Genomic DNA, 144,179 nt, shown 5'->3' with positions numbered 1-144,179 from the left:
ATCATTATGTTTTTGTTTTAAAAAGATTTTAATACAGGAAATGATTATTTAGCATCATTTCCCTAGTAAGCTTGTTTAATGACATAATTCAAATATACACCACAAATACAGACTTATTTATTTTTTAAATGAATCTATGTTATAAACCAGGGGAGCTAACTATGTTCAATCTAAGGGGAGATAACCGTTATGTATTTTTTATTTATGAAAACAATTTTAACATTATCAGGAAACTAAGAACAAGTACACAATTCTTTCCTTTCATTTCATGAAAACATTAATAAAAACATAAAAAATATTGATCAATTTATAATGATTATTACATGGCTTATTCTCAAAAAAATTATTTCAATATGTATAAAACGTTAATAGAATAACAGAATATTTTCAAACAATTACAGTGTACTTTTGTTTTCTAAATAAAAATTCAAATGTATGAATGGTAGGGGATGTCTGATAAACAGCATTCAGACAGCATCCAAACAACCCAACAAAACACAAAAAGACATCAAGAGGTTAACAAACACCCTTTATTGGTAGACAAGCCATTTATGAATGCTTTAACCACTTTCTCTCGGGAAAACTTAAAAGTAACACATCATTTCCATTTTTCAGTATCTGCCTTAAAAAACTGAACTGAATGTGTATTATATACAGTAACTAAATAGTATTACAGCAAATGTTGATTTCAATGAAGGAGATATCAAACAGTTTATGGGAAGATAACAATTAACTGTCGACTCGAAAATATTTGTGGGAATTATTTTCATGTGATTGTTAAACACTGTACAAACACACAAGGTTAATTAATATGATTTTTTAATACTAATTGTCTTTTTAAAACTAAAAATATGAACTTGAATTAATGTGATACTCTTTTTCTCACATTTTTCTCATTTTGAAATACTTCACAAAAGTTATGAATTAAAGTTCTGAATTAATATTACATGTATATATTTTTTAGTACCATCTCTATTGTTCAAACTGGCCATGTAAAAAATGGAACACCCATAACTGTAAATTACATTTCAAATAAACAAAACAATGGCTTTTTATAAAAACAAAATTATACAAAAAGTACAGTCATGATTAATAAAAACATTGTCCAATAACAAATAACTGGTATTTACACAGCATGTTTACATTCAACTGTAGTGTACACATACAGAATAAAACATTCTTTCATGCTTTTTACATGAAGAAAAAAACACATTCATCACCTTAAGAAAAGGAAAGAAATATTCTACCACTTGCCATTTTTAAAACAAACATGTATTAGATATTGACAAATTTCACATTTCTTTATAATTTCCTTTTCAATGCCGGGAGATTCTTAGTGGTCTAACAAAATCAAGTATAAAATGCACCAATTTAAGTCTCATTCACATCTTAACACTTTTTAACATACAATATCAACACAATTGTCATAATAAGTACATTGACTACCTCCCAATTCTATGTCAGTATGAGGTATAAAGTCATTATCTTTCTTATCAATGCCAATATCACAAGTCTTGTTTTTTTTTTTTACTACTTTCCACTATGTTTGGTTCCCTGCAAATATAAGCAAAGTATTTGTCATTTTAAACTTTACAAGTAGGCTCTAAGCATCATAACTAATTAAATTTAAATTAATAGACTAATTAATTACTTTGATAACTTTTTTGTTAGGTTGTTGTCTCCCTGACATTAATTAACACTTTACTGTAGTATATATTGCAAAAAAAATTCTGAGATTCCATTTGATTGCATTGATTGTTGGTGTTTGACACACTTTCATCACACCTAGTTTTGTAATGGTGGCCAGTTTTTATTGGTGGAGGAAGCTGAGTACCTGGGGAGAACCAATGACCTTCGACTGGAATACTGGCAATCCTAGTCAATAAAGATCAGGCATTCAGCGAATTTATAACCCACAACCTTAGTGCTGACAAGCAAGTGAACACTGAAGATGAACCATTTAGACCTGACAGCTACCAAGGCCAAAATTCCATTGCAAATAACAATAAAAATTTAATCAAAATCCTGACTGAAATTAATTTTTGAGATTTTTTTTAAAAGTTATACAATGTCTTTAAACAATACTGAATCTGAGTTTAGTGTGATGTCCATTTTCACTGAAAAAGTACACATTTTTGTTTAATGGCCAACAGGATTTTCCTGCTGTGTTGAAGACCAATTGGTGGCCTGGGGCTGTTTACTGCTCTTTGGTCGGGTTGTTGTCTCTTTGACACATTCCCCATTTCCATTCTCATTTTTAAGTATGATGGCACAATAGCTAATCTCGAATCCATAACATGCTTTAGATATACAATTACAATCAATATAAGTATAAAAATAGTCTAAAACCCCTTTGCATAAATTTAAAGAAACTATCAATGATTGGTCATCATCACAAAGTTTCCTAAGAACATAAACATTAAAATATCAAAAAAGATGACTTTTGATTAGATTCTAACTTGGACAGGCAAATTCATGCAGTTGGATTATAGCAGTTTTAATAGAGCACCATGTTTTTCATGTAGCTCATAATTTCTATTTTATGTTTTGAGTAATAAACAAGACTTACATGTCCTTTTATTTTATCCAATTCTGTCTTCAATGAATGTACTTTTGATCTCTCTTTTTCTAATTCTCCTGTTAATTCTTGGACCTAGGAAATGAAACATATAAAATATGTTAGAACTTAAAAATCATAATCTATAAATAATGATGATATACAAAAATACTTTTCATACTAGTCACATTATAAAGAAGTAAAAATGCGCTTTGCCTAAAAGAAAGGTCCAAATAATTATTTTTTGATGTTTCTATTATTGATAAAAGTGCAATTGTATTTGTACACTGTGAGTTATGTACATATTAAAGCCTACTGTAATGTCCTACCTGTTGTGTGAGCTCATCTTTTACATCTGACAATTGTATTTGTACACTGTGAGTTGTGTACATATTAAAGCCTACTGTAATGTCCTACCTGTTGTGTGAGCTCATCTTTTACATCTGACAATTGTATTTGTACACTGTGAGTTTTGTACATATTAAAGCCTACTGTAATGTCCTACCTGTTGTGTGAGCTCATCTTTTACATCTGACAATTGTATTTGTACACTGTGAGTTGTGTACATATTAAAGCCTACTGTAATGTCCTACCTGTTGTGTGAGCTCATCTTTTACATCTGACAATTGTATTTGTACACTGTGAGTTGTGTACATATTAAAGCCTACTGTAAAAGCCTACTGTAATGTCCTACCTGTTAGTTGTGTACATATTAAAGCCTACTGTAATGTCCTACCTGTTGTGTGAGCTCATCTTTTACATATGACAACAGGATTTGTACACAGTGAGTTGTGTACATATTAGAGCCTACTGTAATGTCCTACCTGTTGTGTGAGCTCATCTTTTACATCTGACAACTGCTGCACCTGCATTAATACTTCTGCCTTTTCTTTCACTGTGTGGAAAAAAAAAAGAAATGGAATATTTTTCTCTATAAAAATAGACAAGGTGTGGTAGGTCTCTGTTTGGGCCAAACATTCAATACTTCTTAAATCAAGCCAATAATTACTGAAATCCTTATGTAATATGTAAGGTTTAAGGGCATACGATGTAGTTACAGGGGAGGTAATGAAGTTGCTAAAGTAAAATGTTATTTTCGAGACGTCAAACTGTGACATATCAGGAAAAGATGCCTTTTCGACTGATTTTTATGATTTAAACTGATTTAACTTGAAAACGAGTACATGGACCCCTGTTTTTTAAAATGGCATAAGGTTTGATTACATATGAAGATTATTTGTACCAATTCTAATGAAAAAGTCAACGATTTTTTTTTAAATTGGAGAAATATACCGCAAAAAATGCTGTTTTCTTCCTAAAATCCTGAAACTTTGTTAAAAATTAATTATTTCCAAAAAATTGTTGTACATATTAAGAGCATATTTATGTAAAGAAGATTTTCATAATGTTTTCACAAAAATCCACTTGTGTTTATCTGTTGAAATAAAAAAGTTAGGTGTGTCTATCCAAATGATAGAAATGTCCAAAAAAACAAAATTTTGAATAAATGTCTAAAATTTGACCCCTTTTATCTCTTAAAGTAGCACATAAAGGAATATTTTTATTACATATTTAAAAAGTGGGAGGTGGGAGATAGGGGCCCGGGAGGTGGGAGAAGGGTACCCCCCTGTCCACCCCCTCAGATATTCTAACAAAATGTTGGTTTGTTTTATGTGTGTGCTCAATACTTTTAAAGAGAAGCAGCTGAGAGACATCCTAAGGCCATCTTTTAAAAATTCCTTGTTTGATGTTGCCTACCCATGCCATGTAGGGTTTGGTAGGTATAGGTAGTGATTTTATTTATTTTTTGGGCCAACAACATAAGTAACATGTTTTAGACAAGTAAACGATGTTCGAACAGGATAAAAATCTTTAAAAAAAATTTGAAACAATTTGTGTCATAAAATTTTCAGATACTGTAAATTCAGAAATTATTGCGTGCATTTATTATTGCGACTTTGTCATTTTAGACTAAAATGCGATTTTAATTTTTGCGATATTGAGAAAAATCCTGTTTAATTCATATAAAAAATTTCAAAATGCGAGTTTAAATTATTGCGATTATAACCCTTTCACATTTTTCGCAATAATTTCTGAATTTACAGTAGACTACTTTTTAGGTGGGTAGGTAGGCAACTTCAAACAATTTGAATTTTAGTTTTGGCCTAAGTCTCTAAAAGCAGACATGCACAGTCTACACAATAAACTTTTTAACCTACAAGCCAGGGGGACTTGTAGTTGATAAGATTTTACAAGTCCCTTGAAAATTCTACAAGTCCCACCAATTTACTATCAGCGGTGAGCGCTGCAACGTGGTGCGAACTAGCTAGGGGGGTTTGAAAAATGAAATGCAAGTTCCTGCATTCTGAGAGCTTTGAGAGTCATGTTTGGAAGATACGAAATATATAAATTCAATAGGATTAGTATTATAGTAATATGTATGTATATACGTAAATTACTCTGATATGCAAAGCACCCCTAGAGAGCTGCAAGGGTACAGTGGAATCCATGTACACTCCCTATCAGGATTAATGGAGATGTGGCACTACCTTATATACAAATACCACCACGGACAATCCCCAACCCAACACCAAGGGAGTGTTAGGACACTGGTAAGTCTGTTATTATGGTGGAGGAAGCCAAAGTACTCTGAGTACATACCAGGCTCCTCGACGGAAACAGAAAAAAAGAAGAGATATCTACAGATTGATCACAGGTCAAAGTCAGGGGCCACTTTGACCTACAAAGGCACCCAAAGTACCCATGCTAGTTTAAACTCCTGTCTAGGTACCAGAGATGTGTGTGGGAGGATAAAAATCACCCTTCTAATGTACTGAAATTTCCAATGCCCAGACTCAGGATTGAACCCAGGACCTTCAGTACTGTAGCCAATGGTCTTAACCACTGAGCCACGCACCCACACATACCCAGTATATCTGAGAACTTTCAGTCTTCGAATTTAGCCACAGGTCCCCAATATTTAACACAATATATGTTTTCTTCATTCATTAAATCAATCTCTTGTAAATACAACCACGGTCTGTCCTTGCTCCAAACATTGAGAAAATTACGTTCTCTAACCCCTCATCGTATTTGTGTTTTGAAATATGTCTGTTTTCAGTTGATGCCGGTCTTTTAATTGGCTTTCCCGGCTGGGCACCTTACACTTCAAAAACAATGCCATAATGCCATGTTTGTCAACATTTAGATATTGACCAATCAAAGAAGCCGATACAAAACGTATTTATCTTCAATACTGTAAGCGATATTTTTAAGCGGCCTCATTATAAAGAGTAAAGGAACAGTTCACTTGGAAACCAGGTTAAGCCCTGTCTGTTAAAAATGACTGGATTTTTAGGTATGCAGACAGTGACAAAATACAAATACACGGCGGACCGGTGATTTCACAATATATACTAGTCCCCCAGGTCGAAATTTTCCACAAGCCAGTCGGATTAGTCACAACAGAATATTTACAAGTCCCCAATCAAATTTACAAGTCATGTTCGTCGGACTTGTGGCTAAATTCGAAGACTGCATGCATCCAAACTAAATGTCAGTACACCAATCAGTTTCTATGAACTGGATGGAGATGAGCACATAGACAGGGACACTAAGGATACTACATCTGTTCTCCACGACTTTAATGAAGCAACAGTCAGCAGATTGATATACATATATATACATCTTATTTTTAGAAGCAAGTCTAAATTGAAAACAAGGTCCAAACCTATGATTGCGTTGGATAAAAACCACAGTTTTTATACGGGTGCATGCAAAACAAATTTCTTGGTAGAGGGGTCTAAATACAGCACAAACAACATTTTCCAAACGACCAAATGAGTGAAAAAGTATATTTTGACAAAACGCATTTGACTAGCATTTATTTTTTAGAAGCATACACTTCTCTATGTTAACCATTTTTACAAGTAATTAAACTTACTTTCACCCTGGGCTAATATAACACACAGTTGTTTATTACGTTTCTTTACTTGTTTAAATTCTTCCTGTAAATGAAAACAAATATTCTGATACATGTGCAATAAAAGCAATTTTTTTAAAGCATATGAAAAGCTTTACTTTTTATGATACAACTTTTTTGTTATCCTTTTGGAAATTGTCATGCAGACCAAACTGAGAATTTCCCTAATATTTTTTATTACCTCTTCTGTATTGTTCTTTAAGAATTTGTTTAACCAAAAAGAAGGCAATAATGTTAAAATTCATCTGAATGGTCATTAATTCTGACAGATTAGAATCATTGGAAATGTACCACAAGTTACAACTCCTTTTAATGGTTCTAACAGGTAAACATGATTTGTGACCTTCTATAGTATACTGTTCCAATTACAATCTCATCATAATACTGTAAAACAACTTATTTTCATGGAAAATTTATTTCCCATTTAGCCTTTTCTAGCACACTTCGCGGCAAATTAAATTCACTATTTACTTAATGAAATTAAATAAGAAAAGATCCAAGTTGTACATATTTGCGACAATTTATATACATGTTATTTTTCTACTCCCAAAAGTTGTGAAAATAAATTGCTTGAAAAAATTAGTTAGTGTTCATTATACAGGAATTTACATATTGAAATATAATTGCTTGTTTAAATATCTATACTGACTGTCTACCAGATGAAGACTTTACAGAAAACACTTTAAACATACTGAAAATCAACTAATTTTTGCAACTGTTGCGAGTTAAACACTAATGAAAACATAAATCGTTGTAAATACATAAAAAAAACTTTGGTCTTCCCTTAAATTATATATCAGGAAACTAGAAAATCCCAAAATTTAATTCTCCACAAAATCGTCTGGAAGGGGCTAAATGAGAAATACAGTATCTGCAAAAATAAGTAGGTTTACAGTAAGTGTAGATGAATACAACTTGGTTGTAATAAAAAAACATTCTAACCTCTAATTTTTTAACTGTTGCTTTTAGAAATTCAATTTCTTTATCTTTTTTGGCTGTTTCTGACTGATGCTTAGCTGTCATTACTTTTTCTGCTGCATATTGCTGTCATCCAAAAAAAAAAAAAAACACAGTAAAATAATTGTACTACACATGATATCAGAGAAAGTTTACATATATTTTATAACAATTATCATATCATAATGAATTACATGTACCATGTATATACTGTTGGTCTTCAATCGTTTACTTTGACAGTGATATGTAAGTGGAGAAAAAGCTGATCCTCCTTTGTCAATCAAGTAAAGTTCAAATTATATTTTAAACTATCTGTTTTTTTTTTAGATAATGTTAAAAGAGAAGAAGGTTTGATAAGGCCGATGCTTACCCCAAACATAGTGGTACAAATCTTTCATATCTCTGACACATTGTAATAAGACATTAGTATAGTAAATATCAAATTTGTGTAAATTTCCTCTGTCAACTTGGTTGGTCCTCAAACGTATTGCATTTACAGCAAGAATTGCAAGAATTTGTCTGATAATGCATGCATTGCAATGATTCTATATACCAAATATAGTTGTCCTTTTACTCATAAAAACTGGAAAAAAATCATGTAATAATAAAATTATAGTCATTTAAGCAGTCACTGAACCATGAAAATGTGCTCAAAGACAATGAACATATGCCAGATTAAAACTTCAGTATTCTACCATATGAAACAAAAAGCATATACAAATAGTTTCATTTTCAGGGCCTAATTACCATCCCCATGTCTCTCATTCCTGACATTCCTTGCAGGTGAGACAATAATGAAATCCATTCGAAACAGCTGTTGGATTTCAAAGTGTCAGACAGGACAGGGGCGGATCCAGCCATTTTTAAAAGGGGGTTCCAACCATATGTCCTCATTCAAAAGCATTGATCGTCAAAAAAAAAAGGGGGGTTCCAACCCCTGGAATCCCCCCTTGATCCACCACTGCAGGACAAAATGAGCCAAGTGTGAATATGGGATTCATTTCTGCCCCAGCCACTGAATTGTGGATGCACAAAAATGAAAGAGAATGAGCCAAGTACATTTTCTTTACTTTTTGATATTCTTCTTGCATTTTTTCTTTTCTAAGAATTCTTTCTACATCTCCCTCCACATGACTGAAGAATTTTGGGTCTGCCTCTGTAACAGGTGTTTCTGGTTTACTGGATGGGTGTACTGATAAATGTTCTAATTCTGTAATGATGAGAAAATATAAAATCAAAATTCAGGAAATCAATAATAATAATTCAAGATGGCAAAAATTGTACCTGGTAATTTTTTTTTACATGATATTTTCACAAGAAGTAATATCAAATATTTCTCCTAATGCTATTCAAGCATATGGTGAAATTTTGAACCCAATAAATTGAAATATCTTTCCATTTTTGTGTTACTGGGTAGGTCTCATGAACATATACCCCATATCTCCTTCTATATATTTATCATAACTTCTGTCAATATACATATATTTTGTCCCTAAAATGTCAGGGTTATTTCACGTTTTGTAAATTTTTCACATATACTGTTCATAATGAAATAATTTGCATGTCATTTTTTCATTTCATTAATTGTATAACATCAAATTTTAGCTTTACCATCTGAATGTGTCATTTTTCCTCCTGCATTGAATTCTTCTAGACTCATTGTCTGTGGTTTGTCCTTCTTTTTCTTCTTCTTTTCCTTTGTGCTTTCTTCATCTATATTTATACCAGCATCTTTAAATGACTTTGTTACCTGAAATAAAATCAAGTTAATTATTCAAAAGAGCAAATGAAGAGGCCATGAAATATGTCCCTAGAGTCTCATTAAAAACAAAAAAGAAGCAAGTAAATTTTGGATTAATTTTTCAGTACATACGAAGTAAGCAAATGTCAAGCAATTTGATTGTCTGCAGGGACAAAATGAAAAGTATCAAATTTAAACTTAAGGATGTACTTGGGTGAGGTTTAGGAATTTTTGTCAAATGTTCGGACTCCTTGGTTTTTTCCTACGATACAGGGTAAAATATTTTGCCCCATAACACCCATTTTTCTTTTCATTAAAGACTTCAGCACCTGTCCTAAGTCAGGAATCTGATGTTCAGTAGTTGTCGTTTGTTGATGTGGTTCATAAGTGTTTCTTGTTTTTCGTTTTTTATATAGATTAGACCGTTGGTTTTCCCATTTGAATGGTTTTACACTAGTAATTTTGGGGGCCCTTTATAGCTTACTGTTTGGTGTGAGCCAAGGCTCCGTGTTGAAGACCGTACTGTGACCTATAATGGTTTACTTTTATAAATTTTGACTTGGATGGAGAGTTGTCTCATTGGCTCTCATACCACATCTTCTTATATCTATTCAATAGCTCATAAAGGTTCTAGATTTCTTTTCTTCCAATTTGAGACCCAAATATTACCAATGCAAATATAAGGTAAAAGTCTGAGTCAGCCTTTTCCCGCTATTTAAAAAAAAAAAAAATATCTGGAAAAGGAGCTTCATAACTTATCAATATTTTTAGCTTATTTTGTTCTTTAACTAATGCTCTTCTGACATATTGTATCAATTCTAAATTCTAGATTTTTTTAATTTCACCTAAGTACATCCTTAACCTGTGTTTTGTTGTTCTTAAATTTCACTGTTTCAGAATCTAAAGGATTGTGGGTAATTTTATTGTTCATACCCCAAAGTGACAATTATGTCACATCATTGGTTGAATTCCCTTTTTTTAGGATGTTGTAAGCCAATCACAACGTTTTGGTGTATGTTTGTGACATTACACAACAAAACTGATTATTTTCTGTATAATTAAGGGACCTTACTCTAGAAAGACAAAGTAAAATAAAAATTACAAAGTATAAAATTGAGAATGGAAATGGGGAATTTGTCAAAGAGACAACAACCCGACCAAAGAGCAGACAACAGCTGAAGGCCACCAATGGGTCTTCAGTGCTGAAAAAAAAATCCGCATCCGGAGGTGGTCCTCAGCTGGCCCCTAAATAAAAGTGTGTACTAGTTCAGTGAAAATGGACGTCACACTAAACTCCAAAACATATAAATGAACTAATATTAAAAATCATACAAGACTAACAAAGGCCAGAGGCTCCTGACTTGGGACAGCCCCACTTGTTTTTAGATATGGAAGCTAAATATCATGCTCATTTATAAACTGATACTTCCTCAACAAGAGTTTTTGTAAGGGATCTAGTGCCTCAAAAAACATTGTATACTCCCACACATGAACTTAAGGGCATATGATACAGTCACAGGGGAGTAAATGACGTTGCTAACGTAAAATGTTATTCTTCACAACATCAAACTGTGATATATCGGGAAAAGATGCATTTTCGACTGATTTTTATCATGGACCCATCTTTTAAAAATGTCATTAGGCTTGATTATGTATGAGGATAATTTGTGTCAATTTTTATGAACTAATCACCGGTGATTTTTAAAAAAAATTTCATTAATATACAGCAAAAAATGCTGTTCTTTGACAAAAATCATGAAAATGTGATAAAAATGAATAATTTCCAAAGAATTGTTTCACGATTCAAAGCACACCTATATAGAGAAGATATTCCAGATGCATTTGCAAAAATCCGCTTGCGTTTACCTTTTAAAACAAAAAAGTTAGGTATGTCTTTCTAAAGGATAGAAATGTCCAAGAAACCGAAATTTCCAGTAAATGTCTAAAATTTCAACCCCATTTATCTCTAAAAGTAGCACATGAAGGTATATTTATTATTACATATCTGAATTGACAAGGTGAAAAATAGCTTGTATGCAAACTTTTGTCAAAAATTCACCGTGTGATCAAAACTGTATTGTATGCCCTTGATTTAATGTTCCCAATCAGAGTGGAACTGACAGCATCCCTTACACACATTACCTCTTTCTTTTGTTCAAACTCCATTTTACTCATAAGTAAAGCCTGTTCCAGATCTTTTTCATACGATTCTGCTGCATACTGAAATATAAATACTTGTTAAAAAACTTAGTCATATGCATTTTATCTTCAGTTCTCTACAATGCAATAACAAAAATTAGCTAAATTAATTAACTAAATATTAAATTAAGTTGAGTTGCAGGAACATTTAAAAAAATTTACTATTTAATAACAGTACCTTTTTGAGAAAAATATTGTATATTGGGGACTGGCTTTAGTCAGACTGATGACGTGTTAACTTTTATATCTTTAATAAAAGCTGTAGGGTTTTATGTCATAAAGAAGACAATTAGACTATCAAATGAACTGAAAACAGTCACACAGTATGGCATAACTAAATAAAGCTTGGTGTCATCTATCAAAAATTTATGATGGACCTTTATAGGTTAATCTGCATACCCCCTCCTTTGTCCTGGGGATTTATTTAATAAAGCATTACAACCTTGAAAACAGCAAATAATGCAAATATGAAGGAAATACAAACAAACAAATTAAATCATTGCTTCATACATGTTTATCATGTTTATTATCCTTCATTATTAAAGTATAACTTTTATATTTCAACTTCGGAATACACAATGTACATGCACATTTAACCATACAAGATAAAAACATAATATGAAAATAAGTTTATAGTTAATTACTTAACTAATAATACTTGAAACAACTTACATTTTGGTCTGCTTTCTTCCAGTCCTTCCACTGGTTATCAGATACTTCAGAGTGACCATTCTGTTTATTTCTTTGCTTATTAGATCCTGGTTTAGCAAAGGCTAAATGTTTGAGCTGTGAGTAAAAAAAAATTGCATTTGCAAACAGCATTTAATCAAAGAACCAGCTAATAAAGGAAAAACAATTCACACTGATTTCAATTATTTGTATGCCTATCACAATATTTTCCTTCATTTCAAATTATTTCAGTATTATATTAATTGTTCTTTATCTACTAAATATTAAACCAGCTCTTCAATGTTTTATATTAGGTTTTGGACTTTCAAATATTTTGGCCTAGCTAGCATCACTGAAGAGATATTAATTGTTGAAATATGCACCTGGTGCAGTAAAATTGGTACCATTAATGTTATTTCAAAATGCAAGTGCATGTGATCAGGGCAGGCAAAGTATAACCCTGATGGGAAACTAAGGTCAAGGTTTTCCCATGCTGGGCAATACTATCAGAAATTGGTTATATGTATACTGGGCAAATGATTTTTTAATAGAAAAATAAAGGATAATGGGTATCCATCTATGACGCAAAATCAGTACATACACAGCATGTTTGCGAAATGAAATCTATATTAAAAGCCCATTACATTAAGTTTGTTTTCCTTTTTTTGTCGTAATTCAATAAGATTTTTCATAAATGAAATTGACACGTCCAAAAGTGAAAGACGTCAAGTTAAAAGAAACAGTTTACCACAAACAATTTGAAATTTTCTTGTTTCATAGATTAAATGTTCATCCATTTTAATTTCAAAATTGTAATTGCCAGCCAAAAAATGAAATTGATATATCCTCGTCTTTCCATTGGACCGGTCTACTTCATTTAAGAACGGATTGTTATCATCATGTGCTATTTTCTACCAAATGTTTGCAATTTTTTATTTCACATGCTTTCCTGCTTGAAGCTCATTATTCACCATGTTTCCTGAAAGTGGATAAAAAGCTACCTGTAACTGTTTTTTCTTTTGTGAAATTACCTTTTATTTCCTGTTTGTCTGTGAACCTCCCCCCCCCCCCCCCCCCCATTTTTCAAACTTATATGACGATGGCATGCATTGTATGTTTAAAATAGCTGAGCAATAATTTGGAAATAAAATCTAGGAAGTTATGACAAATAAGCATACCAAAAAATATTGTTAGTAAAATGAAATATATATTTATTCTATACATATTAATCATTGTTAATGTCTTGTAAGATTTAAAAAAAAAAAAATTTCTGACTGACATGACTGACCTGACTTTTTCACATAAAGAATCTGATAGTGTCTATGCCCCTATTGTCAAAGAATTTGATTGCTTGACTGAAAGTAATCTTGATCACATGCACTTTGAGATTCTGAATCAGGAGTGGTTTTCTAATTGGCACCTTTCTAATTTGGCTGCTTGATTCGAGTGTCAGCCAGTTCAGAACATCGGTATGGTTTCAGAACTCCAAATGGATGGAAAAAGAGTTCTTGGATGCAAAGCTTAAATGAAAATCAGTCAAGATATATTACCGTTTTGGATTCTGAATTGGAGCAATTTTCTGATTTGGAAGCTTGATTTTGACCGCTGCCAAATCAGAAAATTACTCCATAATAGGTCATAAAAAGAAACCCAAATGGATTAGTCTCGATACTGAAATAGTCATGAGGCCTTCTGGGGATATTTCATGATTAACGTACGATTTTGACGATTTTAGTGTAGAGCCGATAAGAAACACAAAACATAGCTTTTCAAGGCGTCTTAACTATCTCGACTATATGAAAATATGGTAAATTTTTTGACCTCGTCATTTTCTTGCTGTTGTTCTGCCTTTTTCTTCTTTTTGTTTTTCTTTTTGTTTGAGCTCTGTTGATTATTTGATTTGTTAGCATTGTCTTTGGGTTTGGCATTATCTTCATCATCATCATCTTCAATTTTTAAGAGAGCAAATCTTGATTGTTCAACTTTTGCCATTTTCACATGTGTAGCTAAATGGGAGATAACCCTGTCAATTCTTTCTAAATTTAAAACTTAATTCGGACTTGCTCCGTAATCACTTCTAAAAATCTGACTTTTCCTGTCCTCATTTACCATTCATATTTTATTGGGTGAGAATAGGGGTCTTTTTTTATATCTCAAAATACAAAAAAAAAAAAAAAAAAAAATCATGCAAATATTTAATTTTTGTTGAACGGAACCAACCTGTTACATTTATTTAAATACACATGTTACCGCATAGACATATAATACCAGAATAATACAAATTGTATTACATGTATATGTCTCTAATTATAGTACAGATAGTTACAAGCATTTGTATAGTTCTAAAATATTATATATATATATAGCATACAAAGTCTTGATAGTTTCACTTCAGATAGAAGAAACCGCCGATTTTAAGCAAGCATTTGTATACGGTAACTTTATTGTAACTAGTATATATATATTCCTTGGTTTAAACTGAGACTACTGTTGTGATAAAGTAGTCTCAGATATAAACAATAAAAATAATTTTCTATCTTTCTTCGCGTTATAAGATTTAACATTGCATTGTGTTGAATTAATATTCATTTTGATCTTATAGACAATCAGAGATATCCTTTGGTAGGCGGTAGCACAGACATATACACACAGAGATTTGCCAGTCTCTGTGTATATATGTCTCTGGCGGAAGCTTGCAAACACCATACAAGACCCGTGACTTAATTTATGTAAAATATAATATTTTATCCTAAAAATAGCCAAAACTCTATGTTTATACTTTGTTAGAATTGGCATTAAAGGCGGTCTGAGTTGACTTTAAAATGATAAACAAAGAATCCAACAAACAAATAAAATTAAGCAAATTCAACTTATTTTTTTTGGATGCATTAAGTTTTATAATAAATTGACAAAGGCAGAGACATATGATACAATCGTAGAATATGTCTCTGATAAAGATAAGTAAACATTTGAATTCATTTTTTAACATTTTTTTTTATTATGTTTTGCAAAATCAGTAAGATGCAAATGATATTGTCATGTAAAATATAACATTTGATAATTCATAATCATTTATATAGTTCAAATCCTTTTTTAATACTTTTTCTGAGTTGTCATTATAATCGATCCGAGTTGACTTTATAGACGGTCCGAGTTAACTTATTAGTCAGTCCGATTTGACTCGGTCCCAGTTATCTCTGCACCGAGTTGTCCCGCATTCATCATTTGTTCGCTATTAACATGATTAATTGCATCTGTTCTCAACAACAAAAAATGTTATCGTTCCACAGAATTATTTTCAAAATTTATGTATTAAGATTAACGGATTTATAAATGTATCTTCTCCAAATGTGCAACATGTTCTCATGTCAAATTATTTCTTTTTGTATTGTAAAACCATAAAAATCATTAGGAATATTGGCATGACATGAACATAAACATCGTTTTACAATTAAATCAGTCATTGACGTTAAACAGTTCACAATCAATCAATCCTTGGCAATTAAATAATTATGCAAAATTTTCTCGTTTCAGTTCATTTGTATAATTAGTTCTTGATTGGTGTGTTGTTTTTAGAATTAATCTTATTGATAAACGATCATCAAAGTTAATGGGGTGTAGTAAATATGCTTTAATTAGATTAAAAGAAACATGACCCACGCTGGGTGCATTAGAAATAGCACTTTGAACACATTTCTTTAAAAAAATGAGAAAAGTTATCATCACAACTCAAATTTCAAACACGACCGACTGACAGGAAATAAAAAACTCGTGTTTTCACATCTGAATTTTCAGTTTTATAAATGGTTCTATCTTCTACACACAATGCCAGCAAAAAGACTTTTCAGTTCGGTATCTGAAGAAGACATCTCAACGATATTGTAAGTTTTTTTCATTTTTCCCTTGTTGTTGTGGTTATTCATTGTATGTATGTTCGATCATCCAAACCGCTATTGCCGGTATAAAGGCAACCACAAACAAATATTTTCTATTCTAAGCATAGAAACGAAGTTACTAACTTATATCATCACCCTTTTCAGTCTTGTCTATTTGAGAGCTCACAATGTACATGTGGCGACTCCAATAACTATTCTAACTTTTTCGCAAGAATTTAAAGCTCATACATCTATTCTATTGAGTATAGAAATATCATGATCCCGTCAGTATTGAGACTAGCTCCTATTTTGCTGTTATGATGTACTTGTATCCATAGGTACTTGGGTACAAGACAATTTTTTTTAACCCTCACCCTTTTTCCAAAATCAGTTTTTTCTTCTTCTATCTATTTCAATTAGTTTCGCGTTTTTCTGTTTTGTATGAACATAAATATACTAGAAATTAATTGTATTTGCTATTTACTATCAATTTCAAGTTTACTATCTACAGCGGTCATATCAGAAAAAACCCGGATTTTGGAAAAAAAAGGGGAGGGCTAAAAAAATTGTCCTGTCCCCAAGTACCTATGCTTGTATCTAGTGGAAAATACAGTAATTATATAACTTAACGTCTTACAACATATCGATAGAATAAGCTAATATTTCTGGAACCAATAAATAAATAAAAGAAAAGATAATAAATGATTTAAGCTTTCATGTATACATAAGTCCCATGTGTTTGTTACCAAATACACTAAATATACAATATATTAGGTACATTGTTGGTAAATATAACATTTATTTGTAAGATTTTTAAAACGAGGTTCCGTAGTGAATCTATATTATCCGACAAGTAAATGTTATATTTTCCCAACAATTTACTTTCTATACTGTACTGAGACTGTAGCTTCTTGATTGGCAATAATATTACTATTATTATTATAAGATCATGCGGGCGCAGGACTTTTGCACCTTTTCACCAATTTTTAAGTTATAACCCGTACCGATCAAACAATCACAAAAAAATGTATATATGTGAAACATAATTAAAACGAATTTTTTATTGATGGAACATTTGAAAATTTGCACTCAAAATTTTAAGCAGCTTTATACCATTAGTGGATTAAAACTGGAATCTATATTCCCTTTATGTTCATTTTATTGTCTGGAAAGTCTGGGGATCTCTTCCATCATTGTCTTTTAACTTACTGAATAACATGAAATTTTCAAAATTCTTATGGACTCGTCAACTAAATGAAGAAAAGGAAAACTTTAAGCTGTAAATAAATGTACTGTGTTTTGGATATAAAATGATTTAAAAATTCTTAACCATGATAACTCAACTGTTAATTGTGTTTATACAGCTCACATGTCCTGTAAAAAAGCGCTAATGTTCTGTAGAAAACGCGCAAATGTACTAAGAAAGCGCAAATGTTCTTTTAAAAAAAAGAGCAAAAGTTCTTTTTAAAAAAGCGCAAATGTCCATTAAAAAAGCGAAAATGTCCACTAAAAAAGTGCAATTGTCCTAACAAAAAGCACAAACGTCCCGCGCCGCATCAGGCAAAGGTAAAGTTATAAAAGAGCCATATAATCTTTGCCCTTAAAATCCGAAACAATATGTTACATCTATTAGAATGATATAATCTGGACAATTCATGTCAGAAATGTCAGTTGGAATGTCAATATGTCGTCGAAACATGCTGAAATTGAAATATCTGAATTTAAATTACAATTTTACACATAGTTGTTTTAGCAAAGTTAGATATGAACCAAGATCTCACCAAAAAGATATCCAACCAACATTAACATCGTCCGTTAACGACAAACTGTACCCAAATGTCTTTTTGGGTAAGTTCTCGACTCACGTGTAGATATTGACGACAATCTTAAAAAGGGACTATTTTTGCAGTTTTGGAGTAAATGCAAAGAAGCTTAAATTCTTGTAAGACACAATTCAAAAAAATGTAAATACATTGTACTTATGACCATCATTCTAATATCTTGTGAAAATTTTAAAGATTTCATTTGATGTAATTATACTTTTTTATATACGAATTCAAGGGAACAAATAAGTGGTCATATTAATCCTTTTCTTTTAACACTGATTTTACCCATTTATTGTACAAGAGATTTATTGATTGATTGTTGGTTGCTTAACGTCCAGTGGCAAATATTTCGTGCATGTTCAGGACGAGAACAAATTAACAATATGTGCAAAGAGCGTGGCACTCTCTTTACGCGAGTCATCGGATTTAACGTCCCCATTCTGACCGTACACGGGTCCGTTGGCCTAAAACCTTTTGCAGAAGAAAATTGTAACGAAAAGCAGAATTTAACAGTAAAATGTCATTTATTCTGCACTATTACTGTAGTATAATTATGTGGTGCATGCAAAATGATTTTCTAGCTACGAGCAAAATGATTTTCTCACTACGAACAAAATGATTTTCTAGCTACGAATCTAAGCAAACAAATACGATTTTGTATTTGGTTAAATCTCAGAACTTTGAACATATCATTTCATAGATATCATTTACAATTTTATGAAACCTAAATACGAAATTTGAATACTAGACTAGTAGAAATCAAATTAATTTTCTATCGGTACTGACTGTATCTTTAGTCTGCTTTCACATTGACACATTTTCAACATCTCCTTTAATGCATATTGCAAACATCAGACATGATTTTTATGGAAATATTTTTTTGCTAACATCATTTGGACAGAAAAAAAGTTTTGGGTACTTTTATCTATTTTTCTTTTCTAGAGGGAGATTATTCTGTGCGTCTACCTTAAGGTTCTTGTTATTTGCGGGAAAATTTTGGATTCCATGAACATGAATAATTCAACAAAAATATTTTGCTATTTTACTTAGAAAAACGAGAATATAGAAATATGTTTAAAATGGTACAACCCTAACTTTCAGTTTGGTTTACAAAATGCCATACCTTTCTTAAATGATAATGTCGTTTAGGTCACTCTAAATTCGTTCGGTGAAATTTTATACTTATCAATAGTTTAACCCCGCCACATTCTGTATGTGCCTGTCCTAAGTCATTTTGTACATGAATCACGCTGTTAGTTTTCTCTTTGAATTATTTTACATTTGTCATTTCGAGGCCTTTTATAGCTGACTATATGCGGAATTGGTTTTGCTCATTGCTGAAGGCCGTACGGTGACCTGTAGATGTTAACTTCTAAGTCATTTGGTCTCTGTTGGAGAGTTGTCTCATTGGCAATCATACCATATCTTCTTATTTCTCTATCTAATCTACGTCCTTTTCTTCTGACCGATGTCCGGTCTGACGTCACATTCTCAAATCAAGGTCTAGAATCTTTATACCGTCTTATCGACGTCCAACACCAAGATCGATGTTTGATAGATCGGATTTGTCCAATGTGGTTTAATCATTTATTTTCAGTTTGATCTTTATTTCCTTTCTCTGTTCTGTTGTGATCGTTTTGTTTTCATATGATGCTGCATTAATAAATTTTTATATATTGTTTATACATTTAAAGTCATAATGACTGAGTTGACTTATGAAAATGAACACTAAAGGTGACAACATCGAAATAAGTAAATCAACATCTAAAAGTAGGCCCGGGCCAATATACCCCGTAATTATTTCATATGAGGAACATTTTAATGTCTTCCGATCTTACTTCAATTTATAGTAGTATAGCTTCGTGTTTATACTCTACTTTATTGTATTTGTAAATGTAGCTTTATTGTCATATATGTATATGCACTTTGCCCCTTGAAGGTACCTTTTATGGAAATAAAAGATATTCTATTCTATTCTATTCTATACTTTTAAAGTTGATTCTTCAAAAAACAAAACAAAATTTAGGCATGACAAACGACAACCACTGACGACGTTCATAACTTGGGACATGGAACAATTTCTGTTAGCAAAACGAGTTAACGTCCTACAAAATATATTATTTTTATTTGAAACATTTGCTCATATTTCATATTGCGGGTGAGGGGAACGTTTAAGTTATTTGTAAGCAATAATGTCATATATGTATGAACAAAAAAGAATTTTGTTAATTAATTCCGCTAATATGCAAACAAATGGTTGGCAATTGCTGTAGGATTTTATGATTTTGTAAGTATATAAACTTTCAGTTGATGAAATGCATGGAGATTCAAAACCACTGAAGGTAGCTAGCCCAAACATAAGTATCCATGCACTGTTCCTTTAAAGGACGAAAAGTTGTCATTTGGCATGGTTTACCGTCGTAACACCATTCTTCAGTGGAAAATGATGTCTTCGTTTTTTTTGGCTGTCAGTTATATTTTCTTCTGCTATGTTCTAGTTCGCCAGGCTTAAACGAACATATGAATTACACAATACAAACCAACACATGTATCAGAAATGAGCTCTCCTTGTGAGAGTAGCATACTTCTATAATAGAATGTATAGATCACCACCAGTTTTTTGTGGGGTTCGTGTTTCTTAGTCTTTAGTCTTGTGGACTTGATTGTTTATTTGTGATCTGTTGTCGTCTTTTCTTTTGTGCCATAGCGTTGTCAGTTTCTCTTCGACTTTTAAATGTTCCTTTCAGTATCTTCTGTCTTTATCTTATCCATATACATATAAAAAAGTATCAATGTTGCCTTATCCTAAATTTCTTTATACTGTTGTTAATTTTCTGTCCTTTAATGAGTTAGGTCGCCAATAACAGTATGCAGGGGTGTCTTTAACTGGATGGACAAATGCCGACAACTTGGAAATAATTACGCAAATGAATAAATATTACTTAACTGAGGGATATTTTCTGAATGGATACCCCATATCCTTTGTTTTTTTTTTTATTAAAATGATAATTGTTAGATCTATGAATAAATCAGGATCATTATTGCGTAAAATAAGTTTAAGCAAACGACTTAATTCAAGATTCAAAGGAGAGTCGAAATACAAGATTACACATCCTAAAATACAAGTCGTAAGTTTAGTTAATTTCATTTACGTTTAAAATCAAAATAATGTTGATTTAATACATTTGTTAACAAACTGTTAATCTGGGTTTTTTCAGACCAACATTTGGTAAACGTGCCTTTTCTGTCTTAGAAGAGAATACAGACACACCTTCCAGTCCAGTATTACAAGACAGCTGGCTATCCATTGACAGCGACGATTCCGGTCTCGGTTTAGATGACGTAAGTTTTCAAATTAAACAAATTTCAGATGAAGCCAAAGTTATTCAATATCTAAAAAAGGATTTTGAGGTTCTACTTTTCAGTTTTTTTTCCTGTTAGTAATGTATTTGATATGTTCCAAACAAGTTAAGTTTTTAATTATCCATTTTTTAGCATATGTTTTTGAACTGACATTTGACACAAAAGTCATAATTGTTCCGCCATATCTGACTTTGAGCCAACAAGTGTTGCTCTTGCTTCTTAAAATGCCAGTGCTTGGTAGTGAAGCAGCAAATACAATGTACACAACATCGACTGTGTGCACTAATTCAAATTTGCATAAATCAAATATCAGCCACACAAACTCGAAACTGCAGAAAAAAGTCAGCAAACATTGTAACGTACATGTAAACTATTACGTCACGAATGATAGATTACGTCACATATTACAAGTCTTTATCTTTTTTCATACATGATAATGTCTTTTTGTCCAAACGAACAGGTTTTCGTCGACGACAACTGTGTAAACATACCCCCAACAAAACGACAAAAGACTATTTGTGAAGTCAACAGTGTTTTAGCCGGTGACACTAATTTGATTGCAGATGGTAGTAGCTGTTATTCTTTGCCAACAGTGCCAGGAAAACATAAAGACCTCAAGAGCATTTCACCAGAAACAGTAAGTACCTCTTTGAACAATAAGTAAGAAGGACGAGGATTTACGAATAAAAACATATTCACATATGAAATCAAACATGTACAATTTAAGCTATAAAAATAGCATATATTAAAGATTTTCTTTATGTTTGACAATGGAACGTATATATTTCCCCCAATCCACAGTCACAGCACGAAAAAAAATACAAGTCTTCATGAAAGCAATTGCAGAGTAGACTAAACTAAATCTTTCAACACCAGTTCTCATGTTCTCATCTTTTCATTTATCGGTCTCTATAACAGGACCTACTTATTGCAGTTATTGTTGTTTATTCTCGTCCTGAAAATGCATGAAATATTTGCCACTGGATGGTCACCGGAGTAATCATGTTGGAAAACTCCAATTTCGTAGATGGTTAAACCTTTGTCTATTAAAAAAACTGCTTATATGTTTAGCAACCAACAATTAATCAATCAATATATCTGAAATAATTAACGAATTAATTTTTTTCAGTTGTCAGACGTCTTATGTGGTCGTTACAGTTATGTCATAAGCAGTTTTCGTGTTATTGACTGCAGATATCCTTATGAGTATGACGGTGGACATATTCAGGTATGAATAAATATAAACGGTAACTAGCTAGAATCAATGGTTTCTTATGAAACAAATGTTTCATACATTGAAGTTCCATAAAAAAGGGAAACATTATTTGGTTATCAGTTTTACATAATCGTATTGTACAGTTAGTATATCGATAGCAGCAACATGTCGTAATAATAGAAGTTAAAACATTGCCTCAAATGGAAGTGAATATAATAAGTAGATATAAGAAGATGTGGTATGAGTGCCAATGAGACAACTCTCCATCCAAGTCACAATTTGTAAAAGTAAACCATTATAGGTCAAAGTACGGCCTTCAACAAGGAGCCTTGGCTCACACCGAACAGCAAGCTATATAAAGGGCCCCAAAAATGACTAGTGTAAAACCATTCAAACAGGAAAACCAACGGTCTAATCTATATAAAAAAACGAGAAACGAGTAACAGACTTGCATAAGAAAACAAAGTCAAAAACAATACAAATGTACGTGAACAGTAAATGTCATCAAATAACACCATAATCATTTACACAATTGTTTGCAACAAATGTTTTTTTTTTTTCAAATCTTTAATAATTATCATTTATAATAGTTATTCATATAATAGTAATTTTATTGCTAATTCAAAGCTAGTTTGAATGATGTTATTTTATAAATGAAATATATGATGCAAATACTCTTGCAATAATTTTTTTACCAATATATATGAATTATTTGTAACATTGAGTTCTTTTCCTTTAGTCAGCAGAAAACAGATACCTCCATGGGATGATAGAAGACCTTCTGCAACAGACATCTGTGCAAGTCCTCATCTTTCACTGTGAATTTTCACAAGAAAGAGGTCCTGCAATGTAAGTTTTAATGTATTGTTTCTTAAAAAAAGGGGGGGGGGGACATTTACCATAAGAACAATCTAAAGCTATAGTTTAGTTTAGTTTAAACATGTTTTATTTGCAAAAGTAAAAAAGGGATAGGACACAAGTTATAACAACATTAGTGACGTCCTCTCCCTTAAAGCTATAAGTCAAGCAAGACCGGCTGCATCATTGTCGAAAGAATAATAATGAGCACACAGACAACAGTCCACAAAACATTACACAAAAACCTTAAGATTGGACAATTATACGAGCCCACAAAACACCACAAATAAAAATTGGGTGTTCCGGAAAGGTCATGAGTTCCTGTTTCATTAGTGACACCCGTCGATATACCCCTGTTAAAATCCCTTGACGAGTCAACTCACCATACAGTAGCGGGGTAGTAAATTTCTCTTTTCTGACCCCCATAGACATTAAGAAATTTATCAACCATTGACACATGTAATTACATTAACGGTACCAATTTGACTGCATCAGATACGCATTTCAACAAATAATGTTTCTTTAGTGATGCACGAGGCTAACATACTTGAAAATGCAAAACTTATTTGAAAACTGAAAAGCTGATCAAAACTAGTGTAGACAAAAAGAATAGCTAAAGCCAGGCAAATCACCCAACACTAATACATGAGTGAATATGAAAGTCTGAAATGACGGACTTTGTTGGACTAAGAATAGACAATACCGTTATCGATAGAAACTAAGATAGAGAGAGTAAAAAGTAAGATGTCACGAAATGCAGCAATAAACTAAAGTAAAGAAAAACACAATGCATTCATTTCATATACCGATCGAGGTCTTTTTGTACTTTATTGTTAAATTATATTTTTGCATTTAATTTTGATGTTTATCTAAAATCTCCTTTATCAGTGTTAGCTATAATGCACATTGGTAAAAGTTAAACAGACTGAACGGCTAATATTTACAATAAACAATTGCAACGAAAAAAATCAACATATTACAATTTTATTTGTCTTATTTATTTTAATTATATGAAATTATATGTTCGGTAATAACACTAATGCCTCATTTTCATTGTTATGCCGATGATCTTTAAGCAAAAAAAAAAATAAAAAAAATAAAAAAATACAACTACTGTTCTTACTGTACATTTATGCCGTTTCTGAAAAAGTAAATATACTTGATTTTCAACTTCAATCAAACAGATGATACACAATAAATAATTTAGCTACCTTTGAACTAGCGATAAAAGTACAGCAAATCGTCAAAATAATGAACGCATTATGTTTTACTGAAGAAGCAGGTAACTTTCTGATACCACAAAAGTTAAAATTATACATTACATATAGAAAGGCCACTATGACACTTGAATCTTGTGAAAATACCAGAAACTACAAGATTCAGCTATTTTACGACAACAATAAAACAATTTATTATGTGATCAGAATGTGTAGTTAATCAGGATTAACATTGACTTCAAATTCCTCATGATTGGATATAATTTTGTTAAAATCTTTGCGTCTTTTCCAGTTTGACCAATTGGATGACCAAATTATCTTCTAAACTGAAGACGAGAGAAATTGGGTTTTTATTATTCAAAAAAATATTATGTGCCCATTTTTTACGTATTCCATTTATTGATTTGATATCATTTTTGTAGGTTACGACATCTTCGCAGTAAAGATCGTCAGATGAACACCGAGAATTACCCAGCATTGAACTATCCAGAAATCTACCTTCTTGACAGTGGCTACAAGTCTTTCTTTGAAACATCATCTGATTTGTGTGACCCTATTGACTACAGACCAATGCTTCATTCTGATTTCTCTGCAGACCTCCATCACTACCGTCGGGTAGCAGATGTACGTCATTTCCGTTCCAAGTCCAAGTCCTGGTCATCAGGTGATAGATCACGCTTATCCAGAAAGGTTATATTCTGACATGTTGTTATGTGACGCTGTTTGTTATGTTACTGACCTTTATCTGTGATATATATTGTTATTGTTGAAAACTCAAAGTGCTTGTAATTGATTAAATGTTATTCATTAATCAATTAAATGTTATACATATGTGACTTTTATTTTTAAAATTGTAGCAAACGAATTATTAATATAGTTTATCGTTTCAAATAAATGCCACCAACAACTTCTCCGTATAGTTATATTGTCTGTTAGTAAGCATCTTATCTAAAATTAAGATGCGGTATGATTGCCAATGAGACAACTATCCACCAAAGTTCAAATAAAGTGGATGTGTTAGTTGTTTTTCGGTGAGTTTGTATTGCTTCAAATATAACATTTATAAATCACTAATATCATTTATCGTAATTAAATTGATTGATTGTTGGTTGCTTAACGTCCAGTGGCAAATATCGCATGCATGTTCAGGACGAAAACAAATTAACAATAAATACAATAGGTTGGTCATGTAATAGAGACCATCTGGGATGGAGGTTATGTAAATTTCGGCTGCCACTAGAAAATGAAGGTATATAGGATAGGGACAGAAATTTTACCTTGCGTTGCAGGGGTTCTTAACGTGCAGAGAGCGTGACACTCGCTCTACACGAGAGATCGAAGTTAACCGTAATTGGCTGCATATTTGTACATCCAGCACAGCCGAACGCACGCCCTTTTTTACTGCCGGTCGGAAGAAGACCTAAGTATCCATATTTCTATTCCCCAGTCACCCTGGGGTGCATCGTAATTCAAGATAAAAAAGAAAAAAAGAAAAGAAAATACGAACAGATTATTTGAACTGTATGATATGAACGGTTACTTCATGAAAACAATATTTACACATTTCATAAATCTGTGAAAGCGGCAGCGGTTTTCGAGACGACCAGCAGATTGTCATCCAATTGAAAGCACACATGCTTTATTGGTGACACTTTTTTATGATTCTACCTTAATGTGTGCTTTTGCATATCGTAACACTTGGAATCTTTGATAAGTTTTTACCATTCGTTTCCTTTTATTCCATTCCTTTAGTTTTCAGTACAAAATGTAGCAGTAACGTAATGTGATAACGTGATTTTAAGTGACAAAGTTTTTGTGAATAGGAATATTTTATTTTTGTAACTCCATTCTATCATGACCTTTTCTAAAAGTCCCATTAACGCAGAATTTCGTTAAAATCCCACTGTATATCATTGACAATAAAAAATAAGGACCCTTTGCAGGAATAAAAAAGAAGAAAATCCGTAGTTAGATATATATAAGCCTCATTGTTTCCGTTTCACTAAAAATTTTGTTATAAGAATAGTAACACATTGGAAATTTACAAGATTGTTGTACTCATTGACAATCATAATCATAATCTATTACAGAGGGGAACATGAATTTTTCGAATGAATTAGTTAAGAGGACCAACTTAACTGTTTTAACATGTTTCATATGGTTACTTGAAATGGACGCTTAACCCCCCCCCCCCCCCCCCGTTTGTTTATAAAACTACATTGCAATTACAAACGAAATTAAATATTAAACCTGAAGCTAATTATAAGCACAATTTCGAGCATAATCTTGATGTAGCTCATTTTAACAGACTTATATGTTACATGTAACGAACTATATTGGAACCTTAAAATGTGAGCTCTTGCAGTTTATGTCACTAGAAAAGAAAGAAGAGTAAAATCAATATGTAAACCAAATAAATAGCTTAGTAACATAGGTTTACAAAAAAGGAAGAAAAGCACCAAGTTCAGGGAAACCATCATTTGAAAAAAAAACTAATATAAGAGTTAAATATAGAAGTTATATAGTACATGTATTTACCAAGACACTTGTGAGTATTATACCGCGTTCCAGATAACACTCAGTCTGGCTTCTATATTTGCCAATACCTTTACTCACAAATGTGTATACCTGATATATAAACTGGTCCAATTATTCCGTTCTAGGCAAAAGACACCCCACAAGGATTGTTCGTTTGACTTTTCGGGATGTATAAATACACAATCTGCCTCTATCTAAAATGACCTCATTTTAATTGGCCATCCATATGTTCTGCCCTTCATCCCGAAAGACAAACTTTACAGAGACTACTTTTAGCATTTATTTGTTATAGTCTTTGATATGCATGAAATATTTGCCACTGAACTTCTGCAAACCACAATCCTTAAACCAACCAATTCCAATGTACGTCTTTTTGACTATTTATACTGTTTAGACCAAGGACACATCGGAATTGAAAGCTTTACATCAATTATAAATGATATATATATATATATATATAAACAAGTCTAAATTGAAAACAACGTTCAAACCTGTGATTGCGTTGGATAAAAACCGCAATTTTTATACGTGTGCATGCAAAACAAATTTCTTGGTAGAGGGGTCTAAATACAGCACAAACAACATTTTCCAAAAGACCAAATGATATATATATATATATATATATATATATATATATATATATATATATATATATATATATATATATATATATATATATATATATATGATAAGCACGTCTGAAAAAGTGACAACTCTACGACAGATCCATCCATTGAAAACACATATTATATTCGTAACTACTCTAAATATCAGCACAACAATGTTAAATTTGCAAATTTGCGGAAGCAAATTTTTGTTCTTCCCTCGCCGGGATTCGAATTCATGCTATTGGGATATCGAGACAACACCGCCTGTCAATCATAGGTTTGAACATTGTTTTCAATTTTGACTTGTGTGTATATATATATATATACAAGTCTAAATTGAAAACAACGTTCAAACCTATGAAATGCGTTGGATAAAAACCGCAATTTTTATACGTGTGCATGTAAAACAAATTTATATATAATATATAGATTATTTGGTCTTTTGGAAATTGTTGTTTGTGCTGTATTTAGCCCCCTCTACCAAGAAATTTGTTTTGCATGCACACGTATAAAAATTGCGGTTTTTATCCAACGCAATCATAGGTTTGAACGTTGTTTTCAATTTAGACTTATATATATATATATATGTATACATATTCTATTAGATTTAAAATAGATATACGCAATATTTCACTAGACAAACTAGCTTCATCAGGCGTGTGAAATTGGATGCACGACAAAAAATATTTTTGTAGCTTAAACTACAAACAGTTGGAATAATAGTTTAACATATTTAATGATATTGTATAAATTGTACGAATTTCAAGATTACTGTTTTTCTTTGTTTTAAAATCTTTTCTCGTCTCTCTCATTGAGTCCATAATTTTCAAGAGTCCGTAACTGGTGCATCCAAAATCTCTCTCTTTTTTGTCTTTCTTGTGTGTCCCAATTTTGGTTTTTCTCAATGATTTGAAATGTGACGTTTTCAAAATCATGCCCTTCTTTTAAAAGATATCTTGTAATTGGACAGTTTCTTTCTTTTGTATAAAATGACCGATTGTTATTCAGTCGGATGTTGAAAGGTGTTTCTGTTTCACCAACATATTGCAACTTGCAAGTTACACACGTTAGAACATAAATACAATTTTGCGTTTTCCAATTGAATGTTATAAATATGTTGTATTTAATTTTTTGTGACTGCTTACGAATTGGGTTTCAATGTTGGCGACTTTGCAGAACTTACAATTGACTCTTCCGCATGGTTTATAACCTCCTATTGTCGATGTCTCTTGTTTAGATACTTTAGATGTTACTAGAATATCTTTGGGGTTTTTGGGTCTACAGTAAGCCATAACGGGAGGTGATGGAAAAATCTCTTTTAAGGAAGGATCATTTTCAATAAGACGCCAGTGTTTGTGGATAATAGATGAAAGATTTGTTAGGTCAGGATGAAAGCTGACAACAAACGGAATTTTATTCGTCTGGGCCGTCTTTTCTTTGTATTCAAGTAGGTTTGTTCGGTCTTTTTCTTTTGCTTTACCAGAAAGCTTCTGAAATGTTTTTGTTCTTATAACCTCTTGATTTAAGGTGCTGTCTGAGTTTTCCCAAACGGGCATCGTGGTTTAATTTTGATTCATTTTAACCCAATAGCTTGGCTGTACGGAATGCTTTGGGAACAGTGTTTTGGGTGACAACTCTTCGGAGAGAGAAATTGGTGTTTGTCATTTTTTTTTGTGTGAAGGTCGGTTGTTATGACTCCGTTTTCTAAAGTTATGGTGGTGTCGAGAAACGCAATTTTCTCATTTGAAACTTCAGATGTGAACTTTATAGATTGATAAAAGTTATCACAAAGATCTAGAAAATCTTGTAGATGTTCTGCAGTTTCGTTCCATTTGATGTCGGATGTTATCAATATAACGGAGCCAAGTCAAGGGTTCGTATGGCACATTCGAAAGGATGCGTTCTTCGAGATTCCCCATGAAAATGTTGGCAAAAGAAGGTGCCATTTTGGTTCCCATACTGGTACCGTCAGTCTGCAAGTAGTGCTGGTTGTTGAATACAAAATTGTTGTTTCTAGTTTCAGCAACTGAACCAGACAGTCGGTTGTGGGATGTTTATCTTTACGATTATTCCATACTTTTTCACAAGCGACTACTCCTTCATTCTTTGGAATATTAGTGTACAGGGAACACACATCCATCGATACCAAAATTGTGTTGTTTGGTAAGGGATTTAATGAATCCATTTTCTTCAAATAATCTGTTGTAGGCTTGAATGTATGATGGCATTGTTCTAACATGTGGTCTAAGATGGTAATCAACGAATTCAGATATTTTTTCGGTTGGGTGGCCATTGGCAGATACTATAGGTCTTCCCGGAATCCTTTCTTTATGAGGTTTTGGGAGCAAGTAAAAACGACCGGCTGTGCAGGTTTCACCAGGGCGTAGATAGTCGTACGTGTCGTCATCTATGTGTTTTTTGCTATTCATATCTGAAAGGACCTCATTAAATTTTTTTGCTAATTTCTTTTGTAGGATCACATTCTAATTGTTTGTAAAAATTTGTGTTTGAGAGCTGACGATTCCCTTCTTCAATGTAGTCGGTTATGGTCATCACAACAACTGCACTTCCTTTGTCTGCTTGTTTAATAACAATATCATCTTGGCTTTCTTGTTCTGAAAACTGAAGTAAAATCATTAGTCAGTGGCAAACGCATACGGAATCTCTCAGAATAAGAAAGCCAAGTCATGAACAACTTAAAAAGCCGAGATGATATTGTTATTAAACAAACAGACAAAGGAAGTGCAGTTGTTGTGATGAACAAAACCGACAGCACAGTAAAAAAAAAAAAATACAACTTATTTATAACATCCAATTGCAAAACGCAAAATTGTATTTATATTCTAAACAGAAACACCTTTCAACATCCGACTAAATAACCATCGGTCATTTTATACAAAAGAGAGAAACTGTTCAATTACATCTTTTAAGAGAAGGGCATGATTTTGAAAACTTCACATTTCAAATCTATGATAAAAATCAAAATTGGGACACGCAAGGAAGACAAAAAAGAGAGAGAGAGATTTTGGATGCACTAGTTACGGACTCTTGAACTTGATGGAGAGAGACGAGAAAAGATTTTAAAACAAATAAAAACAATCCTCTTGAAATTCGTACAATTCATACAACATCATTAAATATGTTTTATTCCAACTGCTGTGTGTATTTTAAGCTACAAACATATTTTTTGTCATGCATCCGATTTCACCTGGATAGATGCACACGCCTGATGAAGCTAGTTTGTCTAGCGAAATATTGTTTATATCTATTTTAAATCTAATAGAACTTTTTTAATGTATCAATTAGCGCGTTTAAGTTATATTTTTAGACATTTATATAATTTTAATTTAGTAACTGTATCAGTTTATTTTCACAAGCTGATCCACGCCTAAATAGATTGGATGTTGATTGTTGCTATTTTTAGACATTATATATATATATTATATTATATATATGACAGGTTCGGGAAAGCTTTTGGATAAAGGAACTAAATGTACATCATCCAAACGGCATCAATAAGAAATACTAGCGGTTTTATTTTTCACTCATTTTGGGATGTATATATACACAGTCACGTCTATTGAGTTTTGAGTTTTGTTTTATTTTATGATGTTCAAGATTTGAGATTAAATCAACAGACCAAAACTTACCTGTATTATTGAGCTATTTTACACAAACAATGAGTATTGTTAAAATTATTGACACTTACGAAGGCTATTTGTTAAGCCGAAATATTTGTCAACACGATTTATAACATCATCTTCGTATGTTACCATCTTGTATTACCGTTGTGCAAATTTTTAGACTTATATATATATATATGTCGTGTACAAGCAATTTTATACATGTTATAACATGTACAGAAATATTGTACATGTAATAAATTGTACAATGCAAAAAAAATAGTTATAACATGTACAAAATATTGCTTAAAACTTGATGGTTTTAACTTGTACAAAATATAAAAATAAAGCAGAATAAAGCAGAATATACATTTGAAATTTAGTGAATAATAAAGAACAACAATCAAAAGCTCAGAAAGTTTTTTTCTTTATAGCACAGTGATCACAAAGTTTCAGAAATGTTTTTATTGCTTCACGGCTTATGTTGGCATAATGCGTTTTCAGGTTATTGTATGTTTTATGCAGTCCACCATGGCCTACAGCAGCAATAATAGCATACATTTCCTCAATGGCAACAAAGTAAATAACTGGTTCATCTGATATTTTAAAGAATAATGCCTTAAAAATTTGAATTATACCCCTCCCCTTCTTTTTTTAACATGCAAAAATTAAAGCAAGATCTCTTATGCACACTCTATAAAAGCCAGAGAGAGAAAATGGTTTTCATTGCACCACGCTTAATTATAAATAACTTTGGAGTTATTGAATCTGCTCTTCAACATTTTAGCCTTGATCATAACTGATGTAAATCTTATGCATCAAATTATTTTTTTTTGATAATCAATAAGATCATTGCATGAGTCGAATGTCATTCTGACGTTATAAATTTCTATCCTCTCCTTTGAAAACAAGGTATTGTTTGCAGAGGAATTTTTCCTCGACATATCAAGGATTTCATTGTAAAATCTATCCTGACTATCCGCTTGCATCGTAAGTCTCAACTAGTATGAAAGTATTTTACTGTTGCCTTCTGAGTGGAAACTTACAATTATAATTCATCAGGTGAGAATACTGAATTATGTTTGTTGACTAAATGTGTGTTTTAAAGTAATTATCAAAACTATTCATCTGGTCATTAACAGTATCAAAAAGGACAAAACACACTAACATGAATGAAAAATTAAAAAAATGATGAAAATAGTATTGAGGTTAATGACATGTGTTGTAATAATAGAAACATATCTTTAATTTCAAATTTTGTACAAGTTAAAACCATTTTTAAGCAATATTTTGTACATGTTATAACATGTACGAGGTACTTTTGTACATGTTATAACTTGTATTTTTGAATTGTACAAGTTATAACATGTAAAAAATCGCAACTTGTACACAACATATTTATATATATATATATGCCACTCGTCTAAACATCAGCCCAACAATGTTAGATCTGTAAATTTGCTTTCGCAAATTTTTAGTTCTTCCCTCGCCGGGATTCGAACTCATGCACTGTATCCGACGCTCTAGACCACACAACCACCTAGGCTTCACATAATAAAGCTTTCGGTGGCCGGGTGTTACCTTTCCTCGTCAGTTTTAATCTAGCGTCGTAATACAGTACATGATATATAAGGCATGAAGATGGAATTGTTACAGATCAGCTGAAATATCTATTGTAAAGGATCCTACAAATTAATGCAAGATACAGTCACAGAAATAATTATATTTATAAGTACGTCTGAACCAGTGACAACTCTACAACAGATTCATCCATCGGATCACCAGCAGTGATGGTGATGCATGAATGTGTACACTCTGTATATACAACTCGTCTAAACATCAGCCTAACAATGTTAGATCTGTAAATTTGCTTTCGCAAATTTTTGGTTCTTCCTTCGCCGGGAATCGAACTCATGCTACTGAGATATCGTGACACCAATTCGCCTACACTGTATCCGACGCTCTAGACCACACGACCACCTAGGCTTCACATAATAAAGCTTTCGGTGGCCGGGTGTTACCTTTCCTCGTCAGTTTTAATCTAGCGTCGTAATACAGTACATGATATAAAAGGCATGAAGATGGAATTGTTACAGATCAGCTGAAATATCTATTGTAAAGGATCCTACAAATTAATGCAAGATACAGTCACAGAAATAATTATATTTATAAGTACGTCTGAACCAGTGACAACTCTTCAACTGATTTATCCATCGGATCACCAGCAGTGATGGTGATACATGGCTGTGTACAATCTGTATATATAATTCGTCTCAAATTTAGCCCAACAATGTTAGATCTTCAAATTTGCGTTAGCAATATTTTGTTCTTCCTTCAGCGGGATTCGAACCCTTGCTTCTGTGACATCGTGGCAACACCGCCTGCACCGTGTCCAGCGCCATAGACCACTCGACCACCTAGGCTACATAAAAATATAGCTTTCGGTGGTCGATGTAATACCTTTCCTCGTCGGCTTTATCTATGGTTGTAACACAGTACATGATGTATAGTGGATGGTGTACTTTTCAGATCAGCTGTTTAGACATGTATATATATATAAACAAGTCTAAATTGAAAACAACGTTCAAACCTATGATTGCGTTGGATAAAAACCGCAATTTTTATACGTGTGCATGCAAAACAAATTTCTTGGTAGAGGGGTCTAAATACAGCACAAACAACATTTTCCAAAAGACCAAATGAGTGAAAAAGTATATTTTAACAAAACGCATTTGACTAGCAGGTCGGACATCTGATGTTCTTAAACCCTGCTGACTGCCATTGGCGATTGCCAAATAAACGGATCACAAGATGTAACAAAATAGATCTTATTATTAATTTATTACCAAACAGAAAACAATAAACTTGCGGAAAAGATGGTATACCGCAAACATGAGGTGCAAAAATTTGTAAACCATATCCGGATTTCGACAATTAATGTCTCTTCAGTGATGTTAGGAATCGAAACGGTATTTGGAAGGCCATATAATTTACATCAATTTAGGATAGACTCTTGAATTTTGAAAGAGTCAAAATAGGATGAACGGATCATATAAACCCGAGGGCATATATAATACAAGCCCAAACGAAAAAATATAAACAAGTCTAAATGTTTATATACGTTTGTATCGTATTACAGAAAGCTATGATACACGAAAAGTTTTGAAATACGGAAAACGGAAAAAAAGGAATACAAGCTAATGCAGTTAATTAACACAAAATAATATTACTATTGATATAGAGATCAAGAACAGAAATTAGATATTGAAAAATTGTAGGAAAACACCAAACAAAAACACATGTATTATGTAACACAATCTGTTTTGAAGCTTTTGAAACTTACACGGTCCAACACTATATCTGAATATCTAAACAAAAGTGCAATGTATTTCTTATATCGTGAAGTGGATTTACAATTTGCGTATGTAACTATTAGATCATATGACAAGTTTTACCTTTAATGATTTACGTTTCAGTCATTATGTTTGTTGGAAATGTTTGAAATACAAAGTTGGGATCTCACCGTTCTGTGTTTTTTGGAACGATGCGAATGTTAAAGATGGTAAGTTCTTACTAATTACCGTATATTAATGCATGCACATCAGATTTTTTTGGGTCATCAAATATTCGTCGTTTTCGCCATTCCTAGCAAACACGAATATAAACGTTGAACGGAAAATAATTTTCATAAATTTAAAATAAGATAGCAATTTTTTGGAGGGGTTCAACAACACTAAAGTTTTGTCTTATTTGTGCGTTGTTTAGCTTCATCTCTGGTTATTGTACTTCAAGAGAAACATAACGGTTTTTGGATATTGAAAATGTTCACATGCAAACAATATGAATATTTTATTTTATGGGCAAGCCATTGCGGTAATGGATTCTGATATTATTTTGCTCTGTAAATGAGTTTCAATGCAATAATCAGACCCAACCTGATAAGAAATTAAAGCGTGCTCAACCTTTATTCCATTTAATATATAAAAAAGTCATGTTGAAATAGCATTTGAATAGATAACCTGTATTACAATTACGACAATCATGTCCTGAAACGACCAAATTACTTATAAGCAGTGGTTCCTGTTTGAAACGCAAAACCTTACTCGACCAAGGTTTATCCTCTACGAAATTGGACATTTAGTTTTTACGAAACCAGGTGTGCTTTTAAATGCCTACACATTCCATTTTTAAATATATAATTTACACGACAGGAATGGAATACGTGTAAGAAATGGGGAGATGATGTCTGTAAACCTCTTTTTACTTTTAAATAATACAGTACATGATATATGCGTGTTGTCTGTATGCAGAATGATAGTCCTTACTCGAAATAATCCATTCATGAATTGAATAGGATAAAGAATGGAAACGGGGAATGTGTCAAAGAGATAACAACCCGACCAAAGAGCAGAAAACAGCCCAAGGCCCCAAATGGGGGTTCAACGCAGCGAGAAAATCCCGCACTCGGAGGTGGGTTTCACCGGGCACATAAACAATAATTTATACTAGTTCAGCGAAATGGGCGCTACACTATATCCGAAACATACAAATGAACCAAGCATAAAAAAAACCACAAAAGACTAACAGAGGATCTTAACTTGGATAAGGCGCAAAAATACGGCGGGGTTAAACATGTTTTGTGAGATCTCCCCTCCCACTATACCTCTGGCCAATGTGGAATAAACAAACACAACAATACACACAATACAAATCAAATCAAAAGAAGTCTAAGTCCAATGTTAGAATAGGTAACATAAGGAACTAAGCAAAATGACTATAATCAACATAAATTAACAAAGGACGACTAGCATTTGAAAGCCATTTGCAGTATAAAGGGAAATGTGAATAGATTTTCGTCGATTTTATCCAACTGTATACAGCTGATACACCTTTATCACAAATCTAACTTTTCAAATTATTTTTAAAAGCCATATCATTTTTAAATAATTGAAAATATTTGTATATGCATAACTGTATTGATGTTTGATTGTTAAAATATGAGGTAGTTCTTTTTATAGATTGATTGTATTGAAAGAATGTCTAGACTTGGGCAAAAACAAATTCGACATGAATCTCAACTTACTATTGTATATTATGCTGTGTAATAATTAATTAGTGGATTTAATGTAACATAGGGATATACTGTGTTGTATAGGGGGCAAGCATGTACTTTAATAATAAAAAGTTAAACGAATTTATACCAGAATGAATGTAGAAAGTGTACAATAATCATCCCCAAAACGAATATAAAAATAAGGAGATGTGGTATTGCCAATGAGACAACTATCCACCAAAGTTCAAATGAAGTGGATGTAATTACGTTGATAAATATTTATATATATCAGAGAATTTATCAACTAAATAACAGTATTTGGTGAAATGTTATGTAGCGGACTTTTACGAAGTGGAATCATTCGCATATTTTCAAGAAATTATCACTTCTAATACTGCTTGGGGTAGTATGTGAGTATTAAATAAATTTCCTGTAATTATCTGTATAAATTATACATTTATGAGCTACCTTCCTTTAATATTCTAGTTTAAAACAATTTGAAATCAAACAAAACAATTCTACCTTTGTAAAAAATATTGGTCATTGTAAACTTAAATCACAAATATTGATTCATCTGAATGAAATTCTTCCTACTAAATTTAATTCCTTCATCGAAATTTGCTGACTTGATTGAAAATATAGACCAATTGTGTTCTGGTATTTTACAATCAAAGATGGTGGATGACTCCCATACTATCTTGAAGCTGGGACTATTATTATACTAACTAAAAATATTATGTCCCAGCTTGAAGGATATAAAAATGTGGGTTTGACAAGTTATAAAGTGTATGTGTTGCAAAAATACGTTGTCATCAAGACTTAAATAGATTTTCCATAGTGTTACCTTTTTTGTGGTGCCTATATCTTAAATAGTTTGTAGTGTTTGTGGTAAGTAACCAAACATACATGTATCTTCTCGGTACATGGGTGATTTTATTTATACAACAACAATGCTACTGTGTTATTCAGTGGACATAATCTCGTGAGACAGTCAATGATTTTAAAAATGATACACATTAATTCTGCAAAACTACATCACGACTAGAAAAAAAATAGAAGAGCAAAGATAACAGATTCTTTAACATAACGGGAAAAATATGAATTTAAATCAGTGATAGTTTACATTGATCAGGAGTTCCAGTGAGTCAATCAGTTCCTTCAGTTACTCCACCAAGAGTGACTGGGGTATAGCAGTATGGTCACTCTCGGTCTTCGTCCGACCGGCAGTACAGCTTTTGTTTGGCTGTGCGGGATGTATGAAATATGCAGCCACATCCGGTCAGAATGGGGAGATTAAATCCGATGCTTCGGGTAGAGATAGTGTCATGCTCTCTGCACGTTAAGCATCTTTGCAACAACATTTGAGGTGATCGTAGGTGTCCTGTTGCAAGACAAAATTACTGTCCCTATCAAATATACCCTCATTTTCCAGTGGCAGTCCTAATTTCCCAACATTCACCCCGGACGACTATTATTACAGGACCATCTTATTGGATTTATTGTTAATTTGTTCTCGTCCTGAACACGAATGAAATATTTGCAACTGGACGTTAAGCTACCAACAATCAATCAATTAATCCTTCAGATAGTGTTTCGAAAACCAAAATCAGCTACTGTACATTCTTTAAAGCAATTGTTAAATATTGGAATATAAAAATTGTTCAAATAAAACACATAAATGTAAGATATTTGGCTGAGACACAGACATGTACAATTAAAAAAAAATGCTCATATATATTGTAGTTCCTTAACAAAATCATAGAAACAGGGGCTTATGGAATTGGCGATAAAAGGGGTCGTATTGCCGACATTTTTACAGCACTTCCTTTCATACAAAACAAAAATTCCGGAAACATCTGATACCTGTTATCCTCTATATTCCAAAATTATTTATTCGAAACTTACAAGTTTCATATACAGTATGACTGTTCGGACGATTGTCATTGGAACAGCTAGTAAGTGAAAACGACATTCCTGATTTGTTTATGTTGACATTTGACTGAGTGTGAATTCGAATGTCGCTTGATGCATGCATATCTGGTGACGCTCACACATTATTGTCAATATAATGGAATTTTATGCGACTGTCATACAAGTGAGAGGATTAGCTAGCTATAAAACCAGGTCTAATCCACCATTTTCTACATAAGGAAATGCCTGTACCATTCGTTTGATGTGTTTGAGGTTTTGATTTTGCCATTTGGTAAGGGACTTTCCGATTTGGATTTTCCTTGGAGTTCGGTATTTTTGTTATTTTACTTTTTACCCGTTCTCGGACCTCGTTTTGAGTTTTTGCGATTGATTACCTCAGTTTATGTTTGTTGCCCTGATTTTTCTCTTTCTGATTGATTTAAAAGATGTAAACACCGGTAAACCACTGTCGCCTTAATTAGTACAGACACTTTGCAATTTGGAGTAACTTGTATATTACGTCTTAAATCTTACGAATCTTTGAAATTATACATTGAGCCAATACATATGGACACCCAGCACCAATAGTTGTTTTAAAGGCGTGTGTATATTAATAGAGCATAGTATCGGGTCATAAGTTTTAGAAAACTAAGTTTCAATAACTGTTAATTTTATTAACACTCAGCATCAAGAGTTGTTTTAAAGGCGTGTGTATATTAATAGAGCATACTAGTATCGGTTTATAATATAGTATTATAAAAATAAGTTTAGATAACTGTTATTTTTATTAATTTCAGACAGGATATAAACAATGTGTGTATTTTGTTATCGGATGTTTAGTCTCAACATCCATAACTGCCACAATTGTAAACGAAAAGGATGTACATATTGAAGGATACTTCAGATGGGAACATCCTTCCATTGCTAGCAAATTTCTATTTTGTATGCAATGCTGCAAAAAGTTACCTTTCGAAAAAGGAAGTTGTTTTCCTGTTATGTATATGAACAATAATAGAGATAGCGCTGCATGTTGTTCCACTATCAAATCAAAACCATTTTGGGAATTTAGAAAATATTCCTACTTAAAGGGGGATTTGTTTATCGAATACAATTCCTTAATTGGATTCGCAAAAATTGTAAGTAAAAACAAATATCAGTTATATGATCTTGAGCATCATCATGGGTTTTTGAAGGAATTTCCTGACAATATCTGCAATTTTCCAACGATAGTTAGAATGGATTTGTCATGGAATAGAATCCAGTTTTTACCAAGCCTTGAATGTCTACAGTCTCTCGATAGTTTGATACTGTCTGATAACAAAATCAAAAGAATCGACGCTTCCTCTCTCGCTAGTCTGTCTAATTTGAGGCAAATTGACTTTTCGTATAACAGAATCGAGTATTTAGAACCCGGATGTTTCTCATACCGACCAGGAAGTCTTCTGAAAATACACTTACAATACAACAACATAAAGAGTATTGATATAAGCGATTTAATTTTGAAACACTACTTCGATTTTATAAAAATATTCAATAACGATTTAAGAACTATTACAAATTTGAAAAATAATACAGGTTTCGTAAATGGTTCAATTGGAGGTGGACTGATTCAGATGATGAATAACTCATTCACTAACCTTCCTATGTATAATACTTTGGGATTTTCTGCTGATGATGCCTTAAAAATTGTGTTTAGATACACAATTGATGTACTCTATAATAAATGGATATGTGATTGTAAAATGTGGGATGGATACTTGGTTATGGCTTCTCAAGCTATGGATCAGTACTATACATTGGGTATGCCCAAATGTGTTTACCCACCTCATTTGAAGGGCTACAGCCTAGGATATTTCAGGATGAAAAATCATACTGCAGACCTATTGATTTGCAACATAACAGAAAAAGAAAAATGTCCTGTAAGATGTAACTGTTTTGATCAACCTTCAAAAAATAGAGTTGTGGTGAATTGCACATCACAACTTTATATTAGCATGCCCCATGTCGTTCCTGACCTATCTGGCCTAGACATTGATCTTAGACACAACAAAATAACATTTTTCCAAAAACACGAATACCTCGAAAGAACAATTAGCATTAATTTATCCTTCAACTTTATTGTAAATGTAGATCCTACAATATACAGAATACAAAATATACTCTTTACTGATCTAAGAAATAATCAAATCCAAACGCTGCACAGAGAACTCCTGTTAAGAGATCCTTGTGCAATAGGATTCGGAAAAATTACTGTAAAATGTACGTGCGACATGATATGGATAAAGCTTTGGTTACATAAACAGCATGCAGTTAACTGTTCATACAACCAAATAACATGTGAAACACACGAAAGCTTCGTTAATGCTGCTCTTGTTTCGAAATCTGATTTATGCGAAGATCAAGACATAGAACGAAGCTTTATGAGTTATGTCTTGCTGGGAGTTACAATCATAAGTGTAGCAATAGGGACATTCCTGTGTTCTCAGTTCAAATATGAAATATTGATATTATTCAGGAAACTAAGATGTAAAAGACAAATTGGCATATCCTTTCACTACAGAAGTGGAAACAATGAACTGGTTCAAATGGACGACAAAACTATATCGTACGATGCATATCTATCCTTTGATGAAAACAATGAAATTATTCGGAAATGGATTGTGGAAGACTTGATAAAACATTTAGAGAGCAAAGGTTATAAACTTTGTTTACCATGTCGCGATTTTGATGCAGGCATGATACGAGAAGAAGAAATTCGAGGAGTAATTTCAAAATGCAAGTCTTTTATTGTTCTATTGTCGGATGAATATTTGGAAGATCATTTTGCGAACCTCGAATGGAAACTAATTTGGAATAATTATAAATATGACAGATCCAAGCGAATCGCCATAATAAACTACGATATCATGGAAAGTGGATATGTTAAGCAAAGAAATATGAAAGCATTTCTTCGATTAGGTTATGCCATGGATTTTTCAAACACGGACCACCAACTTATGCAAGAGATAGTACACAAGTTGGGTCAACCAGTTGATTTACAAAAGTATTGAACACTTATCAAGAATAAATATTGCTTGATAGGTTACATTTTCCATGAAGTCTTCAAATAGCATGAATCATCTATATAGACATATGAAGAGGATACAAAGGGTCAACTTAAAAGAATCAGTCGAAGAAAGAGAAGGAAATACCATGGCCAAAAGAAAAAAATCCCAAAAGACAAAAAAAAGTTCAGAAAACACATAAAAGTAAAAATTAAGCAACCCAACCAAGCACTTGGGTGTTACCGTCGTTATGCCCATGACAAGCACACATCTGATGATAATTTGCACACTGTGGATATATTACATAATAAACTGAACTGGTGTAAATACTCGTTAAAGATAGTTTGGCACGCAAGAGACGCATTTCGTTTTCACTAGAATCATCATTTGCGCTAGAATCAAACCACTGGAAAGCAAACCAAAAGGAAAGTTGATGAATGATAAAAATAAAAATTTCTTTTAGGCAAATCTAACTATGGCGGCCCTAGTCTGGAGAGAACAATGCCTAAGTGTTTCGAACGATTTTATAGTTTTTTTAAAAAACAGTAAATTAACAAAAATGTAAAGTGTTTAAAAGTGTCATTTTCATTTATTAGCACTGGATTGATACATCTGCGGGTGGGTTGGAGGTCTCCGAGGGTATAATCGGAGCAATAGTCAGTGCTTCGGTGCTGACATGATTTATAACATACCCACTTTTCAATTGTCCACTAAAACAAATATGAATTATAAAGATACTAACGTTACAACTCCATCAGACCAAGTAGACCTTAGATGGAAGGCAATTCTCTTGATGTCTTTTTTTGTCATTCGGCTCCTCACGTTTTCAAGGACTTATAAATCCTTAGCATTAAAATTTTTGCTTTTACCGTTCCCGATAAAGGTAAATCCAGAAAAGTGCTTCGGACGCAAGTAATATATAAAATGTTATTTTCATTTACGAAAATGACCGTATCAAGGATACTTCATATCAGCACATGAGTGCTAAGTTCTAGGCTAGTGATTACATCGGGACAAAACGTTCACAAGCAGTGGCATCGAACCATTGGTTGTAATTTGTAAAAAAAACATTTCATAAGTTTGGGGCATTCGAACCGCTTTTCTGGATTTATGTTTTTAGTGAAATACAGAACTGCTCCTAACTTTAGGACAAGCATGTCTCTAAATAGGAAGTGATTCCTTCCAATTCAAGGCTTCCTGTTCTAATGGTCTATGTGTGACGTGTGTTCCACAGCTCCTGCACGAAGTATTTAGTTATTAGAAGCCACGCTAATCTTACAGTGATTGTTGGTAAGTCATTAACACATTCACTTCTCCGTCACCAGGAACGCTCAGGCACAAATGTTGAAAGCCTCGAATTGGAACTCTTTGGATACAAGATGAGCCAATGACCGAAATAGACCTTAAACGAATAGCCAAATTAACCAAAGATGAAATTAGCCTTAGTAAGTTCGAACCTTATTTTTTTTAAAGATAATTTCTAAATTATCATCGGGATATTTTCAAATGTATCTTCAAAATTATGTCAGTCCAAAGCACTGCCATATAGTTTACCAAGTTTATTTTTTTGTTCAGATTATGTGTATTTGTAGCGTATAAGTTTAAACAATCCGTACTGTCCACAGAGTTTACTACAGGATCAATGATGTTGAGTTTTCCTAAGACTTGAATGTTTTATAATCCAAAAATGTGACATTCGAGATTTAATTGATTTAATTGCAATTTGAATAATGCGATTTTCAATGATCCATTTTTCAGTGAGTGCTTGCATCTCATACTAGTATATCCTTTATAACTTGACATTAAGTGTACCACTGGAACTAGGACTGTTTCATATCTGGATTTTTTTTAAAAAAATAGACGTACATGGACAAATCCTCGCTAAACGCTCTCTAGAACTTGTGTTTATATGTATCAATATTCGACTCAAACTAAAACTTTGAACTTTAAAAACGGATCAACGATAAACGTGACGATTTCTTCTTGGCAACTTCTCATTTTTTAGTAGAAAAGTACCCTCTGACGTTAGATGTATCTAAATTGATAACTACGCGCTTCCATATTCACATTGCACGGGATTTATTAATTTGGTTGTGCATTTTCGCAAAGAGTGTTCATTCGGGAAAATGAGGAAAAACGACTAAAATTAACACTACACAAAATTATGGGTACCATCACCATTTGGTTGACTAATACGATGTTTTGGTGTCACAAGTCATAAGAGACACAATTCCGCTGCTTAGATCTAATATACCAGCAAAGTAGTCTGATATGTAAACTTAATGATTGTTTCCTTTTCTCTATTGTGACGTTTTGACTGAGGCTGGGGATACATGCTTAACAAGAAACGCTGATCCTACCGTCGCATCAAGCCTCGCTCTTTGTCAATCCGTCAAATGTTTTCCTTGGTTTGTGTATAGATGAATTAATTGACGAGATTTGAAGACCTGCAAACTACTGTTTCCTCTTATTTAACACAGAATTGACGCAAGCTGTAATTTCCACAATTCTGTAAATACCCATTTAAGGGGGTACCCAAAACTTTGACTAACATAGAAATAATATTCATAAAGTTTTGTGAAAAATTATTTACTTTGTCCTGTTGACAAAAACATAAAAATTTCAAGAAAATGAACCGCACAATTTACAGCTTCATTGGATATATAGCAGTTTGACAAACACTAATTTTGATCATTGAGAGGCATGATTTATTTTTTACAAATAATATGTGATTTAAACATTCAGATGATTTTTAAAGATTTAACTTCCTTAGATGTTCTGTACCCCTAAACTATGAAAAACGTTTTACAATATTAGGCTAAATGTTTTTACATTTTACCGCAAGTCTAAACAAGGTGGACATGAGTTGATCATATACAGGTACTTTCAAAGATCTTTAGGCTTAAAATGTATTTCCATTATAGAGTAGAATAAAGGTATAATATTGTCACAATAATTGCTAATTTTCATAGTTTTCTTTCGAGGCTTTGAACTCTGGAGAAAAGAATGAAAATTATTGATCTAACAATGTCAAAATATATGCAAACTTTTGTATTGGTTAAATTAAAACCATGATAGTTATAACCTTGCTTCAATACTGCAGTTTTGAGGCTAGTTTTGGTACTAAAGAAAATAATCGTATTATTATTATAGTCTTCCAGTATATTCAGTAGAATTTGGCTTTAAGGGCAGATCTTTGATAGTTTCTTTTTAATCAATTCACAACTTTTGTATAGCCCTCTAATCTTTTGTTGAGGAACTCTAGATGCCTTATATTTTTCTTGTCGTTAGATTGCTGTCTCATGGACGTTTACCCAATATTTTCCTTTATTCACATTGTTTTAATGTTCAGTTGTTCACAACAGTACGGAAATGTGGTTACGTCATTTTAAGTGACAAAGTTTGTGTGAATAGAAAATTTTATTTTTTAACGCCATTGTATCACGACCATATTTTAAAAATCCCATAAAAACATATTAAGATTAGAAAATCAAACTTTTGAGACAAGTCTGCAATGAGTTAGCGAAAATATAACTTGGAAAAATAAAGACTCTCTGAAGGAAGAAGAAAGAAGAAACGCCTTAGTTTTATATTTAAGCCTCATTGCGTGTGTTTCAATCAAAATTGTGTTACAAGAAAAGTAACACTTTGACAAAATTATGAGATTGTTGTACTCATTGACAGTCATGTTTCCAATCTATTACAGAGGCTACCTAATTAAAAGGTTTAATGTAGTTCAATCATACCATATCTCCTTATTTTTTTTAATTTATTAAAATGGCCATTACAATTCCCGTTTGTTCATAATTTTATATTGCAATTACAATTGAAATAATAAAATAAAATAAAACTTGAGGCAAATTAAGCATAATATAGCGCATAAACTTGATGTAGCTCATTCTAAAAAAAAAAAAAACTTACATATTACATGAAACTGACTATATTGGTACCTAAATTGTCACGGAACACTTGGCGTTTATGTCACTATAAAAGAGAGAAGAATAAAAACAATATGCAAACCAAATAAATAGCTTACTTACATAGGTTTTTAAAAAAATGAAGAGAAACAAAAACAACCTAGAGAAAATATCATTTGAAAGACAATTCATATATAAGTTAAATATAGACGTCAAATAGTATATGGCTAGCTAGGCAATTGTGAGTATTATACCGTATTCCTGACAACACTCAGTCTGGCTTCTACATTTTTCATTAGCTTTACACACTCGTGTGTATACGAGATATATGAACTGGTCCCAAATTCTCCGTTCTAAGGAAAAGCCACCCACAAGGATTGTTTGTTTGACTGTTTTAGTTTTCTCGTTGGCAATCATGCCACAACTCCTTATTTTCATAAACATTGTTTAAATACACAAACACGTCCTGTTGTTTGAAAACCAAAAATCCAATACCTCGTGTAGATAAATGGCCACGCACGTTAATGAATCCTTGTGACAACTCATTGTGAGTTACGTAGATTGCCTGTTTCAAAGCAAAATGTCTGCTTCTATTTAACATGACCTAATTGTTATTGGCAATCTAGATTTTTCGCCTTTCATCCCGAAAGACCTCCTTTACAGAGACTACTTTTAGCATTTATTTGTTATAGTCTTTGATAGATGTATGCATGAAATATTTGCCACTGACCTTTAACAAGCCACAATCCTTTAACCAACCAACTCTAATATACGTATTTTTGACTCTTTATACTGTCAAGACCAAGGAGATATTTAAATCGAATGCGTTATATTAATTGAAAATAACGCATAATTAAGGCTTCAATATAAAATGAAGCTTTTTTGAGTCATCTTTTCATTTGACCACGTAATGAGTTTTGTTAATTTCCACTTGAACCTTATCGATCATATGAGTTCAAACTTTCAATCATTTTACACAGTTATCGTATCTGTATGAAAAGTCCCACATATCTTAAATTTTAGATTCATGTCTTAATATTCAAATATAAGAAAATACCTTACAATTTATATATCTACATGTAAAAACTAGAAGAAAGGAGTATCCTCTAATGCTAAATTTAGTTTTTTTTTTCGTGTCTTTGGATTGTTGTTTCATTCATCTATATTCCAAATATCTTTTTATTCATATGTAAATCAATATTATTTATCTGTATTTTTTAAGGGCGTGTTATGCGTATATGTAATTACATACTCAAATGAAAACACTGCAATATTGAAGGCTTAAGATGGAGATTAAAAACTAAAAAGAGGTTTAACTTTTGTATAGTATTATAGAAAACTTTAAAAACTGCACGAACAATATTGAATAACGGAAAGTTAGATACAAGCTAATGCATTTGATTAGAAACAAAAAATTATTACGTTTGATATAAGGTCAACAACAGAAAATCACATATTTCAAAAACAAAACCAAAACAACGTGTATTAAGTATCACAACCTTTTATACAGCTTTTGAAATTTTAAAGGTCCTACACAATAACCAAATATCTGAACAAAAGTGCAGCGTATTTTTTATATCGTGAAGTGGGTTTACAATTTACGTATTTGTTTCAGTTAAATCGAGTTATGACTATTGAACAGCGGTATACTACTATTGTCTTTATTAGATCATACGACAAGTTGTGCTTATTATGATCTACGTTTCACACATTATGTTTGTTGGACATATCTGAAATAAAATATTGAATTTTCGAGAACCTTTTTGGAATGATGCGAATTCTAAGGATGGTAAGTTCTTACTTATAACCCTTTTTTCATTTGTGTCAACAAATATTCGTCGTCTTTGCCGGTCCTAGCAATTAAGAATTTAGATAATTAACGGAAAATAACCATTTGACTTCAAATTCAAATATAACACAGTAGTTTTACGGAGGGTTAAACAGCACGAAAGTTTTGTTGTATTTGTTCGTTGTGTAGCTCCATCTTATGTTTATGATCATTTTTATTGTACTTCAAGAGAAGCATATCAGTTTATGGATATTGGAAACTACATGAATGTTATATTTTATGTGCACGCCTTTACTTTAATGAATTCCCACATTATTTTGCTTTGTAAATGAGTTTCGATACATTACTCAGATCCATCATGATAAGAAATAAAAGCTCACTCAACCTGTATTCAATTTAATATCCTTTATCAGCTTTGGGTATACTTTTTTGTCCTGATTGGGTTATAGCTCTTCATGTTTTAATAAGCTTTGGATTTTCATATATTTTGGACCTGAGCATCACTGAAGAAACATTGATTGTCGAAATGCGAATCTGGTGCAGAAAAATTGGTACCATTTATGTAATTATCATAATTTACATAGCATTGCAATTGACAATGTTTTATTATGACTACGAAAATCACTACACGAAACGACCAAATTACATATAAGCAGTGGTTCCTGTTTGAAACACAATTTTTCTTCTCGACAAACGTTCAGTCCTCTTCGGCTATTCGGAAACCAGGTGCGAATATTCGATTTTTAAATATAAACTTTACACGACAAGAAAGCTGTTTGTAAAAATTAAAGAGAGGATGCCGGTTAACCTTCTTTTTTAAATTTTTGAATAAACCATTTCATAATATTTGAATGCAGAATCCTTACGTAAAATAATTCATTTATGAGTTGAAAGTCATTTGCAGTATATTGGTTATCAAAAAATGCGAATAGTCTTTCAATTTACAAAAAAACAAAACAAAATGACTTAAAATAGATTTTTCAAAACGGTAACCTTGGGACCATAAAGTAAGCGCGAACTAAAAATGCAATTTTTACACTAAACTCCGAGCTCAATGAGGAAGGACCGTTTGAAAACCAAACTAACAAACGCTTGTTTTATTAAGTCCCCTACATAACCATTTAAAATTATTCTTATATAACACATTTAAGTGAAACATTTTTGATTTTTTCATCGATTTCATCCAACTTTACATAGGTGATATACCTTTATTACAAATCCAACTATTTAAATTATTTTAAAAAGCCATATCATTTTTAAATAATTAGAAATATTTGTATTTGTATAACTTGTATTGATGTTTGAATGTTTAAATATGAGGCAATTCTTTTTATAGATTAACTTGTTTTGAAAGAACGTTTAGACTTGTGCAAAAAATGATCGACACGAATCTCAACTTACCATTGTAAAGAATGCTAGTTTACTTAGTGGATTTAATGTTACAGGGGAATAAAGTGTTGTTTAGGGGTCAATCATGTAAATAAATTTAAATAAGTTAAACGAATTTATACTAGTATGTGTGACGAAAGTATACAACAAGTTTTATATCAGAGAATTTCGTCAACTACATAAGGATAATTATTACATCAGCCAATGAAATTTCAGCCTTCCAATTTTTGAAGGTGTGTAATAATCTGACAAAACCAGAGTATTCCGAAAGGTCTTTAAAACAGAAAGTTGAATGGAGCATTTTCAGATCCTTGTAAGCAAAGCTTGGACACATGATATGTATTTTAATCAGACTGAGGAAAATATAAATTAAAATCAACGATATTTTACATTGATCAGGAGTTCCAGTGAATTAATCAGTTCCTTCAGTTACTGATTCATTACATTCGTTCGCCAATGAAATATTTTCATGCGTAAACCAAAATCAGCTTTACGTTCTTTAAAACAATTGTGTAAATGTTAAATGTTGGAGCACAATTAATGGTTCAAATAAAACACATAAATGTAAGATATATGGCTCAGACACAAATTTGTACATTAAAAAAACCCATATATATTGTAGTTCTTTAACATAATCGCAGAAACAGGGGCGGTTATGGAATTGGCAAAAAAAGGGGTCGTATTTCGAACATTTTACAGTACTTCCTTTTATACAAAAAAAAAATTGCAAAAATATCTTATATCTGTTATTCTTATTCCAAAATTTTTTTTCTTCAAAACTTACAGGTTTCATATACAGTCATACACAAATTATGCCATAAATGAATAAGTCGGATCTAAGCTCAATACATGATGACACAATACTCTTCACAATGGAACGGTAGTATTTCCAGGGCCAAAGGGATATTGATAGCCTTTTTAGAATTATCACCACTTTCCAACACTGATCCAGAACCTACGTACAAATTTAACTGAAGTACTTTCATTATAATATTCTGAAATAAATGTGAATATGTATGACGACCGTTTACTTTTTCTGCTATCTTTTTAAACCTACTAGTGCTTTGTGGCCTTTTATCATGCAGTGAATACAATTTGAAAAAAAAAATATTAAAAAATTCATTTCACCAGTTTGTAATATTATTTCATGTTTTTCTACATCTGATCCATCCCTCAGCCTGGGAAAATATGTACAGTAGATACTGTAATACTTGTCCAATCACAGTGTACAGATTCATTGAATTAAGTAGGATACACAAAAGAGCAACCAGTTCCCGGAAATTAAATACTACCGTTTCACCAATAATATCCAATCAAAGTATCTTTCATGATACTTGTCCATTTGTAACCAGCTTTAGCTAGTTTCTCAAAAATTTGAATTTGGAATCACAATATGATCAATACGCGATAGCATTTGCAAATGTTTTACTAGTATTTAAAACATTGTATTAGAGCATTACATCTATATAAGTTTTGACTTTTCTTATTCTAATATTGCTTTAAGATGATTTGTACAATTTGTTGCGACGTCATATGTAAATTATCATGTCTTACATTGAATATACTACCCTAAAACAACAGGTTCTGAACTTTAAAGGTAAATAAAAAAACCACATGTCCATCTAATAAATGGACGATTATCATTGGTACAACCAGTAAGTGAAAACGATATGCCTAATTTTTGACATTTAACTGAGTGTGAATGCAATTGTCGCTTGATGCATGCATAGCAGGAGATGCTTACCCTGTCGACTCATCCGGTCTCGCTCCTCGTTATGAGTTCATGCGATTGATTACCTTAATTTTGGTTTGTTGCCTTGATTTTTCTCTTTCTGGTAGATTTAAAAGATTTGAACATCGATAAACCACTGTCGTCATAATTGGTACAGACACTTTGCAAATTGGTGTTACATGTATACCAAGTCCCCAAATCTCACGAATCTTTGAAATTATACATTCAGCCAATACATATGGAAGTCCAGCATCAATAGTTGGTTTAAAGGCGTGTATAAATCAAAAAGACATAGTATTAATAAGTTTTAGAAAATTAAGTGTTAGGTTTATTATTTCAGACAGGATATAAACAGTGGATGTATTTTGTGATCGGATGTTTAGTCTCAAAAGCCGCAACAACAACAATTGTAAATGAAACGGGTGTACATATTAAAGGATACTTCAGATGGGAACATCCTTCCATTGCTAGCAAATTTCTATTCTGTAAGAACTGCTGCAAAAAGTTACCTTTCGAAAAAGGTAATTGTTTTCCTGTTATGTATATGAACAATAATAGAGATAGGGCTGCATGTTGTTCCACTATCAAGTCAAGACCATTTTGGGAATTTAGTAACTATTCCAACTTAAAGGGGGATTTGTATATCGAATACAAATCCTTAATTGGATTCGCAAAAATTGTAAGTAAAAGCAAATATCAGTTATACGATCTTGAGCATCATCATGGGTTTTTGAAGAAATTTCCTGACAATATCTGCAATTTTCCAACGATAGTTAGAATGGATTTGTCATGGAATAGAATCCAGTTTTTACCAAGCCTTGAATGTCTACAGTCTCTCGATAGTTTGATACTGTCTGATAACAAAATCAAAAGAATCGACGCTTCCTCTCTCGCTAGTCTGTCTAATTTGAGGCAAATTGACCTTTCGTATAACAGAATAGAGTATTTAGAACCCGGATGTTTCTCATACCGACCACAAAGTCTTCTGAAAATACACTTACAATACAACAACATAAAGAGTATTGATATAAGCGATTTAATTTTGAAACACTACTTCGATTTTATAAAAATATTCAATAACGATTTAAGAACTATTACAAATTTGAAGAATAATACAGGTTTCGTAAATAGTTCAATTGGAGGTGGACTAATTCAGATGACGAATAACTCTTTCACAAACCTTCCTATGTATAATACTTTGGGATTTTCTGCTGATGATGCACTAAAAATTGCGTTTAGATACACAATTGATATACGAAACAATAAATGGGTTTGTGATTGTAAAATGTGGGATGGATACTTGGTTATGGCTTCTCAGGCTATGGATCAGTACAACACATTAGGTACGCCCAAATGTGTTTACCCACCACATTTAAAGGGCTACAACATAGGATATTTTAGGATTAAAAATCATACTGCAGACTTATTGATTTGCAACATTACAGTCAAAGAAAAATGTCCTCAAAGATGTTACTGTTTTGATCAACCTTCAAAAAATAGAGTTGTCGTGAATTGCACATCACAACTTTATGTTAGCATGCCCCATGTCGTTCCTGACCTGTCCGGCCTAGACATTGATCTTAGACACAACAAAATAACATTTTTCAAAAAACACGAATACCTCGAAAGAACAATAAGGATTGATTTATCATTCAACGTCATAGTAAATATAGATCCTTCAATATATGGAATACAAAATATACTCTTTATTGATTTAAGAAACAATCGTATCCAAACGCTGCACAGAGAACTCCTGTTAAAAGATTCATGTGCCATAGGATTCGGAAAAATTACTGTAAAATGTACGTGCGACATGATGTGGATAAAGCATTGGTTAGATAGGCAGCATGCAGTTAACTGTTCATACAGCCAAATAACATGTGAAACTCATGAAAGCTTCATTAATGCTGCTCTTATATCAAAATCTGATTTGTGCAAAGATCAAAACATAGAACGAAGCTTTATGAGTTATATCTTACTGGGGGTTACAATCATAAGTGTAGCAACAGGGACATTCCTGTGTTCTCAGTTTAAATATGAAATATTGCTATTATTAAGGAATCTAAGATCTAAAAGACAAATTGACATATCTTTTCACTACAGAAGTTTAAACAATGTACTGGTTGAAACGGACGACGAAACGTACGACGCATATTTATCCTTTGATGAAAATAACGAAATTATTCGGAAATGGGTTGTGGAGGATCTGATAAAATATTTAGAAAGCAAAGGTTATAAACTTTGTTTACCATGTCGCGATTTTGGTGTAGGCATGATACGAGAAGAAGAAATCCGAAGAAAAATTTTGAAATGCAAGTCTTATATTGTTCTACTGTCGGAGGAATATTTGGAAGATCATTTTGCGAACCACGAATGGAAACTTATTTGGAATAATTTTAAACATGACAGATCCAAGCGAATCGCCATAATAAACTACGATATCATGGAAAGTGGATGTGTTAAGCAAAGGAATATGAAAGCATTTCTTCGATTAGGCTTTGCCATAGATTTTTGTAACACGGACCACCAACTTATGCAAGAGATAATACACAAGTTGGGTCAACCAGTTGATTTACAAAAGTATTGAACACTTATCAAGAATAAATATTGCTTGATTGGCTACATTTTCCATGAAGTCTTCAAATAGCATGAATATAGGCATATAAAGAGAATACAATAATATAAACGGTACCATTTTACTGCACCATATGTGCATGTTGACAATTGATGTCTCTTCAGTGATGCTCGAGGCCAAAATATTTGAAAATCCAAAACCTAATACAAACGTTAAAGAACTGAACCTAAATCTAAAAACGGACAAGGAATTAGAGCTTTAATTTGCATGACGGAGATATATTCCTTAATTTAAAATGATTTAATAAATTCTATAACAGTAGGTTTCAATCAAAACAATATCCATATTTTACAGAGGTCAACTTTAAAGAATCAGTCGAAGAAACAGAAGGAAATAAAATGGCCAAAAGAAAAAATACCCAAAAGACAAATAAAAGTTTAGAAAACACATAAAAATAAGAGCTAAGCAACCCAACCAAACACTTGGTGGTGAACCTAGGTTCACTACAACGGTTAGCAGCTTCAGCTTCATTATAGGGGTAACCGTCGTTATGCCCAAGACAAGCACACATCCAATGATAATTTGCATTCTGTGGATATATTACATAATAAACTGAACTGGTGTTAATACTCGTTAAAGATAGTTTGGTACGCAAGCGACGCATTTCGCCTTCATTATACTCATCATTTGCGTTAGAATCAAACCACTGGAAAGCAAAACCTATTTGGAAGTTGATGAATGATGAAAATAAAAATTTCTTTTGGCAATGGCGGTCTTGGTCTGGAGAGAACACTGCTTTAATGTTTCGAACGATTTTACAGTTTTAAAAACAGTTAATTTACAAAAATGTAAATGAGAGGCGAAAGATACCAAAGGAACATTCAAAATCATAAGTCGAAAATAAACTGACAACGCCATGGCTAAAAAAGAAAAAGACCAACAGACAAACAATAGTACACAAAACACAACATAGAAAAATAAAGACTGAACAACACGAATCCAACCAAAACCTGGTGGTGATCTCAGGTGCCCCGGAAGGGTAAGCAGATCCTGCTCCACATGTGGCACCCGTCGTGTTAGTACAAACCCGGTAATAAGTCTAATTCGGTAGGTCACATTCGGGGAAAAGGGGACGGGATTGTAGTTACGACATTTGGAACATATCCGCTATCATCTGTGAAACGGATATTCCATAACGGTCAACCAACTCGTGATGGCGACCGTAAAATTTAAGAAGGGATGATTTCAACTTCACCACTTGGAACTCTTGGTTTAATAGCTTCCTTGTGAGTAGCAACCCTCTATCAAGGAAATCATGATAGGAAATACAAGCCCTGGAATATCGTATCAACTGGGAAATATATACTCCGTATTGTTACGCTCTGGTCACTGGCCTAATGTCATGAACTAAAACTCGTAAAAGCACATTTGTGTGTGTTTTTCTTTTTGTAGCCTCCGTTCCACACATCTCCATGCAAATGTTTTCGGGTACACCTCGTACGGTATTTTTATGAAAGGAGTGGTTTACAAGTGTATTTGTCCAAATTCGTCTCTGTACATCGCTACTTTCATTTTTCGGCGCCATTCTTTATGTTGTGTATTTCTTGTGTATTATGCCATTTGTGGGCGGAGCAAAAAGTATAAATAGCAAGTTTGCATGCACCGAGTAGGCTTTTAATCATCTCAATGCAGAATGTTCGCTGTTTCTAAATATTAGAAAACAAATAATATTGCACCAATCAAAAGATTGTAAACGCTGTATAATGACATAAAAACATATAAGTTTTGGACAGAAATTGGTAAATGTCTATTCCGAGACTTTATAAAAATATTTAAATTATCAATCGGAGGCTACCCTAAAACTCCGTCGTCTGCCGTAACGCACAAAGCTGCGTATTCGGTATTTATTTTGGCTAGTACTTGGTGAAAAAGTATTCAAATTCAAGAGAAAGCTAATAATATTTATTTATTAGTCCTTTTTTTAAACTTATCAAATTATTAAATTATGAGGTCAACTAACTTGCACCAACCAGGATCCCAAATTATTCTCTGTGCACCAACTAGATTTTACTGCACCGAGTGCTAGTATGAACTTCTATTAAGCCTTTCGGGACACATGCACCTATATCTATTATAATATATATCTCTTTGTATGTTTTTATGAACCATTGTATTTGTTGTACATGTATTACCCAAAGCAGGGTCCCAATTTATTCTCTGTGCACCAACTAGATTTTCCTGCACCGAGTGCTAGTAGGAACTTCTATCAAACCTTTAGGGATACATGCACCTATATCTATTATAATATATATCTCTTTGTATGTGTTTTATGAACCATTGTATTTGTTGTACATGTATTACACAAAGCAGGGTCCAAAACTATTCTCTGTGCACCAACTAGATTTTCCTGCACCGAGTGCTAGTGGGAACTTCTATCAAGCCTTTAGGGACACATGCACCTATATCTATTATAATATATATCTCTTTGTATGTGTTTTATGAACCATTGTATTTGTTGTACATGTGTTACACAAAGCAGGGTCCCAAGTTATTCTCTGTGCATCAACTAGATTTTCCTGCACCGAGCGCTAGTAGGAACTTCTATTAAGCCTTTAGGGACAAATGCACCTATATTTGTTATCATGATTATAATATATATCTCTTTGTATGTGTTTTATGAACCATTGTATTTGATGTACATGCATTGCATACTATATAAATACTGACGCAGAAAATTATATAATTTATATAAACCTCCAAAAATGATTTTTATTATTACTTCCTTCACCGGAGGCCCACATAAGTAATGTCGGGTCTCCTGACTCGAAAAACCCCGGAACGTTACAGTATGCAGGCGCTGCTGGAATGTTGCTTCATAGAAATGAAAAGTTTACAATTGGGAAGCTGAAATCAATTTTGAACTATTTAGTGAGAGAACATCATCTATATAGCGGAAAGTAAAGTTAAAGGATACTGCTAACTTCTTTTCTTTCTTTCTAAGAAGTTCCTGTATGAAGTCAGCCTCGTATGAATAAAGGAACAAGTCGGCAAGAAGAGGGACACAGTTGGTTTCCATGGGAATGCCGATTGTTTGTTGAAAAACACGTCTTCCAAACGTAACAAATATGTTGTCAATCAAGAAAACAAGCATCTTCATATTGTCAGTTTCAGAGAATTTTTTGTTTGAATCAGAGTGATTTTTTACAAAGTAGGATTTATCCCTCTCTAAGACAAAATACTTTTATCAACGTTGGTCATTTTTTTTATGAAACAAAGCAGGACCAACTCTTTCCATTTATCTTTTAGTTTAGAATGGGGAATACTTGTGTAAAGTGTAGAAAAGTCAAATATTTTAATACTATTGCAAGATGAAAGAGTCTTAGATTGTATGTTCTCTAAACGATCTTTGGAATTTTTTAGTATCCACATGTGATTCACGCCACCTCTAGAATAGATAGTTTCGCAATAACTTTGAAGCCCGGCTTTGATTGCTGATAAAATTGATGTTAATTATTTAGAAAGAGGTTTCGTGGAGCACTTGGAAGACCCAGCACTATAAAGTTGTTTGTAAGGACACTTATGTAGTTCAGGTATCCAATACAGTGATGGAAGATTCAGTTCGTCATCTTTGGTTGAAATTCAGAAGGAACATAGACCAGACCTATGATTATCCAGGATTTCCTCATTGATAAGTGTCATGGGGTATATGTTGAGTTTCCAAAAGAATTGTCAATACCTAATTCATTTATCAAGCAGTTTATGTAATGTGATTTACACACAAGTTGTTTGGGGCTTAAAGTGTTTAAAAGTGTCATTTTCATTTATTTGGACTGTTTTGATACATCTTCGGGTGGGTTGGAGGTCTCCGAGGGTATCATCGGATCAATAGTCAGTGCTTCGGTGCTGACATGATTTATAACATACCCACTTTTTCAATTGTCCACTAAAAATATATAAATTATAAAGATACTAAGGTTCCCTCGGGCCAAGTAGATCTTAGATGGAAGGAAATTATTTTGTGGTCCTTTTATGTCAATCAGCTCCTCAAGTTTTCAAGGACTTATACATCCTTAGCATTAAAATTTTTGCTTTTACCGTTCCCGATGAAGGTAAATCCAGAAAAGTGCTTCGGACGCAAGTTATATATAAAGTGTTATTTTCATTTACGAAAATGACCGTATCAGGGATACTTCATATCAGCACATGAGTGCTAAGTTCTAGGCTAGTGATTACATCGGGACGAAACGTTTACAAGCAGTGGCATCGAACCATTGGTTGTAATTTGAAACTAATATTTCATATATTTGGGGCATTCGAACAGCTTTTCTGGATTTATCTTTTTAGTGAAATTCAGAGCTGCTCTTAACTTTAGGAGAAGCATGTCTCTAAGCAGGAAGTGATTTCTTCCAATTCGGGACTTCCTATTCTAATGGTCTATATTGGACGTTTGTTCCACAGCTTCTGCACGAAGCATTAAGTTATTTGAAGCCACGCTAATCTGACAGTTATTGTTAGTAAGTCTTTAAGCCATTCACAGCTCTATCACCAGGATCGCTCAGGCACAAATGTTGAAAACCTCAAATGTGAACTCCTTGGATACAACATTAGCCATATGACCGAAATTGGCCTTAAACGAATAGCCAAAGATGAAATAAGCCTAAGTAAGTTGGAATCTAAGTTTTTTAAAAACAATTTCTAAATTTTTCATCGGGATATTTTCAAATGTATCTTCCAAATTATGTCAGTCCGAAGCACTGCCATATAGTTTACCAAGTTTTGTTTTGTTCAGATTATGTCTTTGTTTTGTGTATAAGGTTGAACTATCCGTACTGTCCACTGAGATTACTACAGGATCAATGATGAGTTTTTCTAAGACTTGAATGTTTTATTATCCAAAAATGTGACATTTGAGATTTAATTGATTTCATTGCAATTTGAATAATACGTTTTTCAATGATCCACTTTTCAGCGATTGCTTGCATCTCATATATCCTATATAACTTGACATTTAGAGTACCACTGAAACTAGGCTTATGTATATCTGGATTTTTTTTTTATAAATAGACATGTATGGACACATTCTCTAAACGCTCTCTATTTTTCTATGTTTGTATGTATCAATATTCGACTCAAACTAAAATTTTGAACTTTAAAAATGGATCAACGATAAACGTGACGATTTCTTCATTGGCAACTTCCCATTTTTCAGTAGACAAGTACCCTCTGACGTTAAGTTGAATCTAAATTGATAGCTTCGTGCTTCCTTATTCACATTGCACGGACTTTATAAATATTGTTGTGCTCTTTTACAAAGAGTGTTCATTCGGGAAAATGAGCAAAAACGAGTAAAAATTAACACTACACAAAATTAAGGGTACCATCACTATTTGGTTGACTAATACGATGTTTCGGTGTCACAAGTCATGAAAGACAAAATTCTGCTGCTTAGATCTTTTAGATACTACCATAGTAGTCTGATGTGTAAACTTGATGATTGTGTCTTTTTCTCTATTGTGACGTTTTGACGCTGATCCTATTGACGCACCAAGTCTCGCTCTTTATCAATCCGTCAATTGTTTTTTTTTCTGTTTGTATATTAATGAATTGGTAAACGAGATTTGAACACCCTATGGAAAGAAACATTTTTTATTTTCGTGTGAATTTAGTGGAAATCGTAGCTATTTATCGTGAAAAATTGCATTTTAATAAAAAAAGAAAGGCTTAAGTGTAAGCATGCATTCTTACGTATGTTCAATATTTCAATGATTAAGACTGCAATTTCCAGGTTGCTAACGCTTTTTTTTTTGTGTTTTGGCAAAGAATAGAATATATAGAAAAACTGTAAAGTACAAATGATCAGCAACACACGATAATCAAAAAGTCAACAAAACCAAAATTGTAAGTCCCCTTCTTATAGGAGTATCTGCCTTTGAATGATATTTTTTACCCATTTTTGAGCTTATGAAAAACTAAAGCAGACAAAAAAACTAAACAGAAAATGATCAGCAATACAAGACAATGAGAAAAGACATTCTATTCATGAATTATTTTATAGAAAACAATGATGAATAGTTGCAATTGTTGAAGACGCACTTGGATCCAGGTGAGCCACACATGCTCTTTAGAGCCTCTAGTTTTAGATAGCAAACACACATTTTACCTGTGAAGTAATCACAAAATTGTGATATATTGAATACTCTTAATCATCTTGAACATGAAGCAAATGAGCAAGTTTAAGAATGTAGACGTAAGTAAAATTTTAACTTCGTAAAATAATTCCACCGTATCTATCAATCAGGGTTTTTCTATCTCTAAGGACTATCTGTTCCTCTTTCGTGAGTGTTTGGGGTTGAAGGGGCGTGGGTTTTTTTTCACCTCGGACAGACACAAGTTTTAAAACCCTCAAAAACAAAACATTGTTTCAATAACAATCAGGAAAAAATAACGTTTTTAAATAATTTATTTCAAACATCTTTTTACTTCTCTTAATAAACAAACTGTTTACTTAAATAATAAAAAAAAATAGTAGAAACAATTGTCCATAAATTTAATTCACACTAGGACAATTTTCAAAAAGTACCCCAATCACTGTATACCTTATTGTTTTCACAACATTTCGGCGTAATTCATAAGATTTTACCAAGTTGAAAATACCTACAGATGACTCAAAACTGCAACTAAATACATTTTGACAATTTTTGAGTAATTATCAAATAATTGTCGTGATGGGCAAACACCAAAATTCTATTGCATGTAATGAATTGCATTTCCTTTATAATTTTATAAAGTTTTGACACTGGGTCAAATAGAAGTATATCTTACCAATTATGATAATGCACGGTCCCAGTTAGTTCAACATATTCAGGGGAAATTAGCCTTTCTTCTAAGAACTGAGAAATACTAAGCTTAAGATGTTTAAGGCATATCACTTGTGTATTTCCTTTTCTAAATTTGTAATGACATTTATTGTCGAAATGCGGATCTGGTGCAGCAAGTTTTGTACCGTTAATGTTATTATTTTACTATTAAAAATCGTAACTAATTTAGCTTCATGCATACGGGTCCTGCTTCATATCTGGATCTTTTGTTTGATATTGACACAGATGGACGAATTTAAACTAAGATCAATGACAAACATGGCGATTTTAGCTTTCCCATTGTCAACTTCCCATTTCTCAGCAGTAATATACCCTCTGCCCCATCGTATCACATATCTCAATTGACAATTAGGGGCGTGTATGTTCACATAATAGAGGTTTTTTTTAACATGGGTTTTGTCCTGACAAGAAAACTACTCTAGCTGGTTTATGAGAAAGAACGACTTAAATTGACATACGTATAGCGGTCATTATCACGTATTTATTTACCGATACGATGTGTCTGTGTTTCAACTCACAAGCAACATATTTTCGCGGTCTTAGATCTCAACATACCAGAATAGTCGTCTGATCTGTGAAATTGTCGATTATGTCCTATTCCCTATTATGATATTTCTACTACGTGTATATCTGCATGTAAAGCAGGAGACGTTTATCCTAAAGATGCACTACGTTCCGGTCCGTTAGAAATTAACTTTTGATCTTGATTTGTATATTTCTAGTGGTTTCGCGAGATTTGAACATATGTAAACTACTGTTACCACTAACTTATCAAATTTTATATTACATATCCGATACAAATTGCACAAACAATATTATCATGACAAATGGGAAATAACTCTTGCTGAATACAGAGAATTGTATTTCCCATATGATCAATATATATATATATATATATATATATACAAGTCTAAATTGAAAACAACATTCAAACCTATGATTGCGTTGGATATAATATATATAATTATTGTAATTTAATCTGAACAAAAGAAGATGTCGGGTATATCTGAATGAGACCGTGACCTAAAATGAGTAAAATAACCAAAAAGACATATACACGTTAAGTTTATTGATGACAAAGCAATGTCTTACATTATGTACAATACATTAACGACATTAACATGCAAATAAAACATATACAAATGGCAAAGGATGAGTTTCATAACTAAATGTGGCACCGTTATATTCATATTCAATAGCAACATGTGAAATATATTTACTAACAGACAACATAAAGTCATATAACAGAATCTTTTATCAGCAGATCTTGCATATTTCAATCAGTAGCAAAAAATGAAATATAGTTACTAACAGACAGCATAAAGTCATATTACAGAATATTTTATCTGCAGATCTTGCATATTTAAATCAGTAGCAAAAAGTGAAATATAGTTACTAACAGACATCATAAAGTCATATTACAGAATATTTTATCTGCAGATCTGGCATATTTTAATCGATAGAACAATATATTTTGTCATATCTGATCTACATACACCAAAGATGATGTTCCCTTTTTTAACATAATTTTTTTAATTCGGTGAAGAGACTCATAGGTTGATAATCCCATTTAAAAAAGTAATACCAAAAAGTTAACACACATTACACATACAAAAGCCATCACGAGTTTGAGTACCGTTATGAAATATCGGTGTCACAAATGACCACGGATATGTTCAAATTTTTGTATTCACAATCCCGTTCTTTTTTTTCCTCATCGAAAGAGATTTTTCGCAGAATTTGTACTTACCATGATTGAAACAACGTTCGCCACTAGTGGAGCATGATCTGCTTTCTCTATCTGAGCATCTGCGATCACCCCAATTTTGGTAGGTCGTGTTGCTCACTCTTTAGTTTTTTATGAAGTGTTTTTTTAACATAAAATTGAGAATGGAAACGGGGAATGTGTCAAAGAGACAACAACCCGACAAAAGAGCAGAAAACAGCCCAACGGAATTGTTTGTTTTTGTTTCGTCGTTTTTTGCCATTACGTTGTCCGACTATCTCGACTTCAAAGTTTTGAATGTTCCCTTGGTATCTAACGCCTCTTTTTTAATATTGAACAGTAATTTTAGATTAAAAAAGCCGCACGTTTCAAGTCCTGTAATTTAAATTTTAAAGAAACTCAAATATCAAATGTATGTTTTAAGACTTCGTTGTGAGACATAAATAAAGGTATAAACTTTTACAGCATGAAAATATAACATTAAAATTTATCATTTCATAGATATACATTTCAAATGAATTGTAAAAGAGAAAAAAAGATATATATAATCAATAAAATATGAAATCCCTTAATTTTGTTTGCAAAGAGAGTTGAGCATTGGCAGGTACTTAACTAATTCTTAAGATATTTGAAATAATAGGCGCTTTAGTAAATTTGAATGAAGCATAAATAAGGAATGCTGCTTGCATTTAAATATGATTATGTTTGGGTGTTTGAACGTGTTCGTGTCTTTTTTCTTAATGCAAAGTTTGTCACGTTCACTTCCACTATATAACGTTTCTCTCTTTCTATCATTTAATACTTACATCACATATCATTATTTTATACAACATTTCATCAATGACCAACGGTCAGTTATTTTTGGCAATAATATTAAACATTAAATACATTTAAATAAACAAATATCAAATAAAACTGTTCCATTTCAGCTAATCAATAGATCAACACATGTTGTATCATTATAAATTCCATTTAGTCTTTTACCCGTTTTCATATTTTAAACAATTGTTTATAGATTTCAGGTGACCATATCTAAATCAAGGCAGTATTATGTCTATTCAAGCTTGTGACAGACACGATTGACAGCAGACTGCCCTGTAACCTTTATGCTTACACATTCCTGCTTGAATAACTAATGGGCAGTTTGGATATGTATCTTCACATCTTTCTGTAAAACAAAATACTTTTTTCTAGTATAAAACATGTTTTATCATATATCTGACTGTGACACTTGATACATAGTATAATTATGGAATTACATGACGAATGATGTAATCAAAGCAAGGTATATATACCATTGTCCTGGCAACTCACCTTGTCTCACTTGTTTTAAATGCATGCGATTTTGGCACATTTATTCATGTGTTTGTCTGTTTTATAATTCGGCATATATTTTATATGTATTCACGTTTATGAATGACAACAAAAGATAAAAAAAACCCTGTTGCTTTATTTTCTGGATTTACCTTCACAAGGAATGCTCAAAACCACAAAAAAAATTTAAAAAAATGAAAGCCAATGATTTCATAATACTTCAGGTTTTATATGGCCAAAAGGGGCTGTAAAAGAATCATCAAAGGTAAAATATGCCCGAGGGAATTGACACTTGAAGATGTGAAATTTGTTTAATTACTCTACGGAAAATTTGAGAATGTATGTTATAAAGGTGTCAATGGAGAAACACTGACTGAAATTTCACTTAATCGTCCTTTCTGCAAATAAACTCATCATAGATACCATGATTAAAATTTTGTACGCCAGAGCGCGTTTCGTCTACAAAAGACTCATCAGTGACGCTCGAATCAAAAGAGTTAAAAAGGCCAAATAAAGTACGAAGTTTGAGAGCATTGAGGACCCGATATAAGCCTTCTCTGGCTTGAATAAACACATTGAATCCGGCGATACACTCTCTATACGTTAAAGAACCCATTGCATTCTCTCTTTCAGGGGTGCGTAGGTTGCCTATTACAAATCAAAATATTTTTTCCTATCGACATACCCGTATTTTAAAGTAACAGTAAACAAATCAAACCTTTAACCAAGTCGACCCTCTTTGCAGAATTCACATATTGGATGTATATTCATTGTCCTTAATATGTTAGAAATATATCTATTTGCCACTGATCGTAAAACAAAACAAAAAACAATCTATTAATCAATTGTCTATTTCCAGGGTATCTCGGTTCAAGTGATTTTTTTCTCGTTTCTGAACCTATAGTTTTGTGTTCACTTCCTGTTTTGCCTTAGTTTGTCTTACTTCCATGTTGTGTACTGATTACCATTTAAAATCTTCAATTTTTCAATTCGGTGAAAAAATGGTAAAATCATCTGTTGATTGGTTTTTTACCATTGTTCTTTTGTAATAATGTTTCCTGTCACCGATAACATATAATACAGCCAAAGCCAGTAGTTTCCGCATTAATCTTTATTAGATTCTCAGTTATTTATCTATTATTGTCTTATTAGTTCCCAATAAAGGAAATGCATAGATTTTATACGGTATATACAATGTACTACAAGGATAGTGTCTATGCACCGGATCATGATATATCCTTTTGTAGAGTGTGATATAAGTTTTATTAGGTTTAAATTGTTGCAAAACATTGTCTCTCAATTTTTCTCAGGAAAATACTTTTGTATTTATCTATTTTTTGGTATTAATTCGGGCAACTGAAAATGGATTTATTTAATGTGCATTGACATTCCTACACAATGAAATCGTGCAGTGTAATCATTTAAAATTGAAAATGTCACTAGAAAATTTTTCGTTGAAAAATTTAGAAATTTAGAAAAAAAAAGAAAGAGGCGGAAAATACCAGGGGATATTCAAAAATTATAAATCTAGAGAAAGTAACAACGCAAAAGACCCCCCCCCCCAAAAAAAAAAAACAAAAAAAAAAACGAAAAGACTATGTTCACAAAACACTAATTAGAAAACTAAGACCGATCAACACAAACACCACCAAAACTGCGATGATCTCAAAAAGCCGAGAACGGCAATCAGATGATGCTGCAATATTGACACCCGTCATTTCAAGAAAATCATAATAGGAAATATAAGCTCTTTATTATCGTATCTACTTGGAGATTCATACTCAATTTGCAGGCGCTGCTGGAATGTAGCTACATAGATATGGGAACTTTTCAATTGGAAAGCTGAACTCATCCTTAAAGTTTTGTCGTAAAGTTTTGTTCTCAATCTACCCTCATAGTCAATTTCTAGATGTATCTAACATCGTTGTCAATTTCTAGATGTATCCAACATCGTTGTCAATTTCTAGATGTCTATCAAGATACGAGGCATATTTAACTGTAACTGTGTTATCCTTTTTTCAAGTTCGATGTGATAAATACGATCAACATAGTCGACATGAATCATTTAGGGAGAGTACATCATCTCTATAGCGGGACGGGACATTTCTTTTATTTGGTACTCATTGATGGGATTGGTGTTATTTGTACACCAATTGTATCAGAATTATTAGTCTGTATTGTATGAAAGAGAAGCGAAAGATATCAAAGGGATTTTCAAACTCATAAATCGAAAACAAAATGACAATGCCATGACAAAAAACGAAAATCAATACACAAAACACAACATAGAAAACTAAAGACTAAGCACACGAACCCCACCAAAAACCGGGTGTGATCTCATGTGCCCCGGAAAGGTAAGCAGATCTTCTGCTTCACGTGTGGCATCCGTTCAATTAAATATATGTTACTCACCAGAAGGATCTGTATAACTATTACAAGGATTAGCTCCACATTCCTCTGAGCTTCTTGGTTTGCTGGTAATATCACAGGCATTCACCTCACGGTTATCTGTGTCAATACACAACACGTCACGCGATCTTTCTCCTTTGCCACAGGTTACAGAACACTTCAAAAGAATAATGTCAATTTTAATGTTAATTCTGTAAATTTTCTTTTATCATTACGACGAAATAGTCATACATTTTGTGTGTTAAAACAAATACCTATTTACATAAAAGTCAAAAATGATTTTTTTCCATTTCATTTGTTACTATAAACATGATAAATATAAAAATTATTTTAGCATTTTTTTTATATTAAATCTGATATTTTTCTCTGTAATCATTGCTAAAACTATGAAAAAAAATATGTCCGTAAGTATTAAGTCATGAAAAATCCCTTCATAGGAATGTGTTACCATTAAGTGAAATCAATACAACACATGCATATGCATGCAGGATTTATACTAGAACATTATATACCTGGCTCCATTCAGTCATGAACCACTCTGGCGGACAAGATGAAGATTTGCATAGTTCATGTTCGACAGGTCTCTCTTCCATATCGCAATAATCATTTGGTATAACTTCATAAGCTGTATTTCCATTTTCTCGTAAACATAGTACCTGACGGCTCCTAGTTCCCTCACCACATGTGGAATTACACTAAAATATAAAAAAAAAACAGATGAAGTTTTTTTTTATACCGAAATAAGTCATATACACCATTTTTGATGTTAAACACCAAATATAACTTGACTATGTACGCCAGAACATAAAAAAGATTAAACATGAAATGCGTTTTGGTTGTTACTGAACTAAGGTTGCAACTCCCCAAGACCCAAGGCGAAGTATACCTAGCTATAAAAGTTTTAAGGTGGTGTGGTATGATTGTCAAGAGACAAGTATCCACCAAAGACCAAAGTTTTCAAATGGTCTGCGTTTTCCATTCTGATTATAGTGCTCACAAACATATTATGACTTCCCAAAAGTTTGGTCTTGGAAGTGATGGTAATTCTAGAAATGCTTTATGCATTGAAAATATGCCATATATGTTTATTTGAATATTAAAAGTTCTACTCTAGATAGACTCCATATTACCATAAGTAATAGAAAACCGGAACGGAAGATAATGAAAAATAAATACAAGTACAAAAGAGTATTTGCTAAAGATTCGACCAGAAAGCAGCACATGAACATTTATTCTTGTCATCAAATATAGATGAAAATAACCGAACCTGTAGTTATTGCAATTCTGTAGGAACAAAACAAACCTGTTGCCAAGGACCACTAAACCAATAACCATTACAGTTCTGCCGTGCTCTGCATTCACGTTCACCTTCTGGTTTCCTGTCCTCTTCACAGTCCGGACCGGATGGATTTTCACTGACACATACAACCCTGCGTCTCTGCTTACTTATTCCACATGATACTGGGCACTGAAGGGGTGAAAGTTCAAATAATAATACAGTTCAGATAGTCAACATTAATCAGTCAATTGTCTTTTTAAATAACTAAACATTAGTCATTTAATATATGTTAATATATTTGGTTTAATATGACTATCCATATTATCTAGACAATTCAAAGTTAAAGAAACTAGAGGCTACATAAGCATGAGCCGTTGAATCATACTAATGTTGTCTCTATGCAAAGTAAATTAAAAACAAAATACTTAACTTTGTAATAATTTGAAACATCATATGATGCTTCATGACCTAAATGAGGAATTCACCACAGAACAAGAAGCACACAACAAATTGACCGTAAATGACATACCTGTTCCTGCCAACTCGTGGAATACCAAGCGGCACTGTATCCATATTCGCAGGTTGTAGAATAACACCCTTCCTCTTCCGGTGGCATATCTGTACTGTTACAATATATGTCGTTTACGATATAGCCATCTGCTGAAGTACAATTTACGGTTCGTGTCCTTAAACCCTCACCACAGTTTGTAGAGCACTAGAAAACAAGAACTGAATTTGTTCATGTTTGAAAGTCAAATATATATAACACATTTTGGCTTCAAATAAACAGTTTTTAACATTAAATCGAGGTAATATTCTTACACTATAAAGATGGTCTTGGGGGTAAGGTGAATGTATTAGAATGTAAACGGGATATCTATGTACAAACTACGCTTCATATGTTGATGTCCTCTTTAATCGTCCGCGTCAAAATAAGTCCCATTTCTTTATAGTGCAAAATGGTAGGACGAAAAGAAATGTCATTTAAGAAGATATTCACAAGATATAAAATTACTTATACTCGCTGCCAAAAAGAAAGAAAACATCGCTTCTTACTTTCTAAAATTAAGATTATTACAATTATATATTTTCCTGCAAAAATGTACATCATATATATTTGTAGGACTCGGAGATGCGATGGTCACCACTGTGTCTAAACTACCCCGGCGAAAAATGTTTGGACTCAATAGTATCTAATGTCCGGTACGGTGACGGACAATCAACAGACAGAGAAAGGTAGAAATTGTGTTTATTTATATGATGTTTTAATTATATTGAAGACTATACATACACATATAACTATTTTCGATAGTGTGATGTAATATTTTCTACCACCGTTCTAGATTAATGGAGATATAAGTAAAAAGGCACATCAAAATGGTGAATTGAGTGAACCCTGCCACGAATTTGTTTAATTTCTCTTTAAATTGTGCACACTGTACGGAAAGAAAGGTACGGAAAGAAAGATATTAACACGGAGATTTCAAGACTTGTCACTATGATCACCTGAATATTAGCATGTCTGTGCATGGAATGAAAGAAGTGGGTCATGTCAAAATTGAAGCACCCGGTTTTGTCAATGTGTACGACCCGGTTTTGTCCTTAAATTTAACAAAGCAGACCCGGTTTTGTCATAGAAAATAATGCATAATCGCATGACGAAAATTAAAATATGGCGTTCAACAGCAGTTTGAGTGATCGTTGAAAAACATTTTCTTTCAGAGGATAACTTATAACCTTTTTGAATCCGTAAAGACTTGAATTCCTGCTATTTTAGAAGAAAGCAAATTTCAATAATGTTTTGTATAAAAAAAAAAAGGAAAAGTTGAAAAGAAACGAAGGTTTTGTAACGCGATTGGATTTTTTTATATCAACTATGTAAATTTAAGTGTTCAAACTTAAATAGTGTACGGCCTTGAAAATTTAAGGACGCACATTTGATATGTGATTATCTTAAAGTTCCGCTCTACTTAAAGGGGGAGACAGTATGATCGTTTGAAAATAAATATTTTAAAACTAAACGTTCATTATAAAGCAAGAGAATAAGACAAATGTATATGCATGCAGAATCGCCCAAGAAAGGGAATTTCCATGCGGCGCAAAGGATCACAATAATAGTGCGTGAAAAATCTGTTTACCCCTCCTTATTAAAATAATACTAAGTATAAATTAGTATAATAGTCTTAGGCCATCCGGAAATTGCAATGATGATTATTTGATTAGTAATTTTATAAATAAACGATGTTTTATCTCTTATTTATTTCTTCTCTTTTTTGACATTAACAAATTCATTAATGCACTAGTATCAAGTTAATTGTTAACAAGTACAACTATTATATATAGGTTTATCTCTTCATTGTATAATGATTATCGTACATTGACAAAAGTTCTACAATTTAAGCACGTTGGTCAAGTTTAAAATTGTCAATATGCAAGGGCGGACCGAGGCCATGATTTTTGAAAGGGACGTATTCATAAACGGATTTTATACCGCCAAGCGTAGCAATAGGAACTTATTTTTTACGATTTTTTGTCAAATAAAAAATCATATATAAATCGTAAAAAAACATAATAAAATAATTATTTCTAGCCACCAAAAAGGGGGGAGGGGGTCGGCGTACTCCCTCTACCCCCTGGATCCGCCACTGATATAATGTAACTATATCGTATACCATCATAAAATTTAATAAAAGACGAAAAAACAGAGACAGTCGCCAATCGCATATTTACTATAGGGGCTCTGTAATCAAATGAGTTCAGCCTTTTTCAACTCACTGAATTTTATAGTTTGTTCATATGTTGTGCTGTTATCCCAGTTTTTTCTTGTTTTTTTTTTGTTTTTTTTTGGGGGGGGGGGGGATTGGGAGGGAGCGCTTACACGTTCAACCCCGCCATTCTGTATGTGCCAGTACCGAATCCAGGAGCCTGTAAATCGGTGGTTGTCTTTTGTTGCTGTATATTATACATGTATTTGTTTTTCGTTTTTTATTTTGCACATAAATCAGGTCGTTAGTTTTCACTTTAGTTTTATTTACAGTTTTCATTTCGGGGCCTTTTTTTAGCTTGCTATGCCGTATGGGCGTTTCTCATTGTTGGATACGGTGTTCTATATTTGTTAACTTTTACGTCATTTGTTCTTTGATGGAAAGCTGTCACATTGTCATTTTTCACGGTCTAAACTGCCACTAAGGTTGTTCTACGAAGACGAAGACGAAGATATTGGACGTTGTAATGTTGCAAACCAAATTTTATTTATAAAAAGAAATAATTCTTTCATGCCATGCTCAACGCTCATTTTAACATAGGTAGGCATTATATTTGTTAAAATTTTTAAACCAAGCGTTAGAATTAATGTATCCATCTGATGAATTAAGCCTTTTTCAACTGATTTTTATAGTTCGTTCTTATACTGTACTGTTACACCAATTTCCCAGGGTAGGGGGAGGGTTGGGATCCCGCTAACATGTTTAACCCCGCCACATTCAGTATATATGTACCTGTCCCAAGTCAGGAGCCTGTAATTCAGTGGTTGTCGTTTGTTGCTGTGTTACATATTTGTTTTTCGTTCATTTTTTTCTACATAAATTAGGCCGTTAGTTTCCTCGTTTGAATTGTTTTACATTTGTCATTTCGGGGCCTTTTATAGCTGACTTATGCGGTATGGGCTTTGCTCATTGTTGAAGGCCTTACGGTGACCTATAGTTGTTAATTTCTGTGTCATTTGGTCTCTTGTGAAGAGTTGTCTCATTGGCAACGAATCACACCACATCTTCTTTTTTATATCATAAGGAATTAATGTAAGTACATGCTATAAAGTATTTATTTTCATTTAAACTTAGTTCGAAGATAAGTTCAATAAGGTATACGTATAGCATTCAAAAATGTCTACTCCCTATTTCGAAAAGTTCCCGTTTGAAATATATTTTAACACGACATGTTTGTATTGCAATAACATCTTTATAACATCTTTTTGACTCACATATTTAATTTCTTCCGATGGGCAATGTTCAGATCCGTGTTAACGTAGCTTTTCATAAATATGTGGTTTCAAAACAAAACAAAACTGGGTCCTATACTGAGACAAAACCGGGTCCTTATGTAATAAACAACATTGACGAAACAGGGTCCTTCCATTTTGACATGACCCATTTCTTTCGCTCCATGCACAGAAATGCAAATATTGAGGAGCTCGTAGTGACTAGCCATGCAATATCTGTGTTAATATCTTTCTTTCAGTACTTTTCTTTCCGTACAATGTGCACAATTTAAAAAGAAATTAAACAAATTCGTAGCAAGGTTCACTCAATTCACCATTTTCATGTGCCTTTTTACTTATTTCTCCATTAATCTAGAACAGTTGTAGAAAATATAACATCACACAATCGAAAATAGTTATATGTGTATGTTTATTCTTAAATGTCATTAAAAAAACAAATTAATAAACACAAATTCTACCTTTTCTCTGTCTGTTGATTGTCCGTCACCGTACCGGACATTATATACTATCGAGTCCAAACATTTTTTGCCGGGGTAGTTTAGACACAGTGGTCACGCTGAAGTGAGATGGTCCGTTCGTAACTTTAAATACAACATGAATTCGCAGGCAGGAGGATAAGATTTTGTAGATGAAGGTTTCATGCGAACAAAGGAAAGATCGGATGTTTTTGAGAAAAAGACCACTACAAACTACAGAAAAAGTGCATGCATGAGAACTGTTCTAAATACACAATGTATACTGATATTTGATAAGACAGACCGGTTTAAGGGTATACGATACAGTTTTGATCCCACGGTGATTATTTACGAAAATTTGCAAACAAGCTTTTTTTTACTTAGTCAATTCAAATATGTAATAAAAAATATACCTTCATGTGCTAAATTTAGAGATAAATGGGGTTGAAATTTTAGACATTTACTTAAAATTTCGGTTTCTTGGACATTTCTATCCTTTGGACAGACACACTTTACTTTTTTGTTTCAAATGACAAACACATGAGGATTTTTGTAAAAAGATAAGGAATACCTTCTTTACAAAGTTATGCTCTTATATGTAATTTGTTTAACAATTCTTTGTAAATGATTTATTTTAATTAAATTTCAAGATTGCAGAAAAAACCGGCTGCATATTTACCTAATTAAAAAAAAAATTCATCGGTTATTTTTTCATAAAAATTGGAACAAACAATCTTCATACAGTATCGAGTCAAATGTCATTTAAGAAAAGAGGGGTCCATGTGCTCGTTTTCAAGCTAATTATAAAAAGCACTCGAAAAATGCATCTTTTCTCGATATGGCGCAATTTCGGGGCCTTTTATAGCTGACTTATGCGGTATGGGCTTTGATCATTGTTGAAGGCCTTACGGTGACCTATAGTTGTTAATTTCTGTGTCATTTGGTCTCTTGTGAAGAGTTGTCGCATTGGCAACGAATCACACCACATCTTCTTTTTTATATCATAAGGAATTAATGTAAGTACATGCTATAAAGTATTTATTTTCATTTAAACTTAGTTCGAAGATAAGTTCAATAAGGTATACGTATAGCATTCAAAAATGTCTACTCCCTATTTCGAAAAGTTCCCGTTTGAAATATATTTTAACACGACATGTTTGTATTGCAATAACATCTTTATAACATCTTTTTGACTCACATATTTAATTTCTTCCGATGGGCAATGTTCAGATCCGTGTTAACGTAGCTTTTCATAAATATGTGGTTTCAAAACAAAACAAAACTGGGTCCTATACTGAGACAAAACCGGGTCCTTATGTAATAAACAACATTGACGAAACAGGGTCCTTCCATTTTGACATGACCCATTTCTTTCGTTCCATGCACAGAAATGCAAATATTGAGGAGCTCGTAGTGACTAGCCATGCAATATCTGTGTTAATATCTTTCTTTCAGTACTTTTCTTTCCGTACAATGTGCACAATTTAAAAAGAAATTAAACAAATTCGTAGCAAGGTTCACTCAATTCACCATTTTCATGTGCCTTTTTACTTATTTCTCCATTAATCTAGAACAGTTGTAGAAAATATAACATCACACAATCGAAAATAGTTATATGTGTATGTTTATTCTTAAATGTCATTAAAAAAACAAATTAATAAACACAAATTCTACCTTTTCTCTGTCTGTTGATTGTCCGTCACCGTACCTGACATTAGATACTATCGAGTCCAAACATTTTTTGCCGGGGTAGTTTAGACACAGTGGTCACGCTGAAGTGAGATGGACCGTTCGTAGCTTTAAATACAACATGAATTCGCAGGCAGGAGGATAAGATTTTGTAGATGAAGGTTTCATGCGAACAAAGGAAAGATCGGATGTTTTTGAGAAAAAGACCACTACAAACTACAGAAAAAGTGCATGCATGAGAACTGTTCTAAATACACAATGTATACTGATATTTGATAAGACAGACCGGTTTAAGGGTATACGATACAGTTTTGATCCCACGGTGATTATTTACGAAAATTTGCAAACAAGCTTTTTTTTACTTAGTCAATTCAAATATGTAATAAAAAATATACCTTCATGTGCTAAATTTAGAGATAAATGGGGTTGAAATTTTAGACATTTACTTAAAATTTCGGTTTCTTGGACATTTCTATCCTTTGGACAGACACACTTTACTTTTTTGTTTCAAATGACAAACACATGAGGATTTTTGTAAAAAGATAAGGAATACCTTCTTTACAAAGTTATGCTCTTATATGTAATTTGTTTAACAATTCTTTGTAAATGATTTATTTTAATTAAATTTCAAGATTGCAGAAAAAACCGGCTGCATATTTACCTAATTAAAAAAAAAATTCATCGGTTATTTTTTCATAAAAATTGGAACAAACAATCTTCATACAGTATCGAGTCAAATGTCATTTAAGAAAAGAGGGGTCCATGTGCTCGTTTTCAAGCTAATTATTAAAAGCACTCGAAAAATGCATCTTTTCTCGATATGGCGCAGTTTGACGTCGCGAAAAATAACATTGTACGTTAGCAACGGCATTACCTCCCCTGTAACTGTATCGTATCCCCTTAAAAAAAAATAACTCAAAAAGAAAACATGATTTAAGAGGGCTTCTATACGAATTCCGCATCAAATACAATAGAATTACCTCGCTCCAACGATCTGAGGACCATTTGAAGCAATCTTCTACTTTGCAATGTCTAAATGTTTCAGGTGCATCTAGATGTGAACATTCGTCTAATGTACTTTCAAGGAAAAGAGAATCTGCGACTTCTTTTAAACAGGAAATATTTCTTATTTGCATCCCATCATCACACGTTGTACTACAAGAGGTCCATGGTGATGCCTCCCAGCTAAAATAAACGAACAATTAATTTCTAGTTGCTAAATTTAACCCCCACTCCAATCTAATATCAACGAAAAATTGATTTCTAGTTGCTAAATGTAATATCTCCCCATTCTTTTATCAACGAACAATTGATTTCTAGTTGCCAATGTAAGATCGACACCCCCCTCCAAATCAAATATTAACATTCAATTGATCTCCAGTTGCTAATTTAACACCAGTGTTCCAAGAGAACTGGAATAAGACTTAAAAGGAACACACAAAAATAGCATATTTGATTTGAAAAGAATCCAGTAACAATTAATGCAAATGAAACAATCATTGTATCTAGAAAACCAATACAATGGTGTTTTCTTCTGAAAGTAAGCCATAACAATAAAGAAAAGTTTAAAAAAAATCGAAATTGCGTTACTATGCGCTAAATTGTGTATTATTGTTCAAAATCTTTACCCCTATTATCATTTCATCATCTGGTACATTTGGAACGGTAAAAGTCTTTACATTTAAGATCAGTATACCTGGTACATTTGGAACTTACATTTAAGTTCAGTACATCAAATACACAATCACACCTATTATAATCGTAAAGTAGATTTTCCCGTCATTAACTTTTATGTGGCCATTAAAGTAACTATATATAAATTCTAAATTTAAGATCAAATTTGATTTAACGCATAAAGAAGGCTAAAACGTTCATTAAAAGGATAACATCTTATTCACTTCTAACCTTGCGGGGCAAGCCTGTGTGTTACATTCTCTTGGTGTTTCATCAGGTCTTGGTAATCTCCTACAATGTGTTTCGAGAACTTCTTTTGAAGCACGAACACACTTAACAATAGGATGCTGAATTCCTGTCAAGTATAGTATTTATATATATATAGTATGCTTAGTACTAAGTACGGAAGTACACAGAATGTATAATAAACTTTGTCAGAAATTTCACAAAATGCATGGACATTTTAAAAGTAACATTAAAATAATTATAGCCTTCTTGTTCTATTCATTTCGTTTTTCAATAAATTATTTTCCATTGTGTAAACTTAAAATTGTTGAATGGAAACAAATTCATACATGTTCTAACCCTAAGTAGAAAGTTATGTTACGTTGTAAAAATATAGAGCTTACTGCCAAATTTTTTCCATACTTCTGTTAATATGCATGTATATTTTTTCTTTAAGCTGAAAACTAACACAGTTAATACCGGTTGGACAAATATGTACATTTTTTATAGTATGATTTACAAAGGTCAACTCTTTATGATTGTTTTACAATTGTACTTTATCAGTCATTATGTCACATTTCAACCTAAAATTCAGGTTTTCAAAATATAGCAAATGAACAATTTCTAAACGGTTTAATTTCTTGCTGCTATTGTAAAAGTCCATCCATTTTGTGTGTTTACAGGGAATGATACCTATTGCAGACGCATGACCTGTGTTTAAAGAATAATCTTTGCCAGGTTTGCAGAAAGGCAAAACAAAGAAGAAAATCAAAAGAAAAACAAAGAGGAAGCAAACGATAGAGATTCCTTTTTTTTTTTTTAAACGAACATCAAACAAATTGGACTAATGTAATTTTAGGAGAATGATAAACCCGATTACGATCCGACCATAAATATTTTACGAGTATAAAAAGTACCTGATCCACAAGTCCTATTACAATCTGTGTAACCAATCACTTTCCAGTTATAGATAACTGGAGCTGTTTCTGGATCTAAAGGATCGGAAACGATGATAGGTTTTCTTCCATTATCATTAAGGGCTCCAGTTTTTTGGTACATAGGATCATTTTGACCATTTCCTAAAATTCCATTCTTGTGCATTTTATCCTTCATTTTATCCATAAATGGAAAACTTTGTGTGTAAGCAGGTAACGGCAGATTTTTGCCACCAGATACGGATGAAATATAGTAACTTTTCTCCATTTTGTCTTTAGGTTGATTCCTATCAGGCTTTCTTTGACTTTCCTCTATAACAACTGTTGCATCATATCTTTCTGTCTGTGGAAGATTTCTGTTGTTAGTATATCTATTCCGATTTCCGTCATTTCTGTTCGTATGTCTATCTCGGTTTCTATTCCTATCTGAATTTCTGTTCGAATCAGTATTTCTATTTCTATTTCTATCTTGATTTCTTTTCGAACCAGTATTTCTATTTCTATCTTGATTTCTATTCGAACCTGTATTTCTATTTCTATCTTGATTTCTATTCGAATGAGTATTTCTATTCCTATCTGGATTTCTATTTAAATGAGTATTTCTATTTCCAGAACTGCCTAAGACAGCATTGTAATAATCATTATTTCCGTTGTAATCGTGATTCCTATTATTTCTATCTCTAAACCCGTTATTTAAATAGTTTGTAGTAGAGGCCCGACTTTCTTCTCCACCATCAATGCGAATAGAATTCCCAGATTTTCCATTTTCGAGTGAAAGATCTTGGTATTTTAGCATTCCATTTCGGTCAGTGGGATATCCAAATTTGTACAATACACCAGTATTCCTCCCAAAATATAACAACTAAAATAATATAGTATCATGAATGAGAAGTCTATTCAGATAAATCTTTTTATTTCTCAAGACACATACTTTTGAATATTAAATGTATATCTAATACACAGAAAACTAATAGAAAATAACGATAAATTAATATGAAGGACATGACACATGTGGAGCAGGATCTGCTTACCCTTTCGTATATAGCACCTGAGATCATCCCAGTTTTGGGAGGGGCTTGTGTTTCACAGTCTTTAGTTTTCTATGTTGTGTTTTTTACTGTTTGTTCTTTTGGTCGTTTTTCGTTTTTTGCCATGGCATTGTCAGTTCGTTTTCGACTTTCGCCCCGTATGTATGCTTAGCGGAAAATCATTAAATAACAATTTTAAAGTCTTTATTCGATGTAGATGTTTCAAAACGCTAAAAAAAACACTGCTTTGGTAAAGACAACGTATATTTATACCCGTAAAAATGTCGACTCTGCATGTTAAAACACGCCCAAAAAACACCTAATATATAAAAAACAAGAAGATGTGGTATGATCACCAATGAGACAACTCTCCACCAGAGATACAAACGAGTAAACTAACTGCCTGATTTACGTACAAAACAACAAACAATAAACAAATATGATATACAGCAACAAACGACAACCATTGAATTAAAGGCTCCTGACTTGGGACGGGCACATACAGAATATGGTTGGGTTAAACATGTTTGATGGTATCAAACCCTCACCATAATACGGTGTAACAGTACAACATAAGAACAAACTATAAAAAAAAAACAGTCGAAAAGGGCTTAACTCATCAGATCGATACAAAGTAACAACAAAACAAACAAAAGACACACACAACAGATTCGAGAGTACTCACAGTTACTAAAAGCTAGTTCAAAGCCAATAACAACTAATAAAAAAATCATGTATCTAAGACTTAAATATCAATCAGTTCACACCGAACATCCAATGGATTTAGTGTATAAAGACGTCAGTAACGGTCAGAGACAAAAACTTGACCGTGTGCAATGCCAAAATATGTTCATTTTCAAAATTCCTGCTCAATGTGAAATTTGACTTGTTCCGTCCTCAACCAATGTTTTTTTGTACATACAGTGGTCATTCGTTACTTAAAACAATCGTCACTTCTGATCTTTATCTTTAAAAAAATCCAAAAAAAAAAAACCAAACAAATATGTTATTTCAAATAAGAATTAAATCTTTCGGATGTGAAGAGCATATTTAGAAGTTACTATGTTAACTCATAGATGTATACATCTATGGTTAACTTGAACATTTATATTGGAAGTCAGAAATCATTGCGAAAACTGTAATAATAAATAATGAAAATTATGGATAACGAAATATTAACTTCAGTGACCTTTTCAACTGTCTTTTCTCCCCACAGCTGGACGGTAAATATGTCACTCTTTAAAAGATTATTTACTTTTTAATACATATAAAAAGATATAAAATATGCACTGAAAGTTTCACCTTTCTATTTGAATATGTCAAATATTTTCTCTATATTACAGAGTTCTATGGTTTCAAATATTATCCAAACGAACATTTATTGCTCATATAAAAATTATTATTACTTATTAAGTGGTCAGTAAAATTTGAGAAGACCATAAATTACCATCACTTCTAGGTCTTCATTCGTTGGACCATCTGCAAATAGGCATTCACCAGGACAATGTTTTGAAGCACGGTTTTTATATGTAAATGTGGTTCCCGCGCCTTCGTACTGACCAGGTGCTGATAGTCTACGATGACCATTAATAATGTATTTTCCATTCTTTAATTTCAGGGCTGAAAAAGATTATCCAATGAATTAAAATATCAGCACCTTTAGATACATAAAACATAAAAGAATATTCCAGGATAAACAAATGAAAATAACACTTTATAAATGTCATGCGCATGCGTCCGAAGCGCTTTTTTGGATTTACCTTCCACAGGAACGCTCAAAACTGACCATTAAATATTTACAATACAATGACATGTTTATTATTAAGGTGAAATTAGTTGAGTTAATTTGAAATTAATTTTCAAGAAGATGTCGTCTTTAAATGTTGACCACATCTGATAAAACCTAATTATCTTAAAGAGAATTAAACAATTACATGTATAATAATAAATGTTTGGTTGCATGAAAATAGAGATGCTCCTTTTGATCAAACCTAACTTGAAAAAAAGGATTACATACCTACATATACTATTCTTATAAAAGCAAATAAAAATGTATGACATTGATGAGGGGGTGACACTGGGTACTTATTTCTGAAATCCCATTTTTTTTATAATTTTTCCCCACTTCACGCTTTTTCCCTTTTTTTCCAGATCCCGCAACCCCAATTTTTTTTACCCCCTATATCCCACATCCCCAATTTTTTTAACCCCCTATATCCTACATCCCCACTTTTTGAACCCCCTATATTCCACCTCACAAAAGCGTGTCATTCCCCTCACCGATTTTAGTGCACATGATATGTGTTTCTTAAATCTCATCATCAGGTACGCTTGAACGCCTAACATATAGACACATTAATTCTTATTCAATTACCCAAGTAATTTCTGCCGATTCGCAATTGTGTAACGTTTATTGCTGTTGCCCCAGATGGAATAATGGTTACTAAATTATATCCGTATTTCAATTTATCATCTTCATAAACATCTTGTACCATTTTACACGTAGAGCCATCACCATCACAGACACCACAAATATCCTTGGTGACTTTTGATCCTACTATTCCGTCACATCCAAATTTCTAGAAAGAAAATTACAGTTAGATAGATATAAGAAGATGTGGTATGAGTGCCAATGAGACAACTCTCCATCCAAGTCAAAATTTATAAAAGTAAACCATTATAGGTCAAAGTACGGTCTTCAACACGGAACCTTGGCTCACACCGAACAGTAAGCTATAAAGGGCCCCAAAAATTACTAGTGTAAAACCATTCAAACGGAAAAACCAACGGTCTAATCTAAAGAGATTAGGTCTAAATCTAAACGAGAAACACTTATGAACCACATCAACAAACGACAACTACTGAACATCAGATTCCTGACTTAGGACAGGTGCAAACAAATGCAGCGGGTTTAAACGTTTTAAGAACACGTATTTTTAAAGTAATAATAATATACGACCATAAGATTAATATACGCTGTTGATTAATTGCCAGATAAACGTGAAGTTCAATTCTTTTCATTTGAAGGGGAGGAACTGTGTGACAATGGCACGAGTTAAATCTCGATATAGAAATGCTTGCGTGCATCTATCAATCTATGTTTTATCTGCTTCCCTCGGCTAATAACGAAACAACTTTTAACATTTTCCATATAGTAAAAACTGCGATGTCTTATTTTTTTGCTATGTTTAATGTATATCTTTTAAAAACCTTCATCAGGAATGGAACCAAAGAAATAAATGATGACCAATGCAGAAACATTTTGACAACTTGACGAATACGTTTTATATTTTTATTGGTTTTTTTCTGATTTAGGAGTTTTCTTCCTGTCTTGTGGTTAAATGTCAACTTGTAATACAGTCAATCTGTTTTAAAAAGAATGATAGCCATAATATGATTCTCCCTTCAGTTTTAATAGTAATTTAATTTACTCTCGTGAAGACGTGTATAATGATTAACGCTATTTAGCAAGTCAACTAAACTTATAAACCTGTTGAAAGCCGTACGGTGACCTATAGTTGCTTTCATCCACGTCATTTGGACTATGTTAGATAGTTGTCTCATTGGCAATCGTAACACATCTTCTGATTTTTATAATGTTGTAAGATTGGACGTATAGTTTATCAATTAAGACCAATTCAAGAATCAAAAATTAACAAAGAAAACATGGAATCCGAAAAAATATTTGTGGCGATTGAAAAAGCATTATAAGAACGCCTTTAACAATGTTACGTACATGTCATTCAATAACCAAAATTAATGTTCAGTCAAACCGTGAAAATTGTGACAGAATTTTATTTAATTCCATTGTTTAATTAAATTTGTATTGGTAAATGATACGTCAAAAACAGAAATACATGTAGCAAAGTGATTGATGACGTATGAGACCATTATAATTGTTACCCTATACGTACATGGCAAACTCCCTCCACACAGACTGATGAGCCATCGTTTGAACATGTTGTACCATTAATTATAAGGTCTTTAAAGCTGTTATAGAAACCGTGACCGCCTGCTTTACACGTCAACTCACACCTGGCGGAATCTAATATATTTGATTGTAATTAGAATATATTTGATTGTATTTAGAATATATTTGATTGTAATTAGAATACATTTGATTGTATTTAGAATATATTTGATTGTAATTAGATTTTTGGAATCTTAAGTTTATGGAACAAGTAGTGATTGACGTTTTCTGTTATCAACATAGATGCATTTTGTGGTGTAGAAGATTTTTGAGTTAAGCTAATGTATTTTCGAAAGACGTAGGAAAAATGAAATTTTTGCTGTTTTGCAATGTTCTTTGGTGTGGTCTCAAAAGAAAACCTTACTTTACACCGCTATAATAACAAAATGTAGATGCTGTCAATGATATGAAATTGATTTAAACTTCACGAGAAGTTTGGATGTGAATTTTACGGCGTTTCTATCAGTAATAAAATTTTCAGTTTCAAAAGTTTATTACATAATTGAATGATAATAAGAAAATAAAGCAATTGAAAAGATATTGTTACAATAATTTAGAAATATAATTAAATTACCTACGTAATAGATAAGGAAGCCATCGATATCGTTTGCCGCCTATGACGTCATTATTGTGCTTTGAACATAATTGTTCTCTCAGAGTTTCTTGTCCTTGTGTACAATCCTAAAAGAAAAAGATGAAAGTAAATATTTCCCTAATTTTTGTTTCAGACAAAAACTTTCATCTAAGTTATCTTATATTCGTAGCTGATTTGTTGGTCTACTAAGGCGTAATGGGAATTTGAAATTGGGTCGGACTTAAAAACCAAATATTTGCAACATAAGCTAAAAGAGAGGAGAAATATACCAAAGGGATAATCAACCTCATAAGTCGAAAACGAACTGACAATGCCATGGCAAAAAACAAAAAGAAAAATGATCTAAAGGCAAACAACAGTATACACATCATAGAAAACTAGACACTGAGAAACAGGAACACCACCAAAGACCGGGGTGACCACATGTGCTCCGGAAGGGTAAGCATATTCTGCTCCACACGTGGCATCTGTCTTGTTGCTCATATTGCTCATGTTAGTACAAACTCGGTGATAATTCTAACTTGGATTGTCACATTCGAGGAAAAGAACCTTTATTTAGAAAGTTATTTTTAAAAGATCTAATATTTTGTGGTATGAAGACAGAACGAAATGATTTTCATAATTGTTTTTCTTCTAAAGTTTCATCGGTACTCTACTAGTTAAAATGTCCAAAAGTTCAAAACTGTTGTTTCTCGTGTACCTATAGAAAAGACAAGAAGACATGCAGGACAAATACCTGATCTGGTCTTGTTTCTTGTTTTTTTTTCTCTCCTGTTTTCATACAAATTTTGGCTTTTACCTATTTCTTATTTTAGCCATCTTAAGTCTTAATCATTTTAGCGAAATTTATCTTCTGTTTATAGTATTAGAGACGATTCATTGATAGGTAACTATAGTGTAAGTTTTGTTCGCCTCGTAGACTTCAATGCTATTAATTTCTGATCTTTTCTTAATACCTTGAACATTGATATTGATGGTAATCAGCTGGTTGTCATATTTCAGACTGACTACTACAGACAAGATAGTGCACCTAATGGTGCATCTGCATATTAATCATAATAATTGCCACTAAAATACATAATTTACTATACAAATATACATAGCAGACATTACCTGAGTATTGCATATCTTAAACTGATGTCTCTTTCCGTGGCATTTATTGGAATAGGCCCTAAAATTTAAATTTAAAATTCATATAATTATAATTTATGTCTGATTTTTATAAATCCCTTTCATTTTTCAGATATTTGTGTCCCATTGTAATATTTCTCTTGAAATGATGTGGAAATCGTATTAAACAAGATGAAGTCGGTAGACTTTAACGGTTCCTTCATTGTCTGTCGGATCACTTGAAATCCTACTTAGGCTAAATAATCACAATAAAAGCCTGAGCTCTCTTGCATGATTTTACAAAGTAAACGGTGTCATGACCATCATTGGGTTAAACCATGATTTGTTTAGTCTGTTTATATGATTTTAACATAGTGGTTAAATGGAAAATAAGGTCTGATAATAGGAAAAAAAAAGAAATGTTTATCAATGCAACAAGTTCGTTGACTTGAAAAAAAAACTTTGCTGATAAACTACATCTCTGTGTAGAAATGATCCTTATATTTTAATCACTTCTTTTAACAAAGCCTTTATTAAAAAATGGATAAATAAGAAGTATTTTAAGCCGGACAACAAACATATAAGCCTCTCTCTCTCTCTCTCTCTCTCTCTCTCTCTCTCTCTCTCTCTCCATTATCATATATATAAGCTAAGTCTTCTATGTAGTGTTTTGTGGACCATATCGTTGTCAGCTTCAGTTACACCAAACTAGTTCTCAAAACATCCGAACAAGTCCTTTGAGAAATGTAAAACGAACTGTTATTTGGTAGAACGTATAGCTTTGGCCGAGTGATGTCTATAATATGACCCTAGTTAGTTCTTAAACAGTTCTCAATACGTCTATCTCGTCTTAATTCCGTCTGCAGTCCGTGTATATCCAGTTTAGATCGGGTAAATTGCCTGTTCTTCTTACGGGGCCCCGTTTCCAAGCAGTCCAAGCCCGTCTGCAGTCTATTTAAACCGGTTCGGAACAAGTTCTCCTTCGTTCCTTACGCGTCGAAATCCGTTCTTATTAGTTCTTGATTTGATCACCTCGTTAACAGACAGTTTAACTTGTTTTGACCACGTCCCCATCTCGTTCCTATTGCGTTTTGAACGTAATTGTCATCACATCCTTGCCTGACGGCTATAGAAACCCAGCACGTGTCTGCCAGTCCCCATTCTCGTTCGCCGCTTTTATATATTTTTCATTTGTTTTTGTTTTTATTTCCGAAACGACATTACTGCAAACAGCGACATGCTTTACGATCGTCTGAAATTCCGTTCGATACCTATAATTCTATGTTGATATTCGTCTTCATTGTTATAAGCTGAAGGTCAACATGAAAATAAATATGCTAATATAATATATATTTCATTTCCTCACTATACAAACTAGAACTGTGATCAAGCTCACTGAATATATTCCCATTTGCCAACACCCCTCCTTTTCGAGCTGCAAGGTTAACTATATTTCTGGACATATAACTAACCAAATGATGAACCAGCGAGAAAACGGCCTATTTTTATACCAAACCTTGTCTGATTGTACGGGATAGTGTACGATTTATAAGAACTGTACTAGAACGCAATAAACGTACTCAAAAAGACGTAGAGCGTACTAAGAACCTGCTGCGAACGGTTTGGACTAAGCAGAAACGTGTTGCTAGCTTATTCAGAACTAAGTCTTGTTATCGTATTAAAACAGATTAAAGACGCACTAAGGACTTAATGAGGTCGAATTGGGTCTGTGTGTGAACGTGCTACTAACGGACTCGGTCTGTGTGCACACGTACATTCAATTGACGACCGTCCATACCACGTTCCAAGTAAGGCAATTCCGTTCTTCGTACGTCCATCTCATTTTAAGTATGTTGCCACTTCGTCTTATTGCAGAACGGGATGGTCGCCTAGAAATGTTAAGCAGTCTAAAAGTTCTGGAGCACCACTCCCGAACAAACTTGTCCTTGAAGTTCGTAAACTACGCCCACTCCGTTTGCACACAGTTTAAGCTCGTTCGACCACATTTTGCAGAACGTAGTGAGAACGAGTTTGATGTGACAGGGGCATAAGACTTATAAGTTTTGAATGTCTCATTGGTGTCTTCTGCATCAATTTAACAACACGGATTGATCGACTTTGTATTTTTTGTAATTTCCGATAATACATTGTAGCCTTAAATTTCCCCTTTGTATAAATTAAATGACAGAATAGAATTACGCAATCTGCCAAATTATCATACATGTAATTTTAGATGACACTTCGTTTAAAAAATTAGATTATATCTGAAACATAATCGTAAATGACGAAGCTCAATGTGTCATATGTATTTTGACATCTACATGCAGGTGATGTCATCATTACATCTTTTTAAATCCAGTTGCCGTCTTATTGCTCCTCTGTTTTTTAAATAATAAGCTTTTTAAAAGGCTGTTATAAATGGATAGTATATATATATAATTAAACTTAAAAAGCAGAAAAAAATAAAGGTTCGTGTCCTTGTTTTTGAGATATAAAGATCAATTAAAAATTTGGCGGGAAATGATTCTCTCAATTTCATACATTTAACATTGAAACCTTTTTCTTTCAAAAACTTTGAAAAAATAAGGATTTAATAAGATTATTAAAATTTGATATTTAAACTATATGCAATAAAATTATGAAAAGAAATGTAGGGGTTAGCGGGCAAAATGTTTATTAGAATTACATGAATAAAACTAGAGGATTCCGAATATCTGACATAAAGTCAAAAACAAGAGTAGAAAAGATCCTTAAAACCTAATACTAATCCCATATTAAAATAATACATGCATTTTGATGACATCAAGTCGGTAAACAAAATTAATAACTCGAAGATGGACCGACAAAACCATGACCAAAATGAAAAAAAAAACATAAATAAACAAGTACAACAAATATCATACAAGAAAATGAGTGAATTTAGAAAGATCTCGAATGAGTCAGTCTGAAATAATCCATAATCAAGTTAAGAGTTTTTTCGTTGTTAGCTTTTACTGCACTTATATCACTATTGTATTAGCTTCCTCTGATCGAGATAAGAAGGGCGAGTGTAGATCTAACACAACTTTTTCATCTTAATAACGGTTAAATGCATGCATGCTGTCAGTAACATTGACACTTTAGTCTAGTTGATGCTGGCTTTTCGACCATTTGATATGTGGGGGGAGGGGGTGGGGCGGAAAGGGGGGGGGGGTGGGGGTGGCAGGAGGATTTTTTGGGGATTGACTTTTTATTATCATCAGTTGCTTTGCATGTTCATTACTTTCACTTTTGTACACAATTATATCCTGCATTTCTTGTTGCCAGATATTCATTTTCTTACTGTCTTGTGCATAGTTACTTATTTTTAGGTCTTACCAGACCAGAATATTCATTTTCAAAATCCTTCTCCCCCTCAGAAATTCAAATGTTCGTACCCTTACAAGATTTATTTACAACTTTTCTAGATTCGAGGGAGACTAGTGTTCGAGAAACGAGTTTGGCCATCGTTGCATGCATGTATCATGTGGTGTTACTATTATACTACATTTGACCTACTTGTGTTGCATGATTGCAGTATCATTTGCTCCCAATATTTATTTTTATCCAAATGAAATTGTGTCTTCGTAACAAACTGATCAATCACATGCTATGAATTAAGGCATAACAATTTCATACTGTACAAATATACGTTAAACAATAAATCCATTATGAAAACATGTCTTTTGTGATTTAGGTACATTTTTATTTGTATTTATATCTGGTAGTGTTACAGTACAGGTGTAAACACTTAGAGATCAATGATTTTACTTTGAGCTATTCATTCTAGCGATATAACACTTTGCAACAAAGATGCAGTTTATTTCGTTGATTCTATTTAACTTTTATTAATGTCATATCACTTTTTAAGATAAGACGAAAAAATATGCATACTTTTAATAGCTTACATATTTTTTCAATACATTTTTGTTCTGGAATATTTTTCTAACCTATTTTTATCATTTTTCACTTAGGATAATTCTATTTAATGCCAAATATTCCTTTTTATTCACCCTGTAATTCAGTTTGAATGTTTACATAACAACAAATATTCACTTTGACAGAAATTTGTTAGAAATCCGTTTCTTTATAAAAAGGAGATGTGGTATGATTGCCAATGAGACAACTATCCACCAGAGTTCAAATTAGTGGGTTTAAGCAATTGAAGAACACCGATTGCCTTCAGCAATTAGAAAAAAATATACCGTATTGTCAGCTATAAAAGGCCCCAACATGAAAAAAATGTTAAACAATTCAAACGAGAAAACTAACGGCCTAGTTTAACTGACATGAACCAACGACAACCACTGAACTACAGGCTCCTAATTTGGAATAGGTACATAAAGAATGTGGCGGTGCTAAACATATTCGTGACAGTGGTGTAACAGCACACCATAAGAACAAACTGTAAAAATCAGTTGCAATTGGCTTAACTCAATAGATCGGTACAACACAAACACCGATATAAAAGTAGTCGCAGTTACTGAAAGCTAGTTCAAAGCCAATTAAAACTAATAAATGAATTATGTTTTCCCAGACTAAAGTATCAATCAGTACATATCCAACGGATTTAGCGTAAAGACGTCATAAACTGTTCGAGAAACGCATGACAATGTGCAATGTCAAAATATGAGTTAACAGTATCGACAGGATATATATATATACATATGAATATAATTTCTACTTTATTAAATTCATAACCTTTATAAGAATAAGTTTATTCATAGGATAAATGAGTTTACATGAATCGTGTGTAAATTTACGGGCTGTATAAACAACATCATCCTCTTATTATGATATCTTTGTTTTGTTACCATCATAATTTTTTTAATATTACAGATCGAGAATCACTGAGGAGACATTAATTGTAAAAAAAATTAACTCATTATAGATAAAACGCGCATCTGGCGAAGTAAATTTGGTATCGTTTAAGGATATTACTACCACTGGTTCGATACCTTTGCTTGCTTGCTATTAGTCCCCGCGGCTATAATCATGATAAACACTAGCTAATAACTACGGTAATAGCATGAAAATACGTATATAGTTTAAGTAAAATTTGCTGTTACTAAGCTCATGTAATCATTGAAATTAAGGAAAGTATCTCATACATGTACGTACATAGCTTTGATGCCTTGTCCGGTTTCATCTATACTTTTGGTTCTTTTCGGTTATAATAGCTTTTCTATGTTTGACATCAAGCATCACTGAAGACGCAATAATTGTTCTCACTCGATACAGTAAAATCGTAAACTTTAAAATTTATGCAGACTGAAAATTTTCTAACATTGGCAACAAAGCATCATAACCTTCATAGGAACATATAGCTAAAATATAAGTTGCTGAAATGACTGTACAATTTATGACTAAAATCTTTCTTTTTTTAATCATTTTTTGTTGTTTACCGTTTCGACCTATTTAAGTCTCCGCCAACAATGTAAAAATGGGTAATAAAGCATATTGATGTAAGGACAATAACTCCTATAAGGAGTGAATTGACATTTTCAGCTATGTTACTTATCTGTAGGTCATTCTTGCTGTTTAAAGTTTCTCTTTCTTTACTATAGTTTTTGCACAAAACGCCGTGTTGATCTAAAGTGTCTATCTATTTATTATAGTTTCCTACTAGGTAATCGACAAAAATGGTAAAAAATCGTCATTAAAGAGCAATGACTCCTACAAGGATCTTTGATGAGTTCCTATATGGAGTCGACTGACGATTTCTGTAATGTTGTTCTATTTTTAGCCTTGTGGGCCATGATGGGTGGCAGGACGTATCACCGGAAATATTTTTTTATAAGTAAATACCCCAATGGTGATTATGGCCAAGGATGGTTTTATTTGACCCGGTAGTTTCAGAGAAGATTTTTTTTTTGTAAAAGTTAACGAACGATGGACGACGAACGCCAAGTGATCGCAATATCTCACATTTACCCTTTGGGCCAGGTAAGCTAAAAATAAGCCAGTACTTATGTGCAATCGTTTTGTGTCGGTTTATGTAAGAGAAATAATCGTCACTACAATGAAGATTGGTATGCATGTTTAAAGTAATTCGTTATGTGCTTGAAGGATATAAATTCTTTTTGAAGCAATAGTTATGCAACTAAAACATCGCGATATTGACATAATCGGCAACTTATACGCCTGAACAACTACATTACAAACTGTATCTGGCTGGCAAACTAGTTCACTAGACACCAAAAGGAAGATATTATTTTATAACTTGGTATCACAAGAGCACATGCATGCAAATGAGTTTACACTAATGTCCTATTTATTTATAATTAAAGCGGTATTTTTTTTTAATATACAAAACATTAATTTTTAACTTAAAAGAGGTGTAACAAGGGTACATACTTAGTTGAGGATAAGTTACAATTCAATTAAGGCTTCACTGTTACTCTGTAACACTTAATGCATTGTCCTATGGATGTTTAAAAACAAATCCAATTCAAAGATTCGTCTATTAGTAAGAATAAGTACTACATGTAGTTTTTTTTCTGTGCCTGTTATTCTCCTTGGACAACTGACACTTCGTTATTAAAATTTCGAGTTATTTTCTCTTTAATACGCAATAAAACCGGTGAGGCGGATTAAAATTACGAAAACTTCATTTAGTTTGGAATGTATTCATTAAGTGATTAAGACGGAAAAGTTATCAATCCACATCTGTAAAATTCATTGTGATAGTAGAGCGGAAGCTCTGCTCTTTGTCTCTTTTGTTAATTAGAAAACAAAATGCTTGATATATCTATTACGTAACTTATCAGTAATGAGATTGTTCTGTGTATTTTCTAGAGCTTTAAATCATTAATTTTCAATCATTTAATGATTCTAGATGTTTTTATTTGCAGGTGCAAACGTTTTAAAATAATACCGTATGTAAATTATCAACAATTCGTACAATTGGCTTTGTCATATTTCCCCTTCAAACATTATGTAATAAAGCTACTGTTCTATTTTAAAAACAAAAGGCTACAGTTTTCACTTTAGGCGTAGTAGTTCGTGTCCAAGTATTTTTAAACAAATGCTTTATTATTTGGCAACATGAATATAGATTATTATTGAGGTTAGCTCTGTTTGTGGAGGACCTGAATCGATTTTCATTATGAACACAAGTGAAGTATCTTTAAATGTTAATTTTTGTTATACCCGAAGGTTAAACGCATTGTATCAAACTTAGAGATGATTAATGTTGCTTAAGTTTAAGTGGCCAATATTTTATGCACATTAAAGGCGGAGAAAGCTAGACATGCTCGTTATATATTAAGAAGAGGAAAATTTCTCACTTTGATCGACAATCTTTTTAATTAATCTTTTATCGATAAGATCGTGAAAATGCATGAAATATTTGCCAGTTGTGAAAGTTCCAAATTATGTAACACAATGTATGAACATAAACAAAATAAAGTTGATTGAATATAAACAAAACAAAAGGTTCCAAACAATACTGCGTCATAACATAGAAAAAGAGAGATACCAAGAGAGCGATCAATTACCACATGTACCATAAGTCGAAAGATTACTCAGAAAACTAAAGATTGAACAACATAAATCACACACAAAACCTGGGGTTTAGGGTTACCCAAATGCACAAGAATGGTCAACAATTGCTGCACCTATAGTGACACAAGCCGTGTTATTGGAAATACGTTGACAGGTAAAATTAAGTGATAAAGTATCTTACAATAGCGGATTGGCGAATATCTCTTGTCTAATCACAAGGAATCACATGGAATCATCACGCATACAAACCGTCAACATGACCTATTGTAAGAGTTTGAAATATAAACTGGATTTTCAGGAATTCAGGAATTTAGATACGATAATCGTCAGATAAAAATACAGACATTGAAAAATAAAACAGCACGAAAAACAACACTTTAGAATAAAGCAAAATCAACAAGAATCACATGAGAACAAACTCGGTATTCATAAACGCTACTACACCAGATGCGCATTTCGACAATTAATATCAATTCAGAGAAATAGTTCCTGCTCAACTAGCAAAACAAAACCAAGGAAGACACTACAACGAAACTAATCGAAATAAAGCTAGTAAGATTAGACATAACAAACACAATGGAAAGTAAAAAAGCAATAAACCACTATAAACAACCATAAGAATAGTTATCATTATGCACAATACACTGTAATCATATTTGTTATATTTTGCATTTTGTTTGTACAAAGAAATATTGACAGACCAACAGACAAATGAACTAACACGTTACAAAATATGCTCTTTTTTCTGAAAGGTTAATTCAAAACAATCATAAGTGTTAACAAGACACCGTCCATCGCTCAAACTATTACATTTCCAAGTTCAGTAAGACGCGAAATCTGACCCAGAACCCTTATTGGCAGAAACTTTAAGAATTTCACTTCATAACGAAGACGTGTACTAAGTTTCAAGTTAATAGGACCACAACTTCATGGTAAATTACAGTAAACAAAATTTTTAACCTGATATTTGACGGTCGGACAATCGGATGGATGGAGACACAGGCCGGAACATGTTGCCCTTATTCTATCATTTGTTATGTAGGGCATAACAAACGCGACACAAAAAACTGATAATTAATCAAAATCGAACCGGCTAAAACCAGAAATAACAACTTCTTCTACTCAAAGGTCCGTCGGATAACTCGCAATAATAGTCTAAAAGCATGCGGTGGTAATAGAATGACTGATTGAGACTATTTTGAATAGAACCGACTATGATTTGACTAAATGCGTTCATCTAGTCCCTTCATGTTAATAATTATTTTATCTGTTTGAACTATTACATTTTGAAAATAGACCCAATACGTTATTCAATCATGTGCCCATGATTTTTGGTTTTGCAGGCATCTTGCTTTTAGTATTCATGTAGTGAGATTGATCTGTTATCACCTAAAACCCACAGAAGCTACATATAGTTCCACAGTTTATTATTCCTACATAAGGTCACACAGTTGGTTGATCTATCAAATCGAAGGGTTATTGTCACTGCAATATAACTGTCAAATAGTTTAAATATCACTACTTTTAATATCCCTGCTATATCGACTGTCTTTTGTAGTAAATTTAATGATGTCTTAAAATTATAATAATATTGAATGAATTATTCAGATGCACATTTGTACTTTTCAAATTTCCATTTGTGTTTTGCAGATTTAGGTTAAACGCATTGAATTTGAATATTAAGAAAAAATACTGAAATATAACCTACCTCATTCGTCGGTCTATGCAGTGTCTTTCTCTATATGCTGCACCAGTTCCACATTGAGCCGTACAAGACGACCATTCCGTCCACCCACTCCAGTCTAAATGGTTATTATGCCGCCGATGAGCATTTCTCTAAAAAATACACACAAAATACAAACATTTTGTACTAAGAGTTTCTATAGTTTTATTCATTTGGCATCCTACCAATATCTTTGATATGGGCAAATGGATTTTTGTTTGAATTTGTTTATAATCTAAAGAAGAAAAAATCATACTGCAACAGGAAAGGGCACTGACGAAATTTGGCACATTTATTGATTTTGAAATCCTTCAATTTTTGGTTAAATGGTTCCTTTTTAAAATACCTAAGCAAAACATGCAAAATATAATGTTACTACAAATTGAAAAACTAGACACTATTAGACTATCTATTAGAATAGACCTGAAGAAAAATTCATAATAGAATATTATTTACCGATGTCATTTGTAATTTCATACGAGAAGGTACATACATGAAAGTAGAATATATTTGGATGAACTCCACATGCAGTGAGACCGTGTTTGTAAACAGAGTAAGCATATTCATTTATCAGATGCATGACATGCAATATATCACTCGTGTTAAGAAACAAATGTGAAAAGAAAGAACATGTATAAACCCGAAATTACTTTCTCAAAACAGGATGAGCGGTTGATGTACAGAAGACAACAGTCGCAATAATAAGTTGAAAATAAATTAAAAAAAATTTTGGAACACGGGTAAATTGGAACGTTGTTTGAAAGTTGTTCGTGATTGCGCCCGTAGAAATTGGGAATTGTTCATTTCAATAATTCTGTCTTATAACAATGTTGGAATTTTGTTGCGTTAAGAGTACACATGTTTTTAAAATTGACCAAGCCTCCGAAAGAAAACACGCCATAACATATAGTTTTAACCTATGTAAATAAACGCCACACATTCGAATCGAGCTCACTGACCACATTTTATAATTCCAAGACTATCTTCCATGGATATATTTTGTCATGAATATGCAGAAAATGTTTGTCACTGAAGCAAGCAAACAAAAAAGACTATCAATCAACCAATCAATTGACATGACTGACCAGCAGGGTGATCGTATAACATATTGGAGATGTGAAGCATGGACTATTGTCTTTGTTCATGTTAATCTTTACTAAATATTTTGTTTATGATATTGTTAAGTTTATGTCTCAATGACCAGTTGACCTATACCCCTTTTAGAATGAAAAAATGCAAGGACATGTGAATGCCTAAATTTGTATAGACTTGGGAAAATTTAGAGCTTGGAATATTGTATAGTCCGACAAACATAAGAACCAACCAAATATGCTCACTTTTCACATATTTGTATTCATCGCGATATCAGAGTGAAAACCAGAATTTGGCATATATTATAAGAAGTTCACATGTGTAAAAGTCTACTGTTGAAGACTTTATCTTGCCCTCTAAATATCGTTTGATTATTTATTCGTCACATTGACGTACATGCATGTATACCACACAATTTTTACCGTTCATATAAATCAACTGGGTAAAGACGACAAAGATTCTGCATCAGGAATAATTATGTACTTATCACATATAAGAAATCATTGAACATACATTGAGACGAAGAACAGCAATACAAGTGCTGTTCATTTGCTTTTTGTGTGTTTTTGCTGTGCATGTACTGATTTTGTGTCATGGGTGGATACCCCATATCCTTTGTTTTTCTATTATGTTGAATAGAAAGTCGCAAAAAATAAATATCTACCCTTGAATGTCTGGAATTATCTCAAAGGCATTACCTGATGAACACTCATTAGTATTTTATTCATATTACAAAAGCGTGAGAAACATTAGGGTCGTTCATCTTTATGATGGTAAAGTTACGTAATAAAAAAGTGTGAATTTTTATACCAGATGTATTGTACAATTATAGGCATTATGTGATTATGCACTTTGCTCTAATATCATTTATTACGTTGCCTTTCTTCAAAATGTAAGATGCAAATGTACACATTTTCTATTTTATTTTACCTTTTATGACTTTAAATTTAAAACGAATGTTCATTGGACCTTTGTCTTAAAATACATAGTTATAAAGTAGCGAAAAGCTGAACAACAAGTACATAAACTTCACAATACTTTTATATGTGTATTCATTTGTTACAGTGACTTGATTGTAAGTGTTTCTCTCCACCAATTGCAGTTCGTTCAAAATTCTGATTAAATTTCAATTTGTTTCTTTAAATTAAACTGTTCACAAAGTGGAGAGAAACATTCACAATCAAGACACAGTGATATTTAAGAATTTCACTTTCTTTCAAAAATAAGTATAGGAACATATTACACAATTGTTAAACCGAACAAGTACTTTAGTAAGTAAATATATGCAGTAAAGATTTCCATCTATAACAATGTTAGCTTTCAAATATATGTTGTGTTTTATATATCTTATTTGTTTTTGTTTTTTGATTCGTTTTTGCAATGGCATTGTCAGTTTGTTTTCAATTTATGAGTTTGATCTCCCTTTGAAATCTTTCGCCTTTCTTTTACAACTTTCGACAAAATTGGTTGGCCAAAAAGTACTTACTTGCTTCTTTGTTGGCACCTCACGTTTTTATAAAAAAAACCAATGAAGATGATTGAAAAATAGCTAAATATATCGAACAGGTTTATTGTGTCGTTCAAGTGGCATTTCGGATTAAACACTGACCTATGAAAATGCTTGACAACGACAAAATAAGTGCAAACATATTAGGTTTGGAAATATTTTCTTCAAAGGCGTTCTGTTAAAAACACTTAGTCATTTCTATACATTTTCTTTCCCACGACCTATGCTACATGTAACAAAAAATAAAGGGTTGAAAACTAAGTTACATGTAGTCATACGTGGATAACTGAATATGCATTTGACAGTTAATGATGTAGTCTAAATTAAAATTATATGTAAAGACTTGTAGCATATAGACGACGAAAAAAATACAATATCAAAGAAATGACCTTTAAATTGTCAGAATTTACAACTAATCATTTCACCTTCTGTAGCTTACAAGATGTAGTAATATTCACAGGTCATTTGAGAAAGATTGATGAAGGTGTAATTATGTAGTAATTTGTAAACACGTAAAGAGAGAAGTCCCCTGTGGTTAACAATTAAAGGTATACAATACTGACTCACAATCATATCGACATGGGAAAATGTTTAAGTTTCTAGAATTTGTTACAATATATCTAATTATAAGTCTAGATTTCTCTTTATCAGAAAATTAAAATAATACTGTACGATTTGCTTATTAAATATTTTTGTTGTTAAGTATTAATTTTATTCGTTTTTAATTCAATTGTCCATAAAAATAAAGCCTGTATAATTTAGGTTATAGTAGGATATGAGACCTTTATAAAGTAAAACTCTGTATAACATAAAATATCAACAGGTATAAATAATTTAATTGCAATGGTTTATGATAAATAATTGTATACTTTTGTATAATTTAGTATCGAGCTTAACTCAGCATATATTTGTAAGAGCGAATTTATGCTGACAACGTATGATGATTTTGTAGGTCAGAAGCTGACGATTTCTTGTGATTGGTTTTAATCCATGTGCGTCTACTACTGTTTGGCAGCCGCCCGCCGGCCTGCCGTACATCCCCAAATCAATAACCGATTTTTCCTTCGAAAATCCGGTTAAGAATTGAACTGAAAAGTTAACCCTGTACCATTCCTTATCCACGGGAGAAACTGGATCGAGGTATGATGAGCGACTTGTCACATTCAAACGTTATGAAACACTAAATAACATAGAAAACCTGTGAAAACCGAACATCAAAAGACAATAAAAAGTGATAACAATCTACGACGATCACTGATATGAATAAACTCCGAAGACAACCGGCGACGGTGGTGTGTATTCTTAGTTTTACCACTGTTGAATTACTAAAAGTTTTAATCATCAATGAATATTTCAGTTATCGTCAGTTTTAATATCTTAGTCAATGTAGGTGAACCATTACTTCTCAATCAATTGTTAGGCAAACTTGATTGTCAATCTATTTTGAAAGTGCGATAGAGCTCCTTAAAATTTGACGTTGTAAAAAGGGAGAGAAGATACCAAGACGCAATCAAAACCGTCGAGGAAAATCACAATAACATTACGTGAAACAAAAAGACGAACAACAGTTCACAAAACACCAACACATAATACTAATGACCGTGCAACACGATCTCACAACATAGGCGGTGAATTCAGTTTCTCCGGAAGTTTCAACAGTTCTTGCATCACTAGTGACATCAGCCAAGTTACGCCTGTTAAATTACGTTTATGAGTCATAATCCTACAACATTTGATTGGTCAAAGTAGTTTGTCTTATCCTAAGATATCACCTAATTTATAAACGATCGGGCACATAAATTCCCTTATTCTTAAACTTGACCAAATGTGATGGTTAAAAATTAAAATATTGTTTTCCAGGACAAAGGATAGATACCTACTACCGGTAGAAACAAAACAGATTGACAAATAAAATATCACAAAGTCAAGTTCTAAAATCTAAAGCGAAACAATCACAAACCCCTTTAAATCAAAACTAGCGGAAAACTCACGCTTCGGAATTGCTCCCTACAATAACATAGAAAACCTGTGAAAACCGGACATCAAAAGACAATAAAAAGTGATAACAATCTACGACGGGCGGCTGTTAAACAGTATCCGAAGTATCCGCACATGAATTAAAACCAATCACAAGAAATTGTAAGATTCCGATCGATGCCGCCAGTCCTCCATGCTTGCTTATGTGTATGTTTGCATCATGGTCCTTATAGCAAAACTAGACTGTCAAATCTCGTAGATCGATAAGGTAAACTCATCATAGATACCAGGATTAAAATTTTGTAAGCTAGATGCGTGTTTCGTCTACAAAAAACTCATCAGTGGCGCTCTAATAAAAAAAAATTAAATAGACCAAATAAAATAAGAAGTTTAAAAGCACTGACGACCAAACTTTCAGAAAGGTTTTGACAAATACACCTCATGTTATCTATTCCTTGGTTTCACAATCTTTAGTATTTCGAATAATTAAAGTTTTTTAAACAGTTACTTTATAATCATGACCATATCAATGATAATTCATGTCAACTCAGAAGCAGGCGCGTAGCTACGTTTACGTCAAAACGCCCGGGCGTGCACATGAATTTTGGAGGGAAAAATATTTTGATCCAAATAGATTAAAGGAACCGTTTAAAGCACACGAGCAATTGTAATGCTTTCTTCGATGACTTGTAATTGAAGATCAAAGTGACGAAATTTACTTTTTAATCAAATGGTATCATATTATATATTTGTTCATTTTCTGTCAAACTTTGAATCTATTGTGAAAATTCTACTCAGATTACTATTGTTTAAAGCAATTTAGTATCTGCTGGGATACAATATGTATGTCTTGCAATTTTATGTTACACCTGACCATCTATGAAAATTAATTATTTCATGCGTCCATTAACGAAATTTTCCCGTAAAAAGGTGTGAAAATTATATGAAGTTAAAATAATTAATAGAACTTGCTGTTTTTTCTATTTTTATAAAGTTTTGATTGTTTTGTCGATTGATTGGTTAACCCAACATCTCCTTTTAAACATATTCTAAAGTAACTGGTTTGGAGATTTTTCTCTAAAACAAAGGACCATTAAATTCCAAATCAACACAATGAAATCAACATGAAAAAACCCAAATCAAACTTTAAAAGAGAGGCGAAAGATACCAAAGGGATATTCAATCTCAGTTGAAAACAAACCGACAATGCCATTTCAAAAGACGAAAAACGATGAAAAGACAGACAACAGTACATAAAAGACAACATAGAAAACTAAAGACTAGGCAAAACGAACCCCACCTAAAACCGGGGCTGATCTCAGGTGCTCCAGAAGGGTAAGCATATCCTGTTCCACATGTGGCACCCGTCGTGTTGCTCATGTAAGTAAAAACTTGGTGATAAGTCTAATTCGGTAGGTCAAATGCGAGGAAAAGAGGACGAAATTGTGGTGACAACAATGGAACATGTCCGTCGTTATCTGTGAAACAGTCAACCAGCTCGTGATAGCGATCTTAAAATTTTCGAAGGGATGCTTTCAACTTCACCACTTGGAACTCTTGGTTTAATAGCTTCCTTGTTAGTAGGAATCTCATTCAAGGAAATCATGATGGGAAATGCAAGTTCTGAAATATCATATCAACTGGGAGATATATACTCCATATGCAGGTTCTACTGGAATTTTGCTACATAGAAATGGAAAGTTCACAACTGGGAAGCTAAAATCATCTCTTATGTAGTAAAGTATTGTTCTCAACCGACCAAGTATGTTGCTATTGATGAATTTTGAATGACAGAAATGGTATCTTTTTCACGATAACGCGTGAGCTTCCGGGGGTTTCGCCCCCTATCCGGAGGTCTTCTGCCCTGGGGCCGCTATTCAGACCACTAGCCGAGGTTCGTGCGTACACTTGAAAATGGCAATGCTACGCCACTGAGGAGTGCTGACTACTGGGATAGCGATCTACTTGGGGAGAAAAATTCCACCAACAGTTGTATAGACTCAGTCGTTGTAAATAACTCATCATAAATAAACTCATTATAGATACCAGGATTTAAATTTTATACGCCAGACGCGCATTTCGTCTACAAAAGACTCGCCAGTGAAGCTCTAAGGGAGCAACCATTTAACTTAAAAAAGGGGGGGGGGGGGGGGTTATGGTTTTTTTGTCTGATTCAGAAATTGTTTTTTTATTTTTTCGACGCTATTTATCAAATTATATTTTTCAAAAGTTAACACTTCAAGGTATGGGGAAAATCTGGATTCAGAATATTTAGTTTTGTCATCTCATTGATCACAATATTTTTTTTATCAATTGGGGAAAAGAACATTTTATTTTTGGAAAAAGCCATAACCCCCCTTGAAGTTAAATGGTCGTTCCCAAATAAAAAAAAAATAAGTAGACCAAATAAAGTACGAAGTTGAAGAGTACTGAAAATTGTTTTGCCAAATACAGCTGAGGTAAGAAGAGTCAAATCAAAGTTACAAACAAAACTGATGAATTGCATGAACTCCAAAAGGAACAAGACCAGCGTCGACGTGGTAAACGTCTCCTGCTATGCGTGTATCACCCGTCATGCATGTATAAAACCAGACAAAACAAAATGAAATTGTGCTAATATAAAAAAATACGTAGATGTGTATGATTGCCAATAAAACAACTCTCAACCTGAGAAAAATGACGAAGAAGGTCAGCAACTATAGGTCTACTTATATGAATGAGCCAAGTCCCTAAGGTAAATGAGTCTCCAACGGGTTATTTTTTTAAATCTTTGCTTAAAAATAAATTGAAAAAGTGAAAACTGTAACTTTTTGACTGGCCATTTTTTTGGCAGGTGATTTTAAAAGAAGTCTCTGTGTAAAACTCTGCGGTTTACAATGATTGGTAACTCGAAGATGTTCGAGAATAATAAAGATATATTTCCTGTCAGTTTTAATTGAAAGGACAGAATGTAGTACATAATTTTTGAAGGGACAACATACGATCGTCATCGTATGTTAACTGACACCGTATGTAAATTATTCAAATAAGTTCTTTAATACAGTTTTATTTTTTATTTTCCTTTAACCATCTAACAGTAAGGTAATAATTGTCTAATCATGTTCGCATAGAATCTTTTTATTACATAATAAACTAAGATGACAACAATGATGTTTCCTCTGACATGTAATCGTAGTCATCAATCATTTCTTAAATAAAGCTTCTGTAACAAACGATATATATAGGACCACTTTAAAATCAGACTACATGTACATGTACATGTAACAAGTTTTTATTTGAAGGAATGTATGGTCTTCATTCTCATAAATCATACATGTTACAGGTAAGATGATAACAAATATTGAATATAGCATGTGTGAAATACAAATATACAGTACATGTATAAAGTTAAATGTTTGTATGTAATCAATACAATTATCATTCTAATGAATCATTATTGTCTTATTAGTTAGTTGTTTAATTTGTTATAATGTTATGGATAATTGCATGGTAATTTATCTGTCCTTTAATGCGCACCTCGACTGTTAATTAAACATATATGTATCTTTATATGTTTTCTTGTCAAAGGAGCATTTTGTGTTGCAAAATATAAAAAAAAACGTTTTTTTTTTCTTTCAGTTTTCCTCTTTTCTGTTGTCATGACAGTTTTACTTTTAGTCACAGACAGCTGAAAATTAGTCAACGAAGCTGGACTAGGATGATAGTTACTTTGCGTACTGTGGCGTGTAGTAGATATAACGATTTTCTTATTATTGTGTCGTCCATTTTAAGGACACCAAAAGAAAAAAAGAAAAATATTTGAAAATGGAGGGAATGTGAAAATATTCAAGGAATTTTGAATGTCCCTAGATAAAAAGGATTTAACAATTTTCTTGAAAAGGCGACCGCCTTACTGATCGCCGACATGAAAATGAGTCTATGTTTCGTAAGAACATATGTAGCCATACTCCTATGCATAATGCCTTGAAATATTTGGAAAGTCAGATTCAAGAGAGCTTAAAAAACTAGACGATTAGGCAAATAAAATAAAATAGCCAGACAAAATGTGACAAACCTGTTTTGATTTGCGGTCTAGACTTTATAAATGTGCACGATTGAGAAATTTTGATTTACAAGTGTCGTACTACAAGCTCGGATGACTACTACATGTACAATGTAAAGAAAAGTTATGAAAAATAAAAAAATCAATTTATTACGTTAAACATCTTATCCACATGCTAAATGTCACCTTAACCAATGTCTAGAGCTATATATCTTCTTAAAACGAATAGTTTAGACTTTGTACACTTTTATTATCCTCTTAGGATGTTATTAGCAATTATTTGAATATAATAACATAATAATTCCAATTTTTCAGACGCCTAAACCTGCAGGAACTCTAGTGCAGATAGGTTTGAACATTACAACAAATGACTTTGTTTAAAGTACATTTCAGTAGATGGCCACGTTCCAGCAAATTAATTACCAAAATAAACTGTTAAACACATTTGCATATTTTGTCATTATGTCAGCACCGCGATAGACGAAGTTACTTGACAAATAGACAAAGAGCCAAAGAAAAATACCTTTGAACACGCATTGAACGATCTCAAAGTTGTTTTTAATAGAAGTTATGGCAAGAATGCAAGGTAACATGTAAAAAACAATAACAGAAACATAAATATTGACTTTTTCCTAAGCCTTTACGATAATTTAAGGATCGATCGAGGATACTAAAAGCTTTATTGTGATTCGAGATTTTATACATACATACGCTGACGAAATAGAAAAACCAAAAAACCCACACATTAATTGTCTACGGAAAATTAATTATGAAGCTACTTGAAAGAATAACTGATTGTTAGCGTCTATAAAAATGTTAACAATAGAATAGCCTTCTTGCAACTTTCAACATATTCAGTTTATATGATAATGCTTCTGATCTATTCTTTTTTATCACGATCAGACAACGTCGGCTTATTCATATTTATTGTTATAATGTTTCTTGCAATAACAGGACCACAAACAAATGCTTGCTATAGAAACATAAACGTGTGATGTTGTATTGACATATTAACTGTGATACAAGATATGAAAAAAGTTCTCCACTTCTTTGGAATATACATCACAATAATTCAAAGTATTTGAAATAGAACAAAAATATTCAGTTAAGAGAAGTAGCAGACAAATGCAAGAGTAAATGTGGCTCTCAGAAAAAAAGTAGTAACAAAAATACCAAACTCCAAGGTAAATTTAAAAAGGGGGAGTCCATAAAACCTGACAAAATCAATTGTTAGACTATTTCAACCAATGGAACGAATGGAAAACAACTTTCAAATTTGCTGACGTGGTAGATTCATTTTCCGAAGAAACTGGTGGGTCAAACCTGGTTTTATAGCTAGCTAAACCTCTCACTTGTATGACAGTTGATTACATTTACGTTATATTGAAAAAAGATGATATTACGCTTGTGAAAAATTAAGATCTGTCCAGTCTGTTTGCAGTTCGTTTAGTAGATGTCACCAACCAGTGAAAAACATACTAAAATATTAAGGACCATTTTTATTTGAATTATTGCTATTATATACTTGCTGAGATCTACTGTTCATTGGAACACGACACTGATAGGAGTTTTATCAATATGGCTTGAGAATAGCACTGAGAAACAGTTTGTAACTGATTATTGACGACAGATACTAACTCGTAAAACAAGATTGTGAAGTTGGTGATAGAGATATCAAAAGTTATGATTATGCCCCTGAAATGAAACCTTGTATAGAAACGTGCTAAATTTAGACTGATCCAGTCACCAAAGAGTTATTGCATTTGAACTCATTATTTTACTGTCAATGCTTAACGCTATAAAATTGCAATGAAATGTGCAAATTTAAATCATGACCGTGTCATTTACTAAAACCGACTGACAAATCGTGTTGATATTCTACAAAAGAAAATTGCTACTTAAGCGAACCAATCATAATTTCTTTCATTTTTCTAATGAATCTGCATGGGTTATCAAAAGAAGTCAATGTATTTTTGTTATTTAATGTTTACTTATTTAGTGTTATATCTCGTCTCACTATTTTTAATATATACCACCTTTGATAAGTGTTTAGTATGACGATAAATTTTCACTTTTGTTCTCGTACTAGGAACAACAAAATTATTTATTTTGTAAAAATTATTTCCGTACTCCATGTATACCTTACAACAATTTTTTTTTTTTATTTACCAGTGCACGTTATTTTATTTGGCAACATTTTGTCGATGGTTATGGTTGTCTTTCTGATATTGTTTTACATCTAACCCCCTTGTTTTATCAATTTTGTATTTACATTGTGTCATAGATCAAATTTATTCGTTCAGTGTATGTTTACTTGTTTTTGTTAATATGTCTTTTGATTGAGTTAAGCCATTAAAATTGATATTTTATAGTGTGTCTTTCTATGTTGTGATATTACACTATTGTTTCAGGTAGGGTGAAGGTTGGCACCTATTAAAACGTTAAAATCCGTTGCATTTGTTTGCACCTGTCCTAAGTCAGGAACCTGATGTTCAGTGGTTGTCGTTTGTTGATGTGGTTCATAAGTGTTTCTCGTTTTTTTTATATAGATTAGACCGTTGGTTTTCCTGTTTGAATGGTTTTACACTAGTCATTTTTGGGGCCCTTTATAGCTTGCTGTTCGGTGTGAGCCAATCATCCGTGTTGAAGGCCGTACTTTGACCATAACAGTTTACTTTTACAAATTGTGACTTGGATGGAGAGTTGTCTCATTGGCACTCATACCACATCTTCTTATATCTATTGACATTGAAAGAATGGAGACTTTGGGGGAAATTGATTATTTTTGAAATCTTGAAAATTGAAATAAAAAACAAGACAATTTCGTGAAATTGTTGGCATGATACTGATGAAAATTCCTGTCAAACGTCGTTTTTCAAGGCACAATAGCCCATGGAGAAAATATAATACCAAGTGGTCTTTAGTATCACTGAAGAGTATAGTTTGCACAGGTTAATGCCATCTACTGAACGGTCAGCAAATAGACTGGCCATATCTTTATTGCCTGCAAGCGAATTGTCTGAACAGAGCTTGATTTACCCCCGTGAATATATTCAAATAAAAAACGAATGAATGGTTGAACATCCCAATTTATTTTGAAGTCTTTTTAAGATCGGTTCTGATCAAAACGGCCGTTTCAATTCAAAATCGATTTAGTAGTGAGAAGTATGTACATTTTGTAAAGTTTCAAAATTTAGCAAAGCCTGTTGTAACAAGTATTGAAACAGTAAGCCCCTGGTCAACTGAATCAAAGGAGATATAGGATAAAACATCATGACCAACGACTGAAACCAAAAGATATCTTGTTTTGAATAATATAAAACTATGATCATTTCATAGAGGTAGAGAACATGAGGAATTACGGGCGTTAATTTCAAATCCAAATAGTTTACAAATCAACAAGCAAAGACATAAATTTTATAACTTCCAGCTACAATAACATTAAACAAAGTAAATTATCCCGGAAATACGAATCTTATCTGTTCAACAATATGCATTTTATTATTATGTTTAGGATTTTCTAACATGGAATTATGAAGATCAAGAACAGATATATCAACAACTGGCGAGCACATGTAAAGAATAAGAGATAGATTGGCATTGTTATAGCCTTAATTATCAAACATAACGATCTCTCCTGAAGAAACAATTGATGATTATCTCTCTGCAACGTTGAAATAGATAAATTGTTCAATCATTTCTCAATAACTTAAACTTTTGGTCCTTTCTGTTACATGGTTCGATGAAAAGATGCAATCGGCGTATCAGATATTTTACCACCGAAATATGTAACCTCAATGTAGTTCATGATAATCTATTTGAACAGGCGATCGGTAAAAACTTATAAAAATATTAAATTGAAAATGTTTCTAAACAGAAGACTTTATTTACATTTTAAGATAAACTCATCGTCTGAACTATGTATACAAATGGTTTGACGGATTGTTTTATTATTATGTTAATATGTAATATCATGATAGTGTGATGTGTATCTATTGAATATCTTTAAGAAAGGTGCCCATAAATTTGTCACCAACCTCGAACTACAAAACGAAATCTTGAATCCTATCAGATTATCAAAAAATACATATTCAATTACCTTTATAATGGTATAAATAACGATGATATAAGTGAATTCTATATGGTTTGACGACCCTGCTTGTATACATAACGTGAAACTTTACATAACAAAGTGTTCATGAACTTGTCAAATTGAGTGCAAAGCAATACGTGTTAAGCATTTTAACACGTCAGCCAGCCTACATGTATTTGCAATGAAGCGCCTGAATTGTCTTTATAGGAGTTGTATTCGGATTTAAGACTTATATTTAGATTGTTTTACACTTTTAGGAGTCCATATGATAATTGTATGCTAATTTTCCTTTTTTTTTTTTGCATTCATATAAATTTAGAACCAATAAATTTTAAAAGTGTACGAACTCTGCCAAGACGAATTAATGAATAGAATGGAATAACTGGTATGTATCAAATATAATATATGTTTGCTGAACGTCAACCCCTTTAGTAATAGTAATAAGGATGTATATCTTTCAGTCATGTAAAGATTTTTCATAATGTGTTAAAATATATTACATACATGTTATACATTTAGTTCAACGGAAACAAATACATGTAATAAACAGTCACACAAAGTGGGCTATGGGATATGCAATGTCATTCAAGATAGTTTAAATAGTCATTGAAATCCTTGCTATAAAGACGAACAAGCAAATCTAAATACGAATGGATATCACAATTACATACACTTTGATAAGATATGATTAAGAATATAAAAATAAACGATAAAGTTTTAGTCCGTAACTGAAAATCTGCAATTAAATCTTTTTGTTTTTACTATCTTGTTAAACATTAAAATTCAGACCATTTTCGAGTAAAGACTAAAGGAAAAATTAATATGTGTACTTTGATACATGAACACAGAGCCCAAAGAAAATGTAAATGACAAAAAATAAAATCTGTCAGCAAGAATTGGTATAAAAATAAACTCATCAACGATACCAATCAGGCTTATATTATAAAATTATTTTATTACATAATGGATTATAGGAGTCTTACTTTGACCGATATGCAGGAAAAACAACTAGAACACTTTAACCAATTTGTAAGTCCTTAACTTTGTGTTCTGTGTACCAGAAACATTTTTTGGGTTAATCATGGGAGGCATATTAGATAGTAATTGAGACTATATCGTGATATGGGCCACCATCGGACCATTGATAAAAACGTCGTTCAGAAAAAATAGGAACATGTAATGAAACTTAAGATTAAAAAAGTATAACAAATATACCGGACTCAAGATAAGAAAGGGGAAGTCCATAAAAAACTGATTAAATGTTATTAACTATCGGAACGATTGAAAGAAAACTGTTATATTCCTGACTTGGTACAGGTGTTTCCCGAAGAAAATGGTGGAGTGAACATGGTTTTATAGCTAGGCGAAACCTCCCACTTGTATGAAAGTTGTTTATAGTTCCGTTATAATGACAAAATTGAGTGAGCAACAACAAAATAATAACTACATGTAGCATTAATCCACCCAAGTAAAGTTTAAGATATTTATACGTCAGATCCTACCTTTCTCCTTGCTTCTGTATGATCCACATAAAGAAGAGATATGCATCCAATATAAACTAACATAAAACTATACCTGAAAAATATAATAAACGTAAGTTGTGTATTACTAAATGGAACTCAGGAGATTCCCCGTAGAGAGTTTAATATACATAACATAAGAAAATGATATTTAAGAATAAAAAGTAAAAAATCATGACTCGTTATTCAAAAAGCCATGTCGTCAAATATTAAAAATGTAACTCTGACAAATAGAGGTTCCAAATTTACTGAGTATCTTTTTCTATACAAAATAGAAAAAAATACAAGTCTTTATAAAAGTAACAACATTAGCTGAGCAAAGTGACGTATTAACAGTGCAAGATCTGTATGAAAAAATGGTAACATATTAAATGATTTCCCAAACATATTAGAACCCCACTGACTACATCGCACACCAACGCGTCTTGGAAAGAAAGCACGCAGACAACTACAACTGCCAGCTATATAGCCGGCTAGATAGTCTGCTGTGTACAGGCATAAAATGTGATGCGGTTTTATTTAAAATCTTCCCTTTGTAGCACATAAATCAAAGTTTAATATACAAAGGTGCTCTTGCTAACAGATTCTAACAAAAGATTTAAGGCAATACAATTTTTGCAACTAACAATCCGCCTTCCCTGGCACTTTTGTTGGATACCTCCTGAAATATTAAGAGTTGGAGTGGAGTTGAAGTGTAAACGTAACGTAAATATACTTGTTTTCAACCTCTCTCATTAGACACTATATATGTATCAAATCAGAACCATTTAAATTATTTACATTGGACTAATTATTTGGTCATATTTCAATGATAATCATTGTTTCATTTGTTTTACCTCAATCCATTGGCCATGAGTCAGTGATATTCAGTTAACGATATATATGAGAGGCTAAACAAATTAAAACGACCCCAGCTCCCCCAAGTATAATACAGTAAAATTGATTTTGGTAAATAATGTAATAATTATAAGCATGTATTTTACACACCACCCTATACAATTGGTTCTTTTCTTTTCAAAAGAGTCAATCTTGAAACGCTTTTGGTTTGCTGGGTTTAGTGTTAAAAAGAGATTAGAGAACAGACAGCCAAATTGAATTCTATATGCTTTGATAGTTACTGTAGCCGATGCTTCAACAAATAGCATTTCATTCCCCACTAATAGATGTATCCAAGTGACAGTTGAAAATATTTAATTTGGCTTCTGGTTCTATGCATACATGTATACTATTCCTTCAGCATTAAAAATCAATTTCTCTTTACTTAACTACACTGAAATTTTGATCGAATTGCACTGCTTTATCAAAAATCTAAGTGAAAGCATAAAAATCAGGTATTTTTTTCTACCTGATATTACGTAATTTCCAATAATGTCTACCTTTTAGATGAGCCATATCAATTTCTTCTAATTTGAAGATTTGTTTCTCCCTTAAGTACTCGTAGTGCAACAAGTTATATAATGTAGTTGTTTCTGTACATAATGATTCTGGCAGAATTAATTCAGTTGTTCGAAAGAGTAGTAAATGGGAGAATTTGAAGAACACTCAGAGTCAAAATAAATATTTGTACCCTTAATTCACTAATTATAACAGATGACTGCGCTTTAACTGGTACATACTTTCGGCAATTGCCGTTTCATGTACTATTTATAGAAAAATAGTACTTTATAGCGAGACCCGACAATTGTTGGTTTTCAGATGTTTCAATTCAGTTTAGATGCAATGCTAATAATATAATTAAAATGCCCGAATAATTGCTTAGTGAAATCTTAAGTGTATTAGATGCTTCTTTTGAAATACATAGCTTGCCAATTTACTTGTACTTCCATTTCATGTACTATTTATAGAAAAAAATTATTGTAGTACTTTATAACGAGATCCGACAATTGTTGGTTTTCAGATGTTTCAATTCAGTTTAAGTACAATGTTAATAATATAATTAAAATGCCCGAATAATTGCTTAGTGAAATCTTAAGTGTATTATATGCTTCTTTTGAAATACACAGCCTGCCAATTTACTAGTACGTCCATATTAACATTGAATCTAAAATTATTGATGACACAAATTAATGACACCTTGCTGAATTTTAAGAATAACCTGAATGCTCCCTTGTCAGAAAAAGCAATCAAACCGTCAATTAAAATTTTAACTTTGTTCAGTAGTATTGTAGTTTTATGATCACAGAAGTAGAAATGGTATTTACTGTCGTTGGTATGAAGAAGAATGTCAATTCAATGCCACCTTTAAACTACTAAAAATTTACATTAATTTAACATCAAACTGGTCATCCAGTTCTTAACACCATACGATGGTCTACGATCTTCACAAAATGTTGTTAATAATGAACGAATTTGCTTGTAGTTCGAGTAGATCGTGACATATACCCACACTTTGATGTGGTATATTTCTAACATCAAGTTCCCTTAAATCCATGTAGGATAATTTATTTGTTAAATATCGCGATGGTGTACAGTTTTAGAGGCGAAATCGTGTACAAATTTACCCTCAAATCAAAAGCTAAATCACGACTGTCGTAGTATTTATATGCTCTCTATAATAGCAACACAAAAATTACGTTTTTAATATAGGCCTACAACATTACACAGAATTCGGTTCTGATTTCCAGTTATTTAAAGGCAATTAAATACCTTACTGTCATTGTATTGTTGTTTGATATAAGTCTATATATATGTATATATCCATTTCGTATTGCATAATATATCTTATACATGTTAAACGTAATGCAAATGAAAATGTTTGTTAAAAATAACACATACTTGCACCAAATCAACTTGATGTGAGTGTACTTAAGAATGTAGTCAAGTGAAATTAAAAATATCTGGAATTTAAAATTGATACTACATGTATAAATCAAAGCATTAGTTAAGGAACAAAATAAGCTAAAAATATTGATAAGTTATGGAACTCCTTTTCGAGAGATTTGATTTTTTTAAAATGGCGGGAAAAGGCTGACTCGGGCTTTTACCTTATATTAAGCATTGGCATTATTTGGGTCTCAAATCGTAAGAAATAAATCTAGAATCTGCTTTAATTTTGGAAAAGACCTTTTATGAGCTATTGAAGTCCTCTATGAATAGAAAAAATTGTGATATTATGCAAAATATATTACCCTATATCAAAGGAAAAAACCCAAGGAGTCTGACAAAAATCCCTAAACCTGAAATGACTACATCCTTAACAATGAATTGACAGATTGATTGTTGCCTTTTTTTTAACATCCAGCGGCAAATATTTCATGCATATTTAGGACGATTTTTAAAGATCCGTATACAATTGCGAACAGTAATATTTCTAATGGCGATAATTTTAAATGTAAGACATAACTCGTAAGCTAGATGCAATAAAAATATTTCTACCTAAAAATGCACTAAGGCATCAATTTGATTAATAATTCTTCGGACAAAAGCTCCAAAAAATATGGGGCGAGCGAGCGAAATTTTTTTGTTTTTATATATTTCTTGAAAATGAGTTTTTTTTTAGGCGAGTGGTCTACAATTGAAGCGAGCGGAACAATTTTTTTTATAAAATTATGTGATTTAGAAGTTGTACAATTTATGTACATGTTATAACTGGGTTATTTCATAGAAAACCGAGGAGCAACAGATACTCTAATGCATATAAATTGATTTATTGGTGCCTGTACCATATCAGACTTTCTTGTCTCACTGTGGTTTAGTTAATTTTGGTTATTTTCTTCAAGTAAGCTTTGTCTGTGTGAATTTTCATTTAAATCCATATATATATTCAGGAAGCATAGCAGATGCAGTTTTACAAGGGGAAGTATGTTAGTAAGGTAAATGACACATGTTGAATAAAATTAAAATATGTATATGTATCCAAAAAAATGCCCCTGAAAGATATTTGATAGTTGTTTTCATTGTATGGTAAGGATTGTTTATTGTTGTAGTTCAGTGTTTCTGTTTTTCCGTTGTTTTCCTCTTATAGTTGATGTGTTTCCCTCGGTTTTAGTTTGTTACCTGGATTTGTTTTTGCTTAATCGAATTATGACTATTGAACAGCGGTATACTACTGTTGCCTTTATTTATTTGTTGCTTGACATCCAGTTGGAACTATTTATGCATATTTAGGATCAAAATATTGAGTGAGGTGAATATTTCTTGCTTTGTGCTAAAACAACATCCTGAGTAAGATAGTTATATTGCTATACATGTAGATCCAAATGTATTAAAATATTCCCTTAAAATAACTGTCACCCCATTCACATGCAATTTTCTTACTGAGCAACATACTCATTTCTTTTGCTCCTAGAAGCTGTAATGCATTTAAAACTCTTTAGCTTGACTAGAAGTGGTTGAACCAATTATACAACCCTAATTATTATGAGCATGCCAATCACAATACGACATCACCTTAGTCTCGTTGGAACTCTTTAAATTCCCCACAACCGTGAACAGAAGAGTTCTACTTGCATGCCCAAAGACTAACAAGGGGATATGGGGTTTCATCAACTTCAAATACTTCTGTGATTTTATAAAAAGTTCATAGGAATTTACAATTCATTTCTTCCAAAAGATAGATAGGTCTATGTCTGTTGAAACAAGGATCGGGGGTGACGATGGTTCTAAAAAATATTGATGTGTTTGTGGTCATCGAAAGATTTTTATTTTTTGCATCCTAGAACAGATCTTTAAAGGTAAAACGAGAAACATTTCGGATAACTGTGTGTTCAATAACTACTTGTCCACGGCACTGCATGTTGGCATCCCGATTTTTGACCTTTTATTTACAAATCGATTTATCACACGTGCGTTTAAACGATAAGAGCATTATATGCAACAGAAAAGCGTCTATGTGAAAACAAAATTTTGGAGCGACATGCGGACCAAAAATTGGAGGAAGCAGTAATTATCTTTTTTATTGAAAAGTCAATTTCTCCAAAACAGGAGCGGGAAAATCCAAAGAACTATTAATCAAATTGGTATGGCCTAAATATATAATGATTCAGAAGTGTGCGGAGAGACTCTGACGTTAAAAGAAGTCCTATTATTAAGTTTTCAACAGCATCCAAGTAATTCTAGTCATAAATTGGTAAGTTATTGATTACTTATCCGAAAAAAAGACTCGACAGTGATTTAGTGCAATTAATGAATTAAACACTTTATAAATTTCGTGCGTTCAAAGCGCTTTTCTGTATTTACCTTCTTCACGCTCAAACCTAAATATTTAAATATTTTGCAGGTAACCTGCTGGAAGGCTGAAGTTTCAAACCTACTCTACGCTCTCGTTTTTAAGTGAAGGTTCACACTGTAATCATTTATCCAGGTTCATCCATATGACAGCTCTATTAACTGATACATTTCTAACATGTGTGATTTTTGTACTCAAAACTAAACAACCTTCAATTGAATAATGCAGACAAATAGTGACAATACAATGTATCTTAAAGTTTATTATAATCCGTTTGATACACTTATTTTTAAATTCGTTTAAATATGATTATATACTAATTATAAAAATAACTACGCAATTGTATCTGCAATCAAAACATGCCATAGTAATTAGGTTTTATAAAACTTGTATTTTATAGATACTAAGAACTGTGTCTTATCAGTTTGAGAGACTTAATTTTATTGACTCTTTCGATAACCAGCTTCATGCTTTCTTTATGCATATATTCACCTGTTTGAAGAACATTTCTCTTCAAAATAACAAGGCATAACCGATTTAATCTATCACCGTAATGCAATTTTCAATGTATAAGATTACAAAAATACCAGAAATGCAAATTGTAGGCGTAAATATTTTGTTTACTCTACCTATTTTTCCGTCATGTGATTCTAGCTATTGTACTCAAACCAGACTATACTTTGAATTATGCATTTTGCATTAGTAACGTTAGTATTGAAACCGAGGTAATTCGGGGAGATGAATGGAAAACATAGGTACATGTAGCATAAATGATTACCATTCATACACCGTCAACCATGATTATAATTGGTTGTGCTTTTCAGTAGCTGCATGTACATTATTATAATTATAACATAGAATATTTATAATTTTCTTTACAATCCTTGTTGTAGAAAAAAAAGAAGGGAAATACTACGTTGACATTAAAAACTCGTAAGTAAAAGGGAAACTGACAACGACTTTATTAAACAAAAAGATAAGAAATACTCCCGTAAGGAGCGGATGGACCTTTTTCGGAACGTCGGCATTGGGTCTTTATTCGGGAATTCAGAATTTGGCCTTTTTTCGCGGGAATTCGGTATTAACACCTATTGGGACTTGGGAATTAATGATTAATTTTTCGGGATCCGAGAAAAAAAAAAACTTTATTTTTTCGGGAATTCAGGATGATACTCCTCTACCGCCCCTCCCCAGATGTGGTCAAACGGTTTTCACTAATGTATAAGCGACGTCCAGCCGCCGATATTACAAAACCTCAACTAAACAATGAATCACCCATACACTGACCACTGCATATTCATAAATTTTTTAAAGCATTGAATCTAATACATAAATATTGGTATCAAAACAATAAAACCCATGGAACAAGTACAAAGAAAGAAAGAAAAAAGAAAGAAAAAGAGATTGCAGTTGATGACTAAAAACTGATAGAACATAGCTTCTTACACTCAAATATTAGTTGCTGTATTTCTACCTATAGTAACGTTATAGACAGTGTATAAAGAGTAGTTTTTACATAGAAGTTAAACATTCATTTTAAAAGAAAGCAAACACCATTTTATATTAACATTTTAAAATATTAATTGCAATTCCATATTATTAAATACAGATGCAATGCTTTCATTGAAAAAGAGTAGGTGTATATTTATTTATGACAAAAAAGAGAAAACAAAATTAGACTTTTCAATATGGTCCTCCTACGTATCACTGTAAAATATGTTAATTACATCATCTTAATTGCATTCATAACTTTTAATTTCACGTAATAAGTTATTCGTTCTTTGTGTTGTTTTATTTATTGATATAATTCAAACAGTGTGCATAATGTTGGAATGTTTGTTTTGTTGAAACTGACTCTTTCGTTAACAATCGGTTAAGAACTTGCTAATACCTTAAAACAGTTTGCGTTTTGAGTTTTGGAATGATCGTTTTTGACGTACTACTCAAATTTGGATTTGGGGTGTTGTGTATTTTTCATCATTTCTTGTTCTTTCTTTCGGTCATTGTGTTTACTGCACTCTGTGTAGAAATGAAAGACATATGTCATTGAAAACGCCCGAATATCTTCTATACTTTGTGCGCACACGGTCGCATTTTTGCGCCTGTCCCAAGTCAGGAACCTTTATAAGTCTTGTTTGTGTGTTTTTTTTTGGTTGATTTGTATGTTTCGGAGTTAAGTGTGGCGTCCATTTCGCTAGACTAGTATGCGTCTTTGTTTAGTGGCCAGCTGAAGCTAACCTCCGGTTGCGGGATTTCCTCGCTACGTTGAAGACCCGTTGGTGGCCTTGGGCTGTTTTCTGCCTAATTGTCGGGTTGTTGTCTCTTTTACACATTCACCGTTTCCATTTTCTATTTCTTATGAGAAATTGAAAACTTAGTCGTAAAAAGAACATTGAGTTGTCGTATCTCTCTGTCATGGATCGTGTTGATGTCTTTTCGCTTATTCATTACACCCCATATCTCATTTTATTCATATATATATATATGAATCTATAGCTAATCTGCAATCAATTCCATCTTCATGCCTAATATATCATGTACTGTGTCTAGATTCTACTGACGAGGAAAGGTAACACTAGGCCACCGAAAGCTGAATTTTTAGTTCAGTCTAGGTGGACGAGTGGTCTAGAGCGCTGGACACAGTGCAGGCGGTGTTGTCATGATCTCCCAATAGTATGAGTTCGAATCCCGGCGAGAGAAGAACCAAAGTTTGCTTCCGCAAATTTGCAGATTTAACATTGTTGTGCGATATTTAGAGTAATTATGTATATATATATATATATAAATACGTCTAAACAAGTGATAACTCTACGACAGATCCATCCATTATATATATAATCAATATATTTCAAAATATAATTGAATTTTTATCAACCTTAAGGACGATGGTGGGTGTTTTCACAGCACATTTAAGATTTACAAGTTTAATATGTATCTGATGTATTGTGTATTGAAATCAGATTGACATTTGAATTGATTGAAATTTACAGAAACATTGTGTTGTGACACAATAAGAGAACAGAACTAGGCAAAAATCAACGAGTGAAAGGCGGAAGTATAAATTTAGAGAGCCATTATTTGACCCCTAAAATTTCAAAAATAAATTTTTTTAAGCGTTCAAAATTATATTGATTTTATTGATATGTAAATGAGATGATATAATATATACGTTTTGTTTCTTATATCACTGTAATGTGATACACATGTCGAAATTGACATACAATGTATATGATCTAAAATAGCAATTTTCACATATAGTGTTTGGACTAATTAGCTATGATTCAAGACCTCACACAAAAACATATTTTACCCACATAAACATTTCTGAATAAAACATCTAGACAAAGTAGCAAATATCTTTTTTAGGGACAACATCTGAAGATGAGGCTATTTTTTGTGGTTTTTGGAATTTTTTCCATCCAATATAGTAAATTCGAGACACAGATACTAGTCGAAATATGAAATTCAAAATTCAAAATATGAATACGGATTTCTGACAGATTTATATTTTATGAACACATATAAAAGATGTTATTTCATAGAGTTATACAAAAATTTTAATTTTTGAATTCAAGGGGTCTAAAATTTCATTTTTCTTTAATTCGTTAAATTAAGAAATACGGCTCAATACATGCCCGATATATTAATGGATCCATGGCAATTAAAATATATACCACGTTTCAGGTCTTAAAATTTTCAATGTAGGTGCATACAATTTTATTTACTTTTAACTGAAAGTTAACCAATTAATGTCCTTTTGATTTTATGGTAACCCACTTTTACAAGGTTCATTATATATTTCGTTTATAAAATTTAGCAAATGTTTATTGTCAAAGTAAGTGTAATTACGACATTTTATGTATGTACATACGAGCTTAAGTGCATTGAAAACTTAAATGTTTCATTTGGATTCCCTTGACTTAAATTTAAAACTTAACTGTAATTCAATAAAAAAAGTTATATAATAGTCTACATGTTAATTTATAATATGTAAAACATGCAGACACGGTTTTTATCAAAATGGAATTGATTTTTAAAATATTAATTCAGCATACTTCACAGTCCATGACTCGATCTCACAGGTGATAATCTATGATAAATACAGAAAACGTGCCCAGAATATACAAACACATATATGCTATATATTCAATTCGATCCTTTACAAATATCAAATTGTAAATATTGTATTTAAATAAAGCCTTTGACTTTGAATTACATTTTTAGCATAAATGTTTGCAGATTTTTTCATAAACACAAGATTATTGTTTCCATCCATGAAAATATGTGTAAGTCATATTCATACATATTGAAATAGAATAAGTTACACTTTTATCTTTCGTTTACATCTAATGTATCGAAAAGAAGAATATTTAACACAGATTGATATGTACAATGTAAAAAATGAGTACATGTTTATTTAACTAGGATTAAAGGGAGCCTCGAGAGACAACAAAAGATTACAAATAGAACGCACAGATCATAATAGTATAATGATATGGTATACATCGTTATAGTAGATTTCATTGTATTATAAAAACATATCTATTTGTGACATGCTTTAAATTTAATAACGATATATCTACCATCGTACATAGTTATGAACATTTTTTGCTAATGTGACAGTTTAATATCATTCGGATCTCTCGGTGCATTTACACGTTTACGTAGTACATGTAGGGCACAAGACTTTTCGAAAAATCAATCGAAACAGCACATGTAATTAGATGCGGAAGATACCAAGTGTACATCCAAAGCTCATAAGTCGAAGAGAAACTGACAACACCATGACTAGAAAAAAAAAAACCCAAAAGACGACGAAAAAATAGACAGATCCACAAAAACTACATAAAAAACCACCAGATAACAAATATCGTTAGTAACTATAGGTCAGCGTACGACCTTCATCAATACTTTCACGCAAAACGAAACATTCAAATCGTACAGATAATAAAAATCTGAGATTTTATACCCTATTGTTGCTCTTTTAGTATCTTTTAATATATATGGTGATAGTTTCAATTTTAACAGCGCTTATGCTGTAAAGTTTGGTTACGTTCAAATTACATAAGAAGCAACCAACAACAAAAATAAAAGAAGAATCTGCGTATACAAATGTGAAGTTTTAAGGAACAAAAAAGCGACGTATAGCTTTTTTTACCATTTGAGGAATATAAAATATGAAACCATAAATCAAGACATTTTGTAGAATTTAACATCATAAAACGTTAATGTATAGCAAAATCAAACTGGAGTGTCCTTTATGTTTTTTAAAATGTCCCTAGGCTCAATGTTGATGACAAAATTGCCGTTCGGGACAGACAATCACATATGATCTCTGGTACAAATATATTTATAAGTAATTACGTCGTTGAAGTGAGTCCGCTACTAAAGCTAAGCAAGTTTTAAAAAGACATACCGAATCCACAAAAATTCTAAACCAATAAAATTCTTAAAAAATTAATAGCATGAAAAGTAAAATATGAATCTGACATATTAAAGACTTTGATATACTTACACATAATAACTTTCAAACTGCCTAATCATAATTGATTTGAATAAATTTCATTTTTTAATTCTCTACCTGACTTTAAAGTGCTTTCTTTTTACGCAGTTAAATACTTACATTTTGTATTTGAGGCTTTCAACGTCTGTTACAGAAAACGAAGTTTGCCAAAATACATATTGCTTTTGCTATTTGTGTAGAATATATTGAAAGTATTACATAATAAATGACTAGATTCCATGATACATAATTTATTTCATACTGACATGCGAACGTTGACACGACCATGTATACACAACAAGTATATCAAAGTAAAGCGTTTCCTTTTTTGTATTTGATATGAATTTATAGATTGACCTTCATTACGTCAGAATTAAAAGTTGGAAGTAAAGATCGAAAATGATACCGCGTAAGTCAATGCTATGAGCCACCTTGAACATTGTACCATTTTAAAATCATCGCTGAAAACCCTTCGGCAACTATCAAGACGAAGAACATCAATTAAAGAGCCAAGAGATGGGAAATAAATCTAAATAGAGTAAATTATATACAATGTATATATGAAATATACTGTATGTCAATAATATACCCTGGGCCAACTTGAGTTTTATTTCATGTTTCATCGCCGGAGAACCCCCAGCAATAATCTAGACGAAGAACACCAATTAAAGGCCAAAAGTTTGGAAATCAAGCTAAAAATAGGGTTGAGCAAAAGTTGATGCTTTCCCGGAACACACTTGCCCCTTGTCAGCTTTTATGTCTTGATTCATCGTAAAAGAACCCCCAGTAACTTTTTAGCTGAAGAACGTCAATAATGCGCCTTTCTTTTGGTGTTTATTTGTAATTCCTATTAATTCATTTTGTCTCGTGTGTGTCCTTAATTTTCATATCTATTGCGTTTTGTATCTAAAAGGGACCATAACACAAATGCAAAGACAAAATCAAGTTATCTTAACGACATTTAAACATTTTATTTAACAAAAAGGCAAATTTAAGTTATCTTAACGACATTAACTGATTTAAAATCTATTTATCAAAGATCTAGGAGGATGTATGTAGTTTTTCATAGATTTCACTTATTTGTATATTTATAATCGGAACAAAAACACGTTTGAAAATCATTATACAAGAATAATTATAAGTTCAAATTAAGACATGCTAAATTTAAGTAAATAACACATGTCCTGTTAACATAACATGCCTCAATACCTTCTTTCCGAACATGAATTAAAAGTATGATCTGGTAATAAATTAGATAAAATCTAAACAACGTGTTATTTTAAAAGATATGCAGATTACTTACCTAAAATATATCATTTTGTGTCTTTATTGATGTACATCCGAAAATCGAAATTAAAATCACAAAAATAAAATCAAGTTAGTTCTCTATGTAATAAAATTTTTATCTTAGTCATTTCACAAAGTATGAAATATGTTTGTCAAAGTAAATATTATACACACTATTTTGCCTATAATCAACGAATTGTACCACATCAAAGTATGAAATTCGCCCCAATAGTTAGTTACATCGTATTAATCCTGGGAGAAAGTTGAAGAGTCAACACGCCTGTTGCAATACTTAATGTTTAACTAACGCTCCAGCACACACGATGGATGAGAGACTTCCCTTTATAACAACATACTATAACTTTCTCAACAATGTGAAAAAGGTTATGAAGTTATTCTTTGTCAAAAAGGTCATCAAACAAGATTTTTTCTACATCTAAAGGCTGTGCATAACCTTTGCGTATTTGTAAACTTAATGAATGAACAATGTAGTTAAAGAAAAGGTGTGCCCTTTCAAGTCGGCGAATTATACAAATTAATTTGACGGTAGAATGAAGGTTTTCAGTCTACCTATATATATAGTATCAGTAATATATATCATTTATATTGAAAATTGTGTAGGTTTATATAAATAGAGGGTGGTAAAGGGTTTTGCCATTTTTATTTCACGTGCAGCCGTGAAAAAGGTTCGTTATTCACCGTGTTTCGTGAAATCGGTAAAAAGATCAACGTGCAAGATATTTTTTAGTGTTCGTTCATCGTGAAATGGCAATTTTATTTCGCGTTCTTCCGTGCAGATACTCCCCCCTTTACGCCCCTCTAAATAGGGTGTGGAAATAGACCCGGAACGAAAACATTATGAACTTATTGTAGGTGTAGTTATGTTCATTATAATAAACAATAGAAATCAAATCAGTGAAAGCCAAATAAATTCATACCAGTATAGTATAATATTTTTAGTAACTTATTTAAGTCTGTGTTTTTAATAATATTGGGGAAAAAAGACGCAGACGATACAAAGTGAACAATTAAAAATGAGTCGAAGAAAACGACGAAACGCCTATCAACAGACTACAAAACATTACATAGAAAACTATAGACTGCGCAATTCAAACCCTACAAATACAGGATATGATCTCAATTGTTCCGGAAGGGAAAGCATATTCTGATCAACTAGTTACACCCGTCGTATTACCCATGACAAGTCGAAAATCGGTTATTCGGTGACATCACAATAGTGGTAAATAGGACGGATTTTGGCTACGACGATTTGAATTATATTTCAATATTTTGTTTTTCGAAGCCGTCAATTTCTAATAAATGTATTCGCAAAAAATAAAAAAATAAAACAGGCTTGCCTTTCATATTAAGTTTAGTCCGTGCATTATAATTTGACAAACAATTAATCGGGTTAGAGTTGGCAGTGGCAATTGTTTATCTAGGTTCCAGTTGAAGTTTTTGGGCCAGAATACTGAGAATATGGATACACCTTTAGGTTTCAAGATATTAGTATATAGTACCTTTTAACTTCATCAGTTATTGTACGTAATTAAAAAGGGAAAGGAGGTCAAAGGTTTTTTTTCCCGATCAGTGATTTTACAGGTCAACGACACACTTAATAATAAACTGCAATTAAGGTAGATGGGGTGTCTAAATTATAATCCATAGAATTTTTTAATAATTTGCCAAAATGTAGTTTATATCATCCTTTTTTGAAAAAAAAAAAAAAAGAATGGGTCACGGGGCTTATTTTCACGCTACAGGTTGTGCAAAATTGACAGATTTTGTATAGATTATGCATGGAAAACGCAATTTTGTGCCATAAAACGAAAATTACACCATAGAATTTTGAGATAAAATATGAGAAGATAGCTCTAATATCATACTTTCAGATAAGAAAAAGAAAAAATGGGGTCACCGGGCCCGTTTTCTTGCTACATTATAAAATAGATAAATTCCTAACACATTCTATTGTAAAAGTAACTTTTATCTGAATTATCTGCCCTTACATTTGAGTTGCTTCCCCTTATGTGGCAAAATTGGAAAAAATTGAATCAAACAAAAGTATTCTGTTTTTTGTAAAATACAACCATAAATATAATAAAACATGTCATTTTCTATATTAAAATGAAAATTCTTACACATGAATTACCCACTACTCACAAAATTTGCACATTTTATTAAAGGTCTAGACCGAATATTTTCTGGTATTTCAAAATCCAAGATGGAGGAAGACACCCTATCTACCTTAAGTACAGGTTTCTACATATTAATTCTCTCGATCTTAAGAATTTTATAGATAATGCAAATAGACAATCGGAAGCTGGAGGTAGAGCATTAGGAGGGGTCATCTTCAAGATTCACCATTTAAAAGACTTTGGAATAAAAACGTTCGAAAAACTTTTAACTTCATGTGCAATGCCAATTCTAGACTATAACTCTTCGTTCTAGGGATACAAGGACTTTGCTTGCTTGAATCAAATTCAGAAGAAAGCAATTCGTTATTTTCTTGGTGTCGAAAAATTAGCACCGACATTGGCAATAAACGGTGAGGATGGATGGGGCCTACGCAAAGGAGCGACGATGTCGTCATATTTTTAGAGACTGGAACAAGCTTGTATCTATATATGGACGACGCTTGTTTTTTGGAAACGAACAATTGGTCATCTGAGTAAAAAAAAATGGCGTATATTGGATTGGAGAACAACTTTTTTTTTTACTAACGACACGTGTGTTTTACTTGTGTGCAAGACAATATTAAAAGATAAAAGCTCCGCAGATTGGGAGATTGGTTTAGCGACATTTTCAAAACTTCGTACATAGAGACTCACTAAATCAGATTACAGCTGTGAATATTACATCAAACTTAATCTAAACCGTAGCGAAAGATCCATATTAGCTCAGTTAAGGTGTGGCATTCTTCCACTTAGGTTAGACACTTTTTCGTTTTGTAGATAAAGCAGAAGAAGACCGATTTGTAAAATGCGTGATGATAACTGTGTAGAAAACGAATTCCATTTCCTCATAAACTTTAATTATTACAATAATTTACGAGCTCAACATTTCTTAAAAATTGACAATTTATATATTCTATCAAAAGATGAACAGTTTAAATATTTACTATGTCAGCATCCAAGAAAAAAAACTGCTAAATAGCCATTGCAAGATTCTGTACAGGAAAATACTTTTTGTTATCAAATTTTTGAAATTCATTTTGTTCGTCGTACTATAGACTTTAATGTTTAAAGCGACTTATTGTCCCAAAGGGTCGAATGTTCTAATAATTGTTTTTAAATACACTGTATTATACACTTGTCAAAAACAATGCCACTATAACAAACACTTTATACATGTATACAAATAAGAAGACGTCGTATGATTGCCAATGAGACAACTATCCACCAAAGTTCAAATTAAGTGGAGTTAAATTGTAAGTTATTCCATCGCATTGAATCAAAGAGTATACTGAATGTGTACAGTCCAATAAATAATTAGTTTTGTCAATTTTCCCTAATTTATAGCTGACTGATGATGATTTTGTTTGATGAACGTCCAGCGGCAACTATCTTTCACATATTCAGGACTAGACAAAACTAAATAATTATAAATCAGTGACGTAGGTTCTACATAGTTAATCAATTGTGATGAAAAGCGTGAAATTAAGACTGGGAGAAATGTTGGGTAGGGTTGGTTATTTTACCTTGTGAGAGGTTATCTACGAACTCCGGATAGAATTATCACACCAATGTGACTGTATTTTTTATATATACACACTTAGTACGAGGTTTACCGCCGGAATAGAGAGCCTAGTCGACCATATTTTCATACATCCTTCAACTTTTTGGGTCAAATACTAATAATTTGAAACTACAATTATATTCTTAAAATGCGCATGCTTTATATATTCTATATAATATTCTAAAGATAACTTGTATAGAAAAAAAGGTGCGAAGCCTTTGACGTCAGTCAGGTATACGTCCATGAGATAACAACCTTACAACAAAAATAACCAAAAGACATTTAGAGGGAAGCATAAAGTGTGTACTGTATCAACTAGACTAAGTATTCAATTATTTATTTAATAAATTAACAAAGTAATACAAAATCCATTGAAGTGGCTACAAAAAAGCGAAAGGTGTGTACATGTAATCGCCTTAAACTGAATATCAAACATATTAAACATGGATCACATTTTTTATAATAAACCATTTATCAGATACTGTCCGCAATTTATGACACTACCCCTGGCTAAGGCGAACTGATTTTCTGTGATGTCTTCATCGTTGGTCATAAAAATAAGATTAAGTATTAATATACATTTTTTCGTTACATTTGAATAAAACAAACTATAGTTCTTTAGTGACTTAATAAGGTTATAATTGTTATAAAACGATATTTATTTCTAAGCTCATACGAATGAGAGATTCAAAGGAGCTACAGTTATTGCACAAGAAATCAGTGATCAGAAATCGAAAAATTAGAATAGATCGGTAAATCGGTGTTAGTCCGTCAGTTCTTTAATTGGTCTTAAAACTTATCGCATAAAATCTTTACTAAGTCTTTGTCAATTTTTTTTTCAAAATGAATGAAGAAAAACAGACAGTATAATTACTTTTACTACATGTAGGAGCGTTATTAAAAAAAAAAAAAAAAAACCCAAATACGATATTGCTAAATTACGTGAGTTTTTAAGCAGTAAGAATTTCAATGAGTACCAATTGTGCACAGCAACTTACATATTTATTGTTTAACTCATAGGAAACCGAATTTTTACAAGGATTAATAAAAAAAACACACAAGTCCTTTTTTTTAATTTGTTACTCCTGCTTTGAAGTTGATGTAAAACTAATGATAATTTTTAAGAGACTATTCCAAACAGAAATTAACCTCATATCAATAATATCTAGACACCTACAAATGGTCAACTTTATAGTTTGCTATGCGATATTGGTTTTACTCATTGTTAAAGGCCGTACGGTGACCGACCTATGGTTGCTGACTTCTGCGTCAATTGGTTTAATGTGGAGGGTTATCTAAAATGTTTTTTTTCTTTTTCAAACTTATAAATAGTGTAAAGAATTTAGTTCCAAATATATATATAATTCGTCTAAATAACAGCCCAACAATGTTACATCTGTAAATTTGCAGAAGCAAAGTTTTTGTTCTTCCCTGACCGGGATTCGAACTCATGCTACTGAGATATCGTGGCACCAAATCGCCTTGTACTATGACCGACGCGCTAGACCACTCGACCACCTAGGCTCCACAAAAATCAAGCTTCCGGTGGCCGGGTATTACCTTTCCTCGTCAGTTTTTATCTGGCGTCGTAACACAGTACATGATATATATGGCATGAAGATGGAATATTACAGATCAGCTGAATTATCTGTCGTAGAGGAACTTACAAATTAATGTAGGATGAGTCACAGAAATAATTATATTATAAGTACGTCTGAACTAGTGACAACTCTACGACAGATTTGATATATATATATACAACAAGTCTAAATTGAAAACAACGTTTAAACCTATGATTGCGTTGGACAAAAACCGCAATTTTTATACATGTGCATGCAAAACAAATTTCTTGGTAGAGGGGTCTAAATACAGCACAAACAACATTTTTCAAATGACCAAAATGAGTGACAAAGTATATTTTAACAAAACGCATTTGACTGGCAGGTCGAACAACTGATATTCTTAAACCCTGCTGACTGCCATTGGCGATTGCCAAATAAACGGATCACAAGATGTAACAAAATGGATCTTATTATTAATTTATTACCAAACAGAAAACAATAAACTTGCGGAAAAGATGGTATACCGCAAACATGAGGTGCAAAAATGTGTCCACCATATCCGGATTTCGACAATTAATGTCTCTTCAGTGATGTTACGAATCGAAACGGTAATTAGAAGGCCATATAATTAACCTCAATTTAGGATAGACTCTTGAATTTTGAAAGAGTCAAAATAGGATGAACGGATCATATAAACCCGAAGGCAAATATAATACAAGCCCAAACGAAAAAATATTAACAAGTCTAAATTGAAAACAACGTTCAAACCTATGATTGCGTTGGATAAAAACCGCAATTTTTATACGTGTGCATGCAAAACAAATTTCTTGGTAGAGGGGTCTAAATACAGCACAAAAACATTTTCCAAAAGACCAAATGAGTGAAAAAGTATATTTTAACAAAACGCATTTGACTAGCAGGTCGAACAACTGATGTTCTTAAACCCTGCTGACTGTCATTGGCGATTGCCAAATAAACGGATCACAAGATGTAACAAAATGGATCTTATTATTAATTTATTACCAAACAGAAAACAATAAACTTGCGGAAAAGATGGTATACCGCAAACATGAGGTGCAAAAATTTGCACACCATATCCGGATTTCGACAATTAATGTCTCTTCAGTGATGTTAAATATATATATATCTGTGAACCAATATGCCTGCATATAGTATGTTTGATTGTTGTTTAATAAACATACAGTGGCAAATATTTCCTTGATATACAGAAAGAGAACAGATGAAGAATAAACATGTTAGTGTGTCACAATTGATGGAGGTCATACTTCCATAATATAATTTTACTTATATAAATCCTTAGACAACCAAGTTATACAAATATTGAGGTGAGGTAGGATTACCCTTCCGAAATACCTAGAATTTATATCCCTCCCAGCTTTTATTGAGACAAACCAAGATATACTTACGGGGGTAACCCTTCCGAAATACCTAACTTCATATCACTCACAGCTTTTATTTAGGCAAGGCAGGATATACTTACCCTTCCGAAATATCTAGGCATTATATTACTCTCATCTTTTAAGAGGCAAAACAGGATATACATACCAATCCGAAATGCCTTACATCACTCTCACCTTTTATTGAACCAAGAAGGGCAGGATGTACTTTCCCTTTCAAAATACCTAGGCCTTATATCACTCCCAGCTTTTATTGAGGCAAGTCAAGATGCACTGACCTTTCCAAAAAAATAGTCATTATATCACCCACAGCTTTTATTAAGGCAAGACAAAAATATTTTAACCTTTATTTAGACAAGGCAGGATATTCTTACCCTTCAAAATACCTAGGCCTTACACAGTGCACAGATTTTAGTGAAACATGGCAGGATATAGTCACTTTCCGAAATATCAAGGCCTTATATCACTTCCAGCTTTTATAGGCCGTATATCAATCTCAGCCTTGCTTGGAGGTTGCATTGTCCATAGCTAGATTTTGTTTGTGTTTTGCGGACGGTAAACCTCTAGTTTTATTGATTTGTCATCCTTTGTCGTTACTTTCATGAATTGTCCTTTATAGATTTGTTTTCCTTCACCCCACCTCTCACAAAAACATGTTCGGTAACTAATACCCGTTAGGTATCCACTAACTCTGATATACCTATTTGATCGATTGCTCACTGTTTTGCACTTTTAAAGGTTTGCCTTGTATTGCTTTCATGGATTTTTTAAAAAAATTTGATTTTTTCTTGTAACAATCGCTAAGCTAATCTTGTAGGTTATGCGCATACCAAGATTAAGATATGTGGTTTAATGGTAGAATACCAGAATATGAAAATATGATAAAAAAAAAACGAGTTAGATTCACACGAGGAAAAAGCGGTTTAGGTCTTATATGAACGATCGTATTAACATGATTGTAAGGCAATTGCGAATTGATGAATAGCTTTAGATCTTGTACTTGTTCACTTTACCTCTGATGTCCATTTTTCCTGTATGATTAAACAAGGTTCAAAGCGTAGAAGACCACATTGAATGCAACAGTAATTATCTTATCCAGTTAATCTTTCTTATCAAACACGTTCTGAAGATCGTAGTAATTCATCTATTCAAATATTTTACTGCATATCATAAAATCTTTCGACTTGAAAATTATTGAGAATAGTAAATTTGTGAATTAATTTCATATTACTTGAACAGTGATGACATTTGATCGACATTTATATAGATTAACTGATTTCGGCGTTAAAAAGATAGACTTATTGTGCGTTTGGTGACGGTTTGATTGATATCACTACCGGTTAAAATACCATTTAAAAATATTTTATTATTTTCAGTTTATTAAATGACGACTTTAGATGATGACTTTTGATTGATTCTATGTTGTATTTACTTTAGTTACTGAAAACGATATTTACCATTGTGCTTCTTGTTTACTTCTTTTCTTTAATTACAAACCTTGCTAACTATATATGACGGATATTGTAAACAAAAATGTATTTGAACTGGAAAATGTATATTAGGTGGTCGCCGATGAGACAAAAATCTCACAGATATTCATTCTTTGCAATTTTGTACATGAACTTGTAATAATAGATGTCTATTTCGGTAATGTGTTTGTTTGGTTGCCTTTTCAATGACGTGTTTCATATCATTACTTTTAATACGATTAGGTCAGTAATATTTGACTTGGCATCAAAAGTTCAAAAGTTGTGTTGAGTGTATTCCTTCTAGACAAAATATATGAAAAGTTAACTGCCTGTACTTAAGTGGTTGACGTTTGTTCGTGTCTGTCATATTTGTTTTTTGTAAATTGTTTTGTTATAAATTAGGCCGCTAGTTTTCTAAATTGAATTGTTTCATATTTTTATGTCGCGGCCTTCTATAGTCGACTATACGGTATGGGCTTTTCTCATTGTTGAAGGCCGTACGGTTGCCTATAATTGCTTACATTCAATTCATATGAACTTTGGTGGATAGTTGTCTCATTGTCAATCATACCATATCTCCTTATTCATATATTACTAAAATTATAGACACAAACAGAAAACAGACAGTAAATCCGTTTTCTTATTTTTTGAAAATGGCACAACTATGAAAACATCTTATGTATTAATTTCATTACTATACCCTAAATGATTAGTCAGTCGACGGATGTTTTGTCTTGGCACTGTTTTGAAAACAATATGGGTAATATGTAATGCAAAGTCTGTTTGATTCATCAGACTTCCAATTACCAACGTAGCATTACTATACACATTACTTTATTTTTAGGACTAACAAGGTCTTCCAGACAGATTTTACTTGTACTCTTGCAAAATATGTTTTATTAAGATAATTATACACAATTGTATAATATATCGATATAAGGTTTATGTAGCGGACAAAATTACATTTTTTCTCTCGAAAATTTCAATTATCAAATGAGTTCTTAAAACGATCAGTGGCAAATATCTTACACAAATTTAAGAAAGAAAAAAAATAAAAGATTATATCATGTGATGGAAGGTGGATCGGAAAAATGAGAGGATAACTTGATGTCAATGTGACATCTATACATTAACAATTACACGTCACCATACGACTTTTAACAATAAATAAATAAATTCTATACCGTATAGTAAGCCTGAAAATACCCCGGCATGACAATGTGACAACGGAAATAATTAAACGGAGAAACTATCACACATTTGACCAAAATTATCATACAACTCCTTACAGCCTCAACAACAAAAATGATCAACAAAAGAGTATTTTAAGATAATTATGATAATAGGATTTTATTTTGTCCCATGGGATATTAAAAATCCCATTGGATAATTATAGTCCCATGGGATTTATTTTGTCCCATGGGACAACAAATATCCCATGGGACTACAATTATCCCATGGGACCCAAAAAAATCCTATGGGATTTAACCAAAATCCCATGGGATAATGGTCAATGCCATGGGATTTGCCATATCCCATGGGATATTGAAAATCCCATGTTTTTCTAAATCAAATTACAAAATATATATAATAATAACAGCAGAAAAGCAACGAAATTATTGAATCCCATGTAATTCCACACATTTTGGTTATATACACGACACTGTAGGTCTAAGGAGAGGCGGCGGCGGATTTGCAAATGAGTGTTTTGCAAATTAAAAGTGTCAAGTGTTATATGATAATTTGATAGAAATTGTTTATCCACTTCTTTTATGAGTTATTGCCCTTAATTGATGATTTTTTTTAGTGTTTCATCTAGTAATAAATATAATAAATAGGATTTTTGCCCTTGAAAGGCGATTTTTGTTACCAATTTAGTTTTGAAGGAACAAGACTGCTATCTATACCGTATGGATTTTCAAATAATGAGTGTTTTACGGAAAGTCAGCAAACTATGATTCAAAGTTTTGGGTTTTAGGCGTACCGGACATGAACACATGACCTCCGAAATAACTTAAGATAATCACACGACAAGGCTGTAAATAAAGTCATCATAGATACCAGGATTAAATTGTGTACGACAGTTGCGCGTTTCGTCTATAAAAGATCTATCAGTGACGCTGGAATAAAAAAAAAGCTATAAAGGCCAAATACAGTACGAAGTTGAAGGGCATTGTAATCCAGGAACAGATAAATCATCACACCACGAAGATCCATTGGATCATATGTTTACGGCATGTAGAAGTAATGAGATACAAATGTAAGAGTATACTAAAATATAAGAGTTTGAACGTACTCATAATTATACAGTTTGCCAACATTTTACAAACACTTACATTTAAAAAAGAGAATTGCTTTATCTAAAATATATTAGGTGTCAATACGTCGTTAGAGAAAAAATCCATATAACAAATGGATAATACATGAATCAAATGCAAATATAAAAACAAGAAGATGTGGTATGATTGGCAATGAGACAACTCTCCACAAGAGACCAAATGACACAGAAATTAACTACTATTGGTCACCGCACGGCCTTCAACAATGAAAAAAGCCCATAACGCATAGTCAGCTATAAAAGGCCCTATCTTGGGATTGGACAGGCACATATAGAATGTGGCGGGGTTAAACTAGTTTGTTGGCGCCAACCCCCCCCTCCCCCTCCCCCTCCATTCCTTTCGAAAACATGGCTTCTTTCTATATGGAATTGTTTTTTTTTTGTCCTTGTTGAAGACCGAACGATGACTTATGGGTGTTTATTCTACGTCATTTAATATCCTGTGGATAGTTATCTCCTTTATATCATATTTACGGTGTTCATACTATAAAAAAAAACCTCTATTGATAAATTGTTAATTACATATTAAGATGACAACAAACACAAGAGCCATAAAAATGCTTATAATCTTCTTATATCTATTATAAAGCACTTTTTTGAAGAAAAAAAAATCTATCATAAATATATGGTAATTGTAATTAAAGGGACATTAGCTGTCAAATTCATGTTCACCGATTTGATCTAAATTCTCATCTTTTATTTATAACTGGTTAAAAAGTTTATCCAAATTACAAAAAATTCTAAAAGAAACAATTAACAATGCATGGGATTGCATAAATATGAATATATTGCGAGCGCGTGCAATCGGATTTTTCCACGTCTGTTTGAATTTATATTTGAAAAATACTGGTATATCGTCGTTTTACCTGCATGTATAAGAATGATCTTTGTAGGCCGGATCATTCAACGAAATGGTTATTCCTAGTGTCTTCCTTGTTTCAGTTTTCAATGTTGATATACCTTTCTTTTTAATGAATTAACAGGCTGACCACCCCAGACAATGTCTTCTTAAGGTCAAATTAAAGGTTACATGAATATGGATTCAAATGAGTTGAGTTATTGACGGTCAATAATACATCAGTGATTTTTTGGCTTATTTTGACAAAATTGAACAAAAACTGACTCCTATTATTTCTTTATTCAGCTTTTATAAATATTTAAAACAAAACAAAACAAAATCAAATTTTATTTTTTCGTCGAATTCGTAGCCTAATGTCCCTTTAAACTTTCACTGTTCAAGATATGACATAAATATTTACCTCCAAGTTCACTTCGTAAGGAGTTGAGATTTTTTTCAAAAGATATATTTTAGACAAATTAAACTTATTTTGAAACAAACTAATCAGCTAAATATCTTTAGTAAGATCCGATGTGAACCTCAACTTATTAAACTTTCATTTGAATGTTCAATAAATCGTATGATTCAGAAAAGGTTAGGGCCAAGATTTTCCATATTTTTCCATATTTTTTCATAACCTCAGACACATAAAGGTGTACATGAGGACAATATCATCATATTCATCAAATAATTACATAACGAGACAGGAAACAAGTACATAGTGTGGTATAAAAGACATTTGGTATTTAGTTGAAGTATTTTATAATGTTTTTTAAGAAAAAAATATAGTTTCTTTGGAATTTGGACGTTACATAAAGAAAGCAGACCAGTAAAATGTCTTCATTCTTAGATTAATTACATAATGATATGGTATAAACTTTGATCAGAATTATCAGTATTTTTACAAGTTAACAATACACGAAACTCATCACCTATTCCCTCATGACATAAAGTACATATTTTTTTCTCTCGCTGAACCACTGCCAATCTCTGTCTTAATAAGAAACTTCAAAATACAATATCTGTCCCTGGGGAAAAATCGTAATAAATATGATTCCAAACAAAACTCTAGTCTGAATAAAACATAATAGCCCCCTCCTTTTGATGAGTAATGTACAATGTATCTGTGAGAAAACATGATAGTACTGATCTGTTTATCGTTGCTTAACTATACTCTTCATATAATCAATATTTACAACTAAATCTTCGTTCCATATAAAACTAAGACAACTATCATCCAAAAATAGACTTTACATATTGAATCCACTTGAATTTGCTAGGTTTGTCTCCATGTAATTTTTATCATAAATATAAGTAGGATATTTGAAAACATACTCTCTGGTTGGTAATGCAATATGATTGATTTGTCTGTAGATAACAAACTGTGCTTTTGTTCTTTGCCAACATTCTTTTTTCTGGTTGCGGTAGGCCTTAATTTGACTCTGGAAGTCGAAGTTTAAAAATACATGAGTAAAAACCCATATTTAGGATCTTAAGTACGCAAATTTATATAAACTAGATCTTTTTTCTGTCTGCTGTTCGTTTATACAATATTGACAGGCTAAAAAATATGATATTTAAAAAGTTTTTAGTCAGATTTCATCTTTGAGAGCAAAACTTTAAGACAAAAGACATGATTTCAGCTTTCCAATTGTGAACTTTCCATTTCTATGTAGCAACATTCTAGCAGCGCCTACATATAGAGTATATATATATATATATATCCAGTTGATACGATATTCCAGAGCTTGCATTTAATATCATGACTTCCTTGATAGAGGGTTGCTGCTTACAAGGAAGCTATTTAACCAAGAGTTCCAAGTCGTGAAGTTGAAATGATCCCTTCGAAAATTTTACGGACCCCATCAAGAGTTGGTTGACTGTTATGGAATATATCTTTCACATATGACGACGGATGTGTCCAAATTGTCGTTACCACAACCCCATCCTCTTTACCTCATATGTAACCTTCTTAATTAGCCTTATTTTGTACTTACACGAGGAACACGACGGGTGCAATATGTTGAGCAGGATCTGCTTACCCTTTCAGAGCATTCGGTGCACCTGAGATCCCTCTCGGATTGTGGTGGGGTTCGTGTTGCTCAGTCTTTAGTTTTCTATGTTGTGTTTTGTGTACTGTTGTTTGTGTTTTGGTCGTTTTTCGTTTTTGGCCATGGCATTGTCAGTTAGTTTTCGACTTCTGAGTTTGAATACCCCTTTGGTATTTTTCGCCTTACTTTTGTAAGGTTTATTTTCTTCTAAAAACGTTGGCCACACCCTTCGACAAAAATAAGATTGTTATAAAAAGAAGCATATATTGAGTAGATATACATCCTCACAAAAGAAATTTGGTCAATGCATGGTCGTTTGAGGCAGAAACTATTAAAACTTGAATAAACAATTAATCAAAATTATGATATTCTTCATATGAGTCCACTATTATGACTCCATAATGATATCACAAGTGTTCCCATGCGTCAGAGCTAATTGATTTTGTATTTGTCAGATATTTTTACATATTTGATTAAATGTTAACTATCATAATTGAAGTTAATTTTCATGGCATTTTAAGGCCAATATTGACCCTTCATTAACCTACTCCTTTAACAACCGTTTTTAAAAAATCAAAACAGAATTCCTCTCATTCTGTCAATAATTCAGAAGTTTTCATAAAATACAGGGGAAGGATACTCAACTTTTGTAGTACTTTTTTTTAAAAGTTTAATAAGTTCGTTTTCTTATTCATACGTATACCAATAGCATGTATGTCTACACTTAATACGTGTTTGCAAACTGAAAATTCTGTAGACGAAAGAAAGAATGGTTGCTGTTCAAAATTTTTATGAATACTAATTTTATCATTTCAAAAAGCAGTTATCTCTCTTTACTTGAAGTTACTTCTTATGTATTACTTCATTAATCATGTTATACTTAGTCGCATAATGAGTGTTGTATATGTACATGTAAGATATCAGAATAACTCTTTATAAATTTTGTGTAACCGAATTTCTTTTCTGAATTTAACTTTACCAGGAATACTCAAACTTAACCATTTGGAAGCCAGGAAGGTAAAGTAACAGATAATTAGAGAGTGTTTAAAGTTATTGTAGTTTCAGTCCATGCCATGTTTCACCCTACTTGTTAAAATATATAAACTTAAACATATTTGACTTTTCAATCATGACACCATACGTAAAATAATTTAATTGTTATATGCCTTATGTATAATTTATTTTTGTCAGAGAAAATTTGTTAAAGATGCTCAATTTCGGTTATTTATTTAATTTAGCATTAAATTTAGTTGTTGTTGGATTTTAAATCTCATTTGGTTTTCTGATCATTTGAATTTTTATTCTAGCATCAGTCTTGACATTAAAATAACGATCTGATCTGTTTGTTTTATTATTTTCTTAATGTCATTAACAGTTTGTGATGTCATAAATGAATCTGAATATTTCGATATCTCTAAGGATCTAATTTGTTTTCCAAATTATTATTGATATACATTACTTCGATGACTATTAAATATCAAATGCATCTAATCTAGTACTAGTATATCATTCTGAAATATAGAGAAACTCATCATAGAATTGCCAAACCAGAAGAGCAAATCATGGTTCGTACAACGAATATCTTACTTTAACGTTTTGTAAAATTCAGTCATTCGTATGCTTGGAGAAAATTGTCAAACTGTACGACCGTTGGGGAATTGGACACATCTAAAGGGGAAAAGGTTACGAATCACGTCTATTGGTGGGCCACTCCCTAGCATGTTTCGAGTAATTGATTATGATAATTATTCTTCTTTCTTTCTTGAATCAATCGAACCGAAGTGTGTAAAATTACTGTGGAATTATGCGGAGACTGGCGAGTGGTTTTATGAAAGAGCAAAACACAAAAATGCTTAGGACACCAACTTGTAAAACCAGTACACGGATGTGTCCCTTAATTCCCCAAAAAATAAGATTTGAAGATAAGCCGATTCATGAATTTAAAATGGAACAATTTAATTATTCAAATATATATTTCATATATTCAAAATGTATGGCGTCGTTTTCAAATCTCTATGACATCGAACCATTGCTGACACAATCTGAGTTGTACGCATTTCTTATAGAGTATACCTTTCAACGATTTTTAAGACTTTCATTTCACATCACATGGTTATGTAAGTGAACATGGAAATGGTAATAACAACCGTTCGTTATACATGGTTCTATGCTTCTGATATGGTTGATACCAAAATCCTGAATGTCAGGTTTGCACAAATGAATTCTTGAGAAAACTAACTAACCATACAATCTTTCTAAGCGTTTCAAAAATCGGTAAAATATTAAATGATATTAACGATACAGCAAGGTTAGATATTTAATGTTATCATGAATGGTCTTATATGCCAAAGGAAGAAATAGTATATTTTGAATCTGCTATAGCTGTGGAAATCTTATGGGTAAACACCATAGTATTTGTCATATTCCTGAAAAAAGAAAATATGTCAACAATTACAGTTTGGTTGTCCGGGTTGGCTTTGTCCGATCTTTTAACTTCAATCTAAACAGTTTCACTGGATGTATTAGAACGTTGCAAGCCCATGCAACATCCTGCTGGAGTGTTAATGTGGTATTAGTGGTATCCGTCATGTGTGACATACACTATTATTATGACAAACTCATTTGCATTTCATTTGATGTCAGTACTTTTCACAACAGTACTTTGCTTGCACAAGTGGGTCTCATTGGGGTATAAGCGTGACCCGGGATTGCCGATTTTTTGTAGCGTGACACGTGAAAGTCAAATTATTGTGCCGTGAAAACGGGAAATGAAGTCTAGCGGGACACGGGAAATTACAAAAAAATGAGAATTGCTGACGTACATAGTGTAAGCGGGATACGGGAATCTGACAAAACAGTAAGCGGGATCCGGGATCAGAACCCCCCAATGAGACCCCCGCACAATGCTGTGGCAATTTTATTTCTATTTTGGACAAAACGTTCTATTATTATAAAGGTTTCTGTTGTATCATCTGCCGTAATAACCGTCTCATCAATTTTCATATTCTGTCCTAGTTTGATGGACAAATGCAGTATCTTGCATGAACTCAATGGTATTTTTTGTTTTGAAGAATTACCACGTGACATCCAACTAGCCACCTCTCAGATTATGTACCTAGTAAACCTTATCTTAATGGCAATAGTGGTTTTCTGTAGAACTTTCATATGCTGCAAACTGACTTGTTTCAAGAAAATTGTTGCTACAACAGAATCATTGGCCATTCGTAAAAAGAATAAGAGATCATTATAGTTGCTACTATGTCAAAATTCATTCAAACGATCTTTTATGTAAAGTTTGCTATGTTTCCAGACTTCGCAAACTCTTACGAATGGTTCAGTATATAAATAAATTTTAAAGACATTAGTTTACTTATAGGATGAACACTACTTTCTTAAGGCTGTTGTAATGTTTGTTATATTTTCAAATAAAACATTTAATATCACCGAAATCACAAAACTCTTGTATTCCTAAATGTAATAACAATTGATTTTTAATTATTTTAATGAGTTAAATGTTCAGATAACAGACATGGCTGGACCGTAAGGTCTGACAAGAGAAAAAAGTTTCGATTTACATTTGTACAAACTTCTCTGATATTGATTTGTATGTTTTTAGTACCTTTTGTAATTCTAAAGACTGAGATGAAAAAAGATTGCGTTAAGGTCTAAGAAAATAAATTTGGACCTTTCACATGCTCTTGTCCCTTTTAAGGAACACCCCAGTGCTTGCCATTTCACATATCTTTCTGTTTTTGTTTTCATTTTTTCATTTTGTGTTTATGGCAGATTTTTAATACTCTGAACGATTAACCTTATTAGAAGCGTCCGGACAATCGACATAGCGTAGACATTAGTTAAATAGATTAAATATCAGAGGGCATGTACATGACGATATTCGAATTATTTATCAATACATGTAATACTTTCCTAATAAACGAGAGATAATCCAATTTTATTCTTGTTTAACCCAAACGTGTTAAGACTTTACTGTTTGGTATCTGCAGCGCTGTCGCAAAATATATGTGTGAGAGCTTTAGATACAGGAAAAAAGACAAAGCTTATAGAACCTTTCTTCTGTTTTGTTTGATCAATGTTTATTTTATCGTTGCTTACTAAATGACCGGGGAAAGGACATTTATTTGCAATCTAATTTTCAATTACCATCTTATTTTAAGAAAACTTCTTCTTTTTGTTTTGTGTAGAGAGTCGAACAGTTATAATTGTCAAACGACTTGAAAGGATCACCAAAAGCATGTAATTTATTTAAAACTTCCAGAGGTTACAGTCGTATATAACGATTTTTCGGTCATTAAAATGTTAAAGAAATTATTGGAACAATGCATGAATATATATATATATATATATATATATAATGTCTGAAAATAGCAACAATCAACATCCAATCTATTTAGGCGTGGATCAGTTTGTGAAAATAAACTGATACAGTTACTGAATTAAAATTATATAAATGTCTAGGAATATAACTTAAACACGCTAATTAATACATTAAAAAGTTCTATTAGATTTTAAATAGAAATACGCAATATTTCGCTAAACAAATTAGCTTCATCAGGCGTGTGCATCTCTCAAGGTAAAATCGGATGCATGACAAAAAAATATTTTTGTAGCTTGAACTACACAAAATTTGAGTAAAAGTTTAACAAAATTTATTGATGTTCTATACAACATATATGTTTGTAGCTTCAACTAAATACAGTTGGAGTAAAAGTTTAACATATTTATTGATGTTCGATAAATTGTATGAATTTCTATAAATTAATTTGTAGGATTTCAAGATCATTGTTTTGATTTGTTTTTAAATTTTTTTTCGTCTCTCTCATTGAGTCCATCAGGTTCAAGAGTTCGTAACTGGTGCATCCAAAATCGCTCTCTCTTTTGTCTTCCTTGTATCCAAATTTTGGTTTTTCTCAATGATTTGAAATGTGACGTTTTCAAAATCATGTCCTGCTCTTAAAAGATGTCTTGTGATTGGGCAGTTTCTTTCTTTTGTATAAAATGACCGATGGTTATTTAGCCGGATGTTAAATGGTGTTTCTGTTTCACCAACATATTGCAACTTGCATGTTCCACACGTTAGAACATAAATACAATTTTGCATTTTGCAATTTGATGTTATGAATATGTTGTATTTTTTCTTTGTGACTGTGCTGACGAATTGGGTTTCGATATTGGCGACTTTGCAGCACTTACAATTGACCCTTCCGCATGGTTTTTAACCTTCTATTGTCGATACCTCCTGTTTAGATACTTAGATGTTACTAGAATATCTTTGAGGTTTTTGGGTCTGCGGTAATCCATGACGGGAGGTGATGGAAAAATCTCTTTTAAGGAAGTATCATTTTCAATAAGACGCCAGTGTTTGTGGACAATAGATGAAAGATTTGTCAGGTCAGGATGGAAGCTAACAACAAACGGGATTTTATTTGTCTGGGCCGTCTTTTCTTTGTATTCAAGTAGGTTTGTTCGGTCTTTTTCTTTTGCTTTACCGAAAGCTTCTGGAATATTTTTGTTCTTATAACCTCTTGATTTAAGTTGCTGTCTGAGTTGTCCCAAACGGTGGTTTAATTTCAATTCCGATGAACAAATCCGTTTTAACCTGATGGCTATATATATATACATATACAAGTCTAAATTGAAAAACAACGTTCAAACCTATGATTGCGTTGGATAAAAACCGCAATTTTTATACGTGTGCATGCAAAACAAATTTCTTGTTAGAGGGGTCTAAATACAGCACAAACAACATTTTCCAAAAGACCAAAAAAGTGAAAAAGTATATTTTAACAAAACGCATTTGACTAACAGGTCCAACAACAAATGTTCTTAAAACCTGCTGACTGCCATTGGCGATTGCCAAATAAACGGATCACCGATGTAATAAATGGGTCTTAATTTTAAATTTAATACTAAACAGAAAACTTGCGAAAAAGATGGATATATATATATATATATATATATATAAGTCTAGAGATTTGCACAACGATACTAATATAAGATGGTATTATACGAAGATGTTGTTAATAAATAATCAACACGATTTATTAACAACATCTTCGTATAATACCATCTTATATTAGTATCGTTGTGCAAATCTCTAGACTTATATAATTTTTTTCCTTATCTGCACAGTATCGTCTATTCTAGACGATCCGGTACATAGTAAATTTGCTGGTTGGTCCTTTTTATAGACTTCTATATATATATATATATATATATATATATACAACAAATCTAAATTGAAAACAACGTTCAAACCTATGATTGCGTTGGATAAAAACCGCAATTTTTATACGTGTGCATGCAAAACAAATGTCTTGTTAGAGGGGTCTAAATACAGCACAAACAACATTTTTCAAAAGACCAAAAAAGTGAAAAAGTATATTTTAACAAAACGCATTTGACTAACAGGTCCAACAACAAATGTTCTTAAAACCTGCTGACTGCCATTGGCGATCTATTTTGGCCATTTAACCTTCATCAGGATTGGACAAGTTGATTATTTGAGAAAAAACTCATCAAAGATACCAGTCTTCGGATTTTGTACGCCAGACGTGTGTTTCGTCAACATAATACTCATCAGTAAATAGTTATCAAAGTTACCAGGATTATAATTTTATACGCCAGACGCGCGTTTCGTCTACATAAGACTTATCAGTGACGCTCAGATCAAGATAGTTATAAAGCCAAACAAGTACAAAGTTGAAGAGCATTGGGGACCCAAATTCCAAAAAGTTGTGCCAAATACGGCTAATGTAATCTATGCCTGGGATAAGAAATTCCTTAGTTTTTCGAAAAATTCATAGTTTTGTAAACAGGAAATTAATAAAAATGACCATATAATTGATATTCATGTCATCACCGAAGTGCTGACTACTGGGCAGTAACATGGAAACAAAACAGTTGGATGGCCAAATCAAACACAAAGTTGAAGAACATTAAAAACCGAAATCCAGGAATATATAAATACATGGAAACGCTAGAAGCTATATTACCGAAGGCACAAAAAAAAAAGAATAGTCAAATCCATCTAAAGGCAATATCAGACAATTGTTGCATTTAACCATTGAGTTCTTTTAATAGCCATGTTGTTTGATTGGCAGAAAAAAATACAAAATTAATACCAGAATCCTTAAGTAATGATTCACATTAAGTTCAGTTAAAATAGCCCGTTGGTTTTCAGAGGAAACTTATAAGAAAAAAGATTACGACATTTTGCGACGACGGACGCCAAGTGTTGATAATTGTTCACATGGCCCATTTGACTGAAGTACGCTTAAAGTTATAAGGAAATCGTCAGGTCCATTTAAACACTTGCTTCTTGTTCTCATATCATTCAATGATAAATAATTTTGTCAATTTTGTTTTTACGGAATGATTTATTGATGAATTGAGAACTTTCATGATTGGACACTGTTATTGAATTATATAGCACTATCATACAGTACCCTATCAATATTTTTAGATTTTGATATTACTAATACATTGGAGAGTATATCAAAAGTGAATTGTATTTATATATAAATCCATTCGAAATGACAATGTTGTCAGAAATATAGTAAATCAAGTTTTCTTTGAGAGGTAAACAAATTAAAAGAACACATTTGTGCACAAATGATTGATTAGCAGCAAAAATATTTTACCAATTTTTAAAACAATTTTATCAATAAGATGTTGGATTTTTGCAAATATAATATGCGCGGTCTTCTAAAATCATTCGATTTTATATTTTCATATCGGAATAGGATCCGTTCAAATTTGAAAAGTGACCTTTTATCAAGAGCGATGATTCTTTTCTGCATATCAATCGATTTTAATGATACTTTATCCCTTTTCATCTCAGGACTACCTGCTTATAAATTCGGAAAATTGGCGAGTCCAATTTAAAAAAAAAAAATTGGCACGTGAAGGAATTTATCCCGTATTATCGAACATTGTTGGGAGAAATTTATCCATGCATAAACTTTAAGCCAGAAATCTTCACGGGATGCGGTCAAAATTATTGCATTGCTCAATGTTGTTGTAGGGAATAGTGAATAGACATATACATTTTGAAACTGTTGTTTAATATACATTTGTCTTTATAAAATAACTTTGTCATCTGTAACAATTCTAATGTCAAGTATAACCACATATCAGGAGTCTTCCTAACTTCAAAATCGTGTTCACAGAGAGTTCCTGGATTTATTACATCAATAGATTGTTCAACGCCAGTGACTATAGGGTTTTTGCCTTGGTTCTTTAAAACTGTTGAGTGCAATGATTCCTATACAACCTTAAATAAGTAGTGAACAAATGACCCAAAGTTTTTGTTCACTATTTCGATAATTTTTGAGGACGTAAAACAATCACGTTAATTTTTTTCAGACTGCCAAAGAGAAATCAGAGGTCATAGCCCACTGAAACGGTTTTGAGCATGGACAGTATGATATTTCGTCCCCTTTTTGTAAAATGTTTATTTAAGAATTGTGGAGGGCAACAGTTTTGACTTGATATGATTTACAAAATAATTTCCCAGGAGTAGACAATGCATCTTCGGTTCTGAAACAATAATAAACCAGATGCCTTTAAATGATTAGAAACTATGAACGATTTGGATTTACTATGCAGATTTTCTTCACATTCTTAAGTGGCAGTAAATATATTATAATTATGATGTATATTAAATTTCATTCTTGTACTAGTGGTTCAAATGTGATTCAATTTGACTGATAATTGCTGTTCTCGCGTAATTTTGGCATGAAATCAATTTGTGTTTTACAATTAAGTGTCTAATTTTGTACTCGTAAACTGGAGATACTTGCTTGCATGTGGATTGCATGGTCGTAAAACAATTGTTCAACATATTGAACTTTTTTAGTTTGAATTTAAAGTTTAATCTTTTTGATAGCTTTGGCTAAAAAGTAAGATAATGAAGTTAATCGTCTAAACATTATCAATGTTTTTCCTGTTATAGTGCGTGATAACATTGTGTGAGGGAATTCGATGTTTGCTATACCACGGTTCACTTCAACGCATTTTATGACAATAACACATTACCAATCAGAAAGAATTTTTTTTGCAGTGTTTTAAGAAATGATTTTACTTGGTATCCATGTACTATTTGTGAAACATTAAATGTTTTATAAGGGCAACTTTCTGTATAAAGTCAATAATTATGTAGACTTTTGACGCTCAAACTTTCTATTTCCTTAAATACGCAAATGAAAGTTCCGGAAGCAATATCAATACAGAACGACATGTTTTTAAAAATATATCAAAACTTTTGGTCGACAAGTTTTTTTTCGTTATTGCAAAAAATTAACTTAATATATCTGTCATTTTCTCCCTACCCAGTTTACCCCTAATACTTATGATATTATTGTTATTGAATCTCACGCAATTTGATTGAATTAGATTTTTATTAGTTTACATTCAAACTGTTAATTTTTTTCTTAAAATATGTTTTGTTCTGTCCTGGATGCAAAATTTACTATGTGACATACTACTTGCGTCTTTGTTGTTGCTGATGCATACAATTCTATTGAACATACAATTTGGCAGCTTTTGTTGTTCAAGCCAAGAAGGTAGCCATTGCAGTTCACAAGTACATCTTATGGTCAAATGGCCGAGTAAAAGTGAGCATGGATATTTTAAGCGAACGTTATTACTGAGTGTATCTAAACTGTTCCCGCGAAAATCGATCAGATTTAGATTCAGTACTTTATAAATAATCGGCAATATCGATGTAATATGGTTATTTGAAACATTCAATTTTGTAACTCGGTATAAATAACCTTTTCCGTCTAACTTAGAAAGATCATTCATACTTAGATCTATTTCTAAATTATTGAAATATGGCTTATTATCTGGCATAGCTTTTAATGCTAGACCCGAACAATCGATGACCGTTCTGTTTTTGAAGTTTGGTGAAAACAGGTGCAATTATGTGCACAAGTAATATTGCATATTAAAAGATGCTAAAGTTCATTTGTTTTATTCGTCTGAAAGTCGATAACTACATATTGGCGTAATTCAGGAGGATTTGAACATGGAATACTGTACAAACTTACTGCAGAAGTTTGATAGTCAAATCCTTTACGCAAATGAGTTAAATACTCGTTCCAAAGATTACAATCACAAGTCCAATTATTGTTTCCTAAACACGCTATATACGAATAAGCAAATCGTTTTACAGTATATTCACCTGAAAATTCAACTTTTGATACATTGAGAAGTGGGTGAATTCGTTATTCGAAAAACCAATGTTACTACCACCAGTACGATTACCGATATTATATCCGTTCCAGCCCTTTATATTTGTAATTTTTGACAGTTTGTTGTTAGATAGATCAATTCTATTATAAAAACCATCTGATACCAAAGGTTGAGACATGTATAACTTTTAAATAGTTAAAACTAAGATTAATATCAAACAGACTGCTATTTGGTGGAAGCCCTAGTGATCCTGCATCGATATGGCTTATTTGATCATTTGGCAAATCAACATGACGCAAAATTGTTAAATTGGTAAAAATATCGTTTGTTATCATTTTCATTGTGTTTCCTTTCAATATTAAATTTCAAGTTTGAATAAACAATGGATACTATTATTGACTCTATATAATTGTAAGAGAAATTAATTTCGACAATATCCGGACAATCACAAATACTGTCAGGGAAAACTGAGAGGTATCCCTCTTGATATCAAACTTTATAAAACATCCCTGTTCTACCATGAAGTACGTCGGACGTTCCAAAACTAGACGTATATTCTATATGTAATTTTACTACCAACTCTGGTTTTAAATCCCATACAGTTTTGATCTTCATAACAGACCATGCGGACAAACCACATCGAATGAGCCCATCTAATTCGTAGTAGAATTTTTTTAAAGAATACTATCCAGATTGGCAACATTGATTTCAAAAAACGAACTTGCTTGGAATTGATTCGCCTGTAAAATTGAACCATCTGGCTCTCTGACTTCCCTTGAAAATAACGAACATATATATATATATATATATATTCAGCTATCATCTTTAAACCTACAAAGGCAAAGAAAACACGGTTAACATAAGAATACAGGTAGTTTTATAAATTTTATAAAATAAAAGTCGATAACTATTTACAATAAGATATCTATTCTAGATTTGTGGCACTGCTATCATTTTTTGTCTTTCACTAGTAGCTAAACCTTATTACAGGTTAAAAGCATACAACGCGAAACTGATGAATCTAGAAAAAGAAAAGTAACCCCTTTTTCGAAATAGCAAGAAAAAGCATTAGTTTGTTTACGTCAATAACCATACCAGGGATGACAAATTATTTTGAAACACCAATATCAAATTTGAAAATAAGCTGTTTAATCACCTCCTCTGTAAATAAACTGAATTTTATTTCAATAAAGCTGGGTAAACTCAGGTCTAATATTTAATTTTTTAATGAAAATAATTAAACAAATATATATTAAAAAGAATCGAAAGCTTGGGTATAATTTTATCGGATAAGAAAATGAAAAGTCTATTTATTTTACAGTGTAATGATTATTTTGTATGCAAGTTCCGGTGTACTTTTAAAAGACTGTATGACAGGATTTTGAACTGAAAATTTTGTCTTTTGCATGCTTTTTCCATCCAATATAGGAAGTTCGAGACACAGATAGTAGTCCAAATATGAAATTCGGATTTCTGACAGATTTATATCTTATGAAGATGTAAAAGTTGTTAGTTCATAAAGTTATACAAAAAAATGCATTTTTCTTTAATTCGTTAATTTATAAAATACGACTCAATACATACTCAATATATTAATGGATACATGACAATTGAAATATTCCACGTTTCATGTATTATCAATGTAGGTGCGTACAATTTTATTTACTTTTAACTGTAAGTTAACCAATTAACGTCCTTTTGATTTCAAGGCAACCCAATTTTACAAGGTTCATAATATATTCCAGTTTATAAATTTAGCAAATGAATATTTTCAAAGTAACTGTAGTTACGGCATTTTATGCATGTACAAACGAGCTATAGTGCATTGAAACCTTAAATGTTTCACTTGGCTCCGCTTGACCTAAATTTTAAACTTAACTGTAATAAAAAAAGTTATATAATAGAGCCGAATTTTAATTTACAATATGTTGAACAGGCAGACACGGTCAAAATGGAATTGATTTTTGAAATATTAATTCAGCATACTTCAAAGTCCACGACTCAATTTTGCAAGTGGTAAACTATCTTTAATACAGAAAACGTGCCCAGAATATACAACACATATTGAAGGCCGTACTGTAACCTATAATTGTTTACTTTTTACGCATTGTGACTTGGATGGAGAGTTGTTTCATTGACACTCATACCACATCTTCTTATTTATTTATATATATATATATTTAATTCGATCTTTTTCAAATATCAAATTGTAAATATTGTATTTAAATAAAGCCTTTGACTTACATTTTTAGCATAAATGTTTGCAGATTTTTTAATATCAGTAGTAAGTAAACACAGGATTATTGTTACCATATCGAAAATATGTGTAAATTATATTCATACAGATTGAAATCGAATATTTGATTAATATCTAATGTATCGAATAGAAGAATATTTAACACAAATTGATATATACAATGTAAGAAATGAGTACATGTTTATTTAGCTAGGATTAGAGAGACCCTCCAGAGGCAACAACAGATTACAAATAGAACGCACAGATTATAATAGTATAATAATATGGTATACATCGTTATAGTAGATTTCATTGTATTAAAAAAAACTTATCTACTGTGACATGCTTTAAATTTTATAGAGATATATATCTATCATCTAATTATGTACAGACATTTTTTTCTATAATGTGACGGCTAATTATCATTGGGATCTCTCCATTGGTTTAGATATTTCTGCACTGACATGTCGGGCACAGGAGTTTTTGAAGAAAAAAAAATCGAAATAATACATGTAAAAGAAGGCGTAGCGAATTACTTACAGTACTTTATAAAACAAATGCGTAATTTTGTAATATAAATTTGGTAGACAGGTTCTGTAACAATTGTCTTTCAATTACTGCATAGTATTTATTGGTAGCCGAAATGCCGTCAATATTAAGTTTTGTATTTGGACACATAACTCAATTAAACCTATTTGCAAATGAATATAATAAGCAGTTATTGATTGATTGATTGTTTGTTGCTTAACGTCGAGTGGCAAATATTTCATACATGTTCAGAACGAGACCAAATTAACAATAAATACATTAGGTAGGTCCTATAATAGAGGCCGTCCGGGCTGAAGGTCGGGAAAATTTTGAATGCCACGGGAAAGTGAGGGTAAATTGGATTGGGACAGAAATTTAGCCTTGCAAAAGGCCACCTACGGACCCCTCAAAGAGTTGTTGCAAGGATT

The 144,179-nt window shown here is 32.3% G+C and overlaps 4 protein-coding genes and 2 long non-coding RNA genes across 10 annotated transcripts in view; 3 read left to right on the top strand and 3 right to left on the bottom strand.

Annotated features, from left to right (window-relative positions):
• Positions 1 to 14,133, bottom strand: part of LOC127734759 (G kinase-anchoring protein 1-like) — a 14,662-nt gene extending 529 nt beyond the window's left edge. The window contains exons 1-10 of the mRNA XM_052244767.1: positions 13,927 to 14,133; positions 12,109 to 12,222; positions 11,380 to 11,457; positions 9,108 to 9,246; positions 8,567 to 8,706; positions 7,482 to 7,583; positions 6,501 to 6,564; positions 3,382 to 3,452; positions 2,570 to 2,653; positions 1 to 1,554 (exon numbers count right to left, since the gene is read on the bottom strand). The exon at positions 1 to 1,554 is cut by the window's left edge and continues 529 nt beyond it. Coding sequence (XP_052100727.1) covers positions 1,531 to 1,554; positions 2,570 to 2,653; positions 3,382 to 3,452; positions 6,501 to 6,564; positions 7,482 to 7,583; positions 8,567 to 8,706; positions 9,108 to 9,246; positions 11,380 to 11,457; positions 12,109 to 12,222; positions 13,927 to 14,097 — 987 coding nt within the window. The 5' untranslated portion in view covers positions 14,098 to 14,133 and the 3' untranslated portion in view covers positions 1 to 1,530. The remainder of the gene's footprint in view (positions 1,555 to 2,569; positions 2,654 to 3,381; positions 3,453 to 6,500; positions 6,565 to 7,481; positions 7,584 to 8,566; positions 8,707 to 9,107; positions 9,247 to 11,379; positions 11,458 to 12,108; positions 12,223 to 13,926) is intronic.
• A 7,472-nt stretch (positions 14,134 to 21,605) lies between these two features.
• Positions 21,606 to 25,291, top strand: LOC127733509 (M-phase inducer phosphatase-like). The gene is made up of 4 exons (XM_052242862.1): positions 21,606 to 21,806; positions 22,299 to 22,397; positions 23,125 to 23,234; positions 24,883 to 25,291. Exons 1-4 carry the CDS (start codon positions 21,606 to 21,608, stop codon positions 25,160 to 25,162), a joined length of 690 nt encoding a protein of 229 aa, XP_052098822.1. The 3' UTR covers positions 25,163 to 25,291.
• Positions 25,292 to 34,673: 9,382 nt separating this feature from the next.
• Positions 34,674 to 53,406, top strand: LOC127734755 (protein toll-like). Of its 4 annotated transcripts, XM_052244761.1 has the most exons (4): positions 34,678 to 34,791; positions 38,991 to 46,943; positions 50,405 to 50,585; positions 52,994 to 53,406. In XM_052244761.1, exons 1-2 carry the CDS (start codon positions 34,774 to 34,776, stop codon positions 41,241 to 41,243), a joined length of 2,271 nt encoding a protein of 756 aa, XP_052100721.1. In that variant the 5' UTR covers positions 34,678 to 34,773; the 3' UTR covers positions 41,244 to 46,943; positions 50,405 to 50,585; positions 52,994 to 53,406. The 4 variants fall into 4 exon arrangements, with proteins under 4 accessions (XP_052100723.1, XP_052100721.1, XP_052100722.1 ...); XM_052244762.1 differs by lacking the exon at positions 50,405 to 50,585; XM_052244764.1 differs by lacking the exon at positions 50,405 to 50,585 and having other exon boundaries at positions 34,687 to 34,791; positions 38,991 to 39,993; positions 51,408 to 53,406.
• Positions 39,929 to 51,758, bottom strand: LOC127734763 (uncharacterized). The gene is made up of 2 exons (XR_007997743.1): positions 51,623 to 51,758; positions 39,929 to 40,208 (listed from the first exon to the last, which is right to left on the bottom strand). It is a non-coding gene; the product is annotated as an uncharacterized LOC127734763 (long non-coding RNA).
• Positions 53,407 to 60,565: 7,159 nt separating the features above from the next.
• Positions 60,566 to 117,889, bottom strand: LOC127734754 (thrombospondin type-1 domain-containing protein 4-like). Of its 2 annotated transcripts, none has more exons than XM_052244759.1 (16): positions 117,375 to 117,889; positions 105,384 to 105,456; positions 91,156 to 91,283; positions 81,927 to 81,984; positions 80,797 to 80,899; positions 80,163 to 80,293; positions 78,623 to 78,827; positions 77,696 to 77,868; positions 75,203 to 76,082; positions 74,292 to 74,415; positions 73,367 to 73,571; positions 66,775 to 66,960; positions 66,270 to 66,434; positions 65,479 to 65,661; positions 64,970 to 65,123; positions 60,566 to 62,411 (listed from the first exon to the last, which is right to left on the bottom strand). In XM_052244759.1, exons 1-16 carry the CDS (start codon positions 117,386 to 117,388, stop codon positions 62,302 to 62,304), a joined length of 2,892 nt encoding a protein of 963 aa, XP_052100719.1. In that variant the 5' UTR covers positions 117,389 to 117,889; the 3' UTR covers positions 60,566 to 62,301. The 2 variants fall into 2 exon arrangements, with proteins under 2 accessions (XP_052100719.1, XP_052100720.1); XM_052244760.1 differs by lacking the exon at positions 117,375 to 117,889 and adding an exon at positions 116,192 to 116,239.
• On the top strand, positions 98,894 to 100,238 carry LOC127734767 (uncharacterized). The gene is made up of 2 exons (XR_007997747.1): positions 98,894 to 99,068; positions 99,365 to 100,238. It is a non-coding gene; the product is annotated as an uncharacterized LOC127734767 (long non-coding RNA).
• Positions 117,890 to 144,179: the final 26,290 nt, after the last annotated feature.

Source organism: Mytilus californianus, unplaced genomic scaffold, assembly GCF_021869535.1.
Source record: "Mytilus californianus isolate M0D057914Y unplaced genomic scaffold, xbMytCali1.0.p SCAF_3, whole genome shotgun sequence".
Taxonomy (NCBI): Eukaryota; Metazoa; Mollusca; class Bivalvia; order Mytilida; family Mytilidae; genus Mytilus; species Mytilus californianus.
The sequence above is the reverse complement of the archived record's forward strand: the minus strand, read 5'-3'. Positions and strand labels throughout refer to the sequence as shown.

Excerpts from the sequence above, each read along its gene's own strand:
- LOC127733509 (XM_052242862.1), top strand. The coding sequence starts at position 21,606 with ATGTCTTTTTGTCCAAACGAACAGGTTTTCGTCGACGACAACTGTGTA. Across the intron at positions 22,398-23,124 it reads ATGACGGTGGACATATTCAG|TCAGCAGAAAACAGATACCT; the intron begins GTATGAATAAAT and ends CTTTTCCTTTAG. Across the intron at positions 23,235-24,882 it reads CAAGAAAGAGGTCCTGCAAT|GTTACGACATCTTCGCAGTA; the intron begins GTAAGTTTTAAT and ends TCATTTTTGTAG.
- LOC127734754 (XM_052244759.1), bottom strand. Across the intron at positions 80,294-80,796 it reads ATGGCTTCCTTATCTATTAC|ATTCCGCCAGGTGTGAGTTG; the intron begins GTAGGTAATTTA and ends CAAATATATTAG. Across the intron at positions 65,124-65,478 it reads TCATGACTGAATGGAGCCAG|TGTTCTGTAACCTGTGGCAA; the intron begins GTATATAATGTT and ends ATTCTTTTGAAG.